Source organism: Colobus angolensis, unplaced genomic scaffold (genome assembly GCF_000951035.1).
Source record: "Colobus angolensis palliatus isolate OR3802 unplaced genomic scaffold, Cang.pa_1.0 Scaffold544, whole genome shotgun sequence".
In the NCBI taxonomy this organism is placed as follows: Eukaryota; Metazoa; Chordata; class Mammalia; order Primates; family Cercopithecidae; genus Colobus; species Colobus angolensis.
Genome location: NW_012118977.1, coordinates 1299518 through 1439824, shown reverse-complemented (window position 1 = coordinate 1439824; position 140307 = coordinate 1299518). Strand labels below are relative to the sequence as shown.

The 140307-nt window shown below is 43.9% G+C and overlaps 2 protein-coding genes across 6 annotated transcripts; one reads left to right on the top strand and one right to left on the bottom strand.

Annotated features, from left to right (window-relative positions):
• Positions 1–51652: 51652 nt before the first annotated feature.
• Positions 51653–119790, bottom strand: LMCD1 (LIM and cysteine-rich domains 1). 4 transcript variants are annotated; one of them, XM_011961271.1, is made up of 6 exons: positions 119517–119790; positions 87529–87617; positions 82603–82858; positions 71999–72334; positions 54651–54866; positions 51653–52852 (listed from the first exon to the last, which is right to left on the bottom strand). In XM_011961271.1, exons 1-6 carry the CDS (start codon positions 119556–119558, stop codon positions 52694–52696), a joined length of 1098 nt encoding a protein of 365 aa, XP_011816661.1. In that variant the 5' UTR covers positions 119559–119790; the 3' UTR covers positions 51653–52693. The 4 variants fall into 4 exon arrangements, with proteins under 4 accessions (XP_011816661.1, XP_011816663.1, XP_011816662.1 ...); XM_011961273.1 differs by lacking the exon at positions 82603–82858 and having other exon boundaries at positions 119517–119690; XM_011961272.1 differs by lacking the exon at positions 87529–87617 and having other exon boundaries at positions 119517–119690.
• A 51-nt stretch (positions 119791–119841) lies between these two features.
• LOC105525595 lies at positions 119842–126183 on the top strand. Of its 2 annotated transcripts, XR_001003948.1 has the most exons (3): positions 119842–120026; positions 122642–122943; positions 126090–126183. XR_001003948.1 is itself a non-coding variant. In XM_011961270.1 (2 exons), the coding sequence occupies exons 1-2, from the start codon at positions 119860–119862 to the stop codon at positions 122820–122822; spliced, it is 348 nt and encodes a 115-aa protein (XP_011816660.1). In that variant the 5' UTR covers positions 119842–119859; the 3' UTR covers positions 122823–123008. The 2 variants fall into 2 exon arrangements, 1 of the variants encoding a protein (XP_011816660.1); XM_011961270.1 differs by lacking the exon at positions 126090–126183 and having other exon boundaries at positions 122642–123008.
• The last annotated feature ends 14124 nt before the right edge of the window (positions 126184–140307 follow it).

The window sequence follows — 140307 nt, the reverse complement described above, 5'->3', positions numbered from 1 at the left end:
TTGGAGAGTGTTTTCGAATAGATACAGTTTTTTACATCACAGGCTGACCTTAGAGCCTGCCCACTGAGTAAAATATGAACTTGATGCTCTGTGCACCCATCACAGGCAGCAGCTCCCACCTGGTGGTGTAAGGCTGGATGGGTGGTGGCGCTGGAGGGGATGCCCTGCAGTCCTAATGCCGAATCAGCTTTGGAGAGGTGGTCCTGGGCTAGGCAGGTAGCTGTGTATCTGATTGTGGGTAACCAGAGAACCTCTGTCATCTCATGATGCCTGCCCCACACCCAGAAGGGGATTGCTACAGCAGGGAGTGGCCTCAGGAAGCAGCCCCTCACAGGGCCATTGGTGCCCTCTCTTGATCCCCAAATCCCCTTATCTGGATGTGGACTTAACAGGCCTAGTAGTTGAGGGAGGTTGGGGAGACTGAGACCATCCCCCAGGGCATCACTGATAAATAATATGGAAACAAGCACTCTCATCCTCACCCGCTACTGCCAAACCCTGATTTTCCTGCGTCCTGTTTGCATGTGGCTGTTTCCCAAGTTTGGCTGAACTGCAGGAACCCCACACACTGGCGGGTCCTGGCTAATGGCATGGTGGCTAGCCTCGTGCAGGAACAGCAGGGGTTAGGGGGTTCTAGCTCCCTTGGGACCACACAGAAGCCCAAGGGAAACTGGAGAGAGAAGCAAAGGGAGATGAACCTGGAGAAGCCTGGGATCAGCAAACCTTCCAGGCTCAGATTTCAGCTCCTGCTCACTCCATAGCTCAGTATGTCAGGGAGGCCAAGGGCAGGATGAGGCGTCCCCTGGGGTCAGGGCGCACTGGGGCATGAGCAGCAGCTGGTCCCAAGGACAGAACCTGCTGGTGGCAGGGGAAAGAGGGAGCATTCCCCAAGGAAGACCTCACTTCATCTTCATCCATCATGCTCAAGTCTGGGAGGCCCCTGCTCTGGTTTAACAAGGGAGGCCATCCCCTCCCACCCCCATGGCCTACCTGTGTGGTTCTCAAAGGGGAGGCTTCTGCCTGTCAGGCACATGATACAAATTGGAGGGACAGCTCTTGGTTGTTGCAATGATTAGAAGTGACACCATTGGCACTAAGTGCACAGAGTCTAGGAAGGCCAGGCGTCCAGCAGTGCTGTTCTGCATCTCACGCGACTTTCGCATAACCCACTAACCTTCATGCAGAATGTCAGTTATATATGAAAGTCCTATCAGTTAGTACTTAATGTAATGCTTATTTTTTATTTAGTGCTCACCTGTGTTTTTTTGTTTTTTCCTATATGTCTTGTCTGAAATGACTTCAGATCATCTTACTTTTCTTAAGTCCAAATGTGTGTTCTAAGTGGGCATAACTGATGAAGGCATTGTGGTTCCCCACGTGGTTGTGCCTGAGTATTTACAAACTGAAACACATGTATGTAAAAAATTACCTTCTTCCAATTGCTCCTCTGTATTTTATTGCTCCTGTATGTATATTTATAATCTGGGCATTAAATTCCTTTTTTAAAAACATCTGTTATGTAAGTGGGCTATACATCATTTTTATTTTATTTTTTGGAGACAGGGTCTGCCTCTGTCATCCGGGCTGGAGTGCAGTGGCTCCATCACAGCTCACTGCAGCTTCCATGTCTTGGGCTCAAGCAGTCCTCCTACTTCAGCCTCCCAAGTAGCTGGGACTACAGGTGCACGCCACCTTGCCTGGCAAATTTTTGTACTTTTTTTTGGCAGAGATGGGGTTTCAGCATGTTGCCTAGCTGATCTTGAACCCCTGGGCTCAAGCAATCCTCCTGACTCAGCCTCTCAAAATGCTAGGATTACAAGTGTGAGCCATCATGCCTAGCCTATGAATTTTATTTTAGGATGAAAAGGAAGCATTGTGTATGCTGAGGCTGAGGCTCAATAGCCCAGATGCACCGTTGGCTTGTGAATCCAAAAAGAAAATGCTGCAACAACATGGGCCCAAAGGACCACTGTTCCTGTTAGGTGGCAAGTGAGAGAAAGCAGCGGTGAGCCACGAGCCGCAGCATCCTTAGTTCTAATGGAGAGTGGGTCTGCTGGCCATTTGACAACTGCTGCATGTTTTCCCTTGCAGTGTCATCTGTTTTCATGACATTCACTGAAGCCAGGATATGACTTAATTTGCTATTTCTGCCTCTCTTTGTTATCGTAGGGCTGATTTGGCTGTTAGGGTATAGCCCTAGATTCAGTTGAAGTCATTAGGGGTAGAGAATAGAACATAAGGATACCTCTAATCCTAAAACTGGCCACCATAGACTGTGGCTCTGAGCCTGATTCAGTTTTGTTTTAGAATAACGTTAGATCCATGTGGTTTGCCTTTTCTTTATTACTCTGTCAAAGGGGAACATGAGCTCTCATCTTCACCAGTCAGCAACAATCACAGGGTCTCTTTTAGGTGGCCAGAGCCCTGCTGGGCTTAGTGAGGGTTTTGCAAAGATCTGAGGTCTCTTTTCTAAGTCTTCAGAATAATAGGAAGCATCATATGTAAACAGAAGAAAGCGAGAGGCTCAGCATGAGAGTTACGTAGCTGTACCAGATGAAAAGGCCTAAGACTTAAGTTGGTGGTGGTGTTTACAAATGACAGAAACTCAAATGGACTTAAACAGGAAACAGGTCATTGATTAATTCTTTCACCTTAATCAAGTTCACTAGCTTCAGGTATAGCTGGACTCAGGGATTTCAAGAATTTTGCTCCAACAGGATCTCCCCTGCCTCCTGTCTTCTCCTTGTCCTATAAGCATTTCTCTCTTTTGCTTTTGTTCTCAGGCAGGCTTTCTCTGCCTTGGTAGTGAGACAGCTACTATCAGCTCTAGAATTTCATCGTATGAACTCAGTGAACCCAAGAAAGAGAATGCTACGAGCTTATTTGCTAATTAACTTCCACAGAAATTCCCAGGGAAGGCTCTCAGGGGCTTGGTCTGGGTCACATGCCCAGTCACTGGCCAGGGAATGCAGTGACTGCATTGATCAACCTAGGTCACATGACCACACCCTCCCGCAAGCTAAGTTCTGTCAGCATGGGCCAAATCTGAAAGGCGACTGGAAGCTCTGCAGGCAGAAACATCACCTGTCCTCTAGAGAGGCAGACAAAAAGTGCTGGGTTCATCCAGGATGGCGTTCTGGAATTTTCTGTGTGCTTTATCCCAAATGACATCTTATGCCAAAGAGGAGCGATTGGGGCTGGGTCCTTTCCCTCCTGAACCTTGCACCTCCCTTCCCCGTACTTGTTGGGGTTGCAGGGCTGCTGTGCCTTTGCGCTGTGGTTATTACAAACACAAATTTGGACTGACCTTGGGCTTCCTTCCTGCAGGGCTCAGGGAAGGCATGTGGTCCTGAAATGTGTGTATGCATGGTGTGTGCATGGGTGTAAGCATGTGAGTTTGTGTGGTGTGTGTGTACATGGGGTGTGTGTGTGTGTGTGTGTGTGTGTGTGTTCCAGTTGGGAGGGTCACTTCTTTGAAAGCAGGAAGGACTTCTCTCCCCCATGTTGTTTTCCTCCCCTTCCTTCCAGGCCACTGTCATTCTTGTGGTTCCCAATACCCTGGCCCTCAGCATGTGATCACCTTGTTGTAACATGGTGGACTTAAATTTCTAGTTCATGGGCAGAACTTTAAATGGAGAATGATGAAAGAACTGTTTTTGCAGTCAGGGCAAACAGCCCAAGTGGGGTTATGTTTCTCAGCATGAAGGCACCTGCTAGATACAGCAGCTTGGATGCTGTTGGTTTACACTCAGATTTCCATTTTCTCTGCTTTTTGTTTGCATCGAGTGGTCTGGGGTTGTGTGAAGAGTATGGGTTTGGGAATCAGACACACTCGGGTTCAAATTCTGGCCCTGATCATTTTCAGTTCTAAGATGTTGAGCAATTCATTTAATCTGGCTGAGCCTCAGTTTCCTCATCTGTGAGATGGGGATGATAGCACTTGCTTTGCAGGATGGGTTGAAGAGATGAAAAGAGATCAGGCATGCAGAGCTCAGCATGAGGAGGTGCTGAGTACCTGGAAGGGTCCTCGCTCTCCCTGGATCGAGCTCTTTGGTGGGTCAGTGCTTGGCTGCTGGTCTCCGGCCTCTCCTGGGGGCTGGTGATCCAGGCCTCCTGCACCACAGTGGCTGCTTATAGGAGAGATGTGGCTTCCTGGCCAGTGCCCCTCTATTCATCTCTCAGTTCGTCTCAGCTCTCAGATCCTTTCCCTGGGGAGATTTCCCTTGCTCTTTATTCAGGTGAGATCCCATGTCCTTCCTTTAAGGCTCACATCTTAGCAGCAACTGTACATGTGTTTGCTGTATTGCACATGCATTGTTGTATTTATTGAACATTTGACTTGTATCTGCCTGTCCCACTGGTGCCTGCCAATAAACGCCAGCAAGCATGACTGAAAGCCTGAATAAAAGTGCAGAATGTTGATTTAATACAAGGAATATTGGATTTTAATTCCAGCCTGGCCTCTACCAGCTGTGCAATGCTGAGCAAGTTCTTTCACCTCTGAGGTCTCTTTCTTGCACTCTGAAGAATGGGGTTGGATCTTATATTTCCTTTCCTTTCCTGTGGCACTGTTTACTTCTCACTGATATATCACATGAATCAAGCAGGACTGCTGTGGTTGGGTGTGTGTGGGGCCTCAGAACCCTTCCCTGCCTGAGTGCCTGGGCCCTGCTCCCCTCCAGCCCTCAGCTTCTAGAAATTCAGCTGAACACGGCCAGAGTAGAGCCACTCAGAGCCTCCTTGCCACCACATGTGTGAGTCTGGGGGATGAGCTGCATATCTAATAGACCACAGGACACTCCCAAAAGTTTTAATTCTTTTCTTTTTTTTAAGAATTAAAACCTTGGCAGAATCTGATTTTCTGCTTATTTCTCAGAATGGCAAACGTATTGAGGAGAAAAGCACTGTAGAGCCCTGTTGAGGGGTACTCTGGGCAGCAGACAGTTTTTCTGTTTTTTATCTAGAACAGATGGGCCCTGGGGCATCCAGATTCAGAGGCCCCTCCCTCTATCCTGATCTCCAAGCTGCAGAAGCATGTTGCTACTTATTTTTGCATCTTTGATCCTGTGGCATTTCTTTGTTTTTTTCTCATCAGCTGATGGAATTGAAACTTCCAGCTAAAAGGAAGATGCGATGTGGGAATGGGGATGGGGGGGATACAAATCTTTTAGGTCAAATCAGTTACGGTCATTTTAGTGATAGATTCTGTCCCATAATCAGAAAGTACAGTAAGACCTTCAGGGGACTGGGACACAGGATGGGAATATTTTTTAGGGGAGACAGGACAGTGGGACTTCAAATCACCCAGTGTGGCTTCCATGGTCACAGCCTGGGGCTCACATCTTGGCTCGACTGCATGTCAGCCAGTGAACTCTCGGGCACCTCTGTTTGCCTGGGACCAGTGACGGGTCTGCAGTGAGGACTCAGTGCAATTGTGCACACGGTGTGCATGGCACACATGTCCTCAAGCCACATTAGGTGTTATGTGAGGGGGCACAGGGAGAGAGAGGCACATGCTGGGAGGGAGAGATCAAACCCTCAGGCATGGGACTGGAGGGAGAGGGGTGTCGGCACACAGACTCTGAGGCCATGTGATGAAGGCAATGCTTTCCAAATGCCAGTCCAAATATTGGGACCTGACTGCACCGGCCTCACCTAGAAAGCTCATCAGAATGCAGATTCTCAGTCGCCCTTAGGTATTTGGGGGTAATGGTGTCTGAGATTCTGTAGTTTTATCCAGTGTCCTCAGAGGATTCCTATGCACGGTCAGAAGAGAGAATTGGCATTTAGAGTACGCATAGTTGAACTTTGGGATCAGAACTCTCAGCCTCGTGTCATTTTTTTTAGCTCACCATGGGAGGACCCCTTCTAAGCCTCATTTTTTTTAATCTGTGAAATGGAGATGATCTCTAGCTACCTTGCAGGGCTGTTTTAAGGCTCACACGAGCTACTGAATGTGAAAGCGCTTTGCAATCGGAAGCACTGCCTCAATATCTTTTCTTGCTAGGAGTGGAAATGTCAACCTTGATGGTTTCCAAGACTTCCGGCACATTTCACTCGGTCCGCCAGGGGGCAGCAGGTACTAGTACATGAAACCCCGGAGCTGGAGCCGTTTCTCCCGCAGGAGCCAGGGCCGGAGACTGCAATACCTGCATCCAATTTCCTCTCAGCAGTCCCTGGGCCATGGAGTGCCCTTACAGGACCAGACCCTCTGGAAAATCGAGGTGGCTCCAGGAAGTTTCTTCAGAAACGGATTTAGTATGTCTTCTATTATTTGTAGGCTGTAGTTAAAGTGCTTTATCTTCCCAAAGGAAGGATGACACAGAAAACTATAGTGACTTTGAGAAAGCCAGGCCTGAGATGCCAGACTGGAAGTTCATGGTCTAGGTTAATACGTTAGCTCCTGAATCCAATTCATTCATTCATTCATTCATTCATCCATCCATCCATCCATCCGACTTGAACTGAGCCTCTTTTCTGCTGGGCACTAACTAGGCCAGGCATGGGGGAGACGAAGGTGAATAGGGCCCTGATCTTGCCTTGGGGATTCTTGGTCTTTAACGGAGCGGCAGATGTTTCTAGAATACCACCCATGTGTCAGGTGCTGTTCTCAGCCCTTTACAGGTGTCAAGATGTGAGTCCTGTGAATGAGGTATTATTATTCCCTCCACTTGACAGAGGGGAAACTGAGGCCCAGAGAAATTAAGTCAAGGTCTCAGGTCTAGGAGAGAAACAGGGCTTTGGACATGGGCAGCTGGGCTGCAGAGCCTTCACTCTCCCTGGTTGATGGGCGAAGCAGACGTGAGACCGATTCAAGGGTGGGTGCCCACAGCTCTGTGCCTTAGCCGCTCATTCCTGGGAATGCTCTGATGGAGCCATACTGCCAGCCCTTGAGCCCCCGTCTGAAGGTGTCCTCCTGCCGACTGTGCCTGGCAGTTGGAAGTGCTGGAGGGGGTGCCCGTAGGAGCAACCCTTAGCCAAAGATGGGAAGAGTGGGAAGTTGATTCTCTCCAGGTGGTGCAGTCATGGAGGGCTGCTCTAGAGTGCCTCCTAGTGTTCCCCAGAGGGACTGAGCTCCAGGTGCCCTCAGCAGAACCTGTGGCTGTCCCAACAGTGTATGTGGGATCCCCGTCCAAATAAACCACCCCCAATGAAAGCCTTGGCTCAGGCTCTGTTCTGGGAAATAGCCCTGCCTAAGGCCGCTGTATCTCCCAGGATTTGTATCCTTTAAAGGACAAAGGGCTGAGTTCTAGGCACAGCTGTGGCTCCAGCCCAGAACATGCCAGGGATGAATGGAATCAGTGGTTGCGAAGCTTTGGGGGGCATTACTTTGCCCTTGTAGAGGGTGGTGAAGACCTCTCAGAAGAGATGACATTTGGATTCAGATCACCTCTCTTAACTCCCTCTTAAAGGGCATTCTCCCTGGCTGATGATTTCCTTGCCCTTCAAACCCACATGCCTGTCTGAGGTCTCAGAAAGCCATGAGCCAGTCCCTGCAATCCCAGTGCCTTCTGTACCCTGCTCGTTCATCTCTAAGCACTTTTTTTCATCCATATTGGTCAGATGTGGTAAACAATCAGTTGCTTCTGCCTGACTTTTCTGGAGCCATCTGAAGCCACACATAACCTCCCAGGGCCTCAGTTTCCACACCTATGAAATGGGGACGGTGACGCTTTGAGTCTCAAATGTGATAGGCTTTGACAGCAGGCATGCTCAGTTGCTGGGCTCCCCTGGGAGCTGGGTGGCAGCCTTAGCCCTGCTCTGCGCAGCGGCCCAGTGCTCTGCCTTGCTTATGAAGGTGGCCCAGCTGCTGCCTGCTTATCTTCTGCCCTGTCACCTGCTCCGGGCATGGGGCATCCTTCTCTGATCCTTGTTGGCCCTGATGGTGTCCTGGGCTCCTAGAGGATATGCTGCACTTCTTCCTCATTTCTTTCAGATGCCCCCAGACACCTGGAAGAAACCAAAGTCATTTTAAAGGTTCAAACAGCCCTCCCTGAACCCCTCCAGCATAACCCAGTAAAACATTTAGACCTTGCTCTACTGACAGAACGCTTGTCTCTTCCCCACCTTGTCATACTACAAAACCCTGTGTGACTCCTCTAACTTACCCTTAGGGGGGCACCATGACCCCCTCCCAATTCCTTGCTTTTTAAAGGGGTCCCTTCAGGTACTAATAATGGCAAACATTGATTAAGCTTTTCCCAAGTTACAGGCGCTATTCTAACCATTTTTCAAGTGTCAGACCCTAAGTCTTCACAACAAGCTTATAAAGGAGGGACTGTTTTTATCCCCATGTTTACAGATGAGGAGACGGAAGCCCAGAGAGTTTCAATTGCTTGCCAAAAGTCATAGAGCCGGGAAGTGCAGAGCCAGGCCACTGCCTGGTTTTAAATTCTGGGTGGAAATGCAATGTGCTGGTTTACATGGTGTGCTGTTGCGTGCGTTATCCTCAGCAGCGCCCAGGGGACAAATGGGCAGACCAGCCGACAGCGACAGCAGGCTCCCCTCTTCTCCACCGGGAACTGTCAGAGGAGGCTGGGTAAGGAGAGCAGCTTGGTCACCTAGGGCTGTGGTGGGGAGGCCCTAGCACAGCAGCTGCTGGGTGAAAGTGGGTTGTTCTTCCTCAGTAGGAGTTTTGGCCCCAGGTTGCTTTGTTGCCAAGGCCAGCTTGGCCTCTTTGCAAATAATTGGTAATTGTGCCGTTGCACTTCAGCCTGTATAACAGAGTAAAACCTTATCTGAAAAAAAAAGAATTAATAGTAATAATAATTGCTGAGTACTTGGTATGTGATATGGTTTGGCTGCGTCCACCCAAATCTCACCTTGAATTCTAATAATCCCCGTGTGTCAAACGTGAGGCCAGGTGGAGATAATTGAATCATGGGGGCAGTTTCCTCATACTGGTCCCAGGTAACCTCTTTAGCCACACCTGAGAGTAGAAACATCTTCATTTTGGAAGGCAAGTAAGGGTCCTATCCATAGCTTCCTGTGCATGATCGTTGCTCAGGGCAAGGTGACCAGTAGAGCCCTGGGTGAGCCTCCCCTCTGCCAGCCACTGTGGGACTAGAATTACTTACAATGCATATTATGCAAGATATGGTGTATGTATACACACACACAACATGTATACGATTAATTGTAAAACAACTTTTGCCTTTGAATAAATCTTAGCCAAGCCTCATCCCAGCCCTGAGACCACCTCATCAATCTCTGCGAACTTGGTCTGCTGATCTGCAAAATGATGGTATTAAGAGTACTGACTCCTCCCAGACCTGTTTCAAGGACTAGAGATACATAATTAATGGAGGGCTCTTAGAACACAGCCCAGCACGTACTGTATTAGTCTGTTCTCACGCGGCTAATAAAGACAGACCCAAGACTGCGTAATTCATAAAGGAAAGAGGTTTAATTAACTCACAGTTCCACATGGCTGGGGAGGCCTCACAATCATGGCAGAAGGCAAAGGAGAAGCAAGACATGTCTTACATTGCAGCAGGTAAGAGGGCATGTGTTGGGGGAGCTCCCATTTCTAAAACCATCAGATCTCGTGAGACTTATTCACTACCACGAGAAGAGTGTGGGGAAGCTGCCCCATGATTCAATTATCTCCACCTCACCACACCCTTGACATATAGGGATTATTACTCTTCAAGGTGAGATTTGGGTGGGGACATAGCCAAACCGTATCACATACTAAATACTCAGTAATTATTATTACTATTAAATCATTTTTTTGAGATAGGGTTTGACTTTTGTCCAGGCTGTAGTGCAATGGCACAATCAGGGCTCACTGTAGCCTCAAACTCCTGGACTCAAGCAATCCTCCTGCCTCAGCCTCCCAAGTAGCTGGGATGACAGGTGTGTGCCACCATGCCCGGCTAAGTCCAGTGTCACATGTTGTCATTATTACTGTTACTTTTACAATGTGGAGTCATTGTGGGACTTAAATGCATAAATGAAATGATTCCTCACACAAAGTAAGTGCTCATTAATGGGTACTTTATATTTTTGTTGTTATTACAAAGTTCTTTCTTCCTCATTTGATCCCCACCCCAGATGTGGGGGAAGGCTGGGATTCCTTTTCTCATTTGAAAAATGTTGAAACAGATGCATCTAAAAAAAGCAAAATGTCTTGTTCCACGTTTCCTAAAGAGGAAGCATGAAAGGCATAATCGAAATTCAAAATGTTTGGTCTGAAAATCCTACATCCTTTCTCCTAACCACCATGAATTCTTACTAAGGGATAAAGCATTAAAGCCTTTTTTGAACCATCTTTCTCTTGTGGAGGAACACAGCCTCTTAAACCACACCAGCTACTAACTGCCTGCTAGGGTCTGAAAGTGTCCTCCCAGCAGTCATGTCCCCAAGGTGATGGCATTAGGACGTGGGGCCTGTCAGAGGTGATTAAGTCACTAGGGTGGAGTTCTTCTAAATGGGATTAGTAACAACTTTTCTAAGAAGAGGCCGGAGAGCTAGCTCTTTCCACCAGGAGAGGATACAGGAGAAGTCAGCTGTCTGCAACCTGGAAGAGGGTTCTCACCAGAACTCAACCATGCTGGCACTCTGATCTCAGACTTCCAGCCTTCAGAACGGTGGGAAATGAATTTCTGTGGTTTATGAGCCACCCAGTCTACAATACTTCGATATTGAAGCCCAGACAGACTGAGACATTGCCTGTTCACACAATTCTGTTCCACCTATCATTTCAATATCGTGCTCTTAGGAGTCCTTTGAGGCCCGTCTATTTTGCAACCCATTTCAAAGATGAGAAACTTGAGGTTCAAAGAGTTGAGCATCCTGCCCAAAGCCCCGCAGCAGTGGGGGCCGGACCAGGGTCTTCTGGCTTCTGGTTCTGCAGTATGGTATTAAAGAAAGAGTCCCTTTAAATCCAGAGGAGGCTTGGGGTGTGCCAAGAAGCACCCAGTGCCTCCACAGAGCAGGCTTCTTCCTTCTCCATCTTTACCTCCCTGGTCATCCTGGCAGTTCCAACTGTGCATGAGGGCCAGCCTCTCACTGTGACCTCAACCCCCTCTTGTACTCAGTGCCTCCTGGTGAACTTGCTGTGCCTTAGAACCCAGCGCTGCCTCCCTTTCACTGCACAGTCCCAGTGTGAACGTTTCGAGTGCGTCTCCCAGCACTGGATCCTGCAGTCTCTGAGCCCCACTTCCACACTGTCATCTCAGACCTGCCAGCAAGTGGTCATCTGTACATGGTGTGGCTGAGCCTGAGATCTCACCTCCCAACACCCAACTGGCAGTAGATGGGCAGGACCATTCAGAGGCAAACAGAGGGAGGCATGCAGGGGTACAGAGGACAGTTACATGTCACTGACCCCACCAACAAATAGTGAAACAGCAGAAAGAAAACATAGATGTACACATGGGCATTAGGACACTTGGTCGCAAGTAACAGAAACCTAACCCAACGTGGGTGAAGCAGTTTACCGGCACACAGAACGGAGAAGTCTGGTGTAGTTCTGACTCCGGGCTGGGGTGTTCCCAGAGGTTCAGGCACTGCTGTTGAACATGTTTCTTTCTACATGTCTGCTAGGCTTCTCTATCCTGCTAATGGCAACAGGTATACCCTTAATTCCAGGCTGGCTGTGACTCTCTCAGCATTCCTGCAGCCAAGAGTTCACGACTTTCCTGGTTGCTCTACAAAAGTTCCTCAAAAGTCTCAAAAGGACTGAGACTCCTTGGGCCAAACACCCTGGCTTGATCGAGCCTAACCCCAGTCTCTATGGCCCTGTGCTGAAATAAGCTGATTATCCGGGCCTGGATCCGGGGGATGGGACCTACCCCATCAAAACACCCTGCATAAGGAGAGGGCAAACCCTGCTTCCTGCAGGAAAATTCAGGTGCCATTTCCAGAAGCGGAGGAGAATCCCGGCAGTAAAACCACCAACACCCAGGGCAGTGTTTATGCACATACTGGACACTGGGTGTCCCCAGCCAACCACTTTCCTCATAAGACTGCAAGCTTGGACCTGTTCAATGTCACATGTGAACTTGATAAGAAACCAGGGTGGAGGGTTTCCTCTGAGGATGCAAGGGCTGGGATGGAGATTCTCTGTCTAGACTGGCCTGAGTTCTTTCTGAAGCTGGGCAGGACAATCAGGCTCCCAATTTTCCTTCCTTCCTGGTGCCCCCAGCAGCCACCGACGATCGCCCTGCCTCACAGTCAGGGAGGCTGTTGAGGAAGACAAGATGCCTATTATTTCTAAGGGACATGCTGTCTCCAGGTGATACAGAATGCAGACTCTCCGCTGAGAAAGAGAGAGTGAATGAGGACAGCCCAGGCTGCAGAAGCCAGTGTGGTCTGCCTTTGGGCAGCAGTGGGCAGGTGGTTTTGGCTCTCTGGTCATTGGTGGGCACAGGGAGTCCAAATTCTTGCAGGGGAACAGATCCAATCTGACTCTACAAACATGAAAATCTTCCTGGCTGGAAGCATCTGGCTATTCTTCTCATTCCTCCAGGTTGGCTCAGAGAAAGTTTTCTCACAGAAGGATCCACTCAGTGGCTGCCCCTTACAGCTGCAGAAAAGCCTCTTTAGTTTTGCCCTGAAGCAGATAGCTGCAGATGCAGCAACCGTCCGTGAAGAGATGGGATTTATATTGACAGACACATGTTTATCCAGATCAATTAGGGAAAATTATTTTTCTCAACACTCCTCAAAGAAGGTTTTGCAGCTAATAATCAGTTTGAGTTGCACAATGTGAATGCCAAAAATGTGAGATGAGATGAGAAAGCTTTGGGCTAGATTGCGTCTCGGGAGAGCACTGTAGGCTGGGAAGAGACACTGTGGTGATCCTCTGGAGCAGAGGGCAGGATGCTCTCTAAATTACTCTGCATAATTAAAGAAAGATAAGTTTGATGTTGGGGAGGGAGTGATTGGATTGGGCAAACTGACCACTGTGTGGAGGAGTGAGTGGCAGGAGAGAGAGAGAAAGCCAGCACTGCAGAGAAGGGCCTGGGGCGTGCCCATGTACTGAGTGGAGAACTTTCAAGGGAGATCTTGGGTGCAGGGTGACATGGACCCTCTCATATTGTCAGGGGAAACTGTTGAGAAATCCTCAAATGCTTGGTGTTCTTTTTGCTTCTCTGGATCCTCTCTGGACCCTTCTTCACTCTAGACTGGTCCCTGGGAGGCTTTCCTGCATGGACCTCCTCGCCCTCTGGCTTTTTTGAGGGTTTGGCCAATGGGGAGTGCAATGCACTGAATGTGTCCCACCAAAATTCATAGGTTGAAATCCTAACCCTCAATATGAATGCACTTTACTTTGGGGAGTAATCACGTCATGAGGGTGGAGCCTTCATGAACGGGATTAGCGCCCTTATAAGAAGAGATGCAAGGGTTTGATCTTGCTCTCTGCTCTCCATCACATGGGGATACAACAAGAAGGTGACCATCTGCAAACCAGGAAGTGGGCCCTTCCTAGACACCAGATGTGCCAGCACCTTGATCTTGGACTTCCAGCTTCCAGACTGGGAGAAATAAATTTCTGTTGTTTATAAGGCACCTAGTCTATGGTATTCTGTAGCAGCCCAGACTACCTAAGATACGTGCTTTACTTAGGTTTGGACAACAAGGAGCTTTCATTTAAGCCTGGGAGGGAAAAGAGTGAGGCTGGGGATACTGGTTCCCCTATCCCCCAACTGCTGTGTTGCCTTGGGCTGGTTGGGTCTCTCGACAGAAGACCTCAGCCGTGATGGAGTGGCATTTCTCCACAGCCTTCTCTGTCTCCTGCTTCCTGAAGTTGCTCCTTCCTTGGCTCCTGCTGTTACTAGCTCTAGGGAGTCACACAATCCCTTGGGGTTTGTATAAGCCTTGCCCACACCTTGACAAAATTTCCCTCCATTGAACACTCCCCAAATAATCCTGGTTTGAGTGTGCTGGCTGTTTCCTGCTAGGACTCTGACAGACCCACTTGGTGTGAGTGTTTTTCTCATGGAAGCCAGTCTAGGACATGAATTCTGGGTCCTGGGTGAGGGGCTGAGCAACAAGTTCACACCAGGGAAGAGTTGGCTTGTAGGTTAAAGCAAACACATTTGGGAGCTCTCCGGGAATATCCCAGCAGCCCGGCTGCCGCTTGAAGCCATTCCCGCTTGCAACTCCAAACTTCGAGGCTCAGTGGGGGAGGGTTAGCATTAGGAGAAATGCCTAATGTAAATGACGAGTTAATGGGTGCAGCGCACCAATACCGCACACGTATACATATGTAACAAACCTGCACGTTGTGCACATGTACCATAGAACTTAAAGTATATAAACAACAACAACAACAACTGCAAAAATCTACACGCTTCAGTGTGAAAAAAAAAAATATCAGAGCAGCCTCAGGAGCTCACCCAGGCTAGGGCCCCTTAGGCCATTATGGAGAGGTCTTTCATTAACTGAGACCGGGAACAACTAGGATCTCAAGACACAGAAGGTAGGAGATAGAGAACTGCTGTTGTGACCATTTCACTGATGTGGAAATTGACGTTTTAAGAGGTTCAAGGTCACAGGTCAAGTAGACAGCAGCATTGAGAGAGCCATAGAAACGTAAAAACAGGCCTTTGTCTGAGATCAGATGCTGAGCTCAAGTGTTTATAGGCCATGTCTAGGCATGTCAGCTAGGAGGGTTCCAAGGTGCTGAGATTGAAAATATGTTTCTCTGTTTTTCTGATTAAAAAAGTAATTCAGATTCATTACAAAATATTTTTAAAATATGGCATAAAGTAAAGATCACCCAGGATCTTACCACTTAGACACAACTCATATTTACCATATTTCCTTCCAGGCTTTTTTTTTCAATATCGCTGCAGTCATTCCCTTCTTATAACTTTGTTTTCTACATATTTTTCTTAGCATTATGAGTAAGCATTCTTTGTAAATGTGATTTTTAGAACTTCCAATTTTTTTGTCACATAGACTGCCATAATTTGTTTATATAACCAACTCATAATCATTCCCATAATAGTGGCATTTACTTTTTTCTTTTTGTCTCTAATTTTTAATTTTTTGCTATTATAGTTAATGATACATACTTATATATGTATATAATTAACATATACAAACCCTGTACTTACGTATTTGTGTTCATGTACAATTATTTCCTTCATTTAGAGTCCTAAAAGTGGAATTACAGCATGATAGAAAACATGAACATTTTTCAGAGTCCTAATAAATATTGATGACTTACTTTCCAGGAAATTTGTACAGAAGACCCTCAAATGTGGTCATTTTGTTCAACATTGTTTTATTATAATGTTGATTAAAAAAAAATCCATTCCCTGTTGGGGCTGCTGTGTGTGTATGGAGTATGTACATTCCCCGTGTCTGCGCGGGTTTTCTCTGGGTACCCCAGTCTCATCCCGCATCCCAAGGATGTGCTGTAGGTGAATGGGCGCCCTCAGTTGTCCCAGTTTGAGTCTGTGTGGGTGTGTGAGTGAGTGTGCCCTGAGGTAGGATGGTGTTCTGGCCAGGCTGGGTTCCCACCTTGTGTCCTGAGCTGCAGGGACCGGCTCCGGCCACCCACAACCCTGACTTGGAATAAGCAAGTTGGAAAATGAATAAATGAATGAACATGAATTATTTTAAAATAATAATGTATAAAGTTCATGATAATCATACAAATGCACAACAATAAACTATTTGGTACCAAAGTGCTCAGTGAGCCACCGTATTTGTAATTGTTGATGTTTGAACTGAGTGGTGGTAGGAGGTGCTTCTGACAATGTTTGCTTTGCCCATGTTTATTCCTTGATTTAACTCACTCACTGATTCACCAGAAGTTTAGTAAATAATTCTCTTACTTGTTTTTATTAATATTTCTTAGTATGTGTATCTTACATTTATTTCAGTGTTTGTTATTAGAGTGTTTTGGGTCTTTCTTTAGAAGTTGGTAATGATTTTGTGACCAGAATTATGCCATAGGAATTTAACTCTTGTTTATATCAATTAGTCCATGGTCAAACTGGTTTTGTTACGTGTTGTTTTGCTGACAGTCTCAGTTTCAGAGATCCTATCAAAGACGTTAAGTGAGGACTTAGTGTGCTAAAAACATTTCTCCTGCCAGTCCCCTAGGACAGTGTGTGTCTCAATGTATGGAGTTTAGTAGGGGCTTGCTTCCAGGCATTGGCTCCACTCCAGATCCCAGCCCTTCCCCCAGGCCTTGCTTTGCTTCCAGGTTTCACTCCATTGGTCTTAAAGGTGAGCCCCATGCCGATTAGTGAGCGCATGGTGTGCGTGAAGGTTCCAAGAGTAATATGTGCCTACTTTCTACTTTCCAGATGTTTCTCCCCTCTGGGGCCAATTCCACCACTCCCTGGAAAGTGATGTGATGACCCTGGGCTTGAGTCCAAAGAACATAGGAGAGTTTTGGCAGGTCGATGGTGTGTTGGTGCCAACTCACTTAAAGTGAAAACACTATAAGGTGAGTTTACATGGATGAACATATCAGCATCTGCCTCACATGATTTCAGAGGGCACCACAGCCTCCTCCCAGAGACTTCCTGGGCAGCCAGATCTCTTTGGAGGACAAGTGAGCAGGGTGTGATTTAGAAAGGGTTTATGTATGGGATGTTGACGGAAGGTATATTAGTCCGTTTTCACGCTGCTGATAAAGACATATCCGAGACTGGGAAGAAAAAGAGGTTTAACTGGACTTACAGTTCCACATGACTGGGGAGGCCTCAGAGTCATGGTGAGAGGAGAAAGGCACTTCTTACATGGTGGTGGCAAGAGAAAATGAGGAAGATACAAAAACGGAAACCCCTGATAAAACCATCAGATCTCATGAGACTTATTTACTACCACGAGAACAGTATGGGGAAAAGCATCCCCATGATTCAAATTCTCTCCCACTGGGTCCCTCCCACAACACCTGGGAATTATGGGAGTGCAATTCAAGATGAGATTTGGGTGGGACACAGAGCCAAACCATATCAGCAGGATAAACATTTTCTAGGTGTTGGAGACACCGGCCTGTAGCAACCATTAGTACAAAGTCAACAGTAGTAAGAAGAGTGGAAACTTAGCCTTTCTGAGCCTCAGCTTCCTTCTCTGTGTGGGTTAATGTTGGAAAAGTTTTCTTGGGCATTTTCCATTGAGCACACATTTACCCATGTGCATGAGTGTGCACACACACACAAATCCATCCCAAATTTATTTGCATTATGAACTTGCTGGATGGTGGATAAATCGGAACTCTTACCTATTTTAATTTTCATCTTCCTACTGCTTATCCTGACGCTGGAAATACATTTAGGGGATTATTATTAGTAGCTATGGAAACCCTGAACAAGGCCCTCTCCCCCCCATCACTACCCTGGGGCCTCACCATTTCCTGTGACTGGGTATAGCTCATTTAAATGTTAACTTTAAAAATGCAATTGAGAAAGTGGATCTTCAGGGCTTGTGTTTGGGCTTATCCAGTGTTTATGTAGTCATCTTGCATTGCTCTTCTCCCTGAGTGTGGGCAACATAGAGTTGCTGGACATGACCATCTTATAGATGTGGAAACTGAGGCTGAGAGAGGGGCCATGTCTAGCCACAAAGCATCCACTTGGTGAGTGGTAAACTCAGGAAAACAATGCATACCTCCAGATTCCAGGCTGGTGCTTCACTTATTTTACCCATGATTTTAAAGAGGTAAATTCCCTTAGAAAATGTGTTTTAAACAAATCTTCCCGTTTTTTTCCTTTTGAGATGGGGTCTCACTCTGTCACCCAAGTTGAAGTGCAGTGGAGGCCATTTCAGCTCACTGCAACCTCTGCTTCCCAGGCTCAAGTGATCCTCCCACCTCAGCCTCCTGTGTAGTTGGGACCACAGGCGTGCACCACCACACTCAGAAAATTTTTTATATTTTTGGTAGAGACAGGGTTTCGCCATGTTACCTAGACTGGTCACAAACTCCTGAGCTTGGGTAATCCATCCATCACAGTCTCCCAAAGTGCTGGGATTACAGGTGTGAGTCATTGTGCCAGGCAACACAAATCTTCTCAATTCATAAACAGATGGAAGTGGTGAGAGGGGGTAGGTGTGGCCCAGAGTCTCATCCACTATAGGTTTCTGAAGCAATTTTGTGGATCTATACAGTTCTGCCTAGAAATCAGTGGGGTCCACTAAGCCTGCTCCCTTCCTTCACTTATTCTTTCACTGATTTATCCACTCAACAAACTTATGATGAGTACTCACCATATCTTAGGCTCCAGGCTCAGCTTAAGTGAAGTACCTTGTATCCTTCCAATAAATTCCCTGTCTTTGCCTTTCTTTCCTTTCTTAAATTACTCAGAGTTTTTCCTGTTGTTTTCCATCAAGAAATCCTAATAGGTGCAAAGAGTTTATACTATTTAGTGGGTGAAGCCCCTTTGAAAGATTTTAGGTGGGGAAAGATTTGAGTGTTATATAAACTATGCTGATGGCTTAGAAAGAATGACTGAGTTCCCATATGAGAAGGAGGAGATAGGAGTACAGCAGGTTGGTTAGGTAGTATTGAAGTCGAGGAAAGAAATACTGAAAGTCTAAGCTAGTCAGTGATTAAACTAAAGGCAGGAAGGTGTAGTGATTAATAGCTTGGACTCTAACCACAGACCAGGGTTCAAATCCTGACCCTGCTGCTTACCTGGTGTGTAAACATGGGCAGTTTATTTAACCTCTCCAAATCTGTTTCATCCGCTGTAAGACAGACTGGATAACAGCATCTCTGCTTGTGAGGGATTCACTGAAATAACTAAAAGGGAGGTGAAGCACAATGCCTGGTTCATAAGAAGCATTCAGTAAATACTATTGGCTATTGTTACTGATAATGGTGGTGATGATGATGACAGTGATGATGATGGTGATGATAATGGTTATGATAAAAATGATGGTGATGATGGTGGTGATGACAGTGATGATATTTATGATGTTGATGATGATAATGGTTATGATAATGACGATAGTGATGATGATGGTGGTGCTGATGACAGCAATGACACTGATGACAGTGATGATAACGATGATACTGATGATGATGATAATGGTTATTATGATGGTGATAATGATGATGGTGATGACAGTCATGACATTGATGATAGTGATGATAATGATGACACTGATGATGATGGTGATGATGATGATGATAATGGTTATAATGATGGTGATAATGATGATGGTGGTGATGACAGTCATGATATTGATGATGGTGATGATAATGATGACATTGATGATAGTGATGATGATGATGATAATGATAATGATGGTGATAATGATGATGGTGGTGATGACAGTCATGACATTGATGATAGTGATGATAATGATGACACTGATGATGGTGATGATGATGATGATGATAATGGTTATAATGATGGTGATAATGATGACAGTCATGATATTGATGATGGTGATGATAATGATGACATTGATGATGGTGATGATGATGATGATGATAATGGTTATTATGATGGTGATAATGATGATGGTGGTGATGACAGTCATGACATTGATGATGGTGATGATAATGATGACATTGATGATGATGGTGATGATGATGACAATGGTTATAATGATGGTGATAATGATGATGGTGGTGATGACAGTCATGACATTGATGATGGTGATGATGATGATGACAGTGAAAGTGAGCATGGTGATTATGATGGTAATGATAATGATGGTTATAACTATGAAGGATGGAGACGATAAGTGAGAGTTGAGGGGAAAGGCAAGGATGATTCCTGAAGTTCTAGGCTAGGTGATGGAGGGAGTCCTTTTTGAGGAAAAAAACATACAAAATGTGTTCATATGGTCCTATGCTTTTTGGAATTTGAAAAGTTGGATATCTTAATCCCAATAAATTAAGGTTGCCTTCTCTTTTCACTCTGGCTTTCTCTCCTGTATGCTATCTCTTTTATTGAGTGGTGCTTTTATTGAGTGGTGCTGGGACAGCTTCAGGAAGGACCTATGCAAACTTCATTAGCTGTGTGTTTAATCTATTTCTTTGTAATTTTCAGAATATCTGAATTATATTTACTTTATGTTTTATTACATTGTCTTATAGTTTTACATGGGAACCAACATCACTTGGCTGTTATCAGTCTTATGCTTATACATGATACCAACATTACTTTTATAAATAGAAAGTAGCTACAGAATTAAATATGATGAGATCAAACCAAATTATTCTATTTAGTTAGATACCTGCCAACACTTCTGTTTTTGCTAAAAAGGGAGATTAAGTATGCCAGAAAGGTGATAAAGACAGTGGCAACAAAGAGAGACCTTTTTTTTCTTGAGACAGAGTCTTGTTATGCTGCCCAGGCTGGAGTGCAGTGGCACAATCTCAGCTCACTGCAGCCCCACCTTCCCAGGCTCAAGTGAGCCTCCCACCTCAGTCTCCAGAGCAGCTGGAACCACAGGTGCATGCTACCATGCCCAGCTAATTTTTGGATTTTTCTCAGAGATGTGGTCTCACTGTATTGCCCAGGCTGGTCTTCAACTCCAGGGCTCAAGCGATCCACCCACCTTTGCTGGGATAACACACGTGAGCCAACGTTCCTAGCTCAAAGTGAGACTTTCTTCTTGAAGTAACCAGCTAGATTGGCAGAGAAGTGATAAATGAATATGGTCAATTTTTCACTGTGTGAGTCAATGTTACTTAATGCTAGATTTGTGGAGCACTGAAAGCCATGTCCTGAATGGCCAGTGATACTCACGCTATACCATGGACAGTCCTGCTTCAAAGACAGGCTGTCATATTACACACCACGTGACTACACTATTCAGGACCTGTGGAAATGGACATCAACAGGTGGACACAGGTAAAAATTAGCTCATAACTAATCAGCTTGGCCTCTCAGCCTGGCTTCTGTAGGCAGGCAAAAGGGTAGGCATCACTAAACAAGGCTTCTATTTAGAGAAGGCATCCGAGCAGCTGAGTTTGGGATGGGCCAGGCACTGCAGAAGGATTGCTTAAATCTCCAAAGCCGACTTGTGGGTGACATCACTGGAGCCAAGGGGGCAATAGCCCAGCTCAGCGATCACCATGAAGCAATTAAATGGACAAGAAATGCTCCTCACTTCTAGGTACTTCCATAGAGGACCTTCCTCCCAACGAAGGAGGCGAAGCTGGTAAATTGGTCCCCTGGAAAAGAAGTGAGGATGAGAAACAGTTTTGCCATTATTTTGTTGAGTGTTTTTTTTGCCATTATTTTGATGAGTTATTTTGATGAGTGTAATTTTCCTAGTCCCTGTCCCATTCAATAGCAGTTTGGCCAAATGACTTCCAGGAAGACTAAGAAGCACTAACATAATTATGGATACCAAAATTGACCTTTGCAAAATATTCACATCCTTTTAAAATTCTCTTTCTAGGCTGTGACATTAGCAGTGATGCTCAAAATATTGGCAACGTATTTTTTCAAACTTTAATTATGGAACATTTCAAATGTATACAAGAGTAGAGAGAAGAGCAAATGTAACAAGGCCCCTTGGTACTCAGCCCCCAGTTCAACAATTATTAACTGAGGTTGTTTCATCTGTCACTTCTCCCTCTTCTGGAACCCCCATTAGGCTATTTTGAAGGAAATCCTATAATTATGTCATTTCATCCACAAATACTTCAGAATGTATTAGGTTGAAACTTATGTCATTTCTGGTAGGTAAACATATTTATTTAAAGTTTATTTATTTGGGTGAGGATTCAAATGTGGTCCACCCATTTTGGCAGCGTCTTCATCTTGCCTTTTCTCCTTTCACATGTCTCCATCTTGCTTCCCGTGTCCCTTATGTTTACAGTTATCCCAACAGGGGACATTTGGGAATGAAGCACAGTAATCCCCCCTTATCTGCAAGGGGTACATTCCAAGACTCCCCGTGGGTGCCTGAAACCACAGATAGTACCAAATCTTATGTATATTAAGTTTACTATGTTTTTCTCCTATGCAATCACTTTTTTTTTTTTTTTTGAGACAGTCTCGCTCTGTCACCCAGGCTAGAGCTCAGTGGTGCGATCCTGGCTCACTGTAACCTCCCCCTCCTGGGTTCAAGTGATTCTCCAGCCTCAGCCTCCCAAGTAGCTGGAATTACAGGCATGTGCCACCGCACCCAGCTAATTTTTGTACTTTTAGTAAAGACGGGGTTTCATCATGTTGGCCAGGCTGCTCTCGAACTCCTGGTCTCAAGTGATCTGCCCGCCTTGGTCTCCCAAAGTGTTGGGATTACAGGCATGAGCCGCCATGCCCGGCCCCTATGCAATCACATTGTATAATATGGTGGGTGACACAGACAGTGTGCATACACTTGACAAAGGGAAGATTCAAGTCCCAGGTGGGATGGAGAGGGACAGTGTGAGATTTCATTATGCTACTCAGAATGGTGGTGTGCAATTTAAAATTCATGAATTGTTGATTTCTGGAATTTTTTACTCAATCTTTTCAAACTGTGGTTGACCTAGGGTAACTGAAACTGTGGAAAGTAAAACCACAGATAAGGGGGGATTACTGCAAATGTCTTTGGAGTCCCCAAGCAATTCTGGGTGTTGTCTGCTCTGTGAGGTTCCAACCTCCCTCCTAGAGACACTCAGAGATTGTGCATTGGCTACTACCTTAGGAGTTTTTATTCTCAAGAAACTCTGATTCCCTGAAAAAAAGAGGTTCCAGAGATGAGGGAGTTGGTAGATTGGAGGATGCAAGGGCCTCCTTTGTGCTTCTGGGCCCAGTGGGGCTGACATTCCTAACAACACTTTGACCAAAGGTGGAAGGAAACCTGGTCTCACCCTTAGCCTTGCCATTGCTCTGTGACCCTGGCCAAGTCACTCAACCTCTCTGGGCTCCAGTGTATTCAAATGCCACAAAACAGAACATTTGTTCATTTGTTATTCCCTTTCTTTCCCACCATTAGAATCGAGTCTGCCCTGTAGCAAAATGCCTAGCATGTAGTGAGCACTGGCTCATGTCTGCCAAGCAAGGGGATTGGGTGTTCTCGGGAACCCCTTGTGCTCCAAAGCCCTGCTGTTCTCCCACGCCTAAGACTCATGCGCAGTCTCGCCCATCTGAACACGTCTCACTTCCCTCTCACAGTTGGGGTTGTCTCTCATTCCTGACAGTTTGGCTGACTGAGAAGAGAACAACTGTAGCCCCCAGTGGAGGGAGAAGGGGCAAGCATGTGGGAAGCCACTTTCGCCTGTCCTTGACTAAACGTCCCCTTTCTGGGTGATAGCCTGGGTACCAGGGCTCAGCTCTATTTTGGTTGCCATTTGGCAGGTGTTGCCTTGCTGAGGCCTGGGCCGTCAGGGACAAGAGGCCAAAATCTGCTACAAGAATGGTAATTTGAGGAAACTTGGCCCCCTGCCCTTGGGGCTTCGGTGTTCTTTAGGACAAGCTGAGTGATGATATCATGGACTTAATTACTTTCTGGAGCCCTTGTCTCTGAGCTCTAGCCCCTGTGTGAGGCCCCAGGGAGCCTAATTTAGGAGAAGGAGTCAGTGGGATGGCAGCTGTTGAGAGGGGCTGGCTGGAGAATTTAAGAAAAAGGTGCTTTGCTACACCTGGCCCTAGAGGCAGTGTTTCCATCCTGAGGCCTCCCAGGAAAAAGGCTCAGTTCCTGGAGATAAAAGGGCCCACAGGGAGCATCTTGGCCAGCGACTACCATTCTTAGTACCCCTCCGAGGTGGTCATTCTGCTGTGCTTGATTACTTCCAGTGATGGGGAGCTCAGTCTCTCTGGAGACAACCCATTTTATGATTAGACAGCCCTGACTGCTGGTCAGTACCGAGTTGATTTCTACATAGCCCAAATCTTCCTTGATGTCACTGGCATTGCACACACAGGCTTCACCCTGTGAAGCCACACAGAACAAGTTTGAATTCTTCTTCCTTGTGACAGCCCTTCAGATATCTGAAAGCAGCTCTCATGTCCTCCTGAGTTTCTTCTCTATGCTAAACATAGTGCTTTCAGCCATTGCTCATAAGACATGGCTTCAGTCCCCATCACTCCTCACCATTTTCCACTGGATGGGTACCTGTTTTTCCCTGTCCTTCAGGTGTGGGGCTCTGGAGGCTCCGAATCAGAGCAAGGAAAAGGAGGACACTCACTTTATTCTGCCCCCCCACCACACATCTGTGATCACAACTCAGCAGACACCCCACACTCTGTACATGCAACAAAACTCCCCACATCTTCCTCACACATGCTACTAGCACTCTGTGCTACCCCCTCTGGGATTAGGGCAGCTGCATTTCAGGGCCCAAGCACAGAGCTTTCCACCATCTGTCCCCATTAAAGTTTTGCCTTGTTGGATTCATGCTGTATTGTTCCAGGATGCCTGGATATTTTTGGGTCCTAATTTTCTCATTCAACATTTGGCAGCCCTTCTCATCACAGTGCCACCCACGCCATTGATGAGCATGCTGTGTGTCTCACCCCAAGTCACTGATAAACATGCCGTCTGGGCTGGCACATGCATCCCTCTCAGGCTCACATGAAGCTGATACTCGGCACCCTTTTGGGGGTAGTCATTCAGCACATTATAGGTTGTACAGCCACATAGCTCCCATTTCTTCACCTACTCATAAGAGTGTTAGGGGAAGCCTAGCTGTGGTCTAGATTTTCTGTGTCTACACACAACTCCTGACTGAGGTATCTTGTCTTAGGCAATGAGACAATGAACTGAACTACCTATGCCCTGTGCACAGCTAGCCCATGCTACCTCCTAGTGATCTCTGCCTACTGTTTAGAAGGTTAACAATCTCCAGGCTGCCCTGGAAGCCAGAAGAGAGGCAAGCCATGAGGCAGTGGCGTTCAGTGGGGCAGCTGCTTGTGTGGGGTCCTTGGGGCTGATTAGCAGGTGATGGAGACTCTGGGCTTCTGATTGAGGTCACAAGGAAGGGCTGTAGCCTGAGCGACAGGTGCAAGGAAAGGGGAGCCTATGGCCTCGTACAGGTCAGCTCCCCTGTAGAACCTTTTCCAGAGGCTGAGCTCAGTGGGTTCATAACTAGAGGGACAATAGGTCTCACATTGCTCTACTTTATTTTCCTTCCACCTTTCCTTCTTTCTCTCCCTTCCTTCCCTTCCTCTCTTTCCATTGAAAATTTTTTTTCCCTGAGCATGGTCTGTATTCACCATTGCCCTGTGTATTAGTCAGTTCTCACCTTGCTGATAAAGACATACCCAAGACTGGGAAATTTATAAAGAAAAAGAGGTTTGATGGACTCACAGCTCCACGTGGCTGCGGAGGCCTCGCAATGATGGCGGAAGGCAGAAGACACGTCTTACATGGTGGCAGACAAGAGAGATGGAGAGCCAACCAAAACAGGAAACCCCTTTTAAAGCCATTAGATCAGGTGAGACTCATTCACTACCATGAGAACAGCATGGGAGAAACTCATGATTCAAGTATCTCCCACCCGGTCCCTCCCACAACACGTGGGAATTATGGGAGCTACAATTCAAGATGAGATTTGGATGGGGACACAGACAAACCGTATTACTCTGGGTGCCAGGTGCAGAGATGACTGAGACACTGACTTGTCCTCCATGTCACAGACCAGCGGGAGAGACACATGGCAATCACTAGCCTCCACGCTAGTGGTAAGAGGTAAGAGGCAGGCTGGAGGGGCACACAGGGCGCTATGGGAGCATGGAGTCGCTGAGTTGTCCCAAGACCTGCTGCTCTGCCCCATGGCCTTCAAAAACCATTGAGCTATCGCTGGAATGACCACACTCTGGTATCCAAATGACAACTTCCCAGACTGTCTTTCATACCTGAAGGAGAATAACATTCGTCTGTTGGACCCTGGGCTTGCTCTTTGGTTTAAAAAATGTGTTCCCCTGAGGAGATGACTTAGTCAGCCCAGGTCATTTTGGGATTCAAGGTCCTGTTGAATTTGGAGACGATGCTTGACAGGCACCAAGTGACCATAGGTCAGTGTGATATGTAGATTTAACAGGGCCATCTGAGGGCTGGGAGCTCTCAGTACTGTCTGGAGAGACTCTAGACTCTAACATCAGTTAGTCTGGGGTTTGCATAGTGGTCCTTCCTGTCACTGACTGTGTGGCCTTGAGTTGAGCTTCTTAGCCTCTCAGGGCCTTAGTTTTTCTCATCTGTGAAATGGGAGTAGTATTTTGCAGAGTCATTGCGAGGATTAACGGAATGAACGCAGTACCCGGTACACAGTAGACTGTTGCATTTCCTGCCTCTAATAGTACTATGAACTCTTTTGAAAAAGCTGTGACTCTTTTAAAAAGGAAAAAAATGCTGGAAAATGTAAATAATTTAGGTTCCATATGGTGCTTGAATTATGCTTTTAAAATGATTCCTAATTTGTGTTTCTCAAGCAGGTGACATTTTGTAAGTTTGCTTTTCTTTGCTGCTAGGTTTTGTTAGGAAGTCTTTATAGAGAGGAAAATGCAGCTGCATTTCAAAAGTCAAAGCCTCCGGGCCTTGCCTTTGTTTGGGACAGCTGGGGCCCACAGACCAGGGGTCCAGCAGTGTTTCCTGACAAGCAGCGACAGGTGGACCAAGGCCTGCCTTGCTCTGTGCAGAGAGGTGTGGCGTGAAGCAGGGAGCTCCCGGGGTGCCGAGCTGGAAGTGCTTGTGGGTGGCTAGCACCAGAGGAGGGAACAGTGCCATGCAGCAACACACAGGACAGACAAGTGGGTTTGCCACTCACCTCTGGGCTACTGGCCAGGGTTCACACAGGAGGAGGCTCAGGGTGGAGAATATTCCTCCTGCACCTCTGACCTTCACCTTCCATTCCCCATTTTCAATGCCAAGACCTGAGTTCCATGTTCTGCATCCCAGCCACTGTCCCCACTTCTCCTCTGGTAGGACTCAGGCCAGCCTTAGATGCCAGCTCACCACAGGTCAACCTGATCCTTGTCTGATGATCATTTCTCTCCTGGATTGGTCTCCTTTACTCCCCTTCCTCCTGAATCCCAACATTGTGCCATTTCACTAGGATTTCCCAACTGTGAATTCCTGCGATATGGCCAGCTCATGCCATTCCACACCAAGTTAAGTCAGCAGATTTTATACTATTTATAGAATGACGTGGAAATTCAGACCTGGCACCATGTCTGCTGACCTGGTGGCCACAGTAGAATCTCTTTTCTCTTTCTTCTTTATTCCCGAAAGTCTTAAAGATAGCTATTTTCGCAAGCAATGTATGCAAATATATTCTCACTGGAAAGGATTTTAAAAATAGAGAAATATGGCTGGGTGCAGTGGCTCATGTCTGTAATACCAGCACCTTGGGAGGCTGAGATAGGAGGATTGCTTGAGCCCAGGAGTTTGAGATTAGCCTGGGTAACATAGGGAGACCCTATCTCAACAAAAAATACAAAAATTAGCTGGGTGTGGTGGTGTGCATCTGTGGTCCCAGCTACTTGGGAGGCTGAGGTGGGAGAATTGTTTGGGATCAGGAAGTCAAAGCTGCAGTGAGCTGTGATCACACCACTGCACTCCAGCCTGGGTGACAGAGTGAGTCCCTGTCTTTAAATAAACAAATAAATAAATAGATAGATAAATATAGGAAGAATATGTACAGCAAAATATTTAAGTTCCATTTCAATCAATTCTGACTATTAACAGTTTTATTCCAGTCTTTTTTCTACGTATTTGAATACACTTTGTATTGTTTGTGTAAACACAAGTGCAACTATATATGTGTGCATACAGTAAAGAGTTTAACCTTGCCTACAGGAAGGTCTGGTTTTGCCCTCAACTCCTGGGAGGTGATCTTTGTTTGCCTAGGGCCCCAAGCTTGCCAGATAGTAACATGTGATTTCAGGTGAGGCTGACCACACCAGAAAGACCAGCAGTGTGATTGAGGGTGGGGCTTTGAATCATGCAGTATCAATTGACCTGGAGACTAGATCAACCATGTGGGCAAACAATCTACCAATCAACCAATTACACCTATGTAATGAAACCTCAATAAATACTCTGAACACCAAGGCTCAGGTAACCTTCCCTGTTAGGCAATGCTCTGTGCATATTGTCACATATGGGTGCCAGGAGAGTAACATGTCCATGATTCCCTGGGAAGAGGACAACGACAGCCCTGCCTTTGGCACTTCTCCTACACTCTGCCCTGTCAGCTTATTCTCTTGGCTGATTTTAATCTGTATTCTTTCACTGTAATATAAACTGCACTGTGGGTATAATCGCTTTAAGTGAGTTTTTCTTTAAGAAAATTATTGAAGCTGAGGGTTTTGGGAATCCCTCTGAGTATACAATTGGCAGGAGAAATGAAGGTGGTCTTGGGGACAGTGCCCTGTAACTTTATAGTTGCCTAAACTAATTGCAGTGTGTGGTTTTACCTATGTATACATGTACGTATTTAAATTACCTGATAGTGAATTCCATTCATGGTCCTGGGATTTGAATTTCATCTTTCATATGGTTGGAGACCTTCTTTATGCCTGTTGTGCCTCAGTTTCCTCACATGCAAAATGGGGTTAGTAACAGCAGCTTCAACTATAGGATTGTTATGAGGAGTAAAGGAACAAATGTTTGTAAAGCTCTTAGGTTGGTGCCTGTTATGCACTTAGGGTTACAAAACAGATGATAATGATTTTCATACCAGACCATGGAAATCTACCTTGTTGCTTTTAATAACTGAAAGGATATCATTTCTATTAGTTGCTTCTGGGTTTCCCACAAAGAAAGTAGTAATTAGGGAACTAAAATGTGTTGTTGGAAAATGTCTCTTGTTGCACTACAAGGCTGAGTAAATTAGTCAGCTAGTCTAGAACAAAGTATTTATCTGGTACCAATTATTTATCTAGAAAACGCTAAGTTGGCCCACACTATGTGCAGAAGCCCAGTGCTGACAACTGTAGGGCTATAAAAACAGGTATATTGAGAGAAGCAAAAAAAGAATGGAATGAACATCCTTTGCAGATCTAATAATTGGCCTTTGCTATTCATTTGTTATTTTATTTAATCCTCACACCAACACTGGAGAAAAATAGTATGAGCTCATTTTCAAGAAGACAAAAAATGAGTCTCAGTTTAAGAAACTTGCTTAAGTTGACAAGGCCGTGATATGTTGAAGGTAGAATTTAAGCCTAGATGTGTCTCATTTCAAAACCTGTTCATCTTGAACAGCATTTCACTGCTGGGCAAGACAGAGATGCTGCCTTAAAAGAACTTGTTGTCGCTTTGGAGGAGGGGTGGTAGAGGTGGGAAAGATGAGACACGATGCAACTAAAGAAAGTTCAAACTCTGATAAGCACTTCTCCATTTGCAAAGTTTGTCACTCAATGAGCAATTGGAATTTTTAGAACGACTCTGATATAAACAAACATTATAGTTTGCAGGTGAGAAAACTGAGGCTCAAAGAAGCTAAGCATCTAGCCTGTCAGTATCTAATAAGGGACAGAGCTGGTAGTTGAGCCTGCATTGCTGCATGAGTGGGTGTAATAATACTGTGAATGACTCTCCTTTCTCTATGAAGAGGAGAGTCCCAGGAAAGGAGAGACCCGGAGTTCTTGCCTCGTTCCTGACCCCATCCCACTGAACCCTGGAAAGCTGTTTGCAGATTCTTTAAGTTTTAGCGCTTTCTCTTGTGACCTAGCTGCTGAAATCATTGAGACACTGCAAACATATTCCTTTGGTCTTTTGATAATAGTGCATTCCAAAATTAAACATAAATTAAAAACAAAAGCCTTAATTAGTTTCCTTTGCATCTTTATCTGCAACCAAATAAATGGCTGCCTCTGGAGAGTTTTCTTCATTTCTTTTCCAGGCATGAATCATTCTCAGATCTATGCCTCCTCCAAGATACAGTAGAAAATGAATGGGAATTTAATGTCAGCCAAGCATAGTAGGACAAATCCAAGTCGAATACAGGGATGGCCACAGGGCAGTCAACAATGACTTAGAACGCTTCGTTTCATTCTCTAAGTATGGGCTTTGAAATAGTGGCTGCTCTCTGAGCCAGCAGAAGAAGGTCATGAATGAAACTGGCATTTATTTTTCCCTGTAAACTTCCATTTATGAGATCTGATGGATTTACCTTCCCTGTGGTGAAGGCCTCTCAGGCAGGCTGGGGCACAATTACTGCAAGATACCAACCCTTCCTAATCTGGAACAGCTGCCGCTGGCATAAAGGTAACCTAATTCTTCTGGAATCTGGGCTCTGTTTTTACTCTTTGGAACCACAGTTAAACCTGGGGCAAATATTGTAACCACCCTCTCGGGTTCTTGTTTTGAAGACCGCAGGAGTGCTGGGATTTTGGAGATTATTCAGGAAACATCTGCTCTGAGAAACCTCCACTCAGCAGGAAGCAATAACAATGAATTTGCCCAATTCATCTAAGCTACTTTTAATTGGGCACCTACTGTATCCCAGTCCAAGTGCTCAGAACTGGGGATACAGTCATGGACAATACAGACATGAACTCTCCCACCCTTTAGAAAGCTTCACTACAGGGCCTCGCTGGACTGACATTTTAATTATAAAGTGTTTTTGCAGCTGTAGTCTCAGTTTACGCATAGCAAGCATGTGGAGGAGGCATGGATTGGTTTTTCCTGTCCTCCAGATGAGGGAAACTGAGGCTGGGGAAGGCAAAAGAGGGAAGGTTTGTGATTTGACAGTCACACACTGGTACTGGAACTGGGTCTTCAAGGTCACAACTTTATCTAAATGCTTGGACTTCAAAACCAGTAAACTGGTTATTAGGGAAACTTTAGGGAAGTTACTTAATGTTTCAGAGCCTGTTTCCCCTCCTATAAGATGGGAATAAGATAATCTACTTTGCAGAGTTGTTGAGATGGTTGAGTTAGATAACGTAGATGGATATTAATAGATGGATGGCTACCTGTAGATGTAGATAGATATAATAGATTGTAATATGCTTAAGCACTGGACATACTGCCAAGAACGTAAGAATACTTACCACTGCAATAATAACATTGGCAGATATTTATTGAGTGCTTACCCTGTTCCAGGTAATTTCTATTATTATTCCTGTTTTACCATTGACAAATTCTAAGCATAGGGAAGTGAGATGACTTTCTGAAGTTACATGATTCATTGAAAAGGTCATAAAGCAAGTATTCAAAACTTATAATTCAGGTGTGTATTATCTATCACTCCATTGTATATATCCCCCTTTTATTTAGCCAGTGGAAAGAAAAGGCAATTAGTTTTGAACTACCAGAGGAAAGGATAAAACCTGTTCTCAGGTAATTTATAATATTGTGTAGCCTTTCCAGATATAGAGCTCTACATAGCCTACTGAAGGACGACTGGGGCCTTGGTTTTCTCACCTGTTCCATGGTCATTGTGACAAGCCCTTCAGGGTTGTTGTGAATGGCCAAGGAAAAGTTTTGGAAATCCCAAAGTGTTGTACGCAATGAGAATTGCTTGTTTTCGAGTGTTGAACTCTGAGAGCCATGGCACTTTGTGCTCTAAGTTTGTAACGATGCCATTTGACACAGAGAGAGATAAATCAGTCTGCTGAATCTACAGCCCCAAAGATGATATTTTACTGGGGCAGAAGGACACCAGCTGACTATCCAGGAAATTTGGGGTAAACTATTTAAGTTTAATGCCTGGTTTATTGATACCTGCCATTCAAGCTGAAGTGCTGACTTTAATCTCATTTTTTAAAGACTTGTTCAGAGGTGTTTTCTGTTTCTCATTTTGCCTTTAATTACCTGTCTGTTGTCTTAAAATAATGGTTAGCATCACTGCATTGAGGCACGTAATTCAAAGGTGGGGGGAAAACAGCATAAAATGGAAATTTCTTGCTTCTCAAGAAACAAAAATAGACGTACTCTTCACTATTACACCAATTTTCAGATGTGAAAGAGAAGAAACTGTCGGTAATAATTTGTTTTCATAGATTTTTAAGAAGTATTTTTATTGTAGTAAAATATATACTACATAAAATTTACCATTTTAGCCATTTTTAAGTGTATAATTCAATGGCATTAAGTACATTCGCATGATTGTGCAACCGTCACCACCATCCATCTGCAGAATTTTTTTTATCGTCCCAAACAGACCCTACATACCCTTTCTATAGCACAATAACTTCCCATCCCTCTCTCCCTTCCCCTAGCCCCTGGTAACCTCTATTCCACTTTCTGTCTGTATCAATCTGGCTACAACTTTAGGTACCTCATGTATGTGGAATCACATAATATTTAACTTTTGTGTCTGGTTTATTCATTTACCTTGGGGTTTTCTAAGTTCACCCATGTTATAACATGTTATAGGCTGAATTGTGCCTGGACAAGTGTGTATAACATGTTATATTTTGAAATCCTAACCTCAGCATCTCAGAATGTAATATTTTTTTTGAGATGGGATCTTTACATTGATACTTAAGTGAAAATGAAGTCATTATGGTGGAACTTAATCCAATAGGACTGGTATCCTTATTAGAAGAAGATATTAGGACACCACTCATATTAGATTAAGGCCAAAGAGAGACTCCTAAAACAGATCCTGCCCTCATGGCCCTGAGCAGGAACCAGCCCTGCCAACACCTTGATTTCAGACTTCTAGCTTCCAGAACTGTGAGAGAATCAATTTCTATTGTTGCAGCCACTCAGTCTGTGGTACTTTGTTATGACAGCCCTAGGAAACAGCATGTATCAGAATTTTATTCATTTTTTAAAAAGACCAAATAATATTCCATAGTATATGTATACCACATTTTGTTTATCCATTCATGTAACTGTTTCCGTCTATTGGCTATTATTAATAATGCTGCTATGAACATTGGTGTACAAGTCTCTGCTGGAGTCTCTACTTTCAGTTCTCTTGGATATTTACCCAGAAATAAATCCATATGCTGGATCATATGGTAAATCTATGTTTAACTTTTTGAAGAATCACCAAACTGTTTTCCACAGCGGCTGCACCATTTCACATTCCCACCAGCAAAGCATGAGGGTCCCAATTTCTCCACATCTTCACCAACACAACACTTGTTATTTTCCCTTTTTTTTGTTGTTGTTGCTGTTTGTTTTTTTTTTTTTGAAAAACTCGTATCAAGGAGTTCTGCTTCTCAGATGGCAGAATATACTCTGTGATGGTTAATACTGAGTGTCAACTTGATTGAACTGAAGGGTGCAAAGTATTGATCCTGAGTGTGTTTGTGAGGGTGTTGCCAAAGGAGATTAACATTTGAGTCAGTGGGTAGGGAAAGGCAGACCCACCCTTAATCTGGATGGGCACAATCTAATTAGCTGCTAAACAGGCAGAAGAATGTGAAAAGGCAAGACTAGTTTAGCCTCCCAGCCTACATTTTTCTACTGTGCTGGATGCTTCCTGCCCTTCAACATTGGACTTCAGGTTCTTCGGCTTTGAGACTTGGACTGGCTTCCTTGCTCCTCAGCTTGCAGACGGCCTATTGTGGTACCTTGTGATCATGTGAGTTAATAATCCTTAATAAATTCCCCTATATATACATCTATCCCTTTAGTTCTGTCTTTTTAGAGAACCCTGACTAAAATATCCTCAGAGAACAATGATAAACTCTGGATAAAATACAAAGATCAACTCCTGAGGTTCTAAAAAGTGCAACAAAGTAGGCAGATTTTGGAGAGGGTCAGACCTTGAAAGAAAGGACTGGCACCCACTAAGTTTCTGGGGTTTATGGCTTTTGCTTGAAGACAGGATGCAGTCATAGTGAAATGAACCGTAGCCAAAATACCAACAGAAATCCTGCCATATTCTTGGCCTGGGAACCAGAGCCAGGTTCTTATAGGGCTTGTAACCACTGGGGAGTGAGGGTGGACACCAGGATGGGAGAAAGCTGAAGAAGAGGAACCCCCAAATTCCTTATATTCTCCCAGAAGCCTCTGGTTGAACCCTAAAATGCAGGCACAGAGCAGATGAAAGTGTCTTTCAGGGAAAGTCAAACAAAATCAATTGTGTTTGTACATATTGGCAGCAAACAACTGGAAAATAAAATTTCAAAAAATTACAATGTTGTCAACAATTTAGGAATAAATTCAACCAAAGATGTTGAATGTCTACAATGGAACTCTAGAATGGAACATATCCATAATAAGAAAAATGAAAGAAGACTTGAATAAATGGAGCCATATACCATATTCATGGATTGGAAGACTGAATAGTGTTGAGATGTCAGTTCTTCCCAAACTGATCTGTTGATTCTACACAATCGCAGTCAAGAATCCCAGCAGGCACATTTGTACAAATTGAGCTGATTCTATAGTTGGTGTAAAATATTCAAGTGACCTAGAATAAACAAAAACAATTTTGAAAGAAAACAAAGTTAGAAGACTCACACTATCTGATCTCAATATTTATGATAAAACCATAGCAATCAAGACAATGTGGTGTATGGGTAAATATGAATAATAGACATACAAGTCAGTGAAACAGAACAGAAAGTTTAAAATAAGCCTACATGCATATGGTCAACTGATTTTCAACAAATGTGCCAAGGCAATTGAGGTGGGGAAGAAAAGCGTTTGCATTCAATTGGTCAAAGCAGTTCATAAGGCTAGTTTAGATTCAAGGAATTGGAAAATAGACTCTACCTCTTGATGGGAGGGACAGCAAAATCATATTGCATGGATCATGGAGACAGAAAGACGGGAAGGATTGGATCTATTTTGGCGTTTACCACTGTAGGCAACCTGGATGCGCCTTTGGGACCACTCATCAGACAATTCTGCAAATCTGTCCAAGTCTCAGATCAAAAGGCTACCTCCTCTGAGAAGTCTTCCTGGATTGCTGTACCTCAAGGTGGCCCACAATAACTGTTTATCATCCCGCTCTGTTCAGCTCCTTTATAGTTCTTCTATAATCTTGTCCATTTGTTTCTTCACTTGTTCATTATCTGTCTTTCCCGTTGGAATATAACCGCAGTTCAAGACGTCTTTACAGTATGTGAAAAGAAAAGAGTCTGGAAAAGTAGCTAGAGGCTAGGCCCTGAAGGGCAGGAATAGCCCTGTAAGGAGTTCAGACCAAATATACAGAAACAAAGACTCAGACATTTAGAACAGGGTGTGACCTGATGAAATTGGTAATAGAACCATATACCATGTTCTATTGGAATATGAATGGGAAGACTGAATATTGTTGAGATGTCAGTTCTTCCCAAATTGACCTGTTGATTCTACACAATCCCAATCAATAATGGTGTATGGTATAGGTAATAGAACCCTTGTTCTGTTAGGTTGGTACAATAGTAATTGTGGTTCTGCCATTACTTTTAAATTATTTCAAAATCCCTGCTACAAGGGCACTGGAGTATATTTCCCTGGGCCCCCTGTAGTGGCAGGTGGTGTAAAGGGACAATTGGAGAACAGGGACGGAGGGAAGTTTGTCTGGAAGCTGCTGTAATAACCTGAGGGAGAGTGGATAACCTGGCTTCAGGGGACAGGGGAAATGGAGAGACAAGTCCCTGAAGGCTGGTGTGGCTGGACCTTCTGATTTTTCAACAAAGTACGGATATTAAGTTGTTCTTTGTAGAGTCCTATAATTTTTCATTGCTGAAAACTAATAAAAATGTTTAAACTGCTCTGTGGGGGGAGCTGTGGCTTAAATCCCACTAGACAGCTATGTAAGGCTGGTTGCCTCTCTGGTAAGCATAATATAATCATGATTTCACAGGTGTTAACTGTAACTTAACTTGAATTCCTGGAATCCAGGTTCTTATTCTGAATGGCTTATGTGTGCATCCCAAGATACAGTGCCAGGAGACAAAAATCAGGAGGCATGGGGGGCAAGGAGCAGTGGGGAATGTGAGCCCACGGAGCGATGAGACCCAGCTCCCTGTCTGTACTTGGGGGAACTTTGGATTCTAATATGTTATAAATGGTCTAGATGCAGCTCTACCACTTCCTAGCTTGGTGAACTTGAGCAAGCAATGTCTTCACTTCTTAGAATGTTGGTTTCCTCCTCTGAAAATTGAGAATAATAATCCCTGCTCCTCAAAGCTGAATGATGGAGAAAACAAGAAAATGTAATTACTTACATGGTGACAACTGTGTACCACATGCAGTTCTGTACCCTTTGCCTCAACCATTCATGTAAGAGTCCCAGCAACTCTATGAGGTTATCACTATATTTTCCTTTTTTTATACAGGAAAACTAAGGTTTGGAGAAATTAAACAACCTGTCAAGTCTACATAGCCGCAAAGTAGCAGATCCAGAACTTAAACCCAGCCTTTAAAATCTATGGTTCCACTCAATATGCTATGCCCCCAGATAGGAAAGTACCTGACACTTAGTAGGCCCTCAGCGAAGTCATTCATCCATTCAACTGATGCTTCCTATGCACCTGTGTGCCAGGCAGTGTGCTAGGCTCTGGGGGTGGAGTGGCAGAATAGACATGTGTGGCTCCTGTCCTCATTTGATATTTGTTGAGTGTTAGTTGAGTGATGATCTGTGTTTGGGGGCAGGAAACTATACTAAAAGGTAGGTTTTGCTATTATTCAGGTTGGTGAGACCAACAGATCAGAAGCTGATGGCTATTGAAAAATAGTTTGTTACTCACAGTTCCAGAGAGGGGTTGTGCCATGCCATGCAGGGCCACATGGGGAAGCCCCAGGGCTGGTCCAGAGGCAGAGGGAGTGAGGGGAAAACATGGGCAGGAACCCTTATTGTGGTTTTCTTGGGAAGAAATGAGCAAGGCAGAGTGAGTAGGCTGAGCAGTCTGGGAACTGGAGAGTTTGAATAACATGGTAAGTTCTGGGCCATAGGGTCTGGGGTAATCCCTAGTTGCCTGGTACCTGGCCTTGGGGTGATTTAGGGCAGGGGAATACTGTCTTGTGCTGCAGGAACCTGATAAAGGAAGCAGATGGGAAGTGTGGACTCAGGATTTATTGCACATCAAAGGCAAGCCCATTTACTATCTCTAAGAACTGGCTGGCACTTGGAGGGGCAGTCCCTCCTCTGTCAGCAAGGTTCCAGATGCCAACTTATCAAGAATAGAGAAAAGAAGAAAATATAGTTAAATCAGAGACACATTCTCTGGCATGAAATAGACATGCTTCTGCCCTACATAAACTTATAGGCCAGCTTGAGAAAGGACAGTCCTGTTGGTAGCAAACAATAGCAAACTTAGATATAGGAATTCTTCTCCTGTTCATTCCTTTGTCAAAAATTTATTTATTCATTCAGGATGGTATTTATAATTGCCTACTGCATGCCTGCCAGGCAATGATCCAGGTGCTGGGGAATAAGGCACCGGCAATTCCCTGCTCCATGGAGTTTATATCCTAGTAGGGGATATCATTAATAAGTAAACAAGTAAAAAAACAAGATGTACCTCCTATATGTGCCACACAAAAAACAAAGCAGAGGATGTCATGTGGAATGACTAGTGGGTGATGCCTTTCAGATAAGGTGGTCAGGGTCAGCCTCTCTGAAGAGGTGACATCTGAGTTGATCCTGGATGGCAAGATAGAGCCTTGTGATGATCTACGGAAGCAAGGAGCATCCCAGGCATAGGGGACAGAAAGTAAGAAGATCCTGAGGTTGGATCAGGGTTTGCCTGTTATGTCTCAAGCACGATTAAAAGGCCCCATCTGGCTGGAGCACAGTGAGCAAAGGAGGGGGTGGTAGGAGATGAAGCTGGGGTAGTTTGCAGGTGCCATATCTTCCAGGCCATGATAAAGAAGTTGGATTTTATTCTATAGAGAGACATCACAAAGTCAGAAGTAAGAAGGGACTTGAGCTGATGCATGTTAAACATTGGCTTGTGGGGAATGGGTTATGGTAGGCAAGAGTGAAGACCAGGTGAGAGCCAGCTGAAGTCAGCCAGGTGAGCAATAAGTGTCTCCTGAGTGCCTGGAGCCATGCCAGGAGGTGAAGGCACCACAGTCCTGGTCCGCAGGGGCTCATGGTGTATAGAGCAGGGAATAGACCCTTACAGAACTGGGGCACTCATGCATGAACCAGGTGTCTCAAACTAGGCCACTGGGTTCTCAAAGTGCCGAACTTTCTCTCCAAAATAACTCTCCTGCTAGAAGAAGCCAGCACAGCCTGTTTGTAAAGTGGCTCTTGAAGAGCCTTCTGAAGGACTGAACACTCTGAGCTCTGCCTTCAGATGCCGAGGAAGGTTCTGGGCCCTGAGCTTTCCTTTTCACTGTGGCCCTGGGAGTGTGCCTTGAATCTGGGTGGCTCTGCTGGGATCCTGGGCCATTTTTTTTCTGCCTCTTTTTTACAAGTTTCCACTGGGATACACGGCTTTGAAGTATTTCCCCAGTCCAGTCATTATCTTAGTGTGAGATTATTTGAGAATGGAGGTCGTATTTGTCTCTTGTGGTTCAGCAAGCCACAATCAAACTCTGGCTAGCACAAGGATTCCATCAGTTGGCAAAGACCAGGCTCAGGCTCAGTATGGATTAAACTAATTGAGGTGGCAGGGTTTTTGTTGGTTTTTAAACTGAGAATGGAGGACCAAATTGTATAGCAAGCAGAGTCTAACTGAAGAATTACAATAAAGAAACAAGAAAAAGGAGGGTTTGTTTAGAATCAGTTCTTCCTTTGCTTACTTACTTTAATTGAATTCTCTGAACTATGGTCCAAAAATGAGAAGAAAAACAACAAAAATACAGACAACAACATGATTAATAAGTGGTACTTGTTTCACTGGTTCTACCACCACTCTTAATGAGGAGTAAAGTAGAAAGATCTCAGGAGCAGGAACCAGGGCAACTGTGATCCAGCCCCAGCCCTACTCCTCTTAGCTGCATGGTCTTGAGAAAGTCACATTTCCCTCTGGACTTGTTTCCCCATGTATAAAATTCCTACAACACATTTTATCATCTATGAAATGCAGTAACCCCTATCTTGTTCCTCCAGCCACCTTGTGACCTTGGGCTTTCTGAGCCATGGTTTCCTCATTTGCAAAAAGGGGATTACTTGCACCCCAGCTTACCCATAGGCAAAACACCAGGCCATGACAGGCTCCCCTGGACATACTGTTTCTAGGCTGTATTACTGACAGTAACTAATGCCGATTTGCCTCAATTGTCCTGATATTTTCCCTGTATTTCTTTCTTTTTTTTTTTATTAAGAGGTGGGTCTTGCTGTGTTGCCTAAACTGGTCTCGAATTCTTAGGCTCAAGAGATCCTCCTGCCTCAGCCTCCTGAGTAGCTGGAACTACAAGTGAGCATCACCACACCCAGCTATATTTTCCCTGTTATAATTTTCCTCTGCTCCATGCTGAATATCTGGTGATCTATGATGACGCAGGCCAAAGAAATAAACATAGTTGTTTTTGAACTTTGTTTTCCAAGTGCCATGGGGACTGTCAGTTTGGGAAGAGAACAGGACGGAGCAAGTCCTCCCCAGTTATCTGAGGCCAGGAGCTGCCATAGATCATTTTTTATGTGTATAATCTGTTGTTTCCCAATAGAAGTTTGGTTAGACAGAAGGAACCATCTGGGGGTAAGCACCAGGTCCTTTTCAGAGCTGTTTCCCCCACCGGACATCAGCATTTTGGGTGGGACAGAAGCCTCATGTCCTCTATGCGGAAGATCCTGAAATCTGGTCTGGAAACCTGCAGCTCTGGGGCCAAAATGCTGCTCCATGTGGTTGGATAGTTGAGAAAAACAAACTTGAGGAAATCTCCCCTAATTCTTCTCCTATTCAACACCATGTGGGTTGTTTGGACAGAGTGTGGGTGGTGGTTTTCTTTTTCTTTTTCTTTCTTTTTGAGACAGAATCTCACTCCGTTGCCCGGGCTGGAGTGCAGTGGCACAATCTTGGCTCACTGCAACCTCTGCCTCCCAGGTTCAAGCAATTCTTCTGTCTCAGCCTCCTGAGTAGCTGGGATTACAGGCACCTGCTACCATGCCCGTCTAATTTTTGTATTTTCAGTAGAGACAGGGTTACACCTTGTTGGTCAGGCTGGTCTCAAATTCCTGACCTCAAGTGATCCACCCACCTCGGCCTTCCAAAGTGCTGGGATTACAGGTGAGAGTCACCGTGCCCGGCCTGCGGTTTTCTTTTGCATGATGTGTGCAGAAAGGCTGGACAGGGCAAGACTTGGAAGGGATAATTAAACGTGGCCTTGGCAACCTTTGCCCAAATTTCCCGCCTCATCTGTAGGCACTTGTTGCAGTCCCCTCCAAGCCCCTGATGACAGCAGCTTTCTTGCCTCTTTGATTTGAACCATGCTGTCAAGTTGCCTTCTTTCCCCTCTCAAAGTCCTTCCTTAAGGAACTAGCAGACTGGGAGGGGCAGGACACTTCTATTGCTCTCTGTTAATGCTGCCACTAGCCAGGAATGAGACTTTTGGTATGGTCTGGTCTACAACTTTTTGCACCTGGTTGCTAAGAGCCCTAGGGGTCTGTGCAGAGGTCTTGGATGCTGCCACGAGAGGCTGATGGGTGGGGTGGTGTTGGGGGGAATCTCTAGCTCTCCTCCCCCTGCTGATTCTTGGAGCCCTACTTTCATTTATTTTATATATGGAGAGACTATGTAAAATTTCGTTGACGTTAATAGTTCAAAAACTGTTTGAATGTATCTGACTTAGACCATTAAATGCTGCTGAAAGAATGCTCATCTGAAATCAGATTAGGTGGGAGCCATTAAGCAGGCCACACATGAATAGGGCTCTTGACAATGTACACAGCTCTTTCCTATTGCCTACCTCCATTTCATCTACCTGAGAGGTGGATAGGACAGGTAGTCCCATCGTACAGTTGAACATGGAGGTTTAGAGCCACTATGTGGTAAAGCTCAGATCTGAACTCAGGCTTTCTGCCTTCTTGGTTACAGCTTCTTTTTATGTCTACAGCCCCCAAGAACTAGGTAGCCCTGCGTGGCTGAAAGAAGACTCTGGCTAGGAAAAGCCTAAGCTACTCTGCTGGCAGGGCCCTGATACCACGGTAGCTATGGGATGGGTGTAGTGAGAGAGCATCAGAACGGTGTTCTAGTCTTCAGAGACCTCAGAAATTCCCTCTCTCTAAGTAACACCTGGCACTGACTTCTCTGATGAGTCATTTGGTGCTGGATTATAGTGTCTGCCATTGTTCCTCTTCCCAGACCTTTTCCTAAAACACAGCCATTGAAACACTCGCAGGAGGGGAGAAGAGCCCAGATATCTGGCCTTAAATTAGGGATGTGTGTGTAAAACCCCCTTACTCCCCCACCCCCAGAAAGGAAGCCTGATGCTACATGAGTCTCTAACACAGCAGTCACTAGCTCAAGTCCATTCTTTTCAGACAGCTGCTCATTTGCTTGCAGATGACTTAGTTTTTTTGGTAAAAGCCATCAGTGAGGAAAAGAGCTCTAATTCTGCATTATAAATGGAACAGACAATACCCAGATTAGCCCTGTTTATTATTATAGTTATATTTTCCTCTTTGAAAGTTTTCTAGCATGGAGGATGCCACATTGTGTCATGAAACCTTTGCCTGGAACTGAGTTTGCCTTTAAACTTTTTAAGTGGAAAGAAGTTTCCTAGAGTAAACAGTGCCCTGACCCCTAAAGTGAAGTCAATTCCCAAAGTCACTCCCCATGGACAATGGGTGACCTATATTTGGGGCCATGTGCACATTCTCATGCAAGGGGATTCCTACTCAAGACAATAGAAAGCAATCACAATTTTAGCAAAGTCCAGAGGATCTCATTCTAATTTGTAGATTGACAGCTCAACCAAAATGGAACCAAAAAAACACATGTACCCAATCAGAAGGCACTTGAGCGACTCTGAATATGGAAGAAGAAATGAAAGTCAAAAGAAAAGCAGGCATCCATCCTGAGGACCGTGGTAGACTGCCAAGTATTTTTAGACTTGAATGATTAGACTTCTCATTGTTAATAGTGAGAGTTTCTGGGGCTATTTAAACTTTTGTTTAGTCATTCCAAAATAAGGTGTTTTAGATTTAGACTGTGGGTGTTTCCTTTATAATTTTTGGCATTTTCTTATTGGCCCCTATCTTTAATGACCCTTTGTTTAAAAAAGGGTTTCCTTAAAAAATGTGAATGTACTGGTGCATCCTGGCTCATTCTCTCAGACCCACGTACGACTTTGGAATTTGTGATAATTCAGCCACTACTGAATTGACTTCCTTGAGCGAAGTGACACTGGTCATATATCGTGTTTTACTTCAGAAAAGAAACAGCAATTTTCTACTGCTGGTTCCAAATGAATTAAATTCGTTCACCAAGGCAAGACATGAAGTTTCTCCTAGATGGAAATGTGTTTGCTTCCTTGACTTAGAAATTCAACTTGTCATATCCTGTCACCTTGTTAGCTGAGGAGCCAAACATCACGTCCCATACCAGCTCCCTCTCTGCGGCTGGTTCCTTTTATTTTCTTTCTTTCTTTTTCTTTTTGTGGACAGGGTCTTGCTCTGTTACCCAGGCTGGAACAATCACAGCTCATTGCAGCCTCAACCTCTCAGGCTCAGGCTCAACCTCTCAGCCTCAACCTCTCAGGCTCAAGTGATCCTCCCACCTCAGCCTCCCAAGTGGCTGGGACTATAGCCATGTGCCACCATGCTGGGCTAATTTTGAATTTCTTGTGGAGCCGAGGTCTCATGATGTTACCCAGACCATTCTTGGATTCCTGGGCTCAAGCAATCCTCCTGCCTCAGCCTCTCAAAGTGCTGGGATTACAGGTGTTGAACCACTATGCCTAGCCTGTTTTTTTTTTTTTTTTCTTTTTAAAGAGACAGGGTCTTGGTCTGTCACCCAGGCTGGAGTGCAGTGGCATGACCACAGCTTACTGCTGCAGATTTCCTTAAGCGAAGTGACACTGCAGGCACAGGAATTTGAACTTCTTTATATAAGTTGTTTCAAATTGATCTGATGTCACTTTATATATGACTTTTCACTTCACTGTGCATACCACTCACTTAAGAAGCAAACTTGTAGAGGGCTGGAGAAACGCTACCGTGTTAAATGTACGCTGCATCTCTAAGATGAATCCCTATTTTAGGAATGCAATGTTTTTATCTAATGTGTACTTTGGAACTGAAGAAACAAGACTGTTAACTTCTGCCCTCCTTTTAGCTCACAGAAGACAACACTTTATTGACCTTGAAAGACACAAGTTACATTTTTCAAATACTGTTCTATAATATCAGTCACACTTTGTATAAATAGAGACAATTTTCTCCCCAAGTTGTCTAGTCTGCTAAGACAGGGGTTAGCAAACTTTGGCCCACCTCCTGACTTTGTAAATAAAGTTTTATTGGAACAAAGCCATGTCTAGTTGTCTACAGATTGTCAATGTCTGCCTCCACATTACAACAGCAGAGCTGAGTGGTTGAAATAGAGCTCATGTGGCCTGCAAAGTCTAAAATATTTATTATCAGGCTTTTAATAGAAAAAATTTGCTGACCACTGGTTCTAAGGTTATAGGGAATGCAAACTGGCTGCCCAAAGGCCAGTTGTCCTAACAGCCATGCTTTGCTGACGTTTTAAAAAGTAAGCCAAAGCAGCTGAGCCCCTGCTGTTTGGCAGCTAGCTTGCATCAGACATTTACCAAACCGCCTGGCTCTTGCAGGCACCAGGATTTGATCCCTGGTTTAGTAGATTCAGAATGGGTGTTTGCTTGCGAGTGAAAGACCCAGATCGTGTTCTTGGTTCTGCTTTGAGCTTGCTGAGTGATATTGACATGGCTACTTCTACTCCCTAACTCTGTTTCCCCTCTTCTTAGGTGAGGGGTCGGATAACCTGACTTCTAATCAGCCCTTTCAACTCCAATGTGCTCTGGCCTTGCTCCTCCAAGTGTGGTTGTCAGACCAGCATTTGCATCCCCCAGATTTGCTGAACCAGAGTCCAAAGTCTAACCATCTCCTCGGGTGATTCTCATAAGCACTCAGGTTTGAGAGGCAGTTTTCTTGAAGATCACCTTCCTGGAGTGATATTAGTGGTACGTGCTGGTCTCCCCTTTTTAAATTGAAGGCCTCTGGAGATTTCAATTTCTGAGTTTGAGTCCTAGGGTGAGTTAGGTGGGACATAAAAGCATGGTCCTATTAGTAAAATGTTTCCCCAGCGCCTCCCAGGTAGTCTCTTAACACTTTGTGGGACCCAGTGCGAGTCTGATGGTCAGTACAGTCACTCGCCCTTCTTAGAACATGCACGGCACAAATACAGGACAGGCAACGCTTTGCTTTGAAATGGCAGGTACACCTCACCAGAAGAGCATCTACATTCACAGTTGTGTGTGTGTGTGTGTGTGTGTGTGTGTGTGTATGTGTGTGTGTATCAGGATGTTGAAATGTCTCCCTTGGTGGGGAGGTAATATTTGAGCATTTGCTGGAAGGTCTCAGACTAGAAAGAAGAAAATTAGTGAGCAATTGTGCTGACAGATTTTAAGAAACTTACATAATAATTTCTTTTTAATTGCTGTTTCAAAGAGTAGAAGAGATTGCAAGTGAGACATCTTCTTTCAGGGTTCACTGCTGGGTAATACAAACAACAGCAACAACAAGGGCAAAGGCTGGTACTTGCTGAACACTCACTATGTGTCAGGAGCTGTCCTAAATCTTTTAAACATGCATAAACCTATTAAATCTTCAGAACAACCTCATAAAGTAACACCATTACTATCTCCATTTTATAATGGAGAAACTTGGGGACAAAGTGAAATGACTGATCTAAGGTGCTGGGATTAGAATCTGAGGCAGTCTAGCTCCTAAGTCCATGCTGTTAATGACAATGCTACACTGCCAGGCCTGTTGAATCTACTCGGTCAGTGAGTGGGAAAGACCACTCCTGCAATGACTATCTGTGGGAGGCTGAGGGACACCGTGGAAAGGAACATAAGGTGGGGTTCTGCTGGGATTCAGGCCTGTCTGAGTAGATAATTGTCTACTTGTTGCTCTCCTCTGATAGACCATCACTCCTTAAGAACAAGAGCCGTGTCTGCTGTGTTCACTATTGGATTTCCAAGGCCTAGCACAACGCTTGGGGCATAGTAGGTGCTGAGTAAATGCCCAGTGACTGAATGAATACAAGAATCTACTAATGAGTGAGTGAGCTTCCCATTGTTCAGAAGACAAAACATGGGGTCTGACGCGGGTACGGTGTGATCAAGGGCCAAATTAATTACATAGTCAGTTGAGATTCTGAGAACCTAAAGGAATATCTGGAGGAATCAGTGGGGCTTCCTAAAGTGGGGAGAGCTTGTGTTAAACTTGGAAGTCAGAGGCAGCTGGAAGGAAGGCCTTTCAGGTGGAAATAAGCTGAAAGTTCAGCTTATTTGCTGTGGCCCAAGATGTCACAGACACCTCCCCTGCAGACAGAGACCACACAGTCAACATACTGAACAGACAAACACTGTTCTATTTGGCCCGGGGCTTTGGTTGGAGCATGTTCTTCCCTCTAGCTTTGGCACTGGATGGTCCCCTTGTGTGGGCCAAGGATGGCTGTCCGTCTGCTCCTTCTCCCTGTCCCCTTATCAGCAGAAGATGAACTCCACAGAGCTCTCCTGTCAACTGAAGCACAAACCATTCCCTTGTAGGGCAAAGGCTTGCGATTCCTTGTAACAATATTTCATAATTTATATATTTGATTAAAAACCGGAACCTGAGCCAGCAGCCTGCATACTCTAACATATTGGGATCATTAGCTGCTTGTGTCACTCTTCTATTTTAAAACTTTCCATATTTGAACTCATGGAAGTACATCCTTCACATTTGCTAAACTTTCCCCATAAAAACAGTTTAGTAAGTCTCCATCATCTTTCATAGAAAAAGAAAAAAAAAAATAAGACCACAATAAAACCCCTGGACTTAAAACTTCAGGGAATATCATTTTATTTAGGCCTTTAAAAACATTTGCCTTATCTTGCCAGTAATTAAAAAAAATTAAGACAAATGAGAATTTTAGTGGCATTATAATTACTTCAAGATGAGCTGCGCCACTTGGCTTCTCTCCTGGCTCTGCTGCAGCTCTGCCCAGGCCTCCTGTGTGAGCTTCCGTTCCCCAACCCTGCACAGTCTTAGTCTCTTGGATTCTTTGGGTCAGTTCTCTTCCAGCTTCTCCAAGATGGCTTCTTCTCTGTGCTTTGCTCCTGTTGCTCTCACAGGGACTTTTTAAAATAAGGGGGACTGTTTCATGGATTTGGGTGTGGCTGTCTTCTCTAATCCCTCCCCCTTCCCCACAATGGTTGGCCCACGATGAAGGCATTGCCAATCAGAGTACCCCACCCTCTGGGCACAGAGATTGGTCAAGGGATAAGCATAGGACTAACCCTTTTTGGCTGATCAAAGTCACCCCTGGGAAGCCCCAGAAAGAGAAGCTCCTTTTTCACTGGGCTCACTGGCTCCAAGGACAAAAGTGAGCCCAGCTGCCGCTGGTGGCTGTGTTTGTGGCTGTCTGGGTACACCTGCCTAAGAATAAAGCCAATGTGAAGGAAAACAGAATAGAGATGGAGAAAAGAAGCAGAGACTTAACTTGTAATTTGAACTACTGTATCCAATTGTTCCTGAAGCTAGCCCTTCTTCTGCACTTTCTGACTAGAAAACAGATTCTAGAATGCAAATCCCCTCTCACTTTTTTTTTTTTTATATTTAAACCAGTTTGAATTGGACTTCCCTCATTTGCAACAAGGGAGACCTGAATAAAATTGCTTCTGTCCGCACGTCCAAATACTTTCATTTTTCAAGAAGCAATGTTGTACCAAGGTCAGAACAAAGAAATACTTTATGCTGATCCTTGCAGTTTCCATTACTAGAGACCCAAGAGAATCAGACCAGGAGATTGTTTTGCTTTAAACTAGTAGAATCTGACCTAAGGCAAATACCAGTTGAGAAAAAGGAGAAAACACATATCTTCCTTCAAGAGCATCATCTCCATTCTTGGCAGAGAGAGCTGTGAATGACCAACAGCCATGCCATTGCATAGTTTCATTTTTCATGTAACTTTCTCATATTTGAAGCCAAACATTTGGAGCCAAAGCCCGATAACCCAGCGAGTCAAGCACTTGTGTCACTATTGCTTGTGTCTCCATGGGACAGGCTTGATTGAAAATTGCTAAGACAATATTTTTAAAATGTTCTCACTACAAAAAATAACTATGTGAGGTAATGGATATGTTAGCTTGATTTAGCCATTCCACAATGTATACATGTATCAAAACACCATGTTATAGACCATAAACATATGCAATTTTTATTTGTCAACTTAAAGAAATCCAAATAAACTAGGAAGTGTAATGGTTTCAGAAATGTTTAATTCACCCAAGCTACAATGTAAAACATCTCGGGTGTCTGTCACATTGTTTTTGGTTATAACTGACACTAGTGAAAAGCTATACGTTGAAGAAATATATTTCAAAATGAGGAAATGTACTGCCCTACATAAAAAACAAGAAAATCAATTGTCTCATGTAGTAAGCAGTCTAGAGGTTAGTTCACTGTCTCCATGACATAACTCAGTGCCTAGGCTCTGTTTAACTCTAAGCAGCATCATGGAAAGCTTATTGGCTTGGTTCACTTGTCTCCTTAAGGTACCACTAAGGTGGTACCAGGAGTTCCAGCACAACAACAGCCAGATTAAGAAGGAACTCCCTGAGAAATTACTGATTTCAAAGATGGGGCAGGAAAAATACAGGATGGGTATAGAGCACGTTATTGTGCCAGATGTAAAATGTGTTTAAAGAATGATGGGCCACGTTCAAAGGACATAGCAACCAGTTTGAAGGAGCTTTCTTTGGCCATAATTTGGGACAATTTGAGCATTAAAATAAATAAGGATGGTAATCAATTATAAACAATTTAGTAAAATAGAAATCCATAACTCCAAACTGATGTAAATAAGTGAATTAATAAATGGGGAGAAGATAGTGCTTTTCCTTACAGTAGAATGCTAATAAACATTAAAGAAATGATTGAATTAGCAAAACCAACATTTGGCAACTATCACAATAATAATTAGTTCGATGGGTGGAATTTTGATGAAGAACAGGATATTGACATAGTCCCAAAGTCCCTAAACACACTTATTAAATACAAAGGACAAAAGAATGACTTCACAATGGAAAAATCTGGCTGATACTGGCATTATCAAGTGTTCAAAATTAATGTCAACAGTAATGGAACAAATCAAAATCCTGTATCATCTGATTGGATGCAACAGAAAGAAAACATCACTTCTGTGGTATTCCTACCAAAAAATGCATAACCTGAATCTAATTTCGAGGAAATATCTGACAAACCTAATTTAATGGATATTTAACTCAACAACTTTAAACAACCTTTAATCTTCTAAGATGTCAAGGTCATGAACATTCAGGAAAGAACAAAGAACACTTCCAAATTGAAGAATAAAGAGACAAGATAACCAAATGGAATGAGTGATCTTTGACTGAATGTTTTTCTTATAAAAGACATTATTGGGACAGCTGGTGACACTTGAATTGGATCTGAGGATTTCATGGTAGAAATGCATCAGTGTTAACTTCCTGATTTTGATGGTTATGTGGGAGAATGTCCTTATTTGTAGGAATTACACACGAAAATATTCAAGAGTGATAAAGCATTGTGTCAGCAACACCCTCCAATGGCTCTTTGTTCTCTTCTTGTAACTTTTTTCTTAAGTTTGACATTCTATCAAAAGAAAATAAAACAAAAGCAGGGCTATTTAATGCACAGTATCTCTTTTCATTAAGGAAGAACACTTTTCTAAGACCCTCCCAAAGCACAAGCCCCAGTGGCTGGTATTAGAGGCGCATGGCCTTTCTCCAGCTACAGACAATGTTGGCAAAGCAAATTTACATAAAGGGGAGTGAGCTCTTCTCTCAGTCCAGTCCTTTCTCTCCATCCTCCCTTTGTCTCCATCCCCAAAGTCATATCTCACTTTGAACATTTTCTGCTCAGACTGACAAATCTCCCTGACAGGAACTCACCCTCTCCATCCACCGCTTCCTTGCCACCAGGAAGAAGGAAGTGGAGTGGGGTGGCAACGTGTAGGCCGCCAGCAGTGTCTACCTCATCTCAATCTGAAATTTTTATATTTGACCTTGGTCCTTTTGGAACCCAGTGCCATCAGCAAAGACGAACCTTCCCAGAACCCCAGTTTGTTTGTTCTTTCATTTAGTTGCCAGGATTTGTACTAAGAGTTGGGGAAATAAAGATAATACAATTATTCTTTAGAAGTTCATAGGGGAAGGCTTTCATGAACAAATAATTATAGCACAATAAAGGCTGTGGAAGAATTATTGTAAGCCTGGGATATTATGAGGTTACAGATAAAGGGCACCTAAAACACCCCAAGGGAAGGATGAGAGAGGAAAATTTTCCTAGAGAGTGGGAGGGGTGGGAATGACAGCCCCTCTTCCTGCTGACATGGGAGATAGAATCAGGCAAGAGTTAACATGGATCTTTCCAATTCTGGTACAGAATCCCACTCAGCTACTGCAGTCCCCCGGCAGAGGCAGCAATTAAACACAGTGTTTAATTGTGGGGAATTCTGGGCAAAAGGCACAGCCTGAGTGATGGTACAGAGGTGAGGAAAGCAGGGGCGCATACTGTGACTGCAAGCTGCCCATTTGGCTTCTGAAAGGATAACAGGAAGGAAGGAGAGTTGGGGTAGGAAAAATAAACTTGATTGCAAGGTAAAATAGTTTCAATTTTTTTCTGTGTGTGCAACAGGGAGCCCCTGATTGTTCTTTAAGAGGAGAGTGCAAGATGAGGGTTGTGTTTCTGAGCAATTTATCTGGAAGTGGTGGGTGGAAAGGGTGAGTTCCTGTAGGGGAGACTTGTCAGTCTGAACATTTGTTCAAGGTGAGATATGACTTTTGGGATGGAGTGAGAGGATGGAGAGAAAGGACTGGACTGAGTGACCCATCAGATATGAAGGCGAGTGCCAGAGATGATTCAGGTGCTCCAAAAGCAGAGATGGGTGTCATTAATAGACATGAGAAAGGCAGGGGGCAGGCTCTGGATGGTGCCCTGTGGGGACTGTTGTCAGAGATAATGCCCATCCATGATGGTGTGACCCAGTGGACAAAGTCAATCAGGCATTGTGCTGGGGTTTCAACAGAGAAGAGATGATGTATCTCATGATCTCCCTGTCCAGCTATCACCAGCTCCTGCTTAAAGATTTTTGAAGGGTCCCCCTTGCTCCTAGGACAGAGACCAGTCTTGAATTGCTCCAAAACTGGAGCAGGCTGGCCATGCCTACCTCTCATGCCCCAGGCCCACCCTCCTCACCATGCTCTGTGCTCTTGCCACACCAGTCATCTTTCAGTTCCATCCACGGGCCATGTTCACCACTGTATCTCCAACACCAGCAAATAGGTGTTGAATAAACTGGTGGGGCTTCCACCACAGGGCTTTTGCACATGCATCCACATATGCATCTTTAACCATTGTCCTTTCCTTCTTTGCCAACTTAGAGGTAACCCATTTTTTTAAATTTTTAAAATTTTTATTTTTGGAAACAGGGTCTCACTCTGTCACCCAGGCTGGAGTGCAGTGGCATGATCATGGCTCACTGCAACCTTGACTTACTGGGCTCAGGTTATCCTCTAGAGTAACTGACACTACAGGTGTGCCACCATGCCAGCTACTTTTTGTACTTTTTGTAGGGACGGAGTTTTGCCATGTTGCCCAGGCTGGTCTCAAACTCCTAGGCTCAAGTGATCCACCGGCCTTGGCCTCCCAAAGTGCTGAGAATACAGGCCTAAGCCACTATGCCTGACAAGGCTACTCATCCTTTACAGCCCAGTTCAAGTGTCACTTTCCCAGGGGCACCTCTCGATATTCAAATCTTCCTTTTATAGCATGCACAGTAGGTGTAATTTTGCATTGACTTGTAAGAGTATTTGCTTGAGGTCCATCTCCCCCACAGACGGTAACATCCATGGGTGTAGGGGTCACTGTTCTTTTTGTGCACGCCATATCCTCTATATTCAGCATGGGAACTGGAACTTTGATGTGCTCACTGTATATCTGTGGAATGGATGAATGAATGATGAATTGGTGAATATTTCACCAGTGCTTCAGGAAAGTGCCAGAGAAGCAGGTTATGCTTGAGAAGCACCTTATAGGATGAATAGAATTTCAACAGCCAGAGTTGGTCTTCAGGTAGCCAGTCCTCAACTAGCAAAGGCAAAGGGAAGGGCTTGATCAGAGGGAGCTTCTGCATGCTTAGGAAGAATAGGGAACTGGAAATCTAGGGAAATAAAGGGCTCCAAGGCCAGAAAGACAACAAAGCCAAGTTTTGGAAGGATTCAAATGTCCATGAGGACTTGGTTGTTGACTTGGCAGGCAATGAAGAACTATGGAGATTGAGTGAAGGAAATGACACACTTGAAACTTATCTTTGAGAAAATGAACATAACTAGGAAACTGAGGGTGACTAGAGAAAGCAACTGGGAGCAGAAAACCACTGCCTTGGGAGGATATAGCAATGGCTTTGGTAAAACTTACAAAGCACACGAATGGGGGTTTTCTAGGTACAAGACGGTCAGAGCAAAATTTGGATGGTGAGGTTAAAGAAACCTGGGAGCAGACGAGGAAGTTCAAGAAAGAAAACCACTGGCGACCAGACTGTAAGCTCCGAGGACTTGTGTCTTTTTCATCCTTATACTCCCAGTAGAAAAAAATATGTTTTTCTTAGAAATTGTGGGAAAGAAATTAATTTAAGAGCTGAAAATGTTCAGAGAGACCATAAAATGGAGATACAATTTGGCCCAAAGACCTGTTCTACTTAACTCATTCAATGTTTAGTTGGCAACATTAAAAATTGAGATTTCTCATAAAAGTGGCATTAATATTTTAGATTAATTTTTATTGAAAAAAATTCTATTTCCCATTATTTTGGCATTTGAAAAAGTGCTGTATTTTTAAAGATCTGCCCACATTAGTCACCATGTCCCATGTGGCACCCATTGCTGGAGCTTAGGTGGCCCCTGTTCAGCAGCTCCCCAGTACTGGTCTTATTCCCAGAGGGGTTCATTCACTATCTGCCTGGGCTCTGAGGGCAGCTGAATCAGGTACCTGGCTAAAGAGAAGCTCATCGGTTCCCAGCAGGCCACTTTTTAGTGTACCATAAACCATGACACCTTTGTTACATTAGTGATCTGGGAGTATTGCGAATAGGTAGATGGGGCGGGGTTCTGTCCCAAAGCCTACACTCCCAGTGGAAGTCTGATGAGATACCTTGATAGAGAGGCTCATTAGTATTTTACCATATTTTCTGCCAGCACTGGCATTCAGGGTCATGGAGTTAAACAGATGTTGCAAAATCACTGCCATGGTGTAAATAATTAGATAAGGGTGTATGTGGAATTCACAAAACTTTTATTGATATGTTTATCATGCCAAAAATGTTGTTTATTTAAAATTCAAATTCCACTTGAAAAAGAGGCAACAAGCGATAGTTGGGATCCCAGCCTGCTCCTGGAGGAGCTCCTGTGTCCACAAGAAAGCACACACATTCTACAGCTATGCGATTTGCTCACTCGGAATTGCATTCTGGAAAACTCCTCCCAGAGTCCCCTTGCAGAACGCCATTTGTGTCTTTAGTTGGTTGTAGCTGGGAAACAACAGAAAGAAAAGGAACTCCATCCTAAGATTTAGAATATTTATGGTTTTGAAACTACTGACCCTCAAGGATCTACCACCACCCAACCTAGAATATATATATCATATATATATCATATGTAACATATGATATATATATTCTCACTGAAAAGCAAATCACTGTTTATGTCACTTGCTTGCTGTCACGTCGGCCCCTTAGGATGGTCTCAGCACACCTGGCTCTCCTTCTCAGTGGGATCCTGTGGATTCTGGCTGTGAGTGGGCACCCCTTCAGGAGCGTTTGGACTTGCTGCAAGTTGGGCACAGAAGCTGACCCTTAGTGACAATGTACGCCCGGCCACTCAGCAGCTGCTCACAGCCCTCACAGACAAAGTGCTTCCGGTGCCAGGCCAGATCTTCCACACGCTGGTAGTCCTCAGAGAATATTATCTGGGAAGGGAAGCAGGAGAAATGCACGACTCAGTTTCTGTCCCTAGGTAGAGATGGTATATCTAGGACAAGTTATAGGGTGGTGGTTCATCCCATCCTATTCTTGTTTTAACCTTTAAAAGCCTTAGTGGAAAAATCTGGCATAAATTTGAGGCAGTAAGCATAGTATTTGGTGAAGGTTGTGGTTGCATCTTAGCTTCTCAGATGGAAAAAAAAAAAATCCTCCACCACAGGCAGGTTTTACTTATCTAGCATCTGTGATACTCTTTGGGCCAAATCTAAAGTTTAGTTCCAAGGTGGGATTACACACCCTGGTGAAGAAAGCTTAAGGAAAGATAAGCTGCCAATGGCCAATCATCAAGAGCAAGAGTACAGAGGGTCACTTGGGCTTGGAAGGAAGTAACTCTTGGAATAGACACATGGTAAGGATCCCCTGAGACTCAGGAAGTGCAGAGGAGCATAATGTTTAATGGGCCTTCTAGTATTGGAGTCAAACAGGAACTGGGTATGAGTTTTCACTTAAGACCTCTACCAGCTTTGTGACTTTGGGCAAATTACTTAATTGCCCTGTGCCACAGCTTCCACATCCGTAAAATGGGGATACAAATACTTTCCATCCCATAAAGTTCCATGATTTCCAAATGGCCAACTACATATGAAAGGCTTAGAATGTTGACTGACACAAAGTCAGGGACATCTGATTAGCACTGACCTTTCAGAGCTGCACTTTTCTTAAATATGAAATGAGAAAAAATCATGCTTATCTCTCCCTAAAGGATTGTTGTGATATAAATGGCATGCTGTACATAAAGTATGTAGCAAATTACTGAACCACTGTAAGCTCCTAATAAATGATGGAGAATTGTTATTGTGCATATACTGTTGTCACCTCAAAAATCAGGCTCCAGGGTAGGCCTGTGACAGTTCTTTTTCTTCTTAATATCACTTAATAACAGAGTTATTAGGTAAGAGAACTACAGGGTCTTAACTTCATATGGTGACCAATTCATAGAAGGTGGTAGAAAACAGGTGTTGGTTCAATATAAAGAAGGCATTTCTAACCTTCATACTTGCCAAAGATGAAGTCAGTATATTGCCTGCAACCAAAGGCATGCAAACAGTACTTACTATGATCATAATTGGTATTGCCATTGTTAATATACCTAAGAGTTATTTTCGTGAAACCAGTATGAGAGACTTGAATCCCTTTCATAGCATCTCTATCATATCGTATTGTATCGTGTCACCTTAATGTTAAATCTCATTATTATGTTATAGTATATTATCGTAAGACTAACAGCTGCTACCATGTATAAGTTCCTAGGTCAGGCCCTGTGGCAAACATTTTCATGCATTATCTCATTTATCCTCATAGCCACTCTATGGGATGGGTGCTGGTCTCGTCCCTATTTCATAAGTAGTAAAACTGAGGCTCAACTGAGCCTCCAGAGTTAGGTAGCCACATGACTATAATAATAATAGATGCAGATACAGGTTTGAACATGGGCAATGCCTCCTGGTTCACCCTGGTATGTTCTGAGTACTTACTAAGTGCTAGGTATTATGCTGAGGACAAGATTCACTGGCACTGTGTCTGACCCCTCCCAACAATCCCAAGGTTTTCTGCCTCATTTTGCAGATGAGAAAATGAAGGTTGAGAGCATGCAGTGAGGCCTGACTTCAGTTTCCCAATCTGTAGAACACATCATCCACAAAGCCATACTCCTCTTGGCCTCTGGGCTCTTACCCTCAGCAGTGTCCCTCAAGCTCCCCAGCCCATCTAGCCACTATCTCCCACCTCATCGCAGCCGGAGCACCGGGGCCGCAGACTCTCGCAGTAATGGCGGCCGCACCAGGGTGCACCATCCTTCCAGAAGTAGATGAGGTCCACCAGCGGCTCAGAGCACTTGGCACACACAAAGCAGGTGGGGTGCCACTGCTTGCTGTAACCTGCCCTGTCCGAGTAGACCACGGGGCTGTCTGGAGGGGCCACTCCCTTGCAGAGCTCGCAGACCTGGAACGATGGGGAAGGACCACAGGAGACAAGGAAGTCAGGAGAACATAGTGACATGGGTTCGAATTCCAGCTCCAGTCTCTCTACTTCCTGGGTAACCTTGGGCAAGTCACTACACCTCTCCATGCCTCAGTTTTGTCATCTGCAAAGCGGCACAATAATATTGCCTACCTAACAGGCTATTCATGAGGACTAAATAAAGTTATTTATTTAGCACAGAGATTCCCAAATTGTTTGGTCACAGTACCCTTTATACTCTTAAAAATTATCAAGACCCCCACAGAGTTTTTGTTCATGTGGGTAATAGCTATTGATATTTACCATAAGAGAAATTAAAACTGAGAACAATTTAAATATTTATTTTTTCATTTAAAAATGACAATACTAAACCTTTAATACATTAACATATATATTTGTTACTAAAATAACTATATGTTTCAAAATAAAAAAAGTAGTGAGAAGAAAATTTTAAGATATTGTTTTATATTTTTGCAAATCTCTTCAATGACTTGCAGAAGATTGCTGGATTCCCATAACTGCTTCTGCAGCCCATCTTTTGCATGCTGCTGTTTTGGTTGAAATATATGAAGAAAATCTGAACTCACACGGACATAAAGTTGGAAAAAGGAGGGAGATGCATTTTAAAAGCCCTTCCAGATAACTGTGGATATTCTTCTTTGATATTATATTAAAATTTGACAAGGATAGTTTCTCAAGTTAGTTGCAGTGTGAAATCTGAAAGGACATCAATGACTCTTTCATACTTGGTTACATTAAAACCTGTTTGTTTACCTTGCACGTTGAATGGATCTTTTACCCATGGATGAATAGTTTTAAATAATATTTAATAAGTCATATTTTTGGCTAGAAGTGGTGGCTTATGCCTTTCATTCTAGCACTTTGGGAACCAGAGGTAGGAGGATCATTTGAGGCCAGGAGTTTGACAGCAGCCTGGGTGACATAGCAAGACCCTATCTCAACCAAAAAAAATTAAAAATTAGCCAGTTGTGGTGGTGCTCGTCTGTAATCCCAGCTATTCAGAAGGCTGAGGTGGGAGGACTGCTGGAGCCCAGGAGTTTGAGGCTGCAGTGAGCTATGATCGTGCCACTGCATTCTGGCCTGGGTGACAGAGTGAGACCTTGTCTCAAATAACAATAATAATAATTAATAATAATAATAATATTTGAGTAGTTATAGAGTTACAGAAAAATTGCAAAAACAGTAGAGAATTTCTATATAGTCCACACTCAGTTTCTTGAGTTCTTAACATCTTACATTAATAAGGTATATTTGTCATAATTAATTAACCAATATTCATATGCTACTATTAACTAAAGTCCAGATTTTATTCAGGTGTTCATAAACTTTACCCAATGTCCTTTTTCTATTCCAGGATCCCACATTACATTTAATTGTCATGTCTCCTGAGGTTCCTCCTGGCTGGGACAGTTTCTCAGACTTTGTTTTTGGCCACCATGACAGTTTTGAGGAGTACTGGTCAGGTGTTTTGTAAAATGTCCCTCGGTTGGGATTTGCCTGATGTTACTATGATGACTACATTGGGAGGAAGATCACGAGGCAAACTGCTCTTCTCATCACATCCTACCAAGGGTACATACTGTCGCCCTCACTCGTCACCATTGGGGTTGATCTTGACCTTCTGGTGGAGGCAGTGTTTGTCAGATTCTCCACTGTAAAGTGACTCTTCTCTGCCTTTCCATACTATCCTCTTTGGAAGGAAGTCACTAAGCTCTCCATGTTAAAAGAGTGCTCCATCTCCTCCAGGGCCAAGTATCTACATGTTATTTGGAACCCATGCATGATTTTGGCAGATCTCCCAAAAGGACTCCATGCATGTTAGCTAACATTATTTTTAAAATACCTATGGAATTATCTAATTTAGATCTGTTCCCTCTATTAAGTGGCTAGCTGCAGAGGGCAGAGAGAGGCTGCTTGGTTGCTGCTCTGACCCAGGACCCTCTACTGGGCCCCGCACACATAAATTCCCCATCAATAGTTGTTGAATCAAGGAATGCTCCACCCTGCCACGAGGCCTTTCCCCTTGCTGTTCAGGATGTCTGGTACATTGTTCCCATTCCTGTTTGCTTGATTAACTTCCTTTCATTCTTCAGAACTCAGACTTAAAGATCTTTTGTTCTGGGAAATCTTCTCTGACCTCCTTCCATAGGCAATTAAGTCCATACTAAAGCTTCTCTGCTTACCTTTCTCTGTATGGTTATTTGATACGTGTTCTTTCTACACTAGATGGAAGTACCTTGGGAGCAGGAGCTACATTCAACTATGCTTTCACATCTCCCCAGTGCCAGGCACATAGCAGATCAACAATGAATATTTGGAAACCTCTGCCCTCCAACCTCATACTTCCTACTTAGGGGACAACAGATGGATGTGGAAGACACTAGCAGATGATGCATCTGTCTGCACTTTAGAGACAGGTTTAGACTAAGTGCAGCAGAGAGTTGGGCTCCAGAGACAGTTGTGGAAAGTTCTTGGGAGCTTTCAAAACACTCTTGCCTTTCAGGGGCTCATCCCTGTTTACTGAGCATCTACTATGTGCTAGGCCCTGGACTAGATGCTGGGGATACAGCAGTGACCCAGGCATATAATGCCACAGCCTTCAGAGAAACTGGGGCTGTGTGTGTACGGAGGCAGAAAATAAATATATAAACAAACAGATGAGATAATCATGGAGTGTGATAAATACTAGGAAAACAGTCATAGAGTAAGGGAATGGAGAGTGACTGTGGGGTGGATGGCAGGGACCACCTTAGCAGGAGAGGCCTCTCTGAGGGATAAGGGCTAGGGATCAACCACATTCCTATCTACCTCACAGCAATCCTCTGGGTAGGAAATGCAGGTATATAGGAAATGCACTCATTTTATAGATAAGACCAGTGAGGCCCGAGGAGACAAAATAGCTTGTGAAGGGGGGCACAGCCAAGAAACAAGCTGGGATTCAAACTGCCGCCTTTGGCTCTGTGACTTTCTATGGGAACTGAGCTGGGTCAGGTGGGGAGACTAAACTCAGGGAATCGTCTGAAGGGCTAGGAGGGCTCCCAGGAGCATGCATTCTGGCATGGCAAAGGAGCAGCATGCCCAACGGCTAAAGGTGAGAGGCAGCTTCCCTATAGGGCCTCTCAGCAGTTAAGGCAGCCAGTTCCTGGCTGCTTGTCATTCTCTTTCCATGTGGGGCTCCTTTATCTGTCTTTTACTGCCAGTAACATTTTCAATGGCCTGCTCAGAAACCATGACAAGGTGAACCTCAACTCATGTTGTTCCTCAGCTTCAGTTAGGATTAGGGCTTTGTGGAGAGGGTGAGTGTGCCTGGGAGAAGTTCTCTGTGAGAGCTCTAGATTTCTGTCTTATGCCAGTTCCCAGGAGCAGCGAAAGTTGCCAAATGTTCATTCATTCACTGGTTCATTCAGGTATCAATCCATTGCACATTTATAACTTGCCCATTCTCATCCTCTAAAGAATGGGAGCTTGACATTCTCAATCCATGCAATCTTTTGAGCCATTTTAGAGTTATCCCCTGCTGCTGTAAGCACCAATAATGATGATGGAGACGACATTGTCTGTCATGTCCCTATGGCGTGTCTGCATCCAGCACTGTGCTCAGGACTTTGCTCTCATTACTATTACCCCTTACATAAACCCAAGAGAGTTATTTCTCCTTCTAGAGTTATTTTTCTATTCAGAAAATCATTATCTTCTCTCCTAGAAATGGCAAAACTGAAGTTCAGGGAGATTCAGTGATTTGCTCAGTAATGCACAGCTGATGCGAGGCAAAGCTAGGATGTGAACAGAGGCCAAACCTGACTCCAAAGCCAAAGTTCTTTCTACTCCATCATGTGGCCTTGAGATCCGGCGTCAGTAAGCTATGGCCCATGGCCAAACCCGGCCACTGTCTGTTCTTGCAAGCCCCATGAGAATGAAGACTGGATTTTACGTTTGCCCTCCAATTCAGTGAAATGTTTTCTCTCAAGAAAGAATTCTACTTTTGTCATTAGTAGACCTATATTGAAAAAAACCCCTGTGCTCAATTATTATTATTGTCTTTTGAATTTCATTAAAAAAACCCAAGGAAAGTTGTTTTCTCTCTTGTTACATAAAGTGCCCACATGATATTGCAATTTTGGCTCTTGGCTCACATCTCCTAAAATATTTACCACCTGGCCGTCCACAGAAAGTGTTTGCTGACCCTGGCTTTAGATGCTAATTTAAACTTAGTATCAACTATGTTTCAGCCAAAATAGAAATATTTATTGTTTTGCCATGTGAAGACAGGGAAGCGTATAAGAGTCTGCACACTTACTGTTCTTAACTTACATACTTTGATAGCATACTTAATATACTTTTATATATTGGAGAGGAAATCAACATTAAAATGGTGAAAATTAGAAAAAAAAAAAACACTGAATAACAAAGAATGTCCATGTACTGATAGCAGTTTCTGAGTATAGGAGGTCTTGAATGACTGCCTATATAAGGAATGTGTTTGGTTAACTGGATACATCTTGAACTGGATCCTGACTGTGCCTGATAATGTTCCTTAGAACATGCTAGATTTGTGGTTTCAGTTACACCCCCAAGAATGAAGGGTGTGAGTTTTTCGCCCAAATGAAAATCCTGTTCATCTTCACATGATTGAGATTCAGCTGGCCTGGAGCCCATCAGGGGGTCTAGACAAAAAACCAGTGACCAATCATCGTCTACTTATTTTCACCCTCCTGCAGAGCTGGGAACTGTAAACTCTTTGGCCAGGGCTGTCTGAATACAAAGTGAGTTGTCTGTCTGCCTTCTCAGTTCTACAGAATGAAATTTCTACTCTTTCCCTCCCACGCAAAAGGGACTTTGTGTCAGTTCACCAAACTACACCCCATCAGGTAACACCATGATACATCAGTGGGGCTCCCCACTCCACATTACCAAATGGGAATTGACATGAAAGTAGGGGAAGGGAGAGGTATAGAAATGCACCTGGATTGGTCTGGGGAGCACTGGCAGGCACCCTGATGATACACTGAAGGAAGAAGGGGGATATCAGGTCCAAAAGGCAGTTTAGGGTGATCATGGGTGACTTTGAACCCAGGTTATAGGTTGGGACTTCACTCTGGAGGCAATGGGGAGCCACGACTGTTTCTTTTTAAGACATTTTAAAAATATTTAAATTTTTTATAGAGACGGGGTCCCACTTTGTTACCCAGACTGGTCTTGAATTCCTGAGCTCAAGGGATCCTCCCACCTTGGCCTTCTAAAGTTCTGGGATTACAGGCTTGAGCCACTGCACCTAACCCATTACCAGTTCTTGAGATGAGGAGTTCAAGGTTCTAATTTGCACTGTAGGGAGATATTCTGGCAGCAGTATGAAGGAAGGAAGGAAAATTCTTGTTCACAGGGCTTGCTGGCAACCTTCTCATCTGTTGGAAAGCACTTTGTGAAGCCCCTCTTGGAGGAGTGTTTCTTCCCTCACTGTTCTCCCTAGCATCCCTGGCTCTTGGCCCAGTTTCTACCAGTAGCCAGCCCTTTTAAGCAAACAGTGTCACTATCACTCTATGAAAACAAGATGTCTGGGTAAGGAGCCCTCTTAATATGTGTCAGGATGAAATGTGCTCTTTTTGCCTCTGAGCCATTTTCTGTGTCCTTAACCCAGTCATCTCAAAGGATGAGAAATCTGAGGATATCCTGAATCTATCATCTGGTGGTCCCTCAGCCACCAGAAACAAGCTAGCAGCTGAGAGTCAGAATGCCTAGCCTACTTGGGTCTCATCATCCTGGCCCTTTCTCTGCACAAACTTAGTGTCTCCCACAATCTTTTGTAGCGAGGTTTGCAATTTCTAAATTGCAACGGGTGGCTGAGAGGGGAGATACCAAGTCAGGCTGCCTGGGTTCATAGCTGTGTGACCTTGGGCAAATGAACTAACTTATCTGTGTCTCTGTTTTTTCACCTGTTAAATGGCGATCATAATGATAGCAACAACATAGGATTGTGGTGTGGGTTAAATGACATAACGGAATTTTTGGACTTTCTAAGGGCTCAATAATGATTTGCTAAAATCTTGTCTATTCCTTACCTCTATCCACCTTGCAGGCTAGAAATGTAAAGCCTGGAGGGACTAAATCACTTTCCTAAAATGACAAAGACATGTGGAAGGCAGGTTTGGAAGCCTGGATTTCCTTCCATGATACCAAGGGCATGTAGACTAGCAGGAGGTCATTCCTGCCACTGATGAGCTCTGTTTTATCCCCTGTCAGTTCTCTCCATCTGTGCAAGGCCAGAGAATCGAGTCATGTGAGCTTTTCATCATTTGCCACTGCTCCAGACTCAGCTCCACTCATCCTCTGCTTAGAGGACCTGCTCCTCCCCATATCTGATCCCACCCCTGGAGACAGTCTACTGTCTACTTATTTTCACCCTCCCTCCTGCAGAGCTGGGAACTGTAAACTCTTTGGCCAGGGCTGTCTGAATACAAAGTGAGTTGTCTGTCTGGCTTCTCAGTTCTACAGAATGAAATTTCCAGCTCTTTCCCTCCCACGCAAAAGGGACTTCGTGTCAGTTCACCAAACTACAACCCATCGGGTAACACCATGATATATCAGTGGGGCTCCCCACTCCACATTACCAAATGGGAATTGACATGAAAGTAGGGGAAGGGAGAGGGATAGAAATGCACCTGGATTGGTCTGGGGAGCACTGGCAGGCACCCTGATGTGGTTCTCAGGGTTGAGCCTGCCTCAGCATCCCCTGCAGGGCTGGTTAAAACATATCTCTGCTCCCCTCCTCGCCACCACCTTCCCACAGTGTCTGATACAGTAGATCTGGGGTGGGGCACAAGAATTTGCAAATTCTTAGGGGATGCTGGTGTGGTCGGGGCCACTCTTTGAGCACCGCTGTTATAGACTGTTTAAAAATAACTTTATACATAAGCTCAGCAAAACTGATATCACCAATTCAGTTCAGTTACAACAAAGGCTCATTTGAATTCCTGGGATGTTTAAATTCAACACTATTTTTAAGAAAGACCAATGAGGCCATTCTCAGGCTACTTCCCCTATTAAGGAGCTAGTATGGTCAAATGAAAGTTCTTTGGGACTATGGTAAAAGGCATGGAGAAGAATACTGTATAATTAGCGTATCAGTTGTTTCTTGTTCATGTTCCCAAATATCTAAGATTGGAGCTTGCTCATGAAAACGCTTCCAACATCTGTCATGTGACCTTGTTTGCAGACTATTTCCCACCTGGGTAGAGGATGTGTGAAACAAACCTTTCAGAAGTAGAACAAATGGGAAGTTTTTCCCTGTGCCAATAAAGTGTTACCTTGTTCCTTATTCTAATGGCACAAGATTCTTAATTGAAAAGAAAGATTTTGAATATTGGGGTCTTTGCAATTTGTAAACACCTGTCTCAAGAAAGCTGAGGAACATTTTAGATTCAGCTGCTCAAAAGTTAAGACCCTGCAGGGTTGTGGGGTTCCCTCAGCCATGGTGTGTTTAAGTTATGTTGGCAAATTTCTTGGATACCTTTCCAACCAACATGGAATTTAATTTCTTTTCCATGAATATAGTCCCACCTTAGTGACTCGATTCTATAGAACAGAACATGGATGAAGTGATGCTATGCAGCTCCCAGGGTAGTAATAAAGGCAATATTTTCTCCTGGGCTCTCTCTCTCAGTACACACACCTTGGGAGCCTTCAGCTGACAGGAAAGAAGTCTTGGTATCCCGAAGCTTCCATCTGAGAGCAACCACGTGGAGAGACTTTGCAGAGGTCAAGGGAGGGTCCCAGCTGTGTGTGTCTTCCCAGCCTCTAGCCCAAACATACGAGTGAACGAATTTCAGGTGATTCCAGCCTCCTGCCTGCAAGCTCCTCCAAATGACAGCAAATGGACAGAGACAAGCTGTCCCCACTGAACCCTGCCAAAATGGTGATTTATGAGCAAAATAGATGTTGGTTTCAGCCATATGCCTTGGGGTGCTTTGATATGCAGCCTTAGGTGATGGAAACATCAAATGCGTACATGCAGAATTATTAAGGTTTCTGAAATGGGAGTAACCAAGACACAAAGTGTTTTAGGCAACAGCAGACTTGGGACAGTGGCCAAGGGTTACTCAGCTGAAGAACTGTCTCTAAGGAATGAACTGTGTTGGCCTTCAGAGAGGGATCAGCAGATATGGAGAAGGCTCTAAATCAGCAATAATCTCTGTCTCGGGTTTGCCAGAAGTTCTGTCTGAATTGTGCTGTTTTCCTCTGAAAGGCCCTTATCCAAAGGCCTACCCAGTCTAAACCCAGAGTGCCTCGTGGAAATCTCACTACTACAATACAGTAAATATTAACACAAGGGCCTTGAATTCAGGCACTGCGTTCTTTCCAACACAAATACTCAATAATTTATTTATAAACAACATCTCCCCATTTCCTCTTATGGTGACTATTTACCATCTTTGCTTTGCAGCCTCATGTATCCCAGAGGTTTTTATGGGTGTGTTTCTTTCTTTTGTAGTCTAACATCATTTCTGGCATCCTTAGCTCTCTTAAGTTCTGTTTCCCCACACTGTATAGTCTTCCCAAGTCTCCCTATGGTGCAGAATGTGCAGGGTGGGTGGGCAACGGTTTGGGTCATGTGCTTTGGAACATGGTTCATGCCATGGTTTCATCACTGCTAAAGCTCTTGGACAAATCATCCAACCCTCTGAACCTCAGTTTTCTCATTTGTAGCACACAGAAGCAGGCCCTGGCTCATAGGAAATGTCTTACCCTGATGTTGGTGGTCACTACTATTAACTGATCCCTTCACCTTACGTTTTTTCTTGGGGCAGGTTATCCGTTATGGGTCTCTCTGCCAAGCAAGGCAAAATATTAAACATTTCTAACTGAATTTCCCTCCCTGGTTATGTGATGAAGTGAGGGAGATGGAAAGGCTTCATAAATGCTACACGTGTAAGAGAACATCAGTGTGGGTTGTTCTCAAATCCAGCTCTGACAAGCATGGGCCCAAGGACTGGCTCCTTGCAAAAAGATGCTGCTTGGTCCACAGCTGAGCAGGGACAGAGTCTCAGATGTGTTCATTCCCATTGCAACGGCCTTGCCCGGGGCTTAGAACTGCGTGGATGCTCCAGAGATGGGAGCATCTGTTAATTAGAGTCTGTGTCAGGTTTGGAGTGAGGCAGGTCTGGATCCTAGTTCTGCATTAACTACTCACCATCTAGGTAACTAGACAATTTCCTTAGCTTTGTTTTTTGAAATTTTTGTTTTTGTCTGTGATCCACAGTGGGAAATACATTTCACGTCCTGATCCAACACACACACACACTCCCCCCCCAAAAAAAAGCTTCCTAGAAAAATATTTACTACTCCTGAAACACTCTCCCATTTTCAGTTAAAAATATTTTGGTTGCGATCCACTAAATTGATGTATTACCTACTGATGGACTGTGACCTGAAGTTTGAAAACACTGTTTAACTTTGTTAAGAGTGTCTCTTAATTCCCTTGTCTGTAAAAAGGAGGATGATATACTTTGGAGGATAATTCTTAGGATTAAGTAAAACAACACGCAAAATCTCTGGCACAGTGCCTGGCACAACCTAGGTAGTCAGTGAATGGGAGATGACAGCATCAACATCATCGTCATCACTTAACCCATATTAGCAAAACAAAATTGAGTAAAACCAAAGAGATTAATAAAAAGCTAAAACCATTTTTTATGATTCTTCGAATTCAGGGGTCAGGACACTGCATCCATCTGTGGGCCAAATCCAGCCCACCACCTGTTTTTGTAAATACAGTCTGATTGGAACACAGCTACGATCATCTGTTTAGATATTGCCTATGGCAGCTTTAGTGCTTCAAGAGCTCTGTTAATTAGTTGTGACAGAGACCATGTGGCCTGAAAAACCTTCAATATTCACTATATGCCCTGTACAGAAAAAGTTTACCAATCCCTGTTTTAGTCAATGGAATAATATGCAGCCCACTCAAAAAAAAAAAAAAAAAAAAGCTTGTGAAGGCCATGTGGCAACATGGGAAAGTATTTATAGTATAAAAAGTGGGAGAAAGGGAAGTTTCTTTGGGAAAAAAAAAAGATCTCCCTGAAAGTCTCTAAAGTATCTCCACTGCAAAGCAAGAGACAGGCAGATGCCGAGAAGCTGGTAACCATAGTGATTTTGCAGTTGCCCCCAGGTTCCTGCCCATGATGCCTAAGCCAGGGGTGGCAGGACTGTGGGGAGCAGGGACTCCTCTGGGTGAATGACCCCAGGCTTGTCTCTGGGCCTCTTACCCTCCTGTCCTCCAGCTCAGATGGGGCTCACTAAGTCGGGAGGAGTGGCAGTTTCAAATTCCCAAGTGGAGCTGGCAGGAAAGCCAGCCAGCCCGCCTGCCGAGCCCACAAGCCAAACATCTGCTTAGACAAAGACTTGGAAGTCCTTTGCCCACAAATATGTCCCTCTATTGGGGCTGGAGTTGGGCTGAGCCGCCAGCTGCTGTAAGTTTCCATCTGAGAGGCAGAACTTTGGTGGGGAGGGAGGGGACGGAGGACTCCCGTCCTCCTCTCAGCATTCTTGTGGGGAAATGAGGCAGAGGGGTCAGACTGTGCTCCCAGCATCCTGGAGGATGATTTCAAACCATATTCACACGTTTTTATGACTGTGGGGAACATCTTCACTTCTCTCAATGGACTGTCATCCTCCTAAGTTTGCTTTTATGGGGCAGTCACTTGCCCTGAGAAAGGAGTGGTTGGGGAAGGGGCAAGACGGGGAGGCGCCCGACAGGAATGGTAAATGCTAGAGTAGAGATCACATTAAAGGCTATGTTCTGGCTTTCTTTCCCCTTTCTTCAGTTACAAGTTCCGGGTGTGGAGAAAGGCGGAAATTCCTGGGCAAAATAACCATGCCCGGGAAATCTGTGTATTTTATTTCTGAGAAAATATTCAGCGAGCTCTCTAAATGCAGGGCAATGGCTCGGTGGAGCTGCTAACAGTCAAAACATTAAGATCATTGCCCACCCAGCTCAGGAGCCCATCAATTCCATCCAGGTGGGGAGTGCAGGGCTTGGAGAGTGCGCGAGGGACTCCTACCAGCCTGGTGAGTACGATGGGTCCAGGTTGCTGGAGTCAGCAGCTCCCTGGCCATGGAGATCTCTGATACTCAAAAGGCCCACAAGAACCCACAGTGGGTGGAACTGGGGGTGGACAGGGGAGTCCTTTCATTGTTCTCAGTATGCAGATAAGAGGCTCCCAAATGCTTAGTGGTCTGAGCTGCGAGTTACCCCAAACACTGCTGCCCACCCTGGAGAACCTAAACACTCATGTATATACCCCGTGGCATGGTTGGACCTACCCTGCTGAGGCCCCACCCCAAGACGGCTTCCGACTACATTCTGCCACTGAAGCAGAAGGACTGGGGATTGAACCGAAGCCCCACTATCATCAGCAAGTGGGGTAACCTCACTGTGCCCCAGGTTCCTCATCTGTGAAATGGGTATTAACAACCCCAACCTCTCTCGCTGGTTGTTACAAATGGTTAAAGAGGTTTACTACTTGGGAGGTTGAGGCAGGAGGATGGTTTGAACCTGGGAGTTTGAGGCTGCTGTGAGCTATGATCCTGCCACTGCACTCCAGCCTGGGTGAGAGTGAGAGCTGTGTATCCAAAAAAATAAAAAAAAAAAGAGATTGAGACCTTGCACAGTGCCTGCTGCAGGCTCACAGTTTCCCCTTTCTTCCCTTGATTCTCATCTTGTCTTCTTTCCTACCCTCCATCCCTACACAATGGGACAAGTGAGGAAAAGAGAGGGAGACTAAATATTTTTGAATTGTATTGGCCTCACTGATTGAAAAGGGCTCACTTCTTCAGGGGTGGCAGCAGGTGCAGTAGCATCTGGGACCAAGAGTTTTCAGGCTTGGTATTGCCCCATGAAGAAGGATTACTCTGACAACTTGGTGGCCGGAGGAACTTCCCATGATATCCTGCCTCTCCTAACCTCAGTGTAATAACAACACTTTCAGAGGACTGGCCTGAGGTAGGCATGGACAGCCACAGCTTTTCGTTCATTTCTGAAATGGTCAGAGGTGTCAAGGCTAATTTTAGGTGGCCCTGTCCTGTCAATAGGGCCTGTCTGCTGGCCTGGGGTTGGGGTCAGAATCTGCTCACTGTGTTCAGATTGTGTAACTGACAGTCCTGGTCATGCAGGTGAGCTGGGCTCAGACGGCAGTGCGTCCTGCAACCTGGCCACCACTGTTATCTGGGCTCACTCAGAACATGGCCCCTTAGTAGGAGTTCCCCACAGGCATTTTGGCAATAACGCTCCTCTGGTGTGGACATTATCTTCCAATGGGGACGGTTGGGTGGGGGGGGCTGGGCGGGAGGACTTGGCAGGCAGACCCTGCCATAGCTCCGATAGGCCCCCTCCCAAGGACTCAGAGGAAGGACGTTCCCCAGCAGGTGGACAAGGTGGGAGGGAGCCGAGGGAGCTCACAGCTGGTGCGTGTCGGGGGGTGGGTGTAGTGGAAAGTGGGGCCCTGGCCTCAGATTGCAGAGAGTTAGTGTCATCAGGGATGGGGGCCGTCAAGATAGGGTACAGAGCATAGTGTGGTAGATTCTGCACCTGTGCTTCCAGAACTCTCCAGCAACAGGAAGGGTTATGCAGCATTCTCAAAGATGGGCTCACTTGGGGTAATCCACCCCCAATTTATCCCACATAAATAAATACATACATAACTTTGGGAGGCCAAGGCAGGTGGATCACAAGGTCAGGAGATCAAGACCATCCTGGCTAACATGGTGAAACTCTGTCTCTATTAAAAATACAAAAACTTAGCTGGGCATGGTGCCTGTAGTTCCAGCTACTTGGGAGGTTGAGGCAGGAGAATGGTGTGAACCTGGGAGGTGGAGCTTGCAGTGAGCCGAGACTGTGCCACTGCACTCCTGCCTGGGCGACAAAGTGAGACTCCATCTCAAAATACACACATACATACATACATACATACATAGAGCCAGGAAGCCAAATACATCTGGAAAATGCCCATGTTACCATCTAGACTCTCACTATAGGCCAAATTGGTGATATCATTTCTGCTGAGCTCACATCTAAGGCCTTTTTTTTTTTTTTTCCTGAGACAGAGTCTCGCTCTGTTGCCCAGGCTGGAGTGCAGTGGCCAGATCTCAGCTCACTGCAAGCTCTGCCTCCCGAGTTTACACCATTCTCCTGCTTCAGCCTCCCAAGTAGCTGGGACTACAAGTGCCCACCACCTCACCTGGCTAGTTTTTTGTATTTTTTTTTAGTAGAGACGGGGTTTCACCATGTTAGCCAGGATGGTCTCGATCTCCTGACCTCGTGATCCGCCCGTCTCAGCCTCCCAAAGTGCTAAGGCACTTTTTAACACTGTTAGCAGCGGTCCTCAAAGTGTAGCCCCAGACCAGCATCACTCAAGGACTTGTTAGCAATGCACATGCAAAGGCTCCACCCGACACCTACTACTAAGAAGCTCTGGAAGTGGGACCCAGGCTTCTGGAGTTTAACAAGACTTCCAGGTGATTTTAGTTTAAGGACCACAGCATTGGCCTAGTAAAGGCTCTGAGAAGTTCTGCTGTAAAGAAACCCATATAGTTTCTTTCACTCCTGCTGTAAAGAAACTCACGTAGTGTCATGTTCACTTTAATGTCTCCTGAGCCAGCCACATGATCCTTTTATGGTCCAAAATATCTGGTAGCTCTCTTAGGAATAAGCTTTGGGAAATGGGAAAGAACATAGACTTGATTTTAAGCAGATGTTCATTTTAATCCCAGTTCTGAAGCCCAGCAGCCTGGGGAGGCACAGCCACTTCACATCGTGGGGCAGTTGTAAGCTTTAAATCAGATACTTGCTTAGTCCTGTCCTCGGTTCAGGCAATGCCCACGGACTTGCCGACGCTAACGACAATCAGAGTGAACATGATTAAGATGATAAACAGGCAAGTGTTACAGTTCCCGTATGTTCACGTCTCTCTTTTTGCCCTTCATTTTTCTCCCATAAATCTCTGTTCGGTTTTGGGGTGTCAGGCTGAGTCCTACAATTTCTTCCCCACACCTTTATTTTCAAGTTGAATCCCTGGACCACTTCTTGCAAAAATCATTGCCCTTCACCAGGGGAGCAGAAGTCAGGCTTTCTGGCTTCTGGTAATTGGCTCTGGTAATTGTTCTATGCTGCCCTTTTATGAGAAAGGAGAGGGCACAAGCGTATAGGGCGGCCAGCACACACATGCACTTGATGTGAATGCTGGTGAGGCAAGGCAGACGGGTCAGGGAGTGCAGCCCATACCCACTCCTAATGGTGGGGTTGCTGGGAACACACTGTCTGTGGCCTGTCAGCCTATCTAGCTACCCTTATCAGGATTCACTCCCCTGCTTCAAGGAGGTGAAAAGGGAGTTAAATAAGGGCACACAGTCTTCTTCCTGCCTGGAACAAATAACAAGCAGGGTTTTACAACTTAGCATCTTATCACAGAAAGGGTATTGGATCCAGGTTCTGCCCCATAGAAACCATGGGATCTTAGAAAAGTTACCTACACCAGTGGTGTATCTTTGAATCTCACCTGTAAAATGGGTTTGGTAAAATTCACCCTACCAGACGACTGTGAGAATTAAAGATAGACCCTGACAGTGTGAGCATAGTGTTTGGCACAGAGCAGGGGCTTAATAAATGTGGAATTGGAATCATGCCGTCCCCCTAGGCAAATTGCCCATCCAACTAGATCCCATTTTTTAGGCTTCAGTTCAAACTTTCATTCATGGGTCACATATTTATTGAGCAACTGCTATGTATATCAATGACAGCCACTGCAAATAAAGAGATGAACAAGACCTCAGCATCTACAGAGGATGACAGACATTCATTCACTAATTACATAATAATTAAATTAAAACTGTGGTTGGGGCAGGGACATAGAAGTCTGTCTCCCACAGCTAGCCCAGCCCAGTCCAACCAATAAAGGCTTCCTTTGGAATCCCTACTTATTTTCTGACTTTGGCCTTTTCCATTTACTGTCTAGTATTGTTATTTACATGCTTCTCAAGTGTCACAGTTATTTCCTAAAACTGACTGTAGGCAAGGACCCGGGCGCTCGCGCTGCCTTTGTCTTTGTTCAACGCTGAGCAAATGTGCGAGGCTCAGTCAAGGATAAAATACGATGTCAGATCCACATGTCTCTCGGGAATGGCGATTTGGAAATACTACGACGACTTAGAGGTCTCCTTCCAACTTGGAATTATCTAGTATTTAGGGTTTATGAACAAACAGCTATTTGAGGGTGGACAGAAGCCAGGATCAGGGTGGGGTGGGGAAGACCAGTTTATAGACCATGGTAACGAGATCTAATATTTTTTTCTTTTTTACATCCCTAGGACATGTATTCTTCCCGAGAAATGGGCCTTTTATGCGTCACTGCCAAATCTGTAGTAGAGGAAATAAATCTTGTTCTTTGGTCTTAGAGTCCTCAGATAAAACACTTCCTTGGATGGCAATCCCAGATGGTGCTAATAAGATGGGCCTTGGAGATGGAAGATGCAAGTTTTGGATGATTAGCTTGAGTGACTCCAAGGGAGAAAGAGTACAACCCTCTCTAGATGTGGCAGCAGCTTCGTTTGGGCTGGCATTTCCCTGGGTCACCTGGCTCATGGGTGACTGCCAGTCTGTTCAGCAAGGTAGATAATGTGCTTGGAGTTCTCATGTGCTGGGACTTCCATCTCCAAAAGTTAATTGCCATAGAAACAAATGAGGACACTTGGTTGACGGGGCAGGGGGAGCAAAAGGTAAAACAGGGGCTGGGGACCAGAAATACAGTGCACACTAGCCTCAAGCATTCCTTTCGCCTTCTGTGGGGCAGTTTAAGACAAACCAGCCATGAGGTTTCATCTCCCCAGCACTGGCTCCTCCTGTTTTCTCAAAATGGCCCCCAGTGGCTCACTCCTCAACAGCACTTCTTCCACACTGCCACTTCCTATGGGTTGAACATCCCCTCCAAAAACTCATGTTGAAACATAATCCTCTGCATAGCAGTATTGAGAGGTGGGGCCTTTAAGAGATGATTGGATCGTGAGGGTTCAGGCCCTCAGGAATGGATTAATCCACTCACGGCTTAATAGATTAATGGGTTATCACATTAGTGGGACCGGCTTCTAAGAAGAGGAAGAGAGACCTGAGTTAGCACACCCAGCCCCCTTGCCACGTGATGCCCTGAGCCACTTCGGGACTCTGCAGAGAGTGCTCACCAGGAAGAAGGCCCTCACCAGATGCAGCCCCTCGGCCTTGGACTTCTCAGCTGCCACATATGTATGAAATACATTCCTTTTCTTTATAAATTACCCAGTTTCAGGTATTCTGCTATAAGTAACAGAAAATGGACTAAGACACTGCTAGAAGAAACTTTGCAAGCACAGTATGGACCATGTACCTCTGACCAAAAGCCTGTCCATGACCTTTGGAATAAAGTCCTAACTTCGTGGCATTCTGCAGTTTGGGGACAGTGTCCTCTGCTTGTTTGATTTCCTGGGGCATAGCAGCTAATACAAGCTAATCAGTATTTGACTGATGAATGGATGGAAGGAATGAACCCTCCAGAAATCCAGCCTCTGCTGCCCTTCCCAGCCTTGTGTCCCCAGCTCCCCAAGCATGCCACACTTCCAATCACGTGGGACTTCTTTTAATCCTCAAAATGCACTGTGCTTTCTGGAACTCCTGGCTCTTTTTGCAAATGATCACCTCTTTAACAGGGTACACATCCTCCCTTCAAAGCCTGAAGGCTTGGATGGCCCCTAGACATTCTTTATAGACTGGCTTGTACCTCACCAACTTGTTGAAGCTTACCCTCACCACCACGCAGGTTTAGATGTCCCTTCTCTAAACTGTGTCGGTTTTGTCTGTGACCTCCACTGGACTATGAGCCTTTCAAGGGCAGTGGTATTGTATCATTTTCCATGGGCCTGTGCCTGGCACAGAGTAAATGAGTAACCAATATCTGCTGAATGCACAAATTCATGAATAAATGCACAAATGAGGGAACAAAGTCCTGTGATGGGGCCCTGACGGTCCAGCCCCAGGCCCGCATGGTTTCAGCCTGGCTGGAAGCACGGGAGAAACTTACGTATTCCACTTCTTTGGACGGGTCACTGAGGCTGCCGTTGGTAGTAGCGGCAGTGGTCTCTGCCCCCTCTGGCTTTTCCTGTTGCTTCCCCTCCTCCTTGGGCAAGCCACCCTGCCCCGGGAGGGCCACTTCTCCCACGCCGAGGGCCTCGCTCTTATATTGCTTGACAAATTCTTCCATCAGTTTCAACTCATTCTCCAAAAGTCCACGGCAGCGCGAGGGATCCTGGTCATAGATGGGGAGCTGATGCATGAGTTGGCGGCGGCGGTAAAAGGCGCCCTCTGTGCCTGTCACTGGCTGCTTCTCCTTGGGGATGAGCTCCATGTACTGCAGTCCCTAGGGGGGAGGAGGAGGAGGAAGGGACAACATGATGTGGACGGGGCTTCATCAGTTAAAGAAACTATGACAGAATCTACCTAAAACTAAAAATGCATTCTCTTCCAGCATTCTCAGCAACTGAAAGACCCACAATCTATTTTCTTAACTTAATGCAGTTAGATTACTTTTGTAATTTTAGAAAATTTCAAAAGCAATACTGTCCATTGTGACAAATAATACACACATGAGAGAAAAAAACTTTAGTAAAGAAAAAACATGCATCCCTTAGCTACCTTGTGTATGTAGGGAGTGTTTTATGTCTCAATTTTGGTGATAGGGCCATGGAAGAGTATCTGTGTCAAAGTTCGTCAAGCTGTACACATCAGACGCATGCACTTTGCCATATGCATACTGTACGATCATGTGCTACATGACAGCATTTCAGTCCACGATGGGCCACACCACAGTGGTCCCATAAGATTATCATACTCTATTTTTACTGTACCTTTTCTAGGTTTGGATATGTTTATATATACAAATACTGACTGACCATTGTGTTACAATTGCCTATAGTATTCAGTACAGTCACATGCTGTACAATTTGTGGTCTAGGAGCAATAGGCCACACTGTGTAGCCTAGATACGTAGTAGGCTACACCATTTAGGTTTGTGTAAGTGCACTCTTTGACATTCACCCAAAGACAACATCACCTAAGGACATATTTCTCAGAACAAAACCCCAGCATTAAGTGGTATATGACTGTCCTTTGTTTTAAAAAGGATTTTAAAAACTTACACCTTATTGGCTCATGCTAACAGCTTGCCAACAACTTTGTGTTTATCTTTCCAGACTATTTCCTATGTATATTTATTAAATAAGGGCACCCAGTCTTCTTTCTGCCTGGAACAAATAACAAGCAGGGTTGTACTTAATGTACTTAAATGCTATTTTCTGTGCGTGTGTACCACTTAAAATGAGTCCTTTGTCAGTGGGTTCTGTTTCTCCTGTGACCGCACCAGCCCATGTCATAGTGTGGGACAGGCAACAATCTTGCGTGTGAGAAAGAGACACTTGTTTGCACCTGCTAACGTGTGCTCTATCTGTTCGTTAAGTAGCTAGCTCTCTACTTGCTAATAATAATCATTATTTTATCGCTTATTCTCCAAGGAACACTGTAGTTTTCAATTTTGGACGGCACTGGAAAGAGAAAGGAGTTTATATTTACTCATGGGCTAGGTTTTCCATCAGAATTTGAATAAAGCTCATTTTGCTTTGTTCTCTGACTTTCAATTAATAGTAATAATTACATTTACTAGTTTGCCTCTATCCCCAAAGAAAAGTTGCTATTTTTAAACCTCTTCTCTAGTATCATTTGCTAGACAGTAGCCAGTTGATAAAACTCTTACAGTATAATGACAAGTAATGCCAGCTGGCTGCCTTCACGAAACCTGTGTCCCACTCGGCGCTCTCTTCTCACTGGCCCCACAATTGATGGGCTTGATTTCTACCTTCACTCATGGACTTACACCTCCCCCTGCCCCCAGAAGGAAAAGCCCTCTCTTGTCACACACAGCAGTGTGACTGTGGCCATGTCATGCTGACTCTCTGCACAGGTTCTTCAGCTGTGAAAATGAGGCTTGTAAATCCTAGAGTGGCTGTAGGATTACTTAACAGAACCATAGGACCTACCAAGCTGGTCCAACCACGGCCCATGGGCCACATATGGCCCAGGACAGCTTTGAATGTGGCCCAACAGAAATTCGTAAAAAATTCGTAAACTTTCTTAAAACATTATGATATTTTTCTGTGATTTTTTTAAAGCTCATCAGCTATCCTTAGTGATAGTGTATTTTATGTATGGCCCAAGTCAATTCTTCTTCCAGAGAAGCCAAAAGATTAGACACCCCTGATCCACATGCTACTGACTTTCTCTTCTCTTTTCTTTTCTTTTCTTTCTTTTTTTTTTGTTGTTTTTATTTGCTTTTGTTTTTTTGAGACAGAGTCTTGCTTTGTCGCTCAGGCTGGAGTGCAATGGCATGATCTCAGCTCACTGCGACCTCTACCTCCTTGCTTCAAGCGATTATCCTGCCTCTGCCTCCTAAGTGGCTGGGATTACAGGCGTGAGCCACTATGCCTGGCTAATGTTTGTATTTTTAGTAGAGATGGGGTTTCGTCATGTTGGCCAACTTGGTCTCCAACTCCAACTCCCGACCTTAGGTGATCCACCTGCCTCAGCCTCCCAAAATGCTGGGATTATAGGCGTGAGCCACCACACCTGGCCCTCTTTGCTTTTCTATCTGTGGCTTTTCTCTTTTCAAATCTGTGATTACAGTCAAATTCACCAGCTACACATGTCAAAGTAGTGTCTCTCAATGGACACAGTGTACAATAACCCTGTGAAAAATTACTAACATGCAGATTCCCAGGCACCAAGCCCTAGTCAAGATCTCCCTCCAGTAGGTTAGGTGTGGGGTACAGGAATCTGCATTTTAAACAAGACTCCTGGTAACTCTGATGCAAAAAGTTGGCTCCTGGACCTTACTTGAACTACTGTTTCAATAAAATACTGGCAAACAAAAAAAATGAGTGAGATAAACAACTGGGATTCTCAAGCACTGGACAGATATCTGAGGAAAGGCCGGTGGATGATTCTCAGCTGCTTCAGGCTTTTGCAAAACTTAAGAATTCTCAAGGAAGAAATATGAATTTTGCTAACACCTGAGAGAGGCTTAAATGAGCTCTTACTCTGCTCCAAGTTATAGTCAGAGATTAACATTCTTGATCAGAATGGTGTAATTTAAGTAGATGTTCATTTTAGATTTGCTATCTTTGTAACATGAATTTTGTTTCTCTCAAAACTGAATATTTTTACTTCATTTACCTCCTGGGCAACATTCCTAATAAAAAAAAAAGTCAACCTTGTATAAAATTGCTTTTTCTTAGAAAAGTATAATTAAATCATTATTGACATAAGGTTTTTCATGGTTTATTAATTAAAAAATATGTAAAGGCAACTTCTAATAGTAGAATCGACAAAGTCTCAGGTCAATAACATTTCCACATCATATAACTGGTAACTGTCTGAATATTAATGTGTTCACAAGTAACTGTCCAATTTGACCTCATTTATATATTTGTTTTTATTGAACAGAACTCTTATACTTGGGTGAGTCCCAGGGATGGAGAGATTAGGGGAAGATACAGGTCAGGGCCACAGCCTGAGAAACTGTGAGAGGCAAATTGTTCATTTCATCCCGGACAACCATTTTCCATTTCTGTGCCTGACCCTGACTCTGAACCTTAGCACCTGGTCTCCTGATTCCCATCACCTAGGTGGCCGCTGCTAGGTTCATCCTCTTAGAACCCATCTGGCCCGTAGCTTATCACTTGGGGCTGGACTCATTTGGGAACTGTGGGAGTGAACACAGAAATTCATGCTGAAATGCATATCGTACAGACCCTGTTGCTGTCTGATTTTAGGGAGCAGTGGTGAGGAAGCTAGGGTTGTTGTGGGGTGGGGGAGTACAAGTCTAGGGCTTGGTACCTGCTGAGATTCATAGTAAATAAATTCTGGGAAACAGCATAGAAAAGGGAGAGGCAGGTGACCTGAGCTCCTGTGGGACTCAAATTGAGTGGTGGCTGCAGATGCCCCATTGGTGGCTCTGCCCTAGAGGTGTGAGCGGGCTGTGTAAGCATCAGAGGACACTTGTCTGAGACACCTTCTGGCACCATAGGCTCATAGCATACCCAGTTAATCCCAGGTATGTCTGCACACTTCTGAATGCTTTTCAAGGTGCTTTCTCAGATAGAAGAGATGACCTGGGTGGTAGAGTGTCAGGAAGTCAGGGTTTTAGGTCCAGTCCTCCTGCTGCTCTGTGTCAGACCAAGAAAGTATCTCCTGGGTCTCAGTTTCCTCATCTACAAAGTTCAGGGTAGATTGTGTAATCCCTAGGGTTCGGACTATCGTGAGAAATCCCCGGCAGTCTCACTCAATAGTCACCACAACCAAGAGAGAGAGAAGAGCAGTATCACTAACCCGAATTTATAGCTCGGAAAAGGGGAAGGAGACAGTGGATTCCTGTCAAAGAGGCCAAGATAGTCCACCAACCACATGGACGAGCAGAAGCCCCTGTGCATCACACAGCTGCAGAAACATCTGGAAAGGGCTTCATCCTGACCCTGTCTTAGGAGACTGGGGTGTCTGGTAGCTTCCTTCTTGATCAGTAGGAAATTACAGGTGGCTTCTAACACAAATATGTCAGCCAGGTAGGTCTGAAGAATCTCAAACCTTAGGGTGTATAAGAACCACTGGGAGACCTTGTGAAAAGTTTTCTGGGTCTATCCTTAGGTTCTGATTTAGGAGGTCTGAAGAGGCCTAGAAATGAGCACTTTAAGCTAGGAGCAGTGGCACACGCCTGTAATCCCAGCATTTCCAAGGCTGACCCAGGAGGATTGCTTGAGGCCAGCCTGGGAAACACAGAGAGACCTCATCTCTACAAAATACTAAGAAATCAGCCAGGTGTGGTGGCACATGCCTGTAGACCTGACTACTTCAGTGGCGGAGGTGGGAGGATCGCTTGAGCCCAGGAGCTCAAGGTTATAGTGAGCTATGATCACACCACTGCAGTCTAGCCTGGGTAACATGTCTCAAAATCTATCTATCTATCTAATCTATCTATCTATCTATCTATCTATCTATCTATCTATCTATCTATCTATATCTATCTATCTATCTATCTATCTATCTATCTATCTATCTATCTATCTATCTATCTATCTATCTATCTATCTATCTATCTATCTATCTACAGTTTAAAAGTTTCTCCTGGGTGGCTCTGACACAAGGCATCCCAGGGTTGGGGCTTCTCTGGGAGCAGTGAGTGGGGAAAGAGGATGTGACCATCAGAGACAGTGGGAAGTGGCAGCCGGACAGCCAAGAGGCTGGGGCAGGCACAGGGCCCTGCAGAGACGCGTTAGTGTGTAGCCTCGGGTGGCAAATTTGCTCACACTGTCCCCTACCTACTTCTTGCCCAGGGCCTGTCCCTGCTTCCAGAATCTAAAGAAGGATTTTGGAGAAGTGGAAACAAGAGATTGGCTCACTCTGCTAGCGTGGGGATCAGGCCTGACTAGCATCTTTCTCACACCAAGGGCTGAAGCAGCCCCGTCCAGGCTGATTCGGCTCATGGGAGAGTAACTGCCCCTCCTGGGAAGACTGCTGACTTCCCCAGGTTCAGCAGTTGAAGGGATGATAGAAGTAGCCAACTCAGGGAGGGCTTGCTATGCTCCAGGCACTCTTCCAAGTGCTTCACACACGTGAACCTATTTAATTCTCACAACAATCCTAGCAGGAAGGTACTAATGTTACCTCTTGAAAAACAGAGGCACAGAGAAGTTAAATAACCTCCCCAAGGTCACACAACTAGTATGTGATAGAGACAGCTTTGAACCCAGCAGCATGGGTCTCAAGCCCTTCTCTGCTGCCTCTCCAGAAGATGGATGATTTTCCAAGAGGAAAAATGTTCCCCAATCTCTGGAGGCATCTCCTTTAGTCATCACTTCAGAGTGAGCGGGCTGTGTAAGCATCAAGTGGTAACAGGATCCCCCATTCCCTGGATGTGTCTGTTTCTCTGGGATTCCAGGACCTGCATCCTTTTCTTCTGAACTTTACAATCGTTGGTGTGCTAGGGATCCTGGGGCAGCATCTGGGTGTGGAATCAGCCAGATGTTAGCTGACTCCTGTGTTCATGGTGTCATTTCACGGCTCTGCACTGGCTTTGGGTGTCTGTGGCTGCAGGGGTAACGTGATTCCTGTCTGGAGCCTTGGAGAAAGGGAGTTTCCCTTCCCAAGGACCCAGTGATCCTTTTGCAGCCCAAAGCTCCAGCTGGGGCTGGGCATGGTGGCTCATGCCTGTAATCCAAGCACTTTGGGAGGCTGAAGGGGGCAGATCGCTTGAGGTCAGGAGTTTGAGACCAGCTTGGCCAACATGGTAAAACTTCATCTTAACTTAAAAAAAAAAATTAGCTGGGCATATAGTCCCAGCTACTTGGGAAGCTGAGGCACAAGAATTGCTTGAACCCAGGAGGCAGAGGTTGTAGTGAGATCAGATCCTGCCACTGTGACAGAGGAAGACTCAGTCTCAAAAAAAAAAAAAAAGGCTTCAGCCTCTCTGTCTTTGCATTGTCAATGCTACCACACCCAGCTGCCACTGGTGTGTACTTTGAGATGCCTGGCCTTGCCTGGCTGGTCTGAGACTTCCACCACTGCTCCCTATTCACAAACGTTGCTAATCAAGACCTCAGAATCCCTCTTAACACAGCCCTCCAAGCAACCACGATTGACTGGCATGGACTTGGGAAGGGAATGACAGGGATAGAGGTTTGGGCCAGAGTCAACCACCTGGCACTGCTCTGACTCTGAAACAGAATCTCCCAGGTATCTCTCTGATACCCAACTACGTCACGTTATCTACCTCTGACACCTCACGTTCCCATAACCTTTAGCAGGAGGCGTTTTCCCAGACCAGTTGGGAAGGTTGGTTTAGGTTTTATGTTTTTCCTGAGGACCTTTCTTTATTTTTCTTTTTTTCTGAGATGGAGTTTTGCTCTTGTTGCCCAAGCTGGAGTGCAGTGGCACAATCTCGGCTCACTGCAACCTCCACCTCCTGGGTTCAAGCAATTATCTAGCCTCAGCTTCCTGACTAGCTGGGATTACAGGTGCCCGCTACAACACCCAGCTAATTTTGTATTTTTAGTAGAGGCAGGGTTTCACCATGTTGGTCAGGCTGGTCTCAAACCCCTGACCTCAGGTGATCCACCCACCTCGGCCTCCCAAAGTGCTGGGATTACAGGTGTGAGCCACTGTACCTGGCCCCCTGAGGACCTTTCTGAGTTATTTGGTGCTCTGCAACCTGGCTGGGACATGTTGAGTGGAGAAGTTCCAAGAATCTGACTGTATCAGGAAAGAAACTAAAAATGCAAAGCAAAGTGGAAGGGAAGGAACTCCTATACCCTGGATTAGGCAGTGAAACACACATGGGATCTGGAATCCAGAGACCCTGTTCTGATTCTTCTCTTTCTGATTCTTCTGCTGGCAGCCAAGAACAGTAAATGGGCTTCATCTGACAAGTCAACCCCAGCCCATAGTGGTGACCTAGAGTGCTGTGTGAAGAAGGATCCTGAGGGCCGATAAGGAGTCAATGGGAAACAGTACTATGACTGATAAGCAATGCCTGCCATGGGTGTGGAGAGGTATGAGGAAGTGCCACCCCTGCACTGGCTCCTCATGGGCCTCTGTTTGCTCCTCTGTAAAATGGGCCTGTAACATTCTCAGCAAATAGGGAGTGGTGAGATATTCATGAGATACATACACAAATGTTCAGTGGATGCTGGTTTCCTTTGTCTTCTCCCTCTTTCCTTCCCCCAAATCCTGGCTAGCTTTCAAAGCCACAGTCAAGCTGCTTCCTGTTCATGATTGCCTTCCCCGAAAATGCTAACCCAGAGTATCTGCTCCTTCCTGCCTCCCCTCCCACCTGCCAGTTCGCCTGGCCTGGCCTGGATTGGTAGGGAAGAGCCCAAACTTTGGAGTCAGGGTGGCCTGAGTTCAAGACCTGGCTCTGTCACTTAAATCGGCTGTGGGACATTTGGCTAGCTGCATCGCTGCATCCTCTCCCGGAGCCTCAGTTTACTTCTTTGTAGATGAGGGTAATGATCGTATACTTCTAACAGTGCTGGAAAATTAGATGAGATTGTGCATGGATAGTTCCTAGTATAGTGGCTGGTAGACAGTAAATACTTAACAAATATCCACAATTAGGCTTACTGTTATCAGCATTTGAAGGCTTAAGAATCGCTCAGGCTTTCTTTCTGGTTGCAAAGGATGAGACACAGCAAAATTCAGTCCCATTCCCAAAATATAATCAGTCTTGATCATTCAGTAATTTAAAAAAAAGTTAGGAAGGTCAGTGGCAAGGGAGAGTTGTCCAATCTCAGAAATGTGACTTGCCCTGGACGCCCAGATGCAGAGCAGACAGAGGGGTTCTTTATAGCTATGTGGTTTTATGAGCCAGCATTAATCACTGCCTGACGATGCCTTCCTCTGATTAGTCTGGGGTCAATGTGTTTGGGGTTTTCACCAGCCAGTCCCTGACGCCCGTAGACGGCTCCTTCATGAGCTGATTGCTTTAGTTTCCACTGACATCCTGGAGACCTGCTTGATAGCTTACCCAGACCTGGAGCTGGAGGGAGACCTGAGCTCAGAACTGCCGGGCATGTCCTGGCTCTGCTGTTGTTCTGTGGCCACGCTCTGTGGCCCGGGACCAGCCCCTGTCTAGCACTAAAAACTTTTGAAGGCCAATTAACCATTCTGTGTTTCCTTACATGTAAAACAACTCTGCCTTACAGGGTGATTGAGTTCATGGATGCTGAAGTGTTCTTTTAAAATGTGCTTTTCCTTTTCAAAAAGTACAGATCAAGAAAAAAATCTTAGCCTCTCTTCACTTTATCTGGAAGGGATTTTCCCTCCTTAAGGCAACAGCTTAGAACTGTGCCTCTCAAACTCCATATGGTGAAGGATCAAGGTTTGTTTGTTTTTCACTTATTGCAGAGTGATTTGTAGTCTCTCTCATGTGATTAGAATGTAGCACATGCCCCATTAGATTTCAGTGTGAGTCTTACCACGTGGAATTCTGTTCAATGGTATGAGTTCTCATCCCATCACATAGCTGCATGTCAAACTGCTGTAACATTTTCCCAACATATATTCTCACATTGGGTCTAGGTCACAAAGACTGTGTGGAACAGCTCCAGCCCACAGCCCACACTTGGAGCATCTCTGGCCTAAAAGGTAACATTGCACTAACACTTGTCACACCTATCCTGCACCCTGCACTGTGCTGGGTGCAGGGATGTTACAGTTTACAGGACAGACAGGGTGTCTGCCTTCATATCTAGGCACAGATAAAGGATAACCTGCTTGCAATAAAAGTTGTTAAAGAAACCAAAAGAAAGAAAAAATGTGATAGGATGGCAGGTAACATCTATTGTAAACTGAATATCTGGGGAAGGACTATTTAGGAAGAGCAAGGAAAGAACCTTTCAAAAAAGGATCAGGAAGTGTGAAAGCCCCAAGGAGGGCAGGAGCTTGGTGTGTTCTAGCACTGGAAGCAGGAAGTTGGAGTGTCATAAGGTGTTGAGATGTTGGGAGTGACAGCACAGTGATGGGAGCCATGGAAGAGTCTGAAGGGTAGGGCCATGAAGGGCTCCAAAGGCACTTCTTTTCTTCCAGCAAATATTCAGTTAAATGCCATGCTTGCATTTTTAAAATTGTTGAACCTTCTACAAATTGTATTAACTTACAGAAATCATCTAGCCTCTTGTTACTCCACGTGTGGGGTTCTGGGGAGCAGTAGCATCAACATCACCTGGGAGTGTGACAGGCATGTCATATCTCAGGATGGCCCTAAACCTGCTGGATGCATTTTGATGAGCTCCCCAGGTGATATCTACACATGTTGAGGTTATAGGAGCCCTGATCCAGTGCATTGGATTTTGAAGGTGGCTGCATGGGGAGTCATTTAAAATGGTCACATCTGATGATTTGGATTCTGTAGTTTGGAGCTTCTGACTCAGTGGTCTAGGATGAGACTTGGGTAATGGAGACCTTCTGCAGGTCCTGGGGATTCCAGTGAGCAGCTAGGGTGTAACCTTGTGTGAGTCACTTGCTCTCTCTGGACCTGTGTCCTTTCTGCCCTCCTCAGGGTTTCTCTGATCATTTACCTGAGATTTCTCTGGTTGCTTTTGTTCAAGGTTGTATAAAACCAGTTTGGTTCTCCCTTCTAAGACCAATAGGTTTCCACGTTTAGGCAGAAGAGAGAACTGTTTCTCAGCTCTCCTACAGGTTTGCAAAGGGCATATCCCAGGCTCCTTTGAGGGAAAATGAATATCTTGCAGATGGAGACAAGCACTCAGAATTTTGAGTGATAAACTATCTCCTGTTCAGAAGTAAGGAGCCCAAATGGAACAATGATTGCCCTTGTACTAGAGCTGCAAGGCCTCTTAGGGTCCATATGAATACCTCTACCCATTTCATGGATAAGGAAAACTGAGGCCCAGATAGTTTTCATTTCAACATCACATAATATAAGGGCAGGGCTAAAACCACAGCCACTCCTGTCATTTTTGTGACCTTGATCTCTTGCCACCCCATGTTTGAAGTTCAGAAACACTTGACATAGCTAGTATTTATAAGGATAGGAAAACAACTGCTTAGTTGGGAAAGCTCTCTTACCAGTTTCTGGGTGACTCCAGGGGGAGCCCACTCATAGGTGATGGTGTCAAAAGTGGGATCTTTCCCAGTGGCAATAGGGTTGGTCATGATCATCCGGTTCCTCTTATAAATCCGGATGCCGTCCCCGCCTTTCACCCGAGCAGTGAGGGTGGAATACTTGGAGTCCATCAGCAAGCGGCCAATTTTCCGATCGTCTTCTAGGTCGGAGGTTAGGCAGTGGTCCTCTTGGCTGCATTTGCAAGACTTGCATATTTTTCTGGGGGTGGGTGGACAGAGATGAGTGAGATTAACTTCCAAAAAAAGAGGCAGATTCTTTTGCTAGCAGCATCTACCCTTTTAAAAGCAAGCTAAAACTTTAAGTTGGAAAGGTTAGCAGCAGACAAATGGTAACCTGAGACTAAAAGGCCTTTGGAATTGGGATTTGCATTTGGGAAATGACAGTGTTTGTATTAATCTATCAGTGAGGAATGTAGGATACAAGTTTTGCTGGTAAAAAGAGTGGCATGTTTTCCCTCCTGCTGGTTGCCATGGCAAAGGCTGATTTGTTCATCAGAGATGCTCTAAAGCTGGGCTGGAGTCTGTGTGGCCCATAGCCTAAACCTGGCCCACAATCTGCTCTTGCAAATAAAGTTTTATTGGAACATAGCCATTCCCATTCATTTACATATTGTCTGTAGTTGATCTGGGGCAACAACAGCAGAGTTAGTAGTTACAACAGAGAGCAGCTGGCTCACAAAGCCTAAAATATGTACTTACTTTCTGGCCCTTTACAAAAAAGTTTGCTAACTCCGGCTCTAAAGAATTATTAAAATTGTTTCCCAAGATCATAGCCCGGAGCTTCAGCAACTTTTAAACTCTTTTGCATAAATACTGACGTTAGAATGTAGCAAACATTTTCTTCAAGAAATTTGTGAACAGAACCCAGCAGGGAGAGAGCTGAGAAAACCCCTCTGGCTGGGGAGATGGATGTTTGTTGGGAAGGCTTTGTAAGGAGAAGGAAACACATCCTGAGGAGGGTTCAGGTTTACTAAAATGCCTCATGCTTCTCTTTGACAATAAAAAAAAATGTGTGGCTACTTGATGTCATGCTGTTAAGGTTTAGAAATCCAGAGTTCCACGGCGTGAGAGGAAAATTGCTCCCCTCCCTTTCCAGCCTGTCACCATGGGCAGGCTGTGCTGGGTCTCAGATGCTCTTCGGCATGCAACTTGAGAGCTTGTTAAGTAAAGTGAGCAATGTCAAGGCCAACTGCAGGGATGAGGGAGGCCCAGCAAGGGAGGTCACTGCAGCTGAATGATCGGCAAAGCCGAGGGAACCCTCCTTTTCCCTCCTATACTCAGGAAGTAAATACGTCCGATCGAATATCACAAATGTTGATTGTGTGGCTAGTGGGGACATACCTTGATGGTCTGCATTAATGGTGCTCAACTAAGGTCAATTCTGTCCCTCAGGACAGAATTAGCAATGTCTGAAGACATTTTCGATTGTCCCAGTGGGGTAGGGGAGTGCTATTGGTGTCTGGTGGGTAGAGGCCAGGGATGCTGCTAAACATTCTACATTCCACAGAACAGCTCCAACAACAAAGAGTTATGAGGCCCAAAATGTCAATTGTGCTAAGAGACTGGGAACCCCTCACTGAATATGAAAAGAAGGCCTTGTTGTGACCTTTAAGGAGCTTACAGTTGGGATGGGGGAGGGAGAGACAATCAGATGGAAACTAAAGTACAATACGTTCAGGGCAGAAGAGAGTTGCCTATAATCTGGGGGTAGTTCTACTGGCCTAGGCCAGTTCTTTGGGAGATTATTATGTGGTACATAGAAAAAGGCTTGGTGCTTAGTGGTCATGAGTTTGGAAAACAGTGGGCTAAGGGAGGTTAAACACCTCTCTTTAGTGCAAAGCTACTCCTTGACTTTGATACGGTGATGTGCGGCATGACATTTTGAATGCTACTGGAGAAGCTTGCAGTACAAGTTCACATTCAGTGGGCTGCAATTGGAGAAATGTTAAAATTGACAATCTCAAGGATGCATTCCAGTAGCAAAAAAGAGAAAATGACCCTAAGGGTGCTGCAGGGAATAAATGAGGTTTTCCTTCTCAAAGAAAATTAAATAAATAAAAATAAAAATGGGTGGTTTTGTTTTGCATTTTATTCACAATCAGTAATATTCTCTTGCTTATCCCTTTTCAGAGCCAGGCACGAGGAACCTGCTTCTTTAAGAAGTCAGGCACTAGGCAGTATCAGGGGTTGACAGGTGGGGAGTGAGAATAGCAGGGCTGGAAGTGGAAGGAGGAGGAAGAGGCAGAAAGTGAAGGAAATCCTGGCATGGAGGGACACGGAGGAACCTGACTCTTCAGTGTCCCATCTGACCTTCTGACCTCCCCAATATTCTCCATAAATAGAACTAGATGAGGAGGCTGCCCATAGCTTTTTCGGTTAATGTGGAATTTCAGGATGCTAATTAGAGAGGCTGGGAATGCAAAACATTTCAAAACAAAAAAAAAGTTAACAGATCTGAGATGCTCTTTGAAACTGTGTTGACACAATTTCCCCTTTTATTCACACTCTTCATGTGGCCAGGCATATTTCTGGGACTTTATACATGAGGGATACACCCCTTTCACTCCATCCCACTCTTTCCAGGTGCCCAGATTGTAGAGGACACAGGCACACCCCAAAATATCCTCAACGGTATTAAAACGGTCATTTCTGCAATCTGTCATTGGTAACCTGAGAATGAATTCTGTCCTGTGATGATTAGTTGATGGACTTTCCTATTAAACCAGGTTGGCTGGCACATTGGTCATTTAAAGGTCTTTCAAACAATTGAGAGTTTTAAAAAGTTTAACAGGATTTCCCTCCTAAGCTTCTGTGATGTTACTGCTTCAATTTGAGTCTAATTTAAGTTCCTATTTGCATTCTTCAAACCAAGTCCCTATTTGGATTCTTCAAATCAAGGACACTTGATATGCAGGACCTACAAGCTTCAGTCTGTATTTCTTCACTTGATGTTCAAATCATTTGTACGACAACAAGGAAATGGAGGGATTAAAACAATACTAAGAGACTTCTGCTTGTAGCCATGAGAAACAGGGTCCAGAATTGTCCTCTCTTCCTAAACAACTGGAAAACCAGAAAAAAATCTGCCAAACGACCATTTTCAGATGTTTGACAGCAGGCAGCACAGGACTGTGATCCTTGAGAGAAGGGAAAACTGATTTAATTGACCGGTGGGTGTATTTAGATAACATTTTCTCCTGGCTCAAGAAGTCTAAAAGGAGACATCCTAGCTGTCTTCAAATTGCTGAGGAGGAATCAACGCTGTTCTGAGATTCTAAGAGAAGATTCAGGACCAGTGGGGTTGAAATGATAAGGAAGTTGACTTTTCCAGGCCAGAAAGAGCTCAAATGGCCAAAACAGAAATGTGGAGAACTCCTCCTAGGAGTGTTTAAATTATAGATGGATTTTTTTGCAGGGGATAGAAGCCTGAGTTAGATGACCTTGAAGGTCCCTAGCAACCAGAAGATGATGCGAGCTCCTCTGAGGTTGGGAACTGTCAGGGAATGGAGTCAGGGAACAGAGTTCTGCTCTGAAAGCTCATAGCCCAGTGTACTGCAGAACTGTTAGGAGCATGGGATTGGCATACACACAGATCTGAGTTCAAATCCTGCCGTTTGGTAGTTGTCACCCCATTGCCTGCTTTCAGTGTCCTGATCAACAAAATGGAGATACCTAATACCTACTGCTTTGGTTTATTTCAACATTTTTTTTTTTTTTTGAGACAGAGTCTCGCTGTGTCACCCAGGCTGGAGTGCAGTGGCCGGATCTCAGCTCACTGCAAGCTCCGCCTCCTGGGTTTTATGCCATTCTCCTGCCTTAGCCTCTCGAGTAGCTGGGACTACAGGTACCCGCCACCTCGCCTGGCTAGTTTTTTTGTATTTTTTAGTAGAGATGGGGTTTCACCATGTTAGCCAGGATGGTCTTGATCTCCTGACCTCGTGATCCGCCTTGGCCTCCCAAAGTGCTGGGATTACAGGCTTGAGCACCCGGCCTATTTCAACATTTAAATAAAAAAGATTCCATTCGGTTCATGAGTAAGTAGTTATTTTTATATTTCCCATCTCATAATGGAAGTCACCTGCTGCGAAAACACCTTCCAAACTTTGTTCCCCCACTGAGGGCCCAAGGCAACACTACAGCAGTGATGATAAAAACTCTTTCTTTGCTATGTGCTCCACAGAACTTAACTTTCCTCTCCTAGGGCTGCAGGGACAGTCTCACAGTCTATTCTCTGCACAGCTCTAGAGGTGCTGTCCACATACATGCTGACATGAGTGCTGCCCAGGGACTGTGCAGTGTGGCAGCCTCACTCTTGTCCTCAGAATCATCAGTGGAAAAAAAGAAAGAAAACCTCTGCAAATCCAACTCCAGCTGGATCTTATGGTCCTCCTGTGCGGATACGAATACCAGGTCCTGGTTTTTAAGTACTGTGGACAGAATGACCTCTCTTTCTGTCCCAGGGGTCACTCTAGACCAAAACCCATCAACAGCGATGTCGGTGCAGTGGGGGGAGATCAATCCCATCCACCAAACCTCAAGGCATACCCCAAATGCACAAGGGACCAGCTAACCTCTGCCTGGGTCTTCCCAGAGCAGTTCTTGCTGGGCTGGGCTTGGTGGACTCTACCTTGAAATGGTTTAGGAAGTGCTAAACTCCTTCTTCACATCTTTACTCCCCGCCCCACCCTCCCCCAAGGACTTGTTTCATGTTTCTGAATTGGACCAAGCAGGAGAGCCTTCCCTCTGCAGCCATCCTTCCCTGACAACGCATACAACCAAAGCGTCTCAGCGAAGAAAGCAACCAGGGTTTCCCGAGAGGACAGCCAAGTAACAAAGGCAGATAGGGACCCTCCTGACAAAATCTGTTACCTCCATGAATGTGGCTCGAAGCCCGAACATGTCCCCTTGCATCCCAAACATGCCACACCTCTTGCTGACTGCAGCTGGCCCAGGGACATCTGGAAAAGGAACAGAAAAGAGGGTGTTTTCCTTCCAAACATCTTGGACCGGAGATGCTTGACCTCTAAAAGACTTGGCATGCTGGCAAAGGGACTGTGTGGGGTTCAAAGGGCTTGAGATCAATAAGCCATCACAAACTGTTTACCAGGAACTGAGAAGACCAAACGGGAACATGGAATGGGGCCAGAGGGTAGGCAAGTGTGGAAGGGTGGGGCTCTTCCCAGTAAGAATGCAATGGGGGTTCTTTCCCAGCCTCCAGTGCTGTTTCAAAACAGCAAGACTGGTTGGAAATGCCCTGCTGTGAGTGACCATCTATCTGTTCCATCCCCCACCCTCCCCCATTCTCACTTGTCACTGGAATGGAATCTCCAATGAGGGTCTCCTCTCCCTCATTTATTTGTGATTTATTGATAGAATGTGATTAAACCAAAGCTACAGACACAAACAAACGTGCATGCTGCCAAATGTTTATAACTCCAAGCATAACTTAAATATTTTGCTAAAACATTGAAAAATCACATGAGCACTTAAAATGTCCTTTGGAAGGAGAACAATGCATGAGACAGGTTTTATTACTTGTTACCAACCAAAGGTACCAAAAGTGCATTGGCTGCTGCTGCTGAGGTGTTTAGACCCAAATGGCATCTTCGAACCAGAAGCATCACCTGGGAGCTTGCCAGAAATACAGACCATTAGACCCCACTCCAGCCCGTTTGAATCAGAATCTGTACTTTAACAAAATTCCCAGGAGATGTTCATTACATTAACATTGGAGAAGAAGTGGGTTAGTTATATGGATTTGCTGGCTGAGAAACTTACCCAACTCTCCATTGGGGTTGGGGTGGGGACGACTTGGTACAGGGATGTACTTTATTATGATTTCACCAGAAGCAGGGCTCAATCAACTAGTAATGTAAAGGGATAAGCTTCTTATCCAACAAACATACCATTTATTTAGCATCTACTATGTACCAGACACAGGAATACAATATAAGACTCAGGTGTGCCCTAGTGGAACTCACGGTTAGCTAGGTGGATATGGAGAGAAAAACACATTCATCTCCTGCTCCTGTAAGGGGCAAGTCTGAGGTAAAGGAAGCTGCCTGCTGTGTAGCAAAAAAAGGCACGGATTTTGGAGTTTGAGAGACTTGGATTCCAAATTGAGCTTTTCAACTTATTGTCAGCATGGCCTTGGACATACTGAGCCTCAGTTTCCTTACCTGCCAAATGGGTATAGAGATAATATATGTAACATACAGGACCACATTAGGCACTAGAAATGGTAACTGTTCTTATTTTGCCACAGATTTTAGAAGCACAAAGGCAGGTGTTAATAAACTCATATGGGAAATATGAGTTTATTAGAGCAGATTACTTCTTCTTAGAGGAGGTGATTTTGGATTTGGGCTGTGCAAGATGGACAGAAAGAAAAGGGGAAGGAGATGCCTAGCAGAAGGAAGAAAATGTGCAAGGTAAAAATGGTATGAAAGCCATGATGAGTAGGGTGTACAATCTGAGCATGTCCTTTGGATGCTACTAGTCTATTCTCTTGGCATTTAAGAGGGGGAAAAAAAAACAAGCAGTGAAACTTGTGAAGCCATCCTCATTGCCAGTGGTAGAATTCAGACATACGGAAAGAGACAACTGTCCTTCACAATACTTCTCTTCTGTACCAAATCTTCCTACAATAATGCCTCCCTCCCTGCCTTCTATTTGGTCACTGCTGTTTACACCATGTCCCCACAGACTCTGTCATTTTGTTCAATATATATTTACAGCTTCAGGGAGTGACAGCCATATTGCACATATGTGGAGTGTGGAGGGAAGCATGTTTATATTTAGGCCTATTCAATGCTAGAGTCATGTGAAAAGTGAAAATTAAGACAACACCCACTGCTAACTCATTGTCCTAAGCTGGGGAGCTTTCATTCACAGGCAGGACTTTGCTCCCTAAAGCCACTGGCATATAACCTTGGTCATTTCCACCTCTCCTTCTTGACACTTTCAGTTCTCCTAGTTGAAATGCAGTGATCTTTACACACTTAAAATTGGAGGCATTCAAAGTTTATTTTGGGAGATATACAACTTGTGAATAAGGCTTCATTGTTGGACCATTTCAGATATACTCAGAGGGCTGGAAACTGGAGAGGTAGGTGGAAGCATTTCCAAGTGGCAAAGCACCCTGCACACTTCAGCTTTATTGTTCTTCTAATGAGAGGCTGATTTAACCCTCATTCTACAAGGGGATTAGTTCTGATGCTTGGCTTGGAGAGTGGAGCTGCAATCTGCCTGCAAACTCAGTGTTTGGTTTAGAAATAGTGACGCAGGTAGCATAGCAGGGCAGAGCAGAGCACTGGCTGGTGATGCGGGGGTCTGGCCTTTGGGTGCCAACTCTGGCATTTATTAGCTGTGTGACAGGAGACGAGTAATTTTCTTGCCCAGCCTAAAGCATCTCCTCTGAAAAACAAGGAACTTGCCTGCACTGGGGTTGCCCACATTCTGTTCTGCAGGATCCTCACTTGGTGAGATGTTACAAAGCATTTCCTGGTTGGGAGTGGGAGAGGGAATTACCTGATCAAATACAAATGGCAGGCACTGGATGTGTAGATGCTCCCGAGCCTTTAACAGGCCAGCCTACACTAGAAGCAAGAAGTGAGGTAGAGAGCAAGCAGATGTTTTGGGTTTGGAGACCCAGGCTTTAGTCCTGGGTTTTAGTCCCAGTTTCTCCCCTTTCCTCTACTGTACTTGGGCAAGTAGGTTTGTTGAGTTCCAGGCTCCTGACCTGCGTCATGGGGATAACAAGAATGCAACCTGCCTTGCAGGGTTAAACAGAGGTTAAATGGGATGCTGCCTGAAAAGGGCTTGGCACACACTTATTAGGCACTGAGCGTTCTTTGTTGTTGTTGTCATTAATTACATCTTCTGAAAAAAAAGTTTGAGAGACCCTGAATTAGGTGTTCTCAACGCATTTTTTTTCTAGCTTCAAAATGCTAGGGGACTTCAGAGGAACTATTTTTTCTCAATACACATCCTCTGTACTTTCTTATTCCCTACTTTTTTGACATGTAAAAGGAGTTGTCTCTCTGACTAGGTTTTCCTACAAAACGTAAAAACAAAATAAGCTCACACATGTCCCATACTTAATGATTAATTCATTAAGCGAGGCTATCCCTAGCCCTTTGTCCTTGCGGTGCTCTGCTACCCATCACCTGAAGAGAATCGATGTTAAAATCTCAACAAGCACAAAGAAAGCCCCATGCAGTCAGGCAAGTGAAGACGCAGGCAGTCTGGCCTAGTTGGGCAACAACGCTAAACTAAATGGAGGTTCAGGAAGTAGAGAGTTGGCCCTGGTCTCCATTGGCTAGTGGGACGGTTTCCATGGCAACAGAAGTATGTGGGAGAGAAAAATAAATGGCCTTGCAACGAAGAAATTGATTCAGGTCATCAGGCTACACTTGCAGCTAGTTTCCTGGCTGACTGTTTAATGTAATAAATAGTCATTTGTCTACTGCATGCCATTCATCCAGAAGCCAGACAGACCCCACTATCTTCAACACAGAGAGAACGATCTTGTTTACTGAGGAGGGGAAAACATCAGTCAGCCACAGTTCCAAGTGAGATACTCTGGTTTATAAACAGTAGGTTTTTCTGATGTGGGCTCTGTCTCTTGAAAGACGGCACAGTGTCTCACAGTAGCTGAGAATAGAAGAGTTTAAAAGAAACCATCACTTAAAAAAAGGTTTCTTGGAATGCAGCATCTAATCTGTCCTTTTTCCCGAGAAGAGGAAGAAATGTTTTGATGATTTTATTTGGCTCGGGTTAGTAGGATGTGGTTCATCTGATATTATCATGAAAATGAATGGTGGCAGGGACTTAAAAGGACTTAGATCAGACCAGGAGACCCCTGGGGATGCAAGGAGCAGGGGCAACTCTCAAGTATTTGCCTTCAGGTGAATCCCAAGGGAAGTCTTAGAGGGAAACAAATGTCACCAAGAACAATGTAGGGTTGAGAGGAAGAGGAACGTAAAAGAGAAAATGCAATCAGGAATTTAGGGATGAGCATGGTATTTGGAATTAGAAAACGGGGGTTCTCCTTCCAGCTCAGCTTCTTCCTCATGGAGTAACTTAGTTTCCTCCTCTGAAAAATGAATTATCCCTGCCCTTTCTTTGTCTCAATAGGGCTGTTGTAAGCAGCATGTAACATTAAAAGGCAGTAAATTGAAATAAGCATTTACCATTGTTAAAAAATAATTAGATGTGGTGGCTCATTCCTGTAATCCCAGCACTCTGGCAGGCTGAGGCAGGGGGATTGCTTGAGGCCAGGAGTTCGAGACCAGCCTGTGCAACATAGTGAGACCCCCCCCCATCCCTACAAGAAAACAAAACAAAACAAAACAAACTAGGTGTGGTAGTATGCACCTGTAGTTCCAGCTTACTTGAGAGGCTGAGGCTGGAGGATAGTTTGAGCTCAGCAGTTTAAGGCTGCAGTGAGCTATGACCACGCACTGCACTCCATCCTGTCCCCCCGGCCCCCCAGAAAAGTATTTAAAACTCAGACGTAAGGCAGAAAGGTGAGTGGCACATCCTTTCAATGCCATATGGAGGCAACATGACACTGGCTCTCCTCATCCCCATAGGATTATCTAGAGAACTTTACTTTGCTCAGTTCCGAGACTTGGTGAAGTAACATGTTAACTTGCAGATCTTGGTCCAATAGAGATACAAACAATTTCTGTCCTTTCAAAAAAGATAACCCCAAATGTTATAGGTCCCAGGCTTCTGGAAGACATTAACCAGTTTTGTAACTAACCCATCAATCTTGTCCTAACATTAAATTACCTATAAATACCTAACTCCTCAAGAGCTTTTTAAACTGGCCTAAACATCATACAGGTTCCTTAGAACACAATCTTTGTTAAATTTCACTTCGTATTTGCACAAAAGTCGTGATTCTACCTTTTTGAACGTTGTATCTGAGTACTATCACATGCTCTAATGATTACCCACAGGTTTGCTTTCTGAGGTGGTACGTTCCAAATTGACACAAAATTCTATTCAAAGCAGACTTGTCTTTTACTGGTTAAGTTCTATAAGCATAAATGTTATTAAAGATTATTGGTCAACATGACTTGTTATTTAAAACAAACCCTCCCCTAGGGGTTCCAGGAGAGAAAGTGGAGTGAGATGGGTTGGGTGGAATACAATTATGGGAAGGTCTGGGAAGGGACTGGAATTGTATTTAAAAATATGACCCTGAAACTACTCTACCACCATGAACAACCCCAATAATAACGGCTTTAGAGTTTACAAAGTGATTTTACTTAGTAATTCTCTTATTTAATAATTTAATACTTCTCATATAATAATTATACTTCCCATTGAAGTATAATTATTATCATCATTATTCCCAGTCAACAGATGATGAATGACCTTGAGTCTGAGAGTGGAGAAGCAACTTGCCCATCCAGATGGTCTCCACTGGAGCTCCTTTGAAGGCAGTGGTGGTGGGGTATCCTAAGTCTACGTTTTCCTATACTGGCCTTTAATCAAAAGTGTTTTATCTTTCCCAGTGATCATGATCATAGTTAACATTTATCATGTACTTCCTATGTGCCAGGCACATGCCAAACATTTTATGATATTTCATTTAAGCTGCTTGACAACCTTATGAGATAATTTCATTAGCCTCATTTTCAGATAAGGAAATTGAGGCCCAGAGAGGTTAAGCTCTTCTTCAAGATTCAATAGCTAGTAAGTGGTGGAGCCAGGATGTGAAACCAGGCAGGCCTTACATCAGAATTGTGCTCTTATCCAATCTGCTATCGTACTTTCCACCAAGGACACAGCACTTTACAGTTTACAAAGTATATTCACATCCCTTATCTCAGCTGGTTTTCACAATGATCTTAGGAAGTAGGTATTTTACATTTTGCTTATGAGAAAAGCTCCTAGAACTGACAGAATTTGCTTCTAAGAATGTAATTCACATACATATTATTGCAACCCAGAACCCATGACTTCTTACCATCCCGGGAGTCTCCAGACCCCAGACAGCACTCCTAGGAGTCTAGTTCTGACTCTGGGCATTGGACCAGTTGGGTTCAAAAAGGAGGGACAGTGTGTCTTCAGGGGTGAGGGGTGCTGGAAAGGTTTGGGCTGGGAGTAGCAGGACAAGGGTTAGACACATTCACCTTGGTCCCAGGCTTTCTACCACTTGTTCCTGTTCTGTTCAATAAACTAATATGTAGATGTCCAAGGCAACAAATAGACTTCAAGTGCAGGTGGGGAGTCAATGGCCAGAGGAGAAAGTGAATCAGAACCTCAGGCAAAGTTTGTGGGAGAAAAGCGACAGGATATTGACTTCACTTAGTTTGTCTGCTGCCTCCCTGGAAGCCTGAAAGGCCAGAGACTGTGTATGCTGAGGACCAGATCTAGGAGCTGGAGCTCACATTGGGACCCAAGTTGTGCAGATGCCTGGATGGACAGTAGCTTAGGGGACTACATGTTGAAAACTACTACCTAGAAACTGTTCTTACTTAAAAAATAGAAGAAAATCCATGCTAATCAAGAAGCAAGTCATTTCTGGGTTTATTCCCAACTCTTCATAAATCTGTCTATATTAAGGATACTAGAGACTGTCTCATTTTGAAGTTATGCTGAATCACTTTTAAATGAATAAAGGCTGCTGGATGTTAGATGTTGTGGGGCTTCCACAATGTGACCCACCTCACCTATCCAAATTTGTCTCTATTTCCATATTATTTACTGTTTTCCACCCAGATTTTCTTTCCAACCACCTGAGCCTCTTGCAGAACTAAATCCACACAAACTCTGGGATTTTGCTCATGCTCATCTAAACCTCAGAGAGTTTCAAACCTGCCCACTCCTTAGGGTCCATCTTTAGTCCCATCTTTTCCATAATCAAAAGGAATAATAGTAGCTGTAAAAGGACTAGAATATGTGGTTTTCCAGGCACTGTGCTAAGCCTGACCTTGTGCAAATCTTACAACTCTATAAGGCAGGTATGTTGCAGTGGTTCTCAAGGTGTGGTCCCCAAGCAGCAGCACAGCAGCAGCGAACCTGTGAGCACTGCAAATTCCCAGACCTCACCCCAGACCTATGAAATCAAACATTCTGCAGGTGGGGCCCAGACAGTGCTGTTCAAGTCCTCCAGGTGATTTTGACAAACAATTAAAGTTTGAGACCACTGATATATTGTTAGTGCTTCTAGGTTGCATATGAGTTAACTGAAGGGTAACTGTCCTGGTTTGCACTAGACTGTTTCGTGCCTAGGATGTACAAATTTTTAGTACAAAACACAGAAAAGCCTAGGAAAATCCAGTCTCTCTAGTTAAGTGTGGCTCAAAGGGGTCAATTTAAAGTGCTAGAGCTTAGATTTGGACACAGGTATCTGAATTCCAGATCCACATTTTAATTTAACCAATGCATTACAGTTCCATGCCAAAAAGCCTCTTCCAGATATTTTGGGGCCCTCACAGGTTTTTCTCAACTCACACAAATGTAAAATTACAAATGCAATCAGTGCTAGGAAGGAGAAACAGTGTGCCATGAGATTATCCTTTAGCAGGGGATTTTGCCTGGTCTGGGTATGTGAGGAGGGCAGTGCTCCTCAAATTAAGTAAACACCCTAATTAGCATAAAATCACCTGGGATCTAGCTCAAATGTACACTCTGGTTCAGCAGGTCTGGGGCAAGCCTGACATATAGTTCTACCCACCTCCCAGGAGAAGCCATTTCTGCTGTCCCAGGGACCACACTTTGAGTATCGAGGGGCTACAACAGTGGTTCCCTAAGTTGTCTGCAACATTAAACTCTCCTGGGAATCTTTTAATGCTTCCAAAACTTGGGCTGCACTCCAGGCCAATGTTGCCACAATCTCTGGGGGTTGATTACAGGCATCAGTATTTCTGGAAGTTCCCAGGGGATGCCCATGTTCAGACAAGTTTGGGAATCATTTGATCTCACCATTGTAACTTCAACTGTTCCAACTTGGACTTTTAGGCTCTCAGTTCATTGGTTTAATAATCTCCCTTCCTGGACCTTTGCGCACTGTTGGGAGGAATGTAAATTGGTACAGCCATTATGGAAAACAGTATGAAGTTCCTCAAAAAATTAAAAGTAGAACTTCCATACAATCCAGAAATCCCACATCTGGATATATATCCAAAGGAAATGAAATCAGTATCTCAAAGAGATATCTGCATTCCCAAGTTCACTGCAGCGCTATTCACAATAGCCAAGATATGGAAACCACCTAAGTGTCTGTCAACAAATAAATGGAAAAAGAAAATGTGGCACACACCCCCACATACACACACACAAACACACACACACAATGGAATAACATTCAGCCTCAAAAAGGAACAAGAATAATGCCATTCGTGACAACAGGGATGAACTCGAGGACATTATACTACGTGAAATAAGTCAGGCACAGAAAGACAAATAATGATCTCATTTAGAAGTGGAATCTAAAATAGTCAAACTCATAGAAACACAGAAGAGAATTTTGGTTGCCAGGGGCTGAGGACTGAGAGAAATGGGGGGATGTTGGTCAAAGGGTACAAAGTTTCAGTTAGGCAGATTGAGTAACTTCGGGAGATCTAATGTAAAGCATCATGACTATAGTTAACAATACTGTATTCTAGACTTGAAATGTGCTAACAGAGTAGATTTTAGGTATTCTCACCATGTAAAAAAATTAGTTTGATTAGTTCACAATGTATATGAATATCAAAACATTAATTTGGGCTAGGCTCAGTGGCTCACACCTATAATCTTAGCACTTTGGCAGGCCAAGGAGGGGGCATTGCTTGAGCCCAGGAGTTTGAGACCAGTCTGGGCAACATAGTGACACCTCATCTCTACAGAAAATTAAACAATTAAGCTGAGTGTGGTGGTTCACTTCTGTGGTCCCAGCTACTCAGGAGGCTGAGGTGGGAGGATTGCTTGAGCCCAGGAGGTTGAGGTTGTAGTGGCCTGTGATTGTGCCACTGCATCCAATCTGGATGACAGAGTGAGGCCCTGTCTCAACAACAACACCACAAATCCATCAAGTTGTACCTCTTAAAGACATACAATTTTTATTTGTCAGTTATACCTCAATAAAGCTGAAAAAAATTCCCTTTTCATACTCAGCTTGTGGACCACCATTCCTTACAAGGAGAGTTTTTTATAGCAAGTCTGGCTTTTGTTGTTGTCATTTCAGCATCAGCCCTGGCACAAGCCTGCCCCACAGGTTCTGGTGCCAAATGCACTCATTCTCTTAACCAGACCGAAGGGAAACCACAGCCCTTCCTCTTCCTCTAAATTTCACTGGCTGGCTGACTCCTCTCTGAGGCGCTCATGGATACTGAGACTCTCTGCCCCGCCTGAGGTGAGGGTGGTCCCCAAACCCTCCCCAGCTCCAGGTGGAAGCTTAGACTGAGGAATCCCACTAGACGAAGGGGCCCAACCTGGGAATGTGCAACATTCAAATGGTTGCAAGCTGGATGGGAAGTCTCTTTTTTTTTTTTCCTTAAGAGGTATGATTTTTCTGGGGAGTGGCCTAGCAGGGAAGGCTTTTTTCACTTTCCCGCTTAAGAATCCCGGGGTCTATACCTACTATGTAACCACAAAAATTAAAAGTTAAAAAAAAAGAAATACTGGGGTCTTGACAAGGGTCTGGACTTCTTCCATTGTTTGAAGCTCCCAAGAATTGAAGCAAGGACTTGCCGAAACAGGGTTACACAATCTTAACAGAGTAATGGAATCAACATACTTACCAATATGATCACTGTCTGTCTATAACTTAAAGTCTACATTTGTTGCCCTTCCTGAAAGTAAATTCTCTGCCTGACCTCTCTTCCTGAGACAGGTCCTGTATGTCACCAGAGGAGAAGGCCAGGGGGTTGGAAAGCCAGGAATGCTGAGGGAAGGGGAACAATGACTCTTTCCAGTCTATTTGCTCTTAAACATCAGGGTGACTTTTTGCATCCTATTCCATAATCTATATTTTTTCTGTTGTAATGTAAAACAAATGTTCCCCATCTTGCTCCCTCCAATCTTAAAGCAGAACTGCTGCTCTATGTTTATCCTTTGGCTTCTTGCTCACTCATCTCCCCAAGCTTTGGGAAGCCCCACGCTAGGGCTTTAGGCTGTGGCCAAGAGAATCCTGTCTTCCCAAGTATGATATGAAAGAGTGAGACTTGCAGCCCACTTTTATGGCAGAAATCAACCAAAAAACGACTTGGAAAAAGTGCATCCTAAAACCATAGTGAGTTTCACACAGACAGCAACAAAGACCTCATCTGTATTAGGGGTCATATGACAGATGCTCTTTAGGGAGCTGTGTGTGCTTGTGCATGTGTGCGTGTGTGTATGTGTGTGAGTGTTTGTGTGTGTGTGTGTTCAGATCTACCATTTCTATTCCAGGGTTGCTCCTTGGGCACTCCTATTCCTCTGTCTGGACAAGCACAAATGTGAAGAAATCCCTTTAATTTAGAGACTCTTTTCCTGAATTGTGTAATGAAGATAAAAATGCACAGACTAAACAAATTGAGATGAGCCCTACTGATCTAGTACTTAGAATTCTATGGATGGAAACTTTTGTTTTGTTTTGTTTTTAAAAATCAATACTATTTAAAGCAACAGAATGAGAACACAGTTGGTGGATACAGTTGGTGGATAATGAGTTAATGGCAGAAGTGCCTGAATCAGCAGCACTTCAGGGTAAAGATTCCGTGATATTTCCTATTACATGGTTTGTGTGTGTTAAATTTATCCCATGGACTGGTTGTAGTTGGAAGAGTCAGATGGATTTATCTCATGATGTCAGGAGTTTCTGGTGTCCCAAATAAAGTTTTAAGCAAACGCTGAATGAAAGAATAGTTTTCACTCTCTATGTCAAATGATATATTCTCTTTAAGTTTTAAAAATCAATTAAATTGTTCGATCATTCCTTTTTTTATCCCCCCCTCTCAGGATTAGTTTTTCCAGGTTCAACTCTAGGGAAAATTAGGGTTTGGGGCAAAATATACCATGTTCTCCTTAATGTCCCTCTCTCTCAACATGTCATGTCTAATGGGTGAGATTAAGTTAAAATCAGGGTGGTCACAAATGAGGAATAAATTCACAGAAGCCCAACGTGCCAAGCTGGAGCATGTGAGAGGCTGGAGTGAAGCATGGTAGTCCCAGACCCTTTGGGGAACTGTTGAAAGGGAACTGTTGCTCCTGTGACTCCCGCAGCAACTGTCCCTGAAGTCTCTGTTCCAATCACTGTGTTCAGGCTCCTTGAGGAACAGAACCCTGGGGCAGTTCTGGAAAAGGTTGGCCACTTCCTCCTATCACCTCCACAGGGCAGACTCTGACTTTCCTAGACTAGATACCTACTCTCCTCCCCACTGCAGTCTCCAAGCCACCATGGATGCCCTTTCATGGAACACTGCTGAGCTTGTAATCACTTGTGTAGCTCTGCCTTCCTCTCCAGGGGAGGGGATAATTGGAGACCACCAAAGCTCACATCATCTGTGAACAAAAGGGGTTAATCTGGCTATAAAAACAGAGTAGAAAAGCAAATCCATATGTGGAAAGAGAAATACAAAATGAAAGCTTTCTCTGTTTAAGACCTTGCTCTTGCCTCCCCCCACCCCATCTCTGCTAGCCAAGTTTCACTGATTTGAGAATGGTTCCAGGAAAGCCAAAATACCCAGACCCTGGGCCATGAAAGAAGTAAGCGTATAGAAGAAGCCTGTGCTTCCCTTTGAGGGGTTGGGTGATGGTAGTGGTTCTAAAACTGTACTCCACCTGAGAAGCTGACCCCACCATCTGCATCTTGAAAAACAAAAACAAAACAAAACCAAACCAAAACAACTCTCCTTCTAATTGCAATCACAGTTCCCTCGGTCATCTGGTCTACCAACCGAATCTACTAGCATTGTCTACCTATCATCACAGTATCACTTGGCATAAGGGAGCAGACACTGTGAGTGCTCTGCTAGCCAAGATAGGAGACTATCTGCCCCTTTTTCTTTTTCTTCTGTCTGCCTTTTGGATAATTTTACTCTTTTGTATTTTTAGCACTTCCATCAAAAATAGACGAAGAGGTGATAAGACTCAAATCAGCACATTTTTCAAGGGTTTGCAACTCTTGGAACAGCCTGATGTGAGGGACGTTTGGACAGAAGAGCTGTAAGCAATTCTATACAATCATTCGCAGGCTGGGCTCCTTCTCCCAGTTGGCATGGGTGATAGCCTTTGAGAAGGGGAAGCATGGAAACAGTCACAGGATCTCTCTTTTATCTGTCAAAGGGGATGGAGTTGGGGTCACTTTGAAAAAGAGGAGTATGGAACAAGGCAAAAAGTTCCAAATTCTAAATTCAAAGATTCATTGCTGGGTGACTGGATCTGTGTGATGGCGCATGGAACATCTACGAATCTGGCAGTCCTGGCCCAGGACATGGACTCCTTGTTGAACATTCTGTTGGCAGGGCGAACACGATGATGACCGAGGGGGAAAGGAAACCAGCCTTTTTGGCTGCCAGCTTCTTGCTTCTCGCTGATGTTTACATGCCATTGTATCCAAAGCAGGCCCACAAATCTTATGTATAAGGAACCCCACTGGACTGAAGTGATAGGATTTTTAAGGCTGAACTAATATTTTCCTTTGACACAAGCTCCCTTTGAACTAGCTACAGATACTGCCCAGGCTAACGTGAATAGTGAATTGTACAAAGGCAGACTGAGAAAACCAGCTAAGAGGCAAAACCATTCTCTGCTGTTTATTTCAGAATTGTCCATATTTCTAGAAAAGTCAACCCGTTATTTGAGGGGCTACCTGCTTAATTCAGTCAGTAAGAGGATGGTCCTCTGATTTCCTTCCATTTGTGGACTTTTTATGAATCTTTTGAGATCACTCAGAGTCCCAAAGGGTGGACATTGTTTCAATTACCTATGAAAGGGATTCCTATAGGGCAAAAGTTGACCTGGCATTTCTTGCCAAACTAAATGCTTCCAGAGGTTCCAACATAATCGTTTTTTCTCTTGGAGTTGTCTTTTTCTTTCCCTAGGTATGCCCTGCCAGCCTTTGGGAAAATGTAGTAAAGTCACCAGCATCACTATGAGCCAGAAGTTATCCAACTCCCCTGGGAATCTTATTTAGTGATTTACCAAGTAACTTGAGGGAAATCAAGATAGAAGAAAAGAAGGTCCCCATGGGGACCCCTTACTCCCCTCCCACCCCACCTTTCCTAAATTTGAACAAGCTGTTGGTGTCCCCAGGCCTAGTGTCTTCAGGTTACACTTGGAAATTAAAATCTAGTTGGTTTTGTGGTTCTTAGGTTTCCGCCCTTAACAGACTCCTTCTCAAGGATACATCTGTAAGCTTGAGGTCAGCAATAGCTACTTATTATACCTCCCCAGTTTTATAAGATGCCCCTGATTTTAGCAGCCTGATGTCTAAGAATGTCATCCTGTAGGAATGTCATTTGGTGTGCGCGTGTGTGTATGTGTTTGTGCATGCATGTGTCTGAAATCCAAATTTGCAGCACTACTGATCTTTCCAAGGATAACACACTTTTATTGGAGTTAATTTTGGAAATAGGGGAGACATAACACACCAAGTTGGTGGATTTTTAATCTTGCCTGTCTGAATCTTAGTATCTTAAAAGGAAATGTGTTGTATAAACGTACAGCACTGTTATTAAAAGTCTTAAGGCTTTGCTTATGCAAATGCTTCCTGCCAGGAATCTCACAGGAATTCCTGGGTTAACTTTCATGACAGTGGAAGTATTGATACATACACACACACACACACACACACACTGTCACATACAGCACACACACACACGTGTGCGCAGATGGAAAAGGATTTCCTTCAACCAACATTGGTGCCTTGATGGTAAAATACCACATGTGTTTTAGTGCAGTGCCTTCAGCAAGATGTTTTCCTGGTTTTAAACCAAGCATCCTTCTTATAAAAGACTCCTTTTTCTTTGTCTTCTTTTTTTTTTTTTTGCTATCATATGTTTTTAAAACTAACAATACACTTTTTGGTTCAGATGTTTTATCCTTTCCTTGATTTTCCCCCACATAATGATCTAACTGTACACACTATATATAGTTGGATTCTGCATGTAAGAAAGTCATAGATCTTTAGACCTAAAAGGAACTTAAAGAGTATTTAGGCCACATTTTTCTAAGCTCAGTTTTATGAAACAGAAATTAGTTGCAAATAATTCACTTTCAAGGTCTTGTTTTTCAGACTCATTTGCCACAATTCAAATGTAAAACAGAACTACAGAAGCCAAGTTACTTTCCAGAAAATTATCTCTTGAGTAAATTTAGAATTATTCATTTAACCATATGTCCCAGGAAAGATGCCAAATTCCTGCATACCTCTGAGCCTGCCCACATACAGTTCCTTCTGTTTAGACCATTTCTCTCTCCTTTCACCTAACAAACTTCTATTTATCCCTTAGACACTCCTATCATATGGTCTTAGAAAACCCTGTACCTTTTATTTTGTAGTATCCACCATGATGATAATTATTTAATTATGTATATAACTCTTCAATGTCATTGTTTCCTGCTAGACTGTAAGCTCTATGAGGGCAGGGTCCCTTTATGTCTAGTTCATTGCTCTATTACCAGTGTCTAGAATAATGCCTTACACATAGTAGCTCCTCAATAAACATTTATATAAAACACCTTCATCTATGCTTCATCCATGCCTTAATCTATGCTTCATCTATGCCATCATCTATGTTTCTTGGCACATCAAATCTGATATATGTTAGATATCCTGCATCTGAGTTTGACGCCCAAAAGGGGAGCTGGAAGGAAGGAGAGCCACCCTGTTTTCCTCTGGTTTTCAGGATCCTAGCCTCCTGCAGTTACGCCAGCCCCTCTGACTACCCTCTTCTCTGCCTTCCTCAAAAACTTTCTTCTCTCCCCAAGGTTCTCCCACTGGCTCTTCTCCTCTCTTCTTAGAATCTACTTGTAGTTTCAACTATTCTCTCCAGCTGTCATCTTTATCTCCAGGAGTGTTTTCAGTTCCTGGAATCTCTTCATGGATAGACAGATGAGACTGCTTACTCACTCCTCCCTGTTTCTCCTATGTTTGTGGTATCTTTGCCTATCCAGCCACCCAGACCTGGCATCTGAATCCCAGTCAACTGCTCAAGGCAAGGAGACTTGGAAAGAAATGCTGTCTTCTTGCTGCAGAACCCAGTTTTCCTCATCAAGTGGTTCGTTTCTAATTTGTGTCATCCCTTGTGTGGTGTACTCAGGAGGCAAGAGATGACCCTCTGATGGGACAGCCAGTTTCTTGACCGTCTGGAAGGTGACTCACTAGAGAGAGAAAATCAGACTTCTCTAGAAAAACTCTGCTGCAGGCTTCTCCATGAAATAGAATACAGACAAGCACTGGGAAATTGTGAAAACTCAGGGCAATTAGTGGGTCAGTAAGCCTTGCAGCCTTTCCATGGCATTTCTGGTCTGGGATCATTGCTCTGGAATACCCCTTGATCCACTCCTGCCCTTGAATGATTTGCTGACAAAGTGTTGAGGGAACTCTGTGCATGTTGGAACTTAGCATTGAACCTGAGCCCTGGCTACATTTTTACTACCTGTATGAACCCTGGCAAGTAGTTTCCGCTCTCTGAACCTTTTTTTTTTATCTTTAAAATTGATCATAATCCCTATAAGCTTCAAGAGGTGGTTGTAGAAATCAAATATTTTAATGTATGTAAGATGCTTTGAAAACTAGGGATAATTAAACATTAGATGTTTATAAAACCTCATGTTCCTCCTTTATGAATTTTGTTCTCCATACACCATCTGTGTGATGATTGACTTTTCTTTAAACACACGTTTAAAAACATTTTTCTTGAAAAACATTATCTCTAAAGTGTATAATAATTAGATGGTAACCACGTCAAATGCAATAAATATGAATCTTTAAATTCTAGCTAGGTATGATTGCCTTTTAAAAGTTCTGAGCCTGGGAACTAATTGTCAATTGTTTAAAGTGAAGTTCAGCAAGTGTTTGGGATGATAAAGACGTTTTAGCATCAGATGGAGACTTCCTCTTTGACATAATCAGAAGAATGAAATAACTGAAATGAGAGAAAGATGCTGACTAACATGGTTCAATGTTGTCAATGCATGTCTGTGTGTCAACTAAATTCATCTTTGGACCAACAAGTCCATGACCCATACTTCTGGAACACTGCAAACATGTTAGATATAGATTAGAAATAGTACAGCTTGAGCATCCCTTATCCAAAATGCTTAGGACCAGAAGTATTTCAGATTTTGGATATTTTTCAGATTTTGGAATATTTGCGGTATATATAATAAGATATCCTGGGGACAAGATCCAAGCCTTAACCTGAAATTGTTATGTTTCATATACACATTATACACACAGCCTGGTGGGTAATTTTATACAATATTTTAAATAATTTTGGTGCATAAAACGAAGTGTGTGTACATGAGGTACATGAGGTCAGGTGTGGAATTTTCCACTCGAGGCTTCATGTCAGCAGTCAGGAAGTTTCAGATTTTAGAGTATTTCAGATTTTCATATAAGGGATCCTCCAGCTGTACAGAAGGAAAAGGAAGAGCTATGGGTTGAACTGCCCACATTTCATTCATATTCACCATGACTAAGTATGTAACCATGGAACTTAATCCCTCTGGATCTTAGTTTACTCATCTGCAAAATGGGATGATTGTAAAATTTGGAAAAAATGATGTAGCACAATGCCTGGCACCTGGCCTGTACTTGGTAAGAGCCGTTACTATGCCTCGTGCTAGAGTAAAGCCTCTGTTTTATCTTCACACATCAAAGGTACGACATGGTTGAAATTTTTGGTGTTTTGGTTCTGAGGAGTAGAGGATGACTAACAACACTAAGGATAAAACTTGGGGTCATTTTTCTTACTAGCAAACTAAAGAGGAGAATTACAGTGATTAATTGGATCATTCATATTTTAAAAATATCAACCAACAAAGCAATTTCTCCCTGCAAAACTTTGAATAGACCTATCCACTCCTTCAAGAGTGCTGTGGTCAGCATGGTGTCAAGGGCTTGGCTAAAATTATAAAGCACTGAGAGGTGTTGATATTAAGCATTTTTTTTTTTTTAAAAGGAGTGCCAACTCTAAGTCTTCAGGATAAGAAGAAATATGATGAATTCAAGGCCTTCTCAGAATTTCTTGCACTTCAAAGAGCATGTACTTGGCAATGATTCCACCACTTTCCTGAGTTTGGTCAACGTGGCTGAGGAAAGGCAAAACTCTTAAAATCCACGCAGATGGAACTTTTCCACTGGCCCTAGTTTGGTATAAATATTCATCAAGGACTACAAACTTAAAGTAGATAGCTGTCTGAGTTATGAGAGGTTTGCACTAAATTTCAGCCAGTTTTCAGTTGTCCCTCCGGCTCTTGTCTCTCAGGAGGGCCAAGCCTCCTGAGATGCAGCTGCTGTTGTTCCGTGATGCAGGCCAACCGCTTCCCCAGACCATGGAAATCATTGGAGTTTGTTCTCAAGAGAAGTCCATCCAGAAAGAGAGAGCCTCGAGGTTCAGATGAAGGTTCAAGTTAGTTGTTTGAAAAGGGGAAATGAATCAAGGCCTGGCTCGTTCACCATCCTAAAGCCCATCTTTCTGTAGACAAGCTTAAAAAAGGAGAATAAAACTTGAAAGCATAAAAAAATTCAGGGTCTGGTTTGGTGTGCTGCCTTCCTCAGTTCCTCTCATTTTCATTTCCTTTTCATCTTAAGATTCCTCCTAAACGCTACCAGGTAGTCTCCTCCCCATTCCCCCCACCCACTCCTACTTTGCCAGTTCTCATCTTGGTGCAGAATGGGAAGGGACCACACTGAGGGGTGATTGAATAGGTTAATGGTCTGCCCTCCTCTATTCCACAGCTGTTTTGTTTTTGTATCCTCTGCTCTTAGGGTCTCTTTCCTTCTTTCTAACCTCTCAGAATTCCTTGTCCCTGTCAGAAAGGAGAACAAAGCTGCTCTTACCTCTTTTGATGTCTTTCCTTCTGTCTTCTATTTCCCAATTCCATCCCACTCCCTTTTCTATCCATTAATATCACTGAGCCCTTAACATGTGCCAGTGTTCCAGTGTACACCCAAAGGGGAAGAGGGAATGTCTCTGTTCTCAAGGAGCATAACATGGAGAATTTCAGCATAAACAGGATATGACGGTACCACAGTTAGGCAGGCAAGACAGCCACTGCAGACACTTCAGGGCCATTCAGAAAATTAAACGTGCATGCAGCGGGAGAGTAAGTCCACACTAGGAGTTCACAGGACAGCGAGCTTGGTCAGAACTGATGGTTTTATGGAGGAAGGCACTGAGGAAGGGGTGGGATTTGGGACCATGGAGGAGGAAACTCTCTCAGCATGCCCACAAGGAAGAAAAAGTATGTTCAGGGAATGAGTGACAGGTCTGCCTGGGGCAGCAGAATGTTGTAGTGGAAGATGTGGCTGAAAAGGGACCCATCACATAGAAACCTGGATGCCAGGCTAAGTTCAATGGCAAGATTTGAAAGGGTTCTGGTGGCAGCTCCTGGAGACAAAGTTCTCCCTTAATGTGACACCTCCAGGGGGCTGCAATAGGAACTCACTCTTCATGCTTTGCCCTCACATTGGTCTGCTGCCTGTATACATATCACTTTCCAACTGTTTATCAAATACTGTCTCTATTATTATCTAATAGTACTCCAAAGGAAAACTTACATGCGGTAAAAATGCACCAATCTCCAGTATTTGCTCGATTACTTTATATGTATATCCCATGTGACCATCACCTAGATAAACATGTAGAATATTTTCAGTGGCCCAGAAAGTTCCTTCAGGCCCCTTTCTACTCAATAAACACCTCTTCTTATAAAGGTGGTCGTTATTCTGATTTCTATCACTGTTGATTAGTTTTGCTTGTTTTTGAACATTGTAAAAATGAAATTACACGGTGTGTATTCCTTTGTGTCTGGTTTATTTTTCTGTCTAACATGTTTAAAATTACCCATATTGTTACATATGTTAGATTTTTTGTTACTAAGTAATATTCTGTTTCATAAATACAAAATGATTGGTTTATCCCTTCTCCTGTTGATGGAGATTTGAAATATTTCCAGGTTGGGTCTGTAATGAATAACATGGCTTCAAATATTCTTGCCCAAGATTTTTTGTGAACATCTGTGATCCTTTCTTTTGGACATATACCTAGAAGTGTAATTGTTGGAATACAAAGTGGATATATATTTAACTTTTTAGATACTACCAGACAGTTTTCCACGGTGGTTGTATCATTTTATATTCTCCCTGGCAACGTCTGTGAGTTCCAGTTGCTCCACATCCTCTCCAGCACTCTGTCCTGTTAGTATTTAATTTTACCATTCTGCTGGGTATGTGACACTGTCTCATTGTGCATTTGTTTTTCTGTAACGAATAATGATGTTGAACATGTTTTCCTATACCTTTAGGTATTTAGATATCTTCTTTTGTGATATGCTTATTCAAGTCTTCACCTGTTTTTTAAAAATTGGATTTTTAAGTTGATTTGTAGAAGTTTTTATATATTCTGAGTACAACCCAGATCAATCTATCTATCTATCTATCTATCTATCTATCTATCTATCTATCTATCTATCTATCTATCATCTATCTATATACACAAATATATATACACATACACAAATAAATATTCAAAATGAAGGTCAGAGTGTCTATTTCTTGGGTTTCTTCCCACCTTCAGGGAGACCTGGTGTCAGCTCTTAGCGGAGTGAGATGGCAGCAGACATGCCCCAGGGTTTGTCTGGGGATCAGTATATACAAATACTGCAAATATTTTCTTTCTGTGGATTGCCTTTCACTTTCTTAGTGGTATCTTTTCATGAGAGCAAGTTCATTTTGATGGCCAGCCTCCATAGTTGTTTACTGAGTACCGCCTCCAGAGGAAAAGACACAAGCATGCAAAATTGGATTACCCTCGTCCTGTTCTAGCATTCCACAGAGTAATAAGTGATGACAACTTTACAAACAATTTTTTAAAAGTTTTGGATATTACCTCTATTTATCAAGCATTTCCTCTTTGCCTCCTTAGCCTTCTTTGACTTTGTATACATCCCTCTCTTCCTTTTTTCTTTGAAAGAAAGGTGCTATGCATGTATGCATGTCGAATAGTGCTGATTTTTCTTGAGTGTTTATGACACGGGTTTGGAGTTCTTCTCTTGGTGCCTTAATGCTGCCTAGCACCTCTTTCTTGCCACGATTTCCCACATTAAAAATCTTCTTGCAAGAAACAGGATAGCTGGTGGCACAGAAGGGCTTCCCCACCTGAGTGAGGCCAGGAGAGGGAACTATCCTAGCCTGGTGGAGGAGCTGGCACAAGTAACAAGATGGATCCCCAGACAAACCCTGGGGGATGTCTGCTGGCCATCTCACTCAGCTAAGAACTGACACCAGGTCTCCCTGAAGGTAGGAAGAAACCCAAAATATAGATGCTCTGACCTTCATCCTGACCAATATGTAGGACTTAGTAGGTTAACTGGGACTGGGACTTCAGAAAAAAATGGCCATTACCTCCTTGAATCTGTCAAGGAAATAAAGAAAACCAATAAGGAGAAGTTACATAGAAATTTTAGCTCAAAATAACAAAGAGCTTCCCAATAATTAGAGCAGTTTAAAAAATTAGACATCTTCAGGAGGTGTGAGTGTTCCTCAGTGGTATTCTGACAGCAGCTGGCTGCCCAGCTCATCTCATGTTTATGTGGAAGTGGTTCTACACAACACAGCTTTTAAAAGTCTTTCTGAACTTGAAAGGCTATAGTGCCTTGAATTCTAATCCTACCTCTCCCACTAACTAGCTCTGTGACCTCAAGCAAGTCATCTGGCTTTGCTGGTTCTGTTTCCTCATCTGTTAAAGAAGGCAATTGACCTAGAGAATCCCTAAGCCTCTTCTTACTTCTTAAAAGTTAATTTTAATTGCTGAAATACACAGTACAAACATTATTCAAATAAATATAGGATGATTTCCCCTGTGATGGTCCAATTTCTGGGCTGGGCTCATGGAAATGTGCAAGGTGGGCGATGACAGCCATTTTAATTAGCTGGGAATCTCATTACACGGTTGTATCTTCCCCATGGGCTACTGAGATCTGTTGGTTCTGTAGGAGGACAGATTAGAGGAAACAAAGCTTTTCCACCAAATCTTGCCCTTTCTTCATGTCCTTGCAAATGCAGGGATGATCACCATAATGTTATTTTTCAGATAATTGCCAGGGAATCATCTGGGATTTTACTTTTCTCTGTTTAATGTACCAGGTACAACTGACAAAAATCAAGGACAATCATCCTAGTGGCACTGAGATATCCAAGCCATGTGTGTTTCATTTCAATGCATCACCTGCTCTAAAATACGGCAAGAAGGAACTCACATTTTCAGACCAAGTCAGAAATCGAAGTAAAAACCGTGTGAAAGAAATTGTTTTGATGCAAGATTCCAGATCTTATTAACCAAGTTCCCATATTTCAGAATGCTGTTTTGCTTCCTCACAGTTCATCAAAAAGTCCTACTTGCGATTTCTTTTCCTCTTGTTATTAAATGGCTTCAGAGTGAAGCTCAGGGTGCACACACATGCTATGGTGCTCTGAACGGTGTTTTCATGTTCTGCTCACATGTGCCATGTGCTGGATCTCACAGACGTATATGTGTGTGCACACACGTGTGTGTTCCTTTCTTTCCATATATATTGCATATATTTGGTTACCTTTTTTTCCTGCTGTCAAAACACAAACCTGTATCTTCCTGCAAAAATTCAAACTCAACCGGGAGGAGTTTTGTGGATCTCCATTGCAGGGCTTGGGAGAGCCTCAAGTCACTACCATGAGAAGTTTTCTACGTGCAGCCTGACAGGCCTTGCTATCCTGTCACCCCAATGGGTTTTGCTTGAGAGGAAGAGGAACAGGTTCTCAGATGAGAAGATAAAAGATTTGCATTTGTGGCTAGATGAATACAGTGGAATGTATTTCTCCACAGTCCAAGATGGGTGATATTCCCCAAGTTGGAAATCGAATAGAATGGAAAATATGGGTGTTAGATTTGGAAGGTATAAAACTGGACTGTGGCCTGATCCTAACAGCTCATTCATCCTCGTCTTTTAACGCTCAGCTCAAATGTCCCCTCTTTGGGAAGCCTTTCTTGACCTCCCCAGGTAAGATTAAGTATTTCCTCTTCTGATCTCTCTCAGTCTCACACATGTACCCCGATCAAGGTCTTTAGGCACTGCTATGATTCTTTGATGATTTGATTAGGCTGTTCCTTTTCTGAGACCATCAGATTTTAAAATTCCTTTCCTTTTATTTCTCCATTTCCCAGCTCAGTCCCTGGCATATAATATTTGTGTAATATGTGTTTGGACAAAATAAATTCTTAGAGTTAGCCAAATCAATGGTTAGTTTAAAAAGCTTCAACAAAGTAATGTTTTTATTCTCTTTACCATTTCACCTTCATTAGCTCTTTTAATGGTGAGGATTCCTTGTGTTTAATACACATTCCTTATATGTCAAGTACTGTGCCAAGAGCTTAGATGATTGTTATGAGTACAATAACTTTTAGGCCCCTTTTATTGATGAAGAAACTAAGGCTCAGAACTAACATGACTTGTTCGAGGTAATAGGAAATGAGTGGCAGAGTTGGAATTTGAATTGAGTTTGTTTACTCCAAGAGCCTCAGACCTCAATCCACTACAGCTGTATGTGTGTGCTTACATGTTTATGCTTATATGTGTATATTTGTGTGTGTGTATGTGTGGTGTAATGCTGCTAATGCCTTAGCTTGATGTGGAAAGAGTCTTTATATTTTTAGGTTCTTTGTTTATCTGACATGAGAATATCTCTTAGGACAATGTCTTAAATGCATAAGATAAAAATGCAAAGAAAACCAGTATTACTGAGACAGTATCAATATATAAAAACAAATTTGTGAGTTAGTAACAGATGTGCCTTTACGAAGTTAATGAATATGATCTAGCAGTGGGTATAATTATGGTCATTTCAGAGCAGGGATTAGTATAAATGGTAGGATGAGGATCTATCTCAGCTGTAATGTGACATAAAAATACCTGCTTTCCATTGGTATGAAAGGCATAGGGGCTGCTAAACTTCTAGGGCATTTATCTTTATTCATAGCAGTAAGAAATACTAAATTTCAGTTATAGGTTAGGGATAAAAAAATGCAATACTTTTTCTAATTTAAGTTCCCTGACACCCTCAATTCTATCTACAGATCCTAGGTTAAAAGCCTCTCCTCTATCCACTAATAAGATTTCAAAACATCTCTCTCTTATACTTCCTCTAAAATAAGAAGCCCCCAGATGCTGACCTCTCCCCACATTAGAGTCAGATCCTCTTAACAAGGAGACTGGCTGGCCACTGAGCCAGGGTTGGGGTGGGGAGCACCCACGTGATGTGGTAGGAGGGGTGGCTCTCCTCCAGGATGAGGGCAGAGCTGGGATCTACTTTCCTTCTACCTCTTTCAGCCAGCAGATTGCCCGGGTCAGTCACCTGGATGGTCAGCCTCATGAATCAGTACCTAGAAACGCCACTGAGTCATACAGCCCAAATAGATGCTCTCTTCTAAGGGCAGGTTTCTTATGAGGTCATTAGCCAGCCAAGAGTCCTTTCCCTATGCTCCTGCCTTTTGGTGTCCCTGACACCAATACTATGAAAAATATAATCTAAATGTTCAGCTGCCTCTGAAAACATATGCTGAGCAAACATATGCTGAGCAAAGACAACTGGCCTACCACCACATCGCTGTAGGAAGGCTGAGGGACCACTGGCTGCTGGTGGGATCTGAGAGCTGCCAATAGTCCCCCTTGCCTCAGACTCCTTTTCACTCAGTGCCTCTGGTGGTTTCTTCCCAAAGGCCCTGTTTAAAATGTGACAACTGGGAGAACTACCACACTCATTCTACTGTTACACTGTAGGGATGATCAGAGCTGAGATGTGGCTCTGAAGATATGTGTCCTGGAAAATCTGAGGGTGGAAAGGGAGGTTGGAAAAGGAAGGAGAGGTATGTGGGTGTGCTGGGGAGGGGAGAGGTCAAGGAACACAAAGACTCACAGAACACTGACATTATTTGACCTGTCTCCTGCCCTACGAAAAATAAATTCTACCAGACTCAAGTTTACTTGGCAGGGATCAAAGCTTTCCTATTCATTGTCATGTATTCAGCACTTAGCACAGCGACTGGCACATAACAGATGCTAAATAAATATTTGTTATATAAAGAAATGAGTGACTGTTGCCCTATCTTATAAGCAAGACATTGGAAGGAAAGACTGGTAATGGAACAGGGGAGGGCTGCTGTGGAAACACCCAAGATGAACTGTGGCTATTCTCATGATTTTGCAATGTGATATGGCCTGAGCATATTTTTTTTTTTTTTTTTTTTTTTGAGACGGAGTCTCACTCTGCTGCCCAGGCTGGAGTGCTGTGGCCGGATCTCAGCTCACTGCAAGCTCCGCCTCCCGGGTTCACGCCATTCTCCTCCCTCAGCCTCCCGAGTAGCTGGGACTGCAGGCGACCGCCACCTCGCCCGGCTAATTTTTTGTTTTTTTTTTTTTTTAGTAGAGACGGGGTTTCACCATGTTAGCCAGGATGGTCTCGATCTCCTGATCTCGTGATCCGCCCATCTCGGCCTCCCAAAGTGCTGGGATTACAGGCTTGAGCCACCGCGCCCAGCCGGCCTGAGCATATTTATGGCTAGGTCCAGGTTTAACTACAAAGAGAAGGTCCTGCAGTCTGAGAACTTAGAAGCCCCATGTGATGTAGGTAAACTGAATTTGGTCTTCCACATTCCAATACTTAATAACCTATGGGATTTTTGCATCTTGCTGATGAGAGGGGATACCCATAACAGCAGGAGAAAATGTTTATCAAGGGTATATTATGTATCCAGGCACTTTATGCACTTTACCTCATTAAACTATTGTTTAATGTAGAACTATGGTTAGCTATCTTTCTCAAATGAAGAACCAGAGGTCCAGAGAGGATCAGTAACTTGGCGAAGTTTGCAGACCTGGCAAATTGAAGAACTGCAGGTCACACCTAGATCTTTGTGCGTGCAAATGCTGTGTGTTTAATGGCTCCTCAAAGTGGCTGCTGGATCTTGTGGCCAAAGCTAAGTTCACAGTCAAAATGTCCACCTGAACTTCTAAGTTTCAGGGTATAAGGTTGACACAAAACTGGGACACTCTGGGTGTGGAAGTGACAGAATACAGCAGACACTCTTTTCTCCTTCATTCATAAAAGACGCTGAGAGTCAATGTATCTTGGTTGTGGCACCACTCAAGTAAATGTAAGTGTGTAAATTTCAGGTATGCCATTTCTTATGTAAATTTCAGATATGCCATTTTTTTCTTTGTAAATTTCAGATATGCCATTTCTTCCCCGTCCCATTTGTGACATGAAGGGGTTGAATGAGCAGGTAACAAGATTCTGCTCAGCTCTTTTAGATAATGTCTCATTAGCATTTGTCTCCAAAGATAAATTTTACAAAGGACTCAATATTTTTTAAACAGGAGGAGGAGACAAAACCTATACACAAAGCATGTGGATTTGAAACAGCCACCTTGAGTTGGACACTGGCACTCCTTTGTCCTTCAACAGAGTTACTTGCCAAATGGAGCCTTTGTTTATTCTCCCTTAGCAATTACACTTCCTTTTAAAGCATGTCTTCTGGTGGGGGCCCAGGCCATGTTTGGCTTGGTCATGATTTACATATTATTGGGTAAGCCATGGGTCAGGCTGACCAGACATGTAGAAATGTGCATGTCAAGGCCAACCTTATCTCCAGACCAGAGTTTCCTGAAAGCTCTGGGACAAGGTCTCTAGGATTATTTTAGAGTATTAGGATAATATGTATTATTCTTTAAAAGGTCTCTCTACTAGTCTTTTGCTGGGAGATGTCCATTAGCCTTCTGGAAAACCAGGAGAAATCAAGAAAGTCTTTATTCTATACCTAGGAAATGGCTCTGATTTGGTGTGGGTGACAGTATGCTCCTGGTGGTGACCAAGAGCTATCGAAGAGATGCAGATGCCTGGAAACATTTTGCAAATGCTGGGAAGATTCTGAACCAGACTATCAATGAGTTCAGTGGGCTGGAAGAAATTGATCTGTGTATGAAAGTCACAGTAATAATCATAGTCTCTCCACACCAGATTTCTGCTTTCTATGAATGCCTTCTGTTTCTTGTAGAGTAAAAAGAACTAAAGTTTTGGAGTCAGAGAGGCCTGAGTTTGAGTTCTTAATCTGTCATCACGTGACCTTAGGCAAGTCATTTTAAACTCTTAGTCTTACTCATGTGTAAAAAAGGACACAAATATCTTTGCATGGTAGTCCTTGAAGCTAAAGAGCTAACACACAAGAAAATGTCAATCATCTCTGGACCCTTAGAGACATCTTTCCTTCCCCTCTTTTGCCTAGCCCCAAACTTGCCTGTCCTAACAGAGAATAAGTCTGTTAGGAGGCAAGAATCCAAATAGGTAATAAAAGCAAGAACAGATTCCTTTCTCTTTTCTGAGATAAAAAAGTAAAAGGGTTTGCTTCTCATGCAAAAGAGCAGATATGAGACAAGGAGTTGATCTGGGAGTTTCACAAAGCACTGTAACTGATTTGTCACTTCTGTTTTTGTGAAAACACAATTTCTGCATCAAGTATACAGGATTAGATACTAAATTTGTGTTTCAGCCACTAAAGGAGCCTTGGTGGACATAGGAGACTCAACTTCATATGTAACTCTTTCTATAAAAGTTTTATAGAGAGCATTTTCTAGAGCTTTTGCAGATCTACGCTATTGCCATGTGTAAACATTCAAGAATGGTTTGGGACATACCAATTGTTCCATGTGGAGTTAAGGAAATCTTGTGATCTTGAAGGAGTCCTGCAAAAGTAGCTAGTGGCCCTGCACCTGGTGAGATAATAGCAGCTGGGCAAATCCTCTTCCTGTTATCAAATGGTAGGGGATGTGTGGATATTTCTAAATGAAGGCTCTTCAAGAGCAACAGCTGGCTCTTCGTTTTGGATGTCCTGAAAAGCTGCTTCACAATTCCGCTTTCAGTGGAACGAAGTTTTAAGCCTATTTTTCCATAATCATTTGTTATTTGGGAGATGGTCTGGTGTAAAGGAAAGGTCAGTGGGCTGGAGGCAGAAAGAACCCTGGTTGTTACCCAAATTCTGCCACTTCCTAGGAAAGGTGACCTGTCCAAAGTCACCCAGTGAGTAAATGCCTGCAGTTATTATAATGACTCACGCCCCTGCCAGAAATCTGTTCTTAAAATAAAGATTTAAATGGTGTTGGATGAATGGTTGGGAGATAAGAGCTCTCAAGGTCTGTTACTTATCATGGCAAATCTCCACTTTATGAGACACACAAGCTATTTTGAATGTGCAAGTTGAAAAGAAAGGACAATCTGCCTTCCTAAAGTCAAATCGAATACTTCTCCTGGAGCCTTCTCGGCTCTAGTGGATTGTGAGAGGAACTATTCCCTTACTTCTCTACTCTTTACCTTTTCCTCTTGGGAAGTGGCCTGCGTAAGGGCGGAAGGAAAGACACACACAAAAGCCTGTGCGCAGCCCCTCCTTCCTGGTCCCCAGCCTTTGCTGATTTTAGCCTATTCTTTTTTCATCCTTGTCACCTTTGGTCAGTTGCATGAAGAAAGGATCAAACCAAGCATCCTCAGAGGGGAATGCCAAAGTCATTTTTCCACTTTCCAACTCGTAGGAGTGTTGGTAAGCTCTGAACAAATTCCTAGCCTTGGAGCTGAGATGGCTTAGATTAAGCCTGAAGATAATCTGATGAAGCTCCTCCCTGCCTCCCACTACCACAGTGGCGGATACATTGGTGAAAGTCAACTGTCAGCCCTCAACTCCACATAGTCAGACACACCTACCTGCAAGTTAGGACAAAAATCTGCAATTTACAAAGTAATGGTTTCAGCATCTGTTTTTAGAGAGCCTTTAAAAGGGACTTGGATAATTTATTTCTGTTTTTAAAAAATAAGGCTCTGTTTTGGGCCAAGTTGCTTATACACCTATGGGCATGTCTCCAATGTCTTGGCTATTAAGGTCTTTAAGTGACAGTTTAATATGTTTTTAAGATTGAGGGAGCCAACAACAATTCTCGAGGAGCCATGTTTACATTGGATCGGCTCACCCGGGTGATGTGCCAGTAGTTTTGCACACTGCAGGAAGTGGAGGTGAAAGCAGGAAGCGCTGAGTATAGAGGGAAGGCCTAGCCTGAAGGACAGGAAAGCCAAGAGGGATGTGACGTAGAGAAGCATGGAGAGGGACATCCAGGTGGACCTCGCGATGCACTTAGAATTACCATCATTTAATGCCCTGTGGGCATTTTGTTGAGGGGTGAGAATTTCTAATTATCTCCCTGTGGAGCCCACTGGTGACTGCACAGTCAACTATGAACAGGCTCCTAGCTCTCTTTCTTCTAATCCCTTCTAAATTCCTACAGATGGCTCCTTGAGAGTCAAGAGGTCTGTATTCTTGCAGAGCCTAATAGGTTTCAGTACATTTTCTTTGCAACTTCTGATAAGGAGCTTGATCCCTTTGGGCCTCAGTTTCCTTATCTAAAAAGTAAGGAGCTCCAATTCCCCTTCCAGGCCCAACATTATATAACTCCAAAGTGAAATGCTCAATAACTGGCAATCCACATTCGGAAGGGAAGACTATTCCATGTATGCAGATTTTGCATCCATTGGGTGAGAATGAAGGCAACAGCATTTGGTTATTGTCTTAGCCTGTCAAAGCTGAGCAATGGCTTAGGTTCAGCTGAGTGCAAGCTGAGTGCTCTTCAGATGGGGGCAGTTATAAATAAAAGCGTCCTTCATTTGCCAAAAGACTCCTTTCAGCATCCATGCACCCACTGAAATGTACTGCCACCACCAAGGACTGCCATGGCTAACTTTGAGTGCTCATATGCTGAGCCTTTTATGTACATTATCTCACTTAATTATCACAGCCACTTTGGCAGGTAGATGTTGTTACTATTTCTTCAACTTTCAAATGAGGTGAGGATACAGACTCAAAGTTAATTAGCTTGCCCAAGAGCACACAGCTAGTAAGTGGTAGAGCTGGGACTTAACCAAGATCTGAAGCCAAAGCCTGCACTAATAATTTGCATCCTTAATCAACAAGAACAAATCCATAGTCGAGATTGATTTCACCCAGAAAAATGGCATTTGGCTTTCAAGGCCCTTTGTTATCAAGACATGTTGGCAATTTCCCCATTCTCAGGGAACTGTCTGGGCTAGGAAACCTTCTCTTTCCTAATAGAAAACAAAATGGTTCAAGAGCAGCCAGTGGTAGCATTTTACTTAGAAAGAAAGAGAGAAGTTGGGGAACTTGTAAGGTCTGCCATGATGTATGTATGTGGCCCCTAGTGAGTCTCTTTCCCTAGCCTGCCTGGGGTTGGTGAGATGATCTTCAAGTCTACTCCAGTTTTTAGATTTTGTGTTCTCTGCTGAAGATCTTTTTATGACTATCCAGTTGGTGGGGATTCCTGCCCCAACCCCCTTGGGGGTAGGGCAATGGAAACAGCCTGTATGCCATTTCTCATTTTGTAAATAGGCTCCTTGTAGCTGTAAGAGTCTATGAAATTGTTTCAAAATGTCTAAGTGTGATTATGCATCCTGAAGCCAAATGTTATAAACTTCTCCCCCACTGTTGCCGATTTAAAAAATAAATATGCAGTAAAAGCTTTTCAGCATGTTGCTGATATCACGTAGTACTTAATCACTTCTGTGACATTCAGTTCAGCAAGAGGAGCTTGTTGGTTCTCTTCTCTCCCCTCCACATTTTGAGTTGAAGGCATTGGTTAACTTACAAAATGGTGATCTTCCTCCTGATTGTCGCAGTCCCAAGAGGTAAAAAAGTATCTGCCCTTTCATCTCTACCCACCACATTCTTTCTCTAAGCCTGTAATTGGATCTAAATGGAAAACAAACCCTTTGCAGGCCAAGGAAGTTGGCACTAGGGGGTGACAAGAAGGAGAACATGTTCCACCTCTAATCAGGATAATCACACTCCCCTATGCAAAGGAAAATAAAAAGAAGGCTTCCTCCAAGTGGCAACCCAGGACTGCAGTGAGGAGGGGGAGTCTCCATACACCTCATCTCACCTCATACAGTAACCATAAACCAGCTTATATTAAAAATACTCAGAATCATTTTACTTTCTGGAGGACAATGGAACTCTGCCACCTTTAGCCCGGAACTATTCTGTGTCTGAACTTGGGGAGGCAGTTCAGACACACAAATATCAATGCTACCAGTTAAAAAATAATGCATAAAATGAAACCTATGCAAACAGTGTGGTCTTAGCTGGACAGATATTCTCGTAGCTCACTCATACGTTTTTGAGTCCTGCTGTGTGGCATGGTGTGCTATGTTCGAACAGGGATGAACAAGACAGGTTCGCCCTCAAGGAGTCCAGAAAAATGTATAGAGAATTAAGAGCATTGCATGCATAACTCACTACTAGGTAGAGATTAGTAGGTATCTTCTAAGAGTCTAAAGTATTATGGTAATTTCTGTAGAAAGGGAAATGACTTGATTCTGCAAATAGCTTGGCAAATGCAATGAGGCATGATACATTCCAGGGAAATGCCCAGATTCAATGTGACTTGGTACACGAATTTAGAAGGATCCACTGGACTCTGTGATAGGGTCTGGGCAAATTGTCTATAAAAGATCACAGCTATAAATTCGATGGTGAATGCTGTGCCTCTAAGTGGCTATTTGTGTCTTTAGTTTGATTCTCACAATCTTTTTTCTTCCCCCTCTCATTCTATCCTGCAGGTTAATGGCAGATGTTTAAGGAAGACTTTGCCCTGCAAGACTAAATCCTGTGAAATCAGAGTTTAACAACTACTGCTTTGGGAAATTAACTCACAATGTCAATATCCCTGCTACCACTGCCCTGAGGGAGGTTAGGTCTACCATCCCCACATCAGAGACACGGAAACTGAGGCTCAGAAAAGTGACTTGGTGAATACTGTGCAGTTAAAAAGTGGCAGGAACTGAGTCTGGATACCTAGGGCTTTCCTTACAGTCAGCTGCCTGCTAGAACCAACTCTCTGTGACTCCAGGCCTCAGTTTCCCCATCTGTAAAGCCTAGGTTGTCTGTTCCCTTCCCATTCACATGTTCTCTAAGTCTCCAGCCTGTGCCCTCTCCCAGCTGCATTCAGGTAAGCAACAAATGATATTGGAGCTATAGGCATAGCCGCAGGCTCCTGTGAAGGAGTTTACCCGTGACCTTCTGGGCTCCGGGCCAGCCCTTCTTGAAAGGGAAACGTGCAGACCCTGGGGACAGAAATCAGTTCCCTTATGCTGGAACTGCTGCCACTGCCAACACCACCAACTAAAGAAACTGTGTGTGTGTGTGTGTGTACTGGGGAAAACACACAAAACACTGTGATAATAGCAAAAGGGAGACTATGAGTAAATATTGCATGCCCTCAACCCTTACTTCAGCCACCTGAGGACAGGGAGTGAGGAAGCTAGGGGTTTTTCCTTTACAGACCATAAGATTATATATATATATGTTTTATCTTAATTAAATATTAAATTTTAACTAGCATCACCAAAGACATAAGACCCTTTGCAAATATTTTACACAACAATGGGTTTGGGATGTGTGTGCCTGTTAGCTCAAACATGTATTCCCAACTATTTGTTTTCCATGCAGTTTTGGAATTTAAAGAGTTTCCTTCTCATTAACTTTTGGGAAGTTTCCGCGAACAGATGGGAAGAGGAAACAAGAAAAAGAATGAGTCTGGGTAAATACAGACAGCTTTCCGCTCACCTTTTTAACTCCTGGGTTGAGGTCCTTAGCCACCTTTGCCATCCTCTTCTGGGGTGGAGGAACAGCGCCTGGCTTCTCAGGCAGAGGCGCGAGGGCGCGCAGCGGGGACAGCGGCGGCTGAATGGCCAAGTTCGCGGGCCTGGGAGGGAGCTCTATGCGCAGCTAGGCGCAGCTGGGCCGCTTTAATTGGAGAGCGGGACTCCCTCTAAAACCTCGCCAGCCACTCCGCGCCGGCGCTCGCGCGAGGCCAGCCAATCCCAGCGCGAGGCTGTCCCCCTCCCTCCGGGAAGTCTCTGCACTGTGGCCGCTAGCGGAGCGTAGCGCTGGCTGCCCTGACGTCAGCATGGCCGCGGCCCATGACTGCCAGGTTCGCTTCTATCCCTCGAGCGGCAGGAATCCGTCCCCACGCCCTTTTCCTTTAAAGGGCAACGGGCTGAGGGTGGGGCGGACGGCGCGGCTCCCGCGATCCATTCAGGTCAAAAGGGAGAGTGATCAAACAGGAGGGCCGAGGTATTTTTAGTGAGCTGGATCCAGAAATAAATGTTGAGCTGTGCTCCCCTTCCCACCCTTTCTGCCTGGTCGTAGGGGGTGCGGGGAGGGCCGAGGGAGGAGGTGTTTTGCAGGAGCTGGCTAACTTTTCCCAAACCTGGGCGAGTTCTCCAATATCCAGAGAGGAGAAAAGATTCCAGGGAGTTATGATTTTTTTAACGTAACATTTGTAAAGTATTAAACTGCTTTCACATAACTTGCTTTAACATAAATCCTCCCTATTCCATGAGCAAGAAATCACTGTCCTGATCTTAGAGATGCTCCTAAGGACATATTGTCTTGTTGTATGCTTATATTATCTCAGGCATTATTATTATTATGACTCTAAGACGATAGATGAGGAAATAATCAGAGAGAATTACTGGTCCGCAGCTGAGCTCTTGAGCAAGGCTTTAACCTGAGAGACTGAGAGTAAGAGAGAGAGAGAGCTCATGGGGGTGGGGCTTGGGGGGGCACAGGATTGTAAACTATAAACTGGTAAGTTAGTAATTTTTAGATAAATGGGGTCATGCAGGCCTGGACAAACAAGATTCCATCTGAGTTCACAAATCCATGGAATGTGGAGTCCTTGCAACACATAACATAACTACTCTTATAAGACAGAATTGGCCAGGTTCCTCTCTCTATGTCATGTTGTTTGTCCATAAAGCCACATCTCTCTGCTGAGCCGGTTCCACAGACTTGGATTCCCAGAGGCATTTCCCCCCTGCCCTGACAGAGGATTAAACACAAGTCCTTTTTATCCTAGAGAGAATACTGCTGTCTCTGTTGTGAGGGGTTCGGCCTGTAACGCCTCTTTGCAGTGCCCCCTGCTAGAAACCAGGGCTCCTGTGGGCTAAAATAAAACTTGGTTGCACAGAGACTGAAGAGTGGTTCCGAAGCACACCGTTCGGGAGGGATTTGCTGAGAGGGGGAGGCTGCAGTTCCCATTCTGGGGGCTGTCTCTTGCTGGAGGCATTTTTCCTCTTGAAAGCCTCCTCCAATTTAGTTCTTATCATCGTCTCCAGTCATCCCAGATCTCGGCCAGGGATCCTGAATTGTGACTTTTTATTACACGTTCCTGGAAAGGGCTTTCTATTTGTGGCTTTTCTTTTCCAAGATGAGGGTTGACCTATTTCTTCTTTCACAGATTTCTGCTATAATTGATTTTTGCCTTGTTTGGTCCCAGCTGTATCCGCAGGTACCTAGCATGTGATATAGGCTCAGTACACATTTGGCAAATGAATAGAGGTTGGGTTCTGGCTTTTATATATTTTTTAATTGATATGTAATGATCGTACATGTGATATTTTGATACATGCTTACAATGTGTAATGATCAAATCAGGGTGTTTAGGATTTCCATCACCTTGAACATTTATTATTTCCTTGTATTAGGGACATGTCAAATCACTTTTAGCTTTTTTTTTTTTTTTTTTTTTTTGAGACAGAGTCTTGCGCTATTGCCCAGGCTGGAGTGCAGCAGCGCGATCTTGGCTCACTGTAACCTCCACCTCCCAGGTTCAAGGGATTCTCCCACCTTGGTTTCCCAAGAAGCTGGGACTACAGGCATGAGCCACCACACCTGGCTCATTTTTGTATTTTTAGTAGAGACAGAGTTTCACCATGTTGGCCAGGCTGGTCTTGAACTTCTGACCTCAAGTGATCCTCCTATCTCAGCATCCCAGAGTGCTGGAATTACAGGAGTGAGCCACTGCACCCAGCCTCTTTCAGCTATTTTGAAGTATACAATTCATTGTTGTTAACTATAGTCACCCTACTGTGCTATTGAATACTAGACTTTTTCTTACTATCAAACTGTGTTTGTTCCCATTAACCAGCCTCTCTTAATTCCCTGACACCCCAGCCCACCACTTCCCAACCTCTGGTAACCTTCTTCTACTCTCTGCCTCCATGCAGTAAGCAGGCAAGGTAAGAATAGGGAGAGATGGCGCAATGGGACACCTGGCCTGGTTTGTCTAAACTTCCAAGGTGGGCTGCATGTTAAACCAGTATGTAAATAAATAGTGGTCAACAGAAGCCTGGCTTGGGAGAGGAGGTTTTCACATGAATAGTCCTTTCAGTAGCAAATCCTAGGAACAATAGTGCTAAATCAGGATGTCATGTCAGAAGCCTTTATAGTTTAGAGCTATGGAACAGAAGCCAGGAATATAACAAAGGCAAGCTTTATCCCTTTCAAACCAGGCAAAAGCCTGCCCAGTGAAGTCATTTCCCACTCCCTTCCCAGCCACCCTCCTTGCCCCATCTTGAAAAAATATTGTTCCATGAAATAATACTAATTTATTAACTTTAACACTATTTATTAATAGCTCCAACCACAAGAGTCTCTCCCCCTCCTTATTTTTACCCTTGACTCCAGGTACAATTAAGGAGGCAGATATTGCAGCTGTTTCTCAGAATTTCTCGGAATGAGAATGTCAGAAGCTGCTGCTTGGGGTGGCTCTTTCCCTCCTTTCTGGAAAAAGACCTGCTGTAGGCAGAGAGGGGATCCCTGCTCTCTGCTAGAAGTTGCTGTCTCCCCAATTGAGGATTCTGACTTTGACACTTTAAACCTTACACTTGACCCACTTGTTCCAGGGGACCTATATTCAGAGACTTAGCCAGACACCTGGACAGACTATTACAACTTGGGACTTTTCAGGAGAATGAGGGAAATATAGTTATTTCACCTGAGCCTCACTCCAGCTCTGAGGTCCTCTTCACCTCTCTTTGGAAGAAAATTGGATATCTTTTCCAAGTTGAAAGAGTAGAGATCTGATTTCTCCAAGGGTCATTGCTTTTTGACACTGGGGCTTATTAGAAGCTTTCATTCATCTATCAAGGAGTTCTGGGGTATGTGCCATAAGCCAAGCCCTCTGATAGGTGCTGGAGACATCAAGGTAAATAAAAGAATCCTTCTCCTTGGAGAACATCTTGGTCTAATAATGATTTCTGGGGCTCTCTGGTTGACAGAGCCCTAATCTTACTTGAACTCCAAGATAACCAGTCTCAGAGAAAACAGAAATCCCAAACAGTCCCAGGGCTGTATCAAAGGTCATACAGCTGGCAAGTGTCAGAGCTGAAATTTAAATTCAGAGTTTTTAACTTCAGATTGCACCCTTTCACCTATACTGCACTGCTTCCATAATGATTGCAGATGGTCAATTATAAGCAAAACAGGAAGAACTTGGATTAAGATGCTGTTGCTGTTGTCCTCATTTTCACTGGTCTTGTCCTAACTGGGACTTTTAACTCTGAGTTTTGTATTCTTTTTACCATTCATGAATGAATTAATTAAACAAACAAACAAAGATTGAATTGGGAAATACTATGGGTTAGACCATGAGCTGAGGATGCAACAGTGAATAAGACAGGAAATGTCCCTCCCCTCATATAGCTTCTATTCTAATGTGTGTAGGGGGGAACAGGCATTAAACAAGTGGATAGATATTTAGATAAGGTAATTAAGGATGGCAGTGAGTGCCTAGGAGGAAATAAATTGGATACAGTCATTTTAGATCGAGGGTCCAGGATGGCCTGGCTGAACAGGTGGTGTGTGAACTAAGCCCCGATGAAGGAGAATGAGTCAGCTGTGAGTAGAGTCCCCATAGAGAGAACATTCCAGGAGGATGGGGTCATGAGTGCAGAGACCCTGAGGTGAGTGCAAGTGTGGTGTGTCTGAGGGATCATGAGGTCAGTGTGGTGGGACAGGGAGAATGGTATGAGGAGCCTCAGGTGAGGCATGCAGGAGCTGGCTCATGTAGGCCCTATAAAGCATGCTAAGGAGTTTACATTCTCTTCTGGAAGTGGTGGGAGGTTAGACATCAGTGCTTTCCCACTGGAACACAATGCAAGCCATGTATGTAATTTGACAATTTCTAATAGTCATATTAAAAAAATCAAAAAGAAACAGGTGAAATAGTTATTATATATTTTACTAAACTCAATATAACTAAAATGTTGTCATTCCCACCTGTGATTAATATAAAAATTATTGAGATGGTTTACACTTTTTTTTGTGCTTTGTCTTTGAAATCTGGTGTGTGTTTTACCCTTACAGCATATCTCTCTTCAGTTTAGCCATGTCACAAATACTCAATAACCACATCTGGCTGGTGGCTTCCATCTAGCTACCATCAACCACATCTGGCTGGTGGCTACCATATTGAGCAGAGCAGTTATAGCGAGTCTTAAGCAGGGGAATGACAGTGTCTGATTTACTGTGTTACTCACAGCAAGGATGCCAAAAGGTATTAATGGAAAGCTAGCCAGGAACTCACAATGTCTCACTCTCAGGTGGAGAAACAGAGCAATTAAAAACTGGTAATTAATTGGTGCAGTATGGTCTACCATGTGTTCTAAACACTGCACTGGGAGGCACATGTGATTTTCTCAGAGTCACAAGGCTAGAAAGGGGCAGAACTAGAAAGACCTTGAACCCAGATCTTTTGGTTTCATGCCAACATCTTCATAAATTCCCAATAATCATGGCTCATAATGATGTTTTTACTATTACAATGTAGCAAGCAGGGCCCAAAACATGAATAGTATGTTCTGTTTGTATCATTAAATAGTATACTAGTTAAATTAAATTATAACCAAATCCTATTTGGATATTTTTTTTTACATATTGTATTCATTGAAAACAACTAACACTTAAGTGTCGGTAGACAGAAATGGTCCATGGAACACAGTATATCTGAATTAACTAATATAAATATACAAGAACCTTCTACATTAATTTGTATCAACTTGGACCATCATTTGTACCATATATATGTGAATTATTCACAACTTAAGGTTTTTGGTTTCTTTCCTGTCATTTTCATGGTAACCTTCACTTTAGAATAACTGTCTAATTTTTTCCGGATTTTTGGATGACCTCTTAGAACCAGAAAAGTTTTTGCCTATACCGCTAAAACATCTGGATAAAAACAGAACATGATTGTTGGACCCAAACAGTGTCTTGCCTTGCAGTCTTTGACAAGGGAAGTGGAAACACAAGGAAACTGTGCCTGTTACAAAATAACAATAGATCAGGACTCTGGAGCCCTGCATTTTGATCCTGGTTCTGCTAAAAATGTGACTGACCATCATCTGGCAATTCAAATTTGTCATAATTTACTGGGGGAAAGTGATAAACTTGCTCTGCAGATCAGTCACACATCCCACCTGATGGTGTAATGGGGCCATTCCCTTCTTTGACAGATTGATGAGAGTGGAAGGCACACATGCCTAAGTCCCAGAAAATCTGCATGTTTAGCTCCATCACAGGGGCAAGCTGGGTGATTTGAACAAGGTACTTTGGAGTCTCTGTGAAGTTAGTGGTATTGTTACATAGCATAGAAAACCAATGCACTATCATCCCCATCTTTCCTTGTTCTGTTTTAAAGATTTAATTATCTTGGAGTAAAAAAGCTTGGTACCTATTTTTAAATGAAGGTTTCATTTAATTGATTCTTGATTCTTATACTTTCCTGGGGCACTGAGTGCCATAAGCTGAGTATCTCATTTTTAAAGCAGCATTTTATCTTATTCTAGCATCTAGGAGATGACTCTAGCTATGGTCCTGGAGAATTTAATCATATTACACATTTAATTTAACTAGTGTACTATTTAATGACACATCCAGCCTATCCATCTTCTGAGGGTGTGTGTGGATGTGGTCAAGTCTCTATCATTTTTGTTTTGGGCAGCAGAATTGGAGAGGCCCCCATTCTGGGTAGCTGGAAGGAAGTGAACGCATGCCTTTTATTTCCAATGTGCCATTAGTGCTTTATAAGTTTAATCCTTAAAACTCCAGGGGTGAGCGTGTTATTCCTACTTGCAGATGAGAGACTGGAGCTCCGCTGGGTTAAGTAAGCTGTTCCAGGCCTCGTCGCTAGTTGGAATCCAAACTTACCCTGGGATTGCTCAGAACACCCCTGGTTTCAGGGTGAGGACATAGCCTGGACAAGGATGGAGAGACTGGACCCCCAGCCTTTGGGAACTATTCTAGATATTTCCCATGTGCCCCTCAGATTCACTCTCTTCCCTCTTCCTCCAGCTCTGTGCCCAGGAAGTTGACCCTTGGACTCCATCCATGAACTCTTTTGCTGTCTTCCATTGGATTCAGCCAGTCTGAGGTAGGAGATCAGGGGTGGGTGTATTTGTTCTCCCACTGCCTCCCTGTTGGGCTAGGCAGGGTTTTGGTGGGGTTGCCATCCTCCCTACCTAAAGCCACAGCTCCCATTGGTCTGGTGACTACTCTCTCCCTTGGCCTCTTCAGGCCTAGGGGTGGTCCCTGCTTCCCACTGTTATGGGAACCAGTGGGGAGTCCTTGAGTCATGCTTTCTCCTTTATAAATAACTCCTTCATTAAACTCCCTCTAGCTACCCCTTTGAGTGTTTCCAGCCAGAACACTAACCCATGCAGACACAACAGTGAGTTTGAGAGATGATCCTAGGGCAGCCTTAGGTGGCTTGCTCAGATATAGACTGCCCGGTATGTTTCTTTTATATTATCTTTGTCTATTAGTATGTGGATTAATTAAAATAATTGAATTGAAGACTTGGAAATGAATTACAATAGGAAAACCAGTTAGAGGTGTTGGGAAGACAAGACAAAAAATTAGCAGCCTTCTAGATTGGTCTGTTGGCTGCTCTTGAGTCATAAGGAAACTGACTGCTGAGTTCTTCCTCAGCCACTGACAGTGACTTTAGGCACTGAGTCCCTTGTGCCAGGGTCTCCTCGTCTTTAAAAATGTGGCCTCTTCAAGTATGGGAACAGCCTTATTAAAGAAACACAAAGAACACGAGCGATGCCAACAGTCAACACTATCAATATTTTCACGGGGTCATGGAAAATAGCACCAGGGCCTCTCACTGGGCCACGAGGCGACAGGTGGGCAAACACTTCTCGTGAGTGGTTTCCTTCACTTTCTGTTTTGTGCTTTTCCCTCAGCTAATCTAATCCTGAGCCATCAGACTTCTTACGCTCAGGAATACCTATACATAAAAATGACTTATAAGTTGGAGATGCAAGAAAAATATTGTCATTAAAATAATTATCAATAAAAATTGCCCCTAAAAAGTAGGGCTTGCTGTGAGGAGTAGATTTGGGGCTGTCTGCAAAAGTATGGTTTGAGCCCTGATGGCCTGGATTCCTGGACCAGGGGGACTGGTTTCATTAATCTTCTCTTGATTCTTTGGGGATTAGCTGTGAGTGTGAGATAGTGGGAAACCTAGAGCAATTTGCTGAGCCAGACCCTCTTACTGAGCTGAATCTCTGTAATTTGCTGACCCAAAGGTAGAGTTTGCAGTGGGATATAACAAAGTCCTTGTCATTATCTATGTGTCCCTCAGGGAATCAGGTGTTGCTATGATTCACTGAGAAAGTGTGTTGAATAGGATTAAGGAGCAATACAGCAGTTCCAAGTTCTTAGTCTAAGAATCACTTTGATTCTTGGGGGAAAGGGAGAGTAGTGGCAGGGGTGAACTAGCTTGCAGGGGGCTGGGTTGTGGATTTACAGTAGCCTGTCAGAGAGGGAATTATCAGCTTCGAGGGACATGCTTAGGATAATTGGTACCAGGTAGTGTTTCTGAGCTACCACCAACATGACGTTGCCAGGCTCTAGCCACGCAAAATTTCACTGAATCCTCCTGACACTCTCCTGAGTCAGGCAATCTTATCTCCATTTTGCAGAAGAGCAAACTGAGCCCTGGGGATGTTAAGTAGTTTTCGCAAGGTCACATAGCTGGTTGCAGAGCCTGAAATTGAACCCACATGGGTCAGACTTCAAAGTTAACACTGAGAAAAAGTACAAAACCCCAGCTAAAATACCAGTGACCACTTCTTGGGTAACTACCATGTGCCAAGCTGTGCTGTTCTACAGGACCTGGGATAGAAATAAAAACCACTTCCTCTCCTCCCTACCCATCACTTAACACGTGTGGGCTAATTGTAGGTGACCCTCAATAACCTAATTATGTGGCCTATTTAGAATAACATTCCAGTTTAGAATAACCTTCTACCCACCAGTAAATAGGGAAAATCGGGAATGTTCCCATCAGGGAATCTCTAATTAGTGAGTGGAGGAGAGAAGTCTTACAGCACCTGTGTTCTCCAGGTGAACTTAAGAGACAGAGAGGAGATAAAAATCAGTATAATTAAAGCCTTAGCATTTTTCCCATTATCACATTTTCCATTCTGTTTGCCATGTTGGCATTTTAATTTTCCAGTGCCTTCTGGAAAACATAATGTTACCTGGCAACTTTGCCCCATGGGATGTTGAAATCATGTCATTTTCTAGAAAAAAAAAGGTGAAGATGCTTCTGAACATTACCTGTGTCTGAACTCCTGTCTATGAACCTGCATCATTTGTGATTGGAAATAATTTCTGTAGCTTGGGCTCGAGGCCAAAATTAGACTCAACTGTGAAGGAAGGGATGTCTGCCCTGATCCATTTCCTCCCAGTTTCTCACCCTTCCTCAATGATGAAATTATCTGCCTGAGCATGTCCCTCTGACCTAGTGTCGTAGTCCTTTATGTCTCACTCCGTGCTGAAGCCTCATTATTCATTTGCTGCCCATCAAAGTTTTCCTGTCCTACCTACTGTCCTCTCAGTGCCCTGTCTCACCTTCCCCTCACTGGGTTGAGCAGCATACTTTTGAGGAAAGAGTGAGGGTTTCCAAGTCAGGCATATCTGAGTTTGAACCCTAGCTCCATCACTTGTTAGCTATGTGGCCACAGGCAAATGGACTTCTCTCCCAGGTTGTTCTAGCTGTAAAATGGAAATGATGAGCCCGGCATCAAGAGGGAGGCACCTAGCTGAAGTGAGATGATGTGCATAGAGCACCCACCCATTGCCTGGCACAGAGTCACACCCATAGTTCTCCCAAGATTCCCTTCCTTTTTAATGTTCACCTAGTTCTTCTTTGTTTGTCATGAATTGGATTCATAATAACAGTTCCCCATATTGCTTTCTTCATCACCAGGGAGATGAAACTGTCTTGTCAGACTGATTCTGCAAAGATTCTTTTACATGCATGTCTGCAATAGGGAGTATCTGCGTGCAGGCAAGGGGGATTAGTAAACATCTTCCCAAAGCAAACAGGGGCTGGGAGCTGGACAGAACCTCAAAGATATCGTATCCCCCAACTTTGTAGTATCCCAACAGGGTGTGCTTCCCTCTGCTTGGATGCTTTCCATGGCAAGCAGCTCTTTTTTTTTTTTTTTTTTTTTTTACCAGCCAGTTCCAAGTACTTTTGGACAGCTCTCACTGTTAGAAGGTTCTTCTTTACCTTGGACTGACATCTGCTTTTCTGGGGCTGTCACCCTTCTGTGCTTTTCCAGCCTTTGGAATCTATTCGAAAGGCTCTCTCTTTCCCGCATGATGACAGTTAATCTATTAGAAAGCTAGGATCATGTGCATGAGAGGTCTTCTCCTCCTCTCCCCTCTGTGTTTTAGGCACTATGGTACTCTGCTTAAGTTTGATTCCACCATTATATTCCACTTTGTGGGCAGTGGCCCCCCACCCCCCATCTCAGTGGGCTGGTATGACCTGTAAGGGAGTAGAAGTTCCTGCTTTGGAGTCAGACAAATTTGGTTCAAATCCCTGGTTGGCTACTTACCATGATCCTCAATCCACCTATTATAAAATGGAGGCAATACTACCAACCTCATAGTCCTGGCACACAGATTAAACGAACAGCGTGCAGCTAGTGCCTGGCATAGAGAAGGTGTTTGGTACTTGGTAGCTGTATAATTATTTTCTAATTGCCAGGTAGGTAGCTATCATGTTTGGTTCTCTGAGAAACTCTTCCCAGTGACATTTAAGATTTTGCTCAGGCTACATTTGGGAGTCCAGTCTTCCCTAGTGACAAAAAATGACACTAAGTAAGTGTTCCACTTATCACAATCACAGATTTTTAGGAGCAAAATAGGATAGTCAGCATGTTGTTCAATGGCCATTTTAGTTTGTTCCCACAAGGCAGGTAATAATTTAAAAACATAGTTTGGATATTCTGTGACTAAACATGCACATCCCAAGAGGCCCCTTGGGAATGCAGCAGAATTTCCAGACAGCCACGGGTAGAATTCCAAAGCTTCTGAAAGATGAGTGTGTTCGTGGCTGATGAACAAGGTATGAAGACACCAAATCCCCCTGACAAAGTCCAGCAATGCCTTGCTGCTGATCAGTCTTTCTGGAAAGACTGGATGAGCTCACCCAGAAGAAAAGAATGGGTAGGAGATTTCAGGAAAGATTTTTACTTATCAGAAATTAGGCTTTAAAAGTTTTGGGCCTTCCTGTTGATTCTCCCAGCTTTTCTCACAACACAAGACCCATGGTTTAGCAATGACGTCATCTGACATGGATAGTCATACTGAAGTCAGAACTGTCAAACAGATCCTGGATTATGATGGAGGGTGGGAGGGATGTACAATTTGAGGGCTATGTGAATGTGAAGTGAGTGTTTTGCCATAGGGTATTACTCCCTATCCCATCACTGATGGGTAGCAAAAATAGAATTAAACTCTTCAATATATTCAGAAATGGTTATTATGTGTTCCTTTAAAGACCTTACTATTTCCTAGGTAAAATCTACAATTCTGTAGTCCTACCTCTTGTCATGCTAGCAAAGTACTTTTATATACTCCAGTTGAATATAAATGCCCAACTTCAATCTTTGAGTTTGTTCTTTTTTTCATTGAATCACTCAGTTATTCAATCTGTGGAGCAGTCTTTCAGGCATTTAACAAATAATGATTGCACATCTCTTTCTGTATCAAGAGCTCTGCTGGGCATGCAGCAATGTAAAAAGACACACACAGGATTCACTCTCCTGGGGAAGACAGATGTTAAACAAACAATTACAACAAAAGGTAATGAATGGGAGCATTATGACAGGAAAAGAATGGGCCTTGAGGCAAGAAAAGTTGAGTTTGGCTGGCGCTTACAGTTCTCTAATACCAAAAGTATCAGATTCCAGTAGCTTAACTTCTAGGACATCTAAATAAATAACTCCAAACACTCCTCCATTAGAAAGAGTAAGAGCTAACATTTGTGGAGCTTTTGCCATGTGAGTAGACACTGAGCCAAGCCCTTTACAAAGATAGTCACACTTAATCCTCCCAATAATCCTAGAGTTAGGGCCTCTGAGTACTCCCATTTCACAGATGAGGAAGCTGAAGCTCTAAGTGATTAAGCAACTTGTCTGTGGTCATTCAGAGCCAGGTGGCAGAGCTGGGAGTTGAACTATTGTCTCTCTGAGCTCCTGGTAATAACCATGAATGCTTGTCCCCCAACACAAGCCTAGGAAGTGGAAAAGCTGTGACAAAAGACTTTGAGAACTCAGGAACTTCCTAGTTTACTCCCAAAGAGCCAATAACCCTGCAGTGAGGCTCACAGCCCTTGGGAACAAGAGGAAGAATTGGGGTGACCAGGTCAGAGGGCATGTTAGGGTGAACTATGCTCCTGAGTCCCAGAAAGCATGAGAAAGGTTTTCGGGAAGTTACTTATAACAGTAGAAAGAACGTTAGAGAATCTAACCCAGAAATGAATCAATCTTAGATTCAAGTGTGCATTTTGATTGTAGCTGGAATAATATAAACCAAATTAGAAAGCTTAATGTCCACATGACATCTTTATTTGGTTGTAAAGCAATCCATTACACACACTCTCTTTCCTTTTCAATGATCCAAAAAATAAAGTGAGTCAGTCACTTTTTGCAAAAATAGGTCCTGCCTTTCAAAAGAAAATAAATTGTTTTCTCAAAGAACATAGCCTTCTATTTTTTCTCACTCCTTATGTTCCCGTCCTCCGATATGTACCTTCTGTCTAGATGTTAGATCGTTTTGAACTAACTTGGAAATCTTCATGCTTAATTTAGAAGTGATTCATCTACAGATCGTGTAGTACCTAAGTTTGGCCAGTGATGGGGACAGTTGCTAAGGGGGGTGTTGATTCAGGCTTGCCAGTAAGTGACCCATCTTCTATCATCTAAGATGTCACTGACTTGCTGCAGTGACTCAGGTGGAGTCTTCATAACTGTGAGTATGCTGGGGAGCTTTCTCACAAGCTTCTCTTGGTGTCCCCTACATGGTTTGGGATGGCTCTATGCTCAAGGCATTGCTGACACAGTGCCGCATATTCTCATGAAGGCGCGAATGATTCATGTTTCCCTGCCAGTTCCATTTGGTCATTTTACAGTTTTTTCAGGCTTCACCCATATATTATCTCCTTCCCCCAAAGGATTCTTTTACCCAATATCTCAGTTATCACTAAAGTTGGCTCCTTCTCATCCAGACTCAAAAACAGTGAGCCTCAGAATCCAACTGTATTAGTCCATTCTCACGCTGCTAATAAAGACATGCCTGAGACTGGGTAATTTATAAAGGACAGAGGTTTAATTGACTTAGGTTCCACATGGCTGGGGAGGCCTCACAGTCATGGTGGAAGGCAAAGTAGGAACAAAGTTATGTCTTACATGGCAGCAGACAAGAGAGCATGTGCAGGGGAACTCCCCTTGATAAAACCATCAGATCTCATGAGACTTATTCATTATCAAGAGAACAGCATGGGTAAGACCCACCCCTACGATTCAATTACTTCCCACCAGGTCCTCCCAAGACATGTGGGAATTATGGGAGCTATAATTAAGATGAGATTTGGATGGGGACACAGCCAAACCATATCACCAGGTAATCTGCTTGCACCTCATATTACTACAATTATTTCCTGTTCCTGAAAACAATTAGTACTACTGTACTTGTGTCATACTACAACTACCACCACAACCACTTCTGTTACTATAGGTAAGCAGTATTTTGGAACACTTATCAGGTTATAGGCACTGGGTTGAGTTACTTACATGCTGTATCTTTTTTTTTTTTTTTTGAGATGGAGTCTCACTCTGTTGCCCAGGTTGAAGTGCAGAGGTGCAGTCTTGGTTCACTGGAAGCTCCGCCTCCCAGGTTCATGCCATTCTCCTGCCTCAGCCTCCCAAGTAGCTGGGACTATAGGCGCCCGCCACCACACCCGGCTAATTTTTTGTATTTTTAGTAGAAACGGGTTTCACCATGTTAGCCAGGATGGTCTCCATCTCCTGACCTCATGATTCACCTGCCTTGGCCTCCTAAAGTGCTGGGATTACAGGCGTGAGCCACCGCGCCTGGCCTACATGCTGTATCTTAATCAGTCTTCATACTAGTTTTATGTGGTAGGTACTGTTTGGATCCCTATTTTGTTTAGAAACAAACCGAGGCTCACATAAGCAAAGTAACTCACCTAAGCCCCACCAGTAGTATATTGCAGAGGCATTATCTAAACCCAGCTTATCTGGCACTATGACATCATCACTTTCTACTTTCATGATTTTTTTACACCACCTCTTATCATCTGTACCGTTATTTACTTAACATAGAGTTCCTGGCATGCACCACACTTGTATGATTAGGTTTTCAGAGCAGACAAGTCATTCTGAGCATGCGGTCCTTTGAACCTACCGATACTTCCACTGCCCTCTGCATCATCCATCAAAGTAAATCCCATGAAGGAAAACAGAAATTCTAGCATTAACATGAACTTGGAAAGAGGAATTTGTCAAGCTTCTGGTCTCCTCTGTGGCAGATACTTTTCTTATAAATCTCCAGGCATGAGAGTCATTTTCTAAGCAATTTTTTTTTCTGCTGTACTATAATGTACTACATGATTTTTTTTCTCTACTGTACTATAATTGTTTCTTCTAGCACGGGCCTTAGTTATTTCTAGGAATAGTTTGAGGGCATCTGTAAGATTTTGTGCAACTTTATTTCTCTAGATTGAACAACTCTAACCTCTGTCTAGAAGGACCTGGTGATTTATTTGGAAACTGGAAATTATTTCATGGTTTCCAATTACAAGGGGCCTCTAGTGAGTTGTGACTACCAGCATCACCCTCATGCCCAGGCAAGAGTGGCTCCAGTCCTGAGGGCCACACTCTGGCCCTCCTCTAGGCTACCCACTCCTTCTAGGCTGGATTTTAAGTACCTTAGTCCCCACTAAGGGTCTTTGAAGGGTCTTAATCCCACTTCCAGAGCAGAGTGGGCTGCTTTCCTGGGTTTATTTGCTTCCAAGATGAACCTCGTAACAATTTACCTCTAGGCCCAAGCAATAACCAAGAGCTGGCTGTGTATGGGTTATAGATGGAGTTTAGGCATATATGTGAGCAAGACCCCTGGAAGTGTAGAACAGAGCTAGGAGTGGGAAGAGTAGGTGGAGACAGACCAGGATCCAGAGAGAAGGGCAAGAACTTGGAATTCAAACCTTAACTGCCAAATTGTTTCAAAAACCTTTGTCATGGTAGGAGAGAACATATTTTTATTCAACAGTGTGTTTGCTTGATTTACAACTCATATATTTAGACCTATGCTATGTGGGTCTCCACTTATATACCCTTTGCCCTGGGTTGACCAAGTGGTAGGGTCAGGTAGCTACTACTAGGGCAACGAGCTGTCCTGGTTTATCTGGGACTAAGGGGTTTCTCTGGGATGCAAGATTTACAACGCTAACAGAGAAAGTCCCAGGCAAACCAGAATGAGTTGAATTGGTCACTCTAGATAACCCACTATCTATATTATAGTAACTGATATTAATTTGTGTAACTGTATAGAAGTTAGAATCTTTATGGGGCAAAAACACCTCCTTATATTTACGTTTTCATCATAATAACCTATTAGAAATTCCATTTAATGATAGCTTTGCTCTCAGAGTCAGGAGGTAAGTAAAGGCCACTTAGCCACGGGCAGGCCTTCTGTCTCTGGGGCAGGATGAAGCAGTGGCTTTTGTAAAATTGCCCAGAGTCAACAATGAACATTCATCAAGCACTAGAAGAAGCAGCCTCATCAAAATTCTTGCTGGAAGTCAAAATAGATTGGAATGCCAATCTATTGGATTTTCTCAGACTGCCTTGTTTTTATAAGAACAAAGAACCTGGAGATTGCTCCATGTGACATGATTTCCATCAGTACCCAATTCAAATGGGTACAATTGTCTAAAGTGATTCCCTTCTAGAGAGCCCACAGATAACTAAGAACTGTGGATATTTTGGGATATTTGGTAGTTGAAAAAAGAGGGGGTAAAAACGTCTTTAACCAGAAAACTCTCTAGGTCAAATTGAAAAGTGGGCAAAGTTAGTCTCCAGCCATGCTCCTCCTAGTTTTGCCATTGTCTTTTCTGATCTCATGGGAATAAGCTATTCATTCACTCAGCACATTTGGCCAAGATTACATTCCAAGCAAAAGGAACTGCGAAAACAAAGCCTGTGGGGTAGGAACATACTTGAAGACCTGAAAGTAGACCAGCAGGGTGGGCTGGGAGAGGAGAAAAGCGGAAGAAGATGGGGTCTGAGTGGTGGGCCAGGGCCTTATCAGTAGGAACTATGGGTCACAGTAAAGACTTTGGATTTCATTAAGTGTAATGGAAAGACAATGTGGCAGGCTAAATAATGGTCTCCAAAAGGTATCCAGATCCTAATCTCTGAGACATGTAAATGTTATCTGATATTACAAACCAGATTTTGCAGATGTGATTATGTTAAGGATCTTGAGATGGGAAGATTATCCAGGTGGGCTCTGAATGTAATCACACGTGTTCCTATAAAAGGGAGGTGAGGGAAAGTCAACACAGACAGAAGAGGACAAGGCAGTGTGAACATGGGACAGAGATTGGAGTGATACAGCCACAAGCCAAGGAGTGCTGGCAACTTCTAGAAGCTGGAAGTAGCAAAGAATGGATTCTCCCCTAGAACGAGGAGCACAGCCGTGCTGACACGTTTATTTTAGCCCAGTGATGTGGATTTCAGACTTCCAGCCTTCAGAAACAGGAGACAAGACGTTTCTGTTGTTTTAAGCCATCATATTTGTGGTAATTATTTGTTACAGCAGCTGAAGGACACTGATAGAGGCAGATTTTAGCCTCAGGCTGGGGTATAATATAGTCTGATTTATGTCTTCCAATGGGCCCTTGGAGCTCTTTGTGGAGTAGAGACCAGAGAAGGCAAGAGTAGAGGCGGAGAGATCAGCTGGGAGGTTCTTGCAGGCATGCAGAGGAGACAAGATGTGGCAGTGGATGTGTAGAGAGGTGGAACATCCAAGATTTTCTTTGGAGGTAGACTGAAAATACTTGCTAATAAATTGCCACTAGGAAAAGCGGGCTCTGAAAAGTCATCAAAAACTTAATTTGAGTGTAAGTGTGTGTGTGTGTGTTTATCCAAGAAAAAAACCAAAACAAAACATGTAAGTTTTTAAAAGAAGCACAGTTTAAGCCAGTGTTGGGTTTTAGGCTAGAAACTCCTCCAGATATGGAGAGAAATGCTCAGTGGGTGGTGGGTTGTGGAATTTCTTTAGAACACTTTCTATTTTGCTCCTTAGCTGACCACCTGCTCTGTGTATAAACAGTCACAATTCCTTTTTCAGAACTTGATACATTGCAGGTCAAGTCATGATATTGCCCATGCCTGCTCACAGGGAATTTTTGTGACACTCCTGGGTATGGGAGGCCTATGAGGAATGTAGTTTAGATGCCGCAATATTGACATTCTTAGGACATTTCAAAGGTTTAATGCCCTGGTGACCAAACTTTAGTATGTGTCTGATTCATCTGATGAACTTAGAAATTATGCAGATTTGAGAAATGTAGCTCCAGAGATTCTGATTCACTATGTCGGGATAGTGATTCTCAAATTTAAAATAATTACCTGGGGAACTTGTTAAAATGCAGGTTCTGATTCAGTAGGTCTGGGTGGAGCTTGAGATTCTGTATTTCTGATGAGCTCCCGGGTGATGCTCATGCTGTTGGTCTCTGGACCACACCTGGAGGAACAAGATTCCTAGGGATTGTTTTCAGAGCTGTAAGCCCCTGTGTGCCAGGGTTGAGGCTGCCTCCAGTGTGGATGTGATACCACATGTGTCTGAAAACAAAGGCAGCCCTGGATACACTGCCAAGCCCTTTTGTAGGATGACCCAGCTGTGGTCTTGGTTCAGCAGATCGTTTTCCTCTCTAAACCAGTGACACTCTGCATTCCCTCCTGCTGAGCTCATACATGTCTCCTTGCCAAACCCAACAGAGGCCGGCTTCCCAGACTAGGTTATGAGGCTGAGGTTTGCCAGGCTCAGTCCTTCCACAAGTGCCACTCATGGGCTAGATGACTTCCTCAGCCCAGTGGTGTCTGTCTTGTTCAGGATGCCATGTGGGCTGCATACCACCGTCAGCATGTTGTTTCTAACACACAGTCCTGGCCATGCTCCTCCCCTGCTTCCAACCCTGCTTTGGCCGCCATTGCCCTCCAGAGAAGGTCCAAGTTCATTGGTCTACCCACCAACCTCTACTACCTTCTCCAGCCTTTGCCATCTGCTACCACCATTGGTTACTTGTTTTATATATGCATTAGCTCTTTTCTCCAGGCCAGAAGACTCACAGTTGAATTCAGAAACCATCCTCACACTATGGGGAAAACTACATATGGTGAGGAGAGAGAGGAACAAGATTTGAGAGGCAGTGCAACCTAGTGTAAAAGAGCACAGGCTTTCGCATCAAGGCCCGGCACGGTCATACTTCAACTATGCGACCTTGAACTGTCCCTGGGCCTTAGTTTTCTTATTTGCAAAATGGGGAAAAGAAAATTTTTCATTTAGGGCTGTTGAAAGGATTTAATGAGGTCATATATTTGAAAAACTTAACTTTGTCCCAGGCATGTAATAAGCACTCACGTCAGCAATTGATGTCCATCACTCTCTTTCCTCTCTCTTTTCCTTTCTTCTACTTCCCCTCTTTTCTTGCTCTACCCTCAGGATCTTGGGGCCTTCATAAAGGTACAATTCTTGAGATTTTCTCTAAGTGAAAATTCCACAGGGGTGGGAAGTATTGATCATATTCCAGAAACTGTTTTTGATAATTGGCCAGTAGGAACTGTTTTGAGCTGTCCACTTAGCTACATTTGCAGGAGCACTTTAAAAGGAAATGAATGAAAATGCTCATTATTCTGGCCATTAGTCCATACTTGGAGCAAACAGGAATCTCTAGGTCCAAACATTTCCCCTGTAAAGCTTTGTTTACCTTGGAGACCAACATCAACACAATTAGGTTTCAATATCAACAACGTGGGAAGGTTGGAAGTCAGGAACAGCGGATGCCTTTTATAAATCCAGTGTCCAGGGCCACAGTTAACACCTTTCTTTCTGGACTGGGAGGGGTTGTTTTGCTGTGGGGGGGGGGAGTAGGGTGACATTTTAGAGTTGCTCCATTAGGTGAAATAATCAGGCACTGACATTCGATTGCAGATGCGGTTGTCAGTAGCATTATGTGGGACACTCCTTGACTTGGTGCAGATAAAGTCCAAAGATGAGTGCTTGCTAAGGTCCAGCCACCTCCACTGCCAGTCAGATGAGGTATAATTTGTCTGTGGGTCACACTAAGTGAAAGAATTGCAGGCTTCAAGTAGGGTCAATTCATCCACTCAACAACAAATGTTTTCCAAGTACCTAGTATGTGTCAATCACTGTTCTAGAGACCGGTTATGGAGCAACAAAGGGAACATAAAAATCCTTTTCTTCATGGAGCCTACTTTCTAGTTGGGTATGTATTTAAATTAAGCCTATAAAATATCTACTTGCCTCAGCCTGAATTCAAAGACATAAATGATTCCAGGTCTTGGGATTCGGTGGGGGAAGCAACCTTAAAGATTGGTTATACTATTGATTCACTATCTTTCTTAGGATCACACACTTCTTTGAGAATATTAAAGAAGATGTGAATCCTCATTCAATCTATGCAAACTTTCACCTTCAGTTTCTGATAATTCATCCCCCCACCTCCCCAAATCCAAGCCGTAGGTTAAAACCGTTGACCTGGTTCTAACATCTTGAGACAGTTCCTCAGTATCCTTGCAATAAGAACTTACTGAAAGATAACAGACTTTTTTTTTTTTAAATGGGGAACTTGCTACCTTCTCAGGCAGCTCATTTCATCCTAGAGCTCTGACTATAGACTATTCCAATTTCTTTTTTGACACTGTTCCTTGTCTCTAAGTGTTGAGGCTGAGGTCTTGTGCAAATATGTCTGGCACCCTATTCACTGTGTTCCCATTTTTCTTGAAGGTGCAGAAAGAAGTACCTCCCTCTATCACTGATATGGTTTGACTGTGTCCCCACCCAAATCTCATCTTGAATTGTAGTTCCCATAATCTCCACGTGTCATGGGAAGGACCTGGTGGGAGGTAATTGGGTCATGGCAGGGTGGTTACTCCTATGCTGTTATCGTCCTAGTGAGTGAGTTCTCACGAGATCTGATGGTTTTATAAAGAGCCTTCCCCTTTGCTTGGCTCTCATTCTCTCTCCTGTCATCCTGCAAAGATGTGCTTTCTGCCTGATTGTAAGTTTCCTGAGGCCTCCCAGCCATGCAGAACTGTGAGACAATTAAACCTCTTTTCTTTATAAATTACTCAGTCTTGGGTATTTCTTCATAGCAGCGTGAGAACAGACTATACAGTCATTCTGCAGGTTTTGAGGCTATTATGGACTTGGCTACTATTCTTTTCCCTGAAAAGGAAAGACTTCAGTAATATTTTTTCTCCTGGTCTCTCTATAAAGATACTAGCCTAAGATAGGCCTCCTTAATCTCCTCCATCCTCTGTTTACCTTCTTATCTGAAAATATTACTGGATTTGCAAATTAGCCAAAGGAAACAGAGACTTGTTTTTAAGGCTGGCAATGTGCTTTTTGAGCCTGCAAGAATTCATATGGCTTAAATGACTTCTCTGTTCCTTGTGTTGCATGGAAGGAAAGAAAAAGAAAAAAAAAAAACTCGAACTTACAGCCAGGTAGAAGAGCCGTGTCAAAAAGGTACCCTCACCCTCTGTGGAAAGCCAGTTTTTCTTTTGACCTGAGGTCCAGACCAAGAGAAATGGTTCAAAAGGACAGGGCCAGAGATCAAACTGTGAGAGCTCCTTATGAAGCAAAGGATTGTGTGGCACATCCCCGTACCTTAAAGAGCTCGCTGTTCAAAACAAATCTGCTGAGATTTGGAAGTGAGTAGGTCTTCTTATCTATCAGACAAGAGCTAGGCAATTTTTAAAAGCATGGGCCCCTCAAGAATGCAAAGATTGTATTTATTCATAAAATTAATGAAGCCACAAGGCAGAGGGGGTTGGGGGTTGGAGTAAAAGGATTTTATTTTCTTTAACCCATTTCAACAATCACCACCCTATTACTGTGGGCCTGCTGTGTGCTGAGGAGTTATGTAAGAACT

Bases quoted from the DNA above. Each gene is read 5' to 3' on its own strand.
- LMCD1 (XM_011961271.1), bottom strand. From the start codon at position 119,558: ATGGCAAAGGTGGCTAAGGACCTCAACCCAGGAGTTAAAAAG. The intron at 87,618-119,516 runs GTGAGCGGAAAG...TTCCTTTTCCAG, and splicing joins TCAACCCAGGAGTTAAAAAG to ATGTCCCTGGGCCAGCTGCA. The intron at 72,335-82,602 runs GTAAGAGAGCTT...CCTCCCCCCTAG, and splicing joins CTGGAGTCACCCAGAAACTG to GGACTGCAGTACATGGAGCT.
- LOC105525595 (XM_011961270.1), top strand. From the start codon at position 119,860: ATGGCCGCGGCCCATGACTGCCAGGTTCGCTTCTATCCCTCGAGCGGC. The intron at 120,027-122,641 runs GTATTTTTAGTG...CACTTGTTCCAG, and splicing joins GATCAAACAGGAGGGCCGAG to GGGACCTATATTCAGAGACT.